General features: G+C 44.0%; 1 protein-coding gene across 1 annotated transcript; it reads left to right on the top strand.

Moving 5' to 3' along the window:
- The first annotated feature begins 5074 nt into the window (after nucleotides 1-5074).
- DCLK3 (doublecortin like kinase 3) lies at nucleotides 5075-111066 on the top strand. The gene is made up of 5 exons (XM_044295073.1): nucleotides 5075-5254; nucleotides 59827-61592; nucleotides 91418-91550; nucleotides 106718-106885; nucleotides 110709-111066. The coding sequence occupies exons 1-5, from the start codon at nucleotides 5197-5199 to the stop codon at nucleotides 110903-110905; spliced, it is 2322 nt and encodes a 773-aa protein (XP_044151008.1). The 5' UTR covers nucleotides 5075-5196; the 3' UTR covers nucleotides 110906-111066.
- Nucleotides 111067-124539: the final 13473 nt, after the last annotated feature.

The following is a 124539-nucleotide window of genomic DNA, read 5'->3' as shown; positions in this document are numbered from 1 at the left end:
CCAGACTTCTTCTCACACTTTCGGGCCCCTAAAAAGCCAGGGCAGTATAAATACCCCACGTGTGACCCCACTTTGGAAAGAAGACACCCCAAGGTATTCAATGAGGGGCATGGCGAGTTCCTAGAATTTTTATTTTTTTTGCATAAGTTAGCGGATATTGATTTTTTTTTGTTTTTTTCTCACAAAGTCTCACTTTCCGCTAACTTAGGACAAAAATTTCAATCTTTCATGGACTCAATATGCCCCTCACGGAATACCTTGGGGTGTCTTCTTTCCGAAATGGGGTCACATGTGGGGTATTTATACTGCCCTGGCTTTTTAGGGGCCCTAAAGCGTGAGAAGAAGTCTGGAATATAAATGTCTAAAAATGTTTACGCATTTGGATTCCGTGAGGGGTATGGTGCGTCCATGTGAGATTTTATTTTTTGACACAAGTTAGTAGAATATGAGACTTTGTAAGAAAAAACAAAAACAAAAACAAACAAAAAATTTCCGCTAACTTGTGCCAAAAAAAATGTCTGAATGGAGCCTTACCAGGGGGGGGTGATCAATGACAGGGGGGTGATCACCCATATAGACTCCCTGATCACCCCCTGTCACTGATCACCCCCCCTGTAAGGCTCCATTCAGACATCCGCATGATTTTTACGGATCCATGGATACATGGATCGGATCCACAAAACACATGCGGACGTCTGAATGGAGCCTTACAAGGGGGTTATCAATGACAGGAGGTGATCAGGGTGATCACCCCCCTGTCACTGATCACCCCCCCTGTAAGGCTCCATTCAGACATCCGCATGATTTTTTACGGATCCATGGATACATGGATCGGATCCACAAAACGCATGCGGACGTCTGAATGGAGCCTTACAGGGGGGTTATCAATGACAGGGGGTGATCAGGGTGATCAGGGTGATCACCCCCCTGTCAATGATCACCCCTCCTGTAAGGCTCCATTCAGACATCCGCATGATTTTTTACGGATCCATGGATACATGGATCGGATCCACAAAACGCATGCGGACGTCTGAATGGAGCCTTACAGGGGGGTTATCAATGACAGGGGGTGATCAGGGTGATCACCCCCCTGTCAATGATCACCCCTCCTGTAAGGCTCCATTCAGACATCCGCATGATTTTTTACGGATCCATGGATACATGGATCGGATCCACAAAACGCATGCGGACGTCTGAATGGAGCCTTACAGGGGGGTTATCAATGACAGGGGGTGATCAGGGTGATCACCCCCCTGTCACTGATCACCCCCCCTGTAAGGCTCCATTCAGACATCCGCATGATTTTTTACGGATCCATGGATACATGGATCGGATCCACAAAATACATGCGGACGTCTGAATGGAGCCTTACAGGGGGGTTATCAATGACAGGGGGTGATCAGGGTGATCACCCCCCTGTCACTGATCACCCCCCCTGTAAGGCTCCATTCAGACGTCCGCATGTGTTTTGTGGATCCGATCCATGTATCCATGGATCCGTAAAAATCATGCGGACGTCTGAATGGAGCCTTACAGGGGGGTGATCAATGACAGGGGGGTGATCAATGACAGGGGGTGATCAGGGAGTGTATATGGGTGATCACCCCCCTGTCATTGATCACCCCCCTGTAAGGCTCCATTCAGACGTCCGCATGATTTTTAAGGATCCATGGATACATGGATCGGATCCACTAAACACATGCGGACGTCTGAATGGAGCCTTACAGGGGGGTTATCAATGACAGGGGGGTGATCAGGGAGTGTATATGGGTGATCACCCGCCTGTCATTGATCACCCCCTGTAAGGCTCCATTCAGACGTCCGCATGTGTTTTGCGGATCCGATCCATGTATCCATGGATCCGTAAAAATCATGCGGACGTCTGAATGGAGCCTTACAGGGGGGTGATCAATGACAGGGGGGTGATCAATGACAGGGGGTGATCAGGGAGTGTATATGGGTGATCACCCGCCTGTCATTGATCACCCCCCTGTAAGGCTCCATTCAGACGTCCGTATGCTTTTTGCGGATCCGATCCATGTATCCGTGGATCCGTAAAAATCATACGGACGTCTGAACGGAGCCTGACAGGGGGGTGATCAATGACAGGGCGGTGATCAATGACAGGGGGGTGATCAGGGAGTTTATATGGGGTGATCATGGGTGATCAGGGGTTAATAAGTGACGGGGGGGGGGTGTAGTGTAGTGTGGTGTTTGGTGCTACTGTACTGACCTACCTGAGTCCTCTGGTGGTCGATCCTAACAAAAGGGACCACCAGAGGACCAGGTAGGAGGTATATTAGACGCTGTTATGAAAACAGCGTCTAATATACCTGTTAGGGGTTAAAAAATTCGGATCTCCAGCCTGCCAGCGAGCGATCGCCGCTGGCAGGCTGGAGATCCACTCGCTTACCTTCCGTTCCTGTGAGCGCGCGCGCCTGTGAGCGCGCGCGCCTGTGCGCGCGCGTTCACAGGAAATCTCGGCTCTCGCGGGAGGACGCGTATATGCGTCCACCCAGAAGAGCAGGACCGCCGGCAGGACGCAATCCTGCGTACGGCGGTCCTGAGGTGGTTAACTGAATAATGAAATTGCAGTTTTGTGCAGACTATTTGGTTGCTAATGGCTGGATCTTATGAAATATGGGGTAAGTAAGTCTAATAGTTAGTGATTATGGAATATCAGGGTAATAGTAACTACATATATGAAAATTGAAATTAGGGTCCAAAGGTGACAGTTATCCTTTAATAACAAAATTCCAACTACCTGAAGCAACCACTAGAGGGAGCTTACAGCATATAAATGTATATAGCTCACCTTGAACTCAATACTAAATTAGCTCTATAAATCCATATAATGCAAGCAATCCCTATAGGTGGAAAGGATTATATCATTCAGTTTAATGGTTACAAATAACAGGCAGCACATAGGGCCCTAATTTGGGATGACCATTGAGGAAAATATCACCTGTATTACTCAAATGGAGGTCAATTGTTATGATACTTTGATCTGGTGAATGTTACCCATGCATTAGTCAATCCTAACACTATGGGGCACATTTATTAAGATCTGCGTTTTAGACGCTGGTCTTAATATCCCCTATACCTGGCGGTGGATTCCCCGGAGTTATGAAGAGGTTCCGGCCTCTTCTTAACTTTGGTGGATCCTCCGGCACTTTTAAATATAAGACAGCTTCTTGGCTGTCTTACATTTAGACCATTTTCTAAGCCTAAAACAGGTGTAGAAAATTGTACATTAGACGGGCCTGCTGGCCTGTCCCCTTCCCCACTCAAGCCTCCTTTTTTACACCTGGAGTGAGTGGGGAGAAGTCACAAATTGCGGCGCAAAGGACCTTTGCACCGCAATCTGCGCCAGAATTACGCCTAATTTAGGCATATTTCTGTTTGATAAATGCCCCCAATATATACTTTAAACAGTTGATAGTTCTTAAACAGATTACAATCCAAATCCTGGCATTGTCAAACATCCTGAATGATTGCATTTCAACTCACTATAACAGAACACCAGCAGAAAACGAGATGTACATCAATGTCTAATTAAGCTTTGCCACTTAGGTTCAATATCGCTTACTATGGAATGGCAGAGGCGGATTGGCCATAGCCGATGCCCAGGAAGCAGTCAAGGCCCTCCTCATCGCTGGCCAGTGGAAGTTTTCCGGGACGTATTTTGTACTGCCGGTGGCAGTATTTTGTGATGGACTGTGATATTTGGCTCTGTTGGGGTGGCATAATGTACCACAATATGGTATTGTTGGCCCTGCCTTCCATTAATTTGGATCCAACCACAAAACAGGGCCACTTTAAGTTCCCAGTCCGTCATTGTGAAAGTGTATGGATTACAAAGTTCTTATCCAGACCATAGTTCCAGGGCATTGCCAAGGAGCCTCATGCTAGGCTTTGCACTTTGACAGTTGTGTTTCTAGCACTGTCCCATAAGACAGCAATTGCAAGCTGAAGATCAGATTTCTAATTGTGAGTGACTTCCCCAACCACCAATTACAGCCAACAACTGCCGTTGTGTCTACTGTTTCTGCTCCCCCTCATGCTGGAGGCTGGTCAGGAGTTGCATTCTCAGATGAAGTCTACTATCATATTGCTCCTTTTCCCTATGTCTTGGGTCAAAAAGAAAGCACAATATGCTAACATATAACACAGAAAGTAAAATAGTAAACCAGAAGGGGAGGAAAAGGTCTCTTTCTACATTTTTGTCCAATATAACATAATGGAATCATTCTTTAAAATAAATGCATCTTGCAAAATAGCTTGTGGCTGAATTCTGTTTTATCAACTGGATCATCTCATCAGCCTCTGCAAACATTAACACTTACTGTAGCTCATAGCATAAATTAACCTTTACAGTATATGATTTATAACTTGAATGACTAAAGATTTTAAAGAGGATCTTCTGACATGTCTGTTTTAGAAAAAGTAGATTCCACGTTCTATATAAATGCTGGAGCACCCTCTGCATTGTGCTGTTCTTCTGTTATTCCTCGAAAAAATCTATGCTTTCCACTGATATACTGTATATCCCTAGCATCACAAGAAATTAGCTGCGTCTAACAAAAATAAATGAATGGAAAACAGGTTTATCTTATACAGTATATCCTCCTATTTCCCTGTTCTGTTTTGCAGCCCTATCATCCAGTGCAGGTATTTCTGCTGCATTCACATGTGTTTGTGACTAACTAGTATGAGAACTGGCATGGTTGCTAAGCTGCCTAATAAATATCCAGGGTAATGTCCTGATCCCTTGCACAAACCCCAATAGAGCTGCATAGTTTAGCTCCCTAGGTCCTGTTGCTGAGTGAGACTTGGGAGAGACTGAAACATCCTATAGAAAAGAACATCTTGTTGTTACACTGAAGTCAACAAAAACCCAGGTCAAATTAAAATGAGGACAATAAGAAGATACATAGATACACCAGTTCTTCAGGCTGGCAGCCTTAGTTGCATTGGTAGTCCCTCCTCTCCCTCAAGTCACAAGTCTCCTGAACAAGAGAACTTCATTATTTATTGCCAGGAGTTAAAGTGCTGTAGAAAGTGAATGCCGTCATCTACAAATTCAAAGGCATACCAAGGAAGCACTGGCCTATTAGTAAAGTGAAGGAGCCGTTCAGACCACACCTGAACAGTGGATACTAATTGAACCCCATTTTCGTCTGTTTTGGAGATAACATGCCAGGAGGGGCTTTGGGCACAGCTGAGCTAGCATCCTGCACCTGCAAACATCATGGTAAATATTACTTCTAGCATAACTTTGCCTATACTTTGTGCGCTGTGTTTGTATAATTTGTGCATACATGATACATAACAATTCTGTTTATTTCCACTACTTTGTAATTTTGTGTTTTCTATTTTATTATTGTACGGTATTTTTATTCCATTTAAATATGTGCCCATTTTAAAAGTATACATTTAAATTGCAATGTATTTGTAGTTTTGTTGTAATGTAGTGAAAGGACTGGGAGCAATAATGTTAAATGTAAGATTAATAGCAAAAATGCTCCAATCTGAGGTAAACAAGTGAAACTACAAGACGACACATATCCCTGTTTGTAATATTCTTTATAAGTACTGTAACATATTATGGGAACCAGCTTTATCCGGGAGGATATGGGTATCTTTTTGTGGGATTGTGTTCCTTGTTCCCTTTTTACTTCTTGCTTACTAAAAATAGCCAAAGTTAAGACATTTATAGATGCCATTTGATGAGCTTGTTACATAGGCTACAACTTATTACAGTGTCACACTTTAATAGCAAGGAAGTGGAGTGCTGCACACTGTAGTTGCTGGTGCCCGCAAAAACTGAACAGTCGTAATCGATAATATGTAAATTGCAGCACACAGGATATTTGCTTGCGATTTTGGTAATTTTATTAATGCGATATCATACAAAATTCATGATCCAGTTACATTATAGGCTCAGTTAGATAACCACTCTTGATAATAATGATGACCGGACGTTTCGTCCAAACAGACCTTCTTCAGAGATTATCTGGTTTGTGTGGTCAGGATGTGATGAGCTGGATCCAGCTGTGACCCACTCTACATATATGTGCTTTTGTGTTTTATATACCAGTTGGCTGGAAATGGATATATACTGTGCTTTTCTTCTCTCAATTTACCCCCCCCCCCCTTCCTTTTACGGGTGACCTCCGGGCACCCAGGACCAACCTTATCCGGGTGAGACCTGTGAAAAGCTTTCACCAAACGAATGGCATTCATGTCGGATGCTGGTAGCTACCTCCTTTCCTCTGGTCTATAACTCTTCCAGTGAATAAGCTACTGAAGAGATCTACAGAGAACTCGAGAGTGAATTATCTTAGCAATCTGAAATTCCAAACTACCGTCCACCATGACAGGAGCAGGTGGCAAGGAAGACTGTTCCAAAGGTTCAATATATCTCTTCAACAAAGATGTATGGAACACATTATGAATTTTAAGAGCCTGAGGAAGTTCAAGACAAAAGGCTACCGGATTAATAATGGCCGGGATCTTATATGGACCAATAAACCTTGGACCCAACTTCCAAGAAGGTGCCTTCAACTTAATGTTTCTTGTGGACAGCCACACAGAATCACCCACTCTTAGGTCCAGACCATTCATACGTTTCCTGTCAGCCATACGTTTATACTTGTTGCCCATATTCCTCAAGTTATTTTAAATTTTCCGCCATATAGATGACAATGATGACGAAAAACGTTCCTCCTCAGGAATGCCAGAAGTATCAAAGCCAGAAAATGTGCCAAACTGCGGGTAAAGCCCTTTTCCCCAAAAAAATGGCGACTTATCAGTGGACTCCTGTCTATGATTGTTTATGACAAACTCTGCTAAAGACAAAAATGAAGACCACTACTCCTGGTTCTCGGAGACAAAACATCTCAAGTAAGTCTGCAAATAATGAGAAATCAATAGCGGGGTGGCACTACTCTAGTTCCTGATAACAATTACCAGGTACAGCAATCTCCGTTCTGAGGTGTGTATCCAACAGGCTGTGCTCTGCCCACAATAGTCTTTTAAACATCCAAACAGGGAGAGCGAATTCAGGCGGAACTCACCCACTTGGTGTAAAACAAGTCTTCTTTATTGCTTCAAAAACTCACATAAAAGCAGAAGGTAAGGGGCGGACATGCATTTCACATAGTAACATTGCGGCTACGGCCGCTTCGCACTATCCGCGCTTCTTCTTGGCCCCTGACCTCAGGACGCCGAACTGCGTCTCTCTTTATACCTCACTACCCAGGGGGCACCACGGATCTCCATGGTGTTAACGCCTGATAGTGACGCTGTATTATAAAATCAGCAAGAACATTACCTGCAACTCATAAAAATACGCTCATGTCGTTTTTATCGTTCAGTCCTAATGAGCCCATTGCTCCTAACTGTATAATCCACCTAGCTTCTTGTTTTAATAATTCCCAGTGTCTATCTCCTCCCTGAGGGAGGTGGGGAACTGTCTCTATTCCTGCAAATCTGAGGCTTTTCGGATTGCCCCCATGTGCTTCATTAACATGTTTTATCAAACGGGGCATCTTTTGCCTTTCTTAATGGAATTTATGTGTTCCCTGAACCTCTCGCATAAATTCCTGAGTGTCTATCCTATATAGAAGCGGCCTTACTGGCATAACACTAAATACACCACATAGGTACTTCTGCATGTGATCAAACTCATTATTTTATGATTTAGTCCTTCGAACTTCAATGCTTTTCCCTGGATATAAGAGCTACAGAAAACACAATTGCCACATTTGTAATTACCTACTGGTCGTGTATCTTTTAACCAAGTAATGGATCTATTCTCAACAAACCTACTCCTTACTAGGCAATCCCTTAATGTGTGACTTCTTCTAAATGTGATAATGGGTTTAGCAAGTAAGTCTCCAGATTCTGATTAGTGTGTTCCATCTGTCCGTTCGACTGAGGATGAAAAGCCGAAGAAAGGGACAGTTGTACCCCCAGTCTAGTACAGGACGCCTTCCAGAATTTGGAAACGGAGTCCCCCGATCCGAGACCACATCAGAGGGAATGCCATGTAGTTTCACAATGTTATCAACAAACACTTTTGCAAGAGTTTTAGCATTAGGTAGGCCTGGCAATGCTATGAAATGCACTGTTTTACTAAAGTGATCAACTACCACCAGAATCACTGTCTTTACTGCAGAATAAGGTAGATCAATGATAAAGTCCATGGTCTGGATGGGATGGGCAACAGAAGTAGAGATCCGGAAGGCCGAGTATGTGTCACCTTAGCTCGTGCACAAGTGCTACAGGCTGACACATGCAGGCATCCAAGAAAGTCCAGCAAGCTCCAGGATCATCTCCTAAAGAGGATTCAGCTGCGGGATCGGAGTGACAGCAGGCAGGTGTGACCGCATCTGCATGCACAGTGAGGCGAAGACTTTTGGAAGATTTCTTGGTGTCAAGAAGGGCAGCAAAGAAGCCACTTCTCTCCAAAAAAAACATCAGGGACAGATTGATCTTCTGCAGAAAATATGGTGAATGGACTGCTGAGGACTGGGGCAAAGTCATATTCTCAGATGAAGCCTCTTTCCGATTGTTTGGGGCATCAGGAAAAAGGCTTGTCCGGAGAAGAAAAGGTGAGCGCTACCATCAGTCCTGTGTCATGCCAACAGTAAAGCATCCTGACACCATTTATGTGTGGGGTTGCTTCTCATCCAAGGGAGTGGGCTCACTCACACAGCCATGAATAAAGAATGGTACCAAAACACTCTCCAACAGCAACTTCTTCCAACAATCCAACAACAGTTTGGTTAAGAATAGGGATGAGCGAACTCGAACTGTATAGTTCGGGTTCGTACCGAATTTTGGGGTGTCCGTGACACGGACCCGAACCCGGACATTTTCGTAAAAGTCCGGGTTCGGGTTCGGTGTTCGTCGCTTTCTTCGCGCTTTTGTGACGCTTTCTTGGCGCTTTTTGAAAGGCTGCAAAGCAGCCAATCAACAAGCGTCATACTACTTGCCCCAAGAGGCCATCACAGCCATGCCTACTATTGGCATGGCTGTGATTGGCCAGAGCACCATGTGACCCAGCCTCTATTTAAGCTGGAGTCACATAGCGCCGCCCGTCACTCTGCTCTGATTAGCGTAGGGAGAGGTTGCGGCTGCGACAGTAGGGCGAGATTAGGCAGATTAACTCCTCCAAAGGACTTGATTAACTGATCGATCTGCAGCTGTGGATCATTGAGCTGCTGATCCTCAATTGCTCACTGTTTTTAGGCTGCACAGACCGTTTGTCAGTCTCATTTTTCTGGGGTGATCGGCGGCCATTTTGTGTCTTGTGGTGCGCCAGCACAAGCTGCGACCAAGTGCATTTAACCCTCAATGGTGTGGTTGTTTTTTGGCTAAAGCCTACATCAGGGTGAAGCTGTCACACCAAGTGCATTTAACCAGCAATAGTCTGTTCATTTTTTGGCCATATACAAAATCAGGGGCAAGCTGCGCCTGTCACCAAGTGCATTTAACCCTCAATGGTGTGGTTGTTTTTTGGCTAAAGCCTACATCAGGGTGAAGCTGTCACACCAAGTGCATTTAACCAGCAATAGTCTGTTCATTTTTTGGCCATATACAAAATCAGGGGCAAGCTGCGCCTGTCACCAAGTGCATTTAACCCTCAATGGTGTGGTTGTTTTTTGGCTAAAGCCTACATCAGGGTGAAGCTGTCACACCAAGTGCATTTAACCAGCAATAGTCTGTTCATTTTTTGGCCATATACAAAATCAGGGGCAAGCTGCGCCTGTCACCAAGTGCATTTAACCCTCAATGGTGTGGTTGTTTTTTGGCTAAAGCCTACATCAGGGTGAAGCTGTCACACCAAGTGCATTTAACCAGCAATAGTCTGTTCATTTTTTGGCCATATCCCAGTCTAATTCTGTCACTAAATCCATACCGGTCACCCAGCGCCTAAATACTAGGCCTCAAATTTATATCCAGCTAAATCTGTCCCTAGTGCTGTAGCTGGGCGAGTTATTTAGTGTCCGTTCAAGCACATTTCTTGTTCTGGGTTGAAATACAATTCCCAATTTAGCAATTTCATAATTTAGTGGTTCCTGCTATATCAGAGCTATTTGAAATCTATCCCAAAAAGGGTATATAATATTGAAGGTGCACATTGGGTCATTCAGAATAACTTCACACACACCCGCTACTGTGTATTTCCAAGTCTAATTCTGTCACTAAACCCATACCTGTCACCCAGCGCCTAAATACTAGGCCTCAAATTTAAATCCCTCTAAATCTCTCGTTACCCACCGCTGTACTGTTGTTGCTGGGCAAGATATTTAGTGTCCGTCAAAGCACATTTTTTGTTCTGGGTTGAAGTACAATTCCCAATTTAGCAATTTCATAATTTAGTGGTTTCTGCTATATCAGAGCTATTTGAAATCTATCCCTAAAAGGGTATATAATATTGAAGGTGCACATAGGGTCATTCAGAATAACTTCACACACACGCTTCTGTGCATTTCCAAGTCTAATTCTGTCACTAAATCCATACCGGTGACCCAGCGCCTAAATACTAGGCCTCAAATTTAAATCCCTCTAAATCTCTCGTTACCCACCGCTGTACTGTTGTTGCTGGGCAAGATATTTAGTGTCCGTCAAAGCACATTTTTTGTTCTGGGTTGAAGTACAATTCCCAATTTAGCAATTTCATAATTTAGTGGTTTCTGCTATATCAGAGCTATTTGAAATCTATCCCTAAAAGGGTATATAATATTGAAGGTGCACATAGGGTCATTCAGAATAACTTCACACACACGCTTCTGTGCATTTCCAAGTCTAATTCTGTCACTAAATCCATACCGGTGACCCAGCGCCTAAATACTAGGCTTCAAATTTAAATCCCTCTAAATCTCTCGTTACCCACCACTGTACTGTTGTTGCTGGGCAAGATATTTAGTGTCCGTCAAAGCACATTTTTTGTTCTGGGTTGAAGTACAATTCCCAATTTAGCAATTTCATAATTTAGTGGTTCCTGCTATATCAGAGCTATTTGAAATCTATCCCAAAAAGGGTATATAATATTGAAGGTGCACATTGGGTCATTCAGAATAACTTCACACACACCCGCTACTGTGTATTTCCAAGTCTAATTCTGTCACTAAACCCATACCTGTCACCCAGCGCCTAAATACTAGGCCTCAAATTTAAATCCCTCTAAATCTCTCGTTACCCACCGCTGTACTGTTGTTGCTGGGCAAGATATTTAGTGTCCGTCAAAGCACATTTTTTGTTCTGGGTTGAAGTACAATTCCCAATTTAGCAATTTCATAATTTAGTGGTTTCTGCTATATCAGAGCTATTTGAAATCTATCCCTAAAAGGGTATATAATATTGAAGGTGCACATAGGGTCATTCAGAATAACTTCACACACACGCTTCTGTGCATTTCCAAGTCTAATTCTGTCACTAAATCCATACCGGTGACCCAGCGCCTAAATACTAGGCCTCAAATTTAAATCCCTCTAAATCTCTCGTTACCCACCGCTGTACTGTTGTTGCTGGGCAAGATATTTAGTGTCCGTCAAAGCACATTTTTTGTTCTGGGTTGAAGTACAATTCCCAATTTAGCAATTTCATAATTTAGTGGTTCCTGCTATATCAGAGCTATTTGAAATCTATCCCAAAAAGGGTATATAATATTGAAGGTGCACATTGGGTCATTCAGAATAACTTCACACACACCCGCTACTGTGTATTTCCAAGTCTAATTCTGTCACTAAACCCATACCTGTCACCCAGCGCCTAAATACTAGGCCTCAAATTTAAATCCCTCTAAATCTCTCGTTACCGCTGTACTGTTGTAGCTGGGAAAGTTATTTAGTGCCCGTCAAAGCACATTTTTTGTTCTGGGTTGAAGTACAATTCCCAATTTAGCAATTTCATAATTTAGTGGTTCCTGCTATATCAGAGCTATTTGAAATCTATCCCAAAAAGGGTATATAATATTCAAGGTGCACATTGGGTCATTCAGAATAACTTCACACACACGCTTCTGTGCATTTCCAAGTCTAATTCTGTCACTAAATCCATACCGGTCACCCAGCGCCTAAATACTAGGCCTCAAATTTATATCCCGCTGAATTTGAATACAATACATTGGGCCAAATAATATATTTGTTGTTGTGGTGAACCATAACAATGAGAAAAACATCTAGTAAGGGACGCGGACGTGGACATGGTCGTGGTGGTGTTAGTGGACCCTCTGGTGCTGGGAGAGGACGTGGCCGTTCTGCCACATCCACACGTCCTAGTGTACCAACTACCTCAGGTCCCAGTAGCCGCCAGAATTTACAGCGATATATGGTGGGGCCCAATGCCGTTCTAAGGATGGTAAGGCCTGAGCAGGTACAGGCATTAGTCAATTGGGTGGCCGACAGTGGATCCAGCACGTTCACATTATCTCCCACCCAGTCTTCTGCAGAAAGCGCACAGATGGCGCCTGAAAACCAACCCCATCAGTCTGTCACATCACCCCCATGCATACCAGGGAAACTGTCTCAGCCTCAAGTTATGCAGCAGTCTCTTATGCTGTTTGAAGACTCCGCTGGCAGGGTTTCCCAAGGGCATCCACCTAGCCCTTCCCCAGCGGTGAAAGACATAGAATGCACTGACGCACAACCACTTATGTTTCCTGATGATGAGGACATGGGAATACCACCTCAGCATGTCTCTGATGATGACGAAACACAGGTGCCAACTGCTGCGTCTTTCTGCAGTGTGCAGACTGAACAGGAGGTCAGGGATCAAGACTGGGTGGAAGACGATGCAGGGGACGATGAGGTCCTAGACCCCACATGGAATGAAGGTCGTGCCACTGACTTTCACAGTTCGGAGGAAGAGGCAGTGGTGAGACCGAGCCAACAGCGTAGCAAAAGAGGGAGCAGTGGGCAAAAGCAGAACACCCGCCGCCAAGAGACTCCGCCTGCTACTGACCGCCGCCATCTGGGACCGAGCACCCCAAAGGCAGCTTCAAGGAGTTCCCTGGCATGGCACTTCTTCAAACAATGTGCTGACGACAAGACCCGAGTGGTTTGCACGCTGTGCCATCAGAGCCTGAAGCGAGGCATTAACGTTCTGAACCTGAGCACAACCTGCATGACCAGGCACCTGCATGCAAAGCATGAACTGCAGTGGAGTAAACACCTTAAAACCAAGGAAGTCACTCAGGCTCCCCCTGCTACCTCTTCTGCTGCTGCCGCCTCGGCCTATTCTGCTGCTGCCGCCTCGGCCTCTTCCTCCGCCTCTGGAGGAACGTTGGCACCTGCCGCCCAGCAAACAGGGGATGTACCACCAACACCACCACCACCACCTCCGTCACCAAGCGTCTCAACCATGTCACACGCCAGCGTTCAGCTCTCCATCTCACAAACATTTGATAGAAAGCGTAAATTCCCACCTAGCCACCCTCGATCCCTGGCCCTGAATGCCAGCATTTCTAAACTACTGGCCTATGAAATGCTGTCATTTAGGCTGGTGGACACAGACAGCTTCAAACAGCTCATGTCGCTTGCTGTCCCACAGTATGTTGTTCCCAGCCGGCACTACTTCTCCAAGAGAGCCGTGCCTTCCCTGCACAACCAAGTATCCGATAAAATCAAGTGTGCACTGCGCAACGCCATCTGTAGCAAGGTCCACCTAACCACAGATACGTGGACCAGTAAGCACGGCCAGGGACGCTATATCTCCCTAACTGCACACTGGGTAAATGTAGTGGCAGCTGGGCCCCAGGCGGAGAGCTGTTTGGCGCACGTCCTGCCGCCGCCAAGGATCGCAGGGCAACATTCTTTGCCTCCTGTTGCCACCTCCTCCTTCTCGGCTTCCTCCTCCTCTTCTTCCACCTGCTCATCCAGTCAGCCACACACCTTCACCACCAACTTCAGCACAGCCCGGGGTAAACGTCAGCAGGCCATTCTGAAACTCATATGTTTGGGGGACAGGCCCCACACCGCACAGGAGTTGTGGCGGGGTATTGAACAACAGACCGACGAGTGGTTGCTGCCGGTGAGCCTCAAGCCCGGCCTGGTGGTGTGTGATAATGGGCGAAATCTCGTTGCAGCTCTGGGACTAGCCAATTTGACGCACATCCCTTGCTTGGCGCATGTGCTGAATTTGGTGGTGCAGAAGTTCATTCACAACTACCCCGACATGTCAGAGCTGCTGCATAAAGTGCGGGCCGTCTGTTCGCGCTTCCGGCGTTCACATCCTGCTGCTGCTCGCCTGTCTGCGCTACAGCGTAACTTCGGCCTTCCCGCTCACCGCCTCATATGCGACGTGCCCACCAGGTGGAACTCCACCTTGCACATGCTGGACAGACTGTGCGAGCAGCAGCAGGCCATAGTGGAGTTTCAGCTGCAGCACGCACGGGTCAGTCGCACTACAGAACAGCACCACTTCACCACCAATGAGGAGGACGAGGATGAGGAGGAGGTGGAGGAGGATGAGGATGAAGCATGGTCACAGCGGGGTGGCACCCAACGCAGCTCGGGTCCATCACTGGTGCGTGGCTGGGGGGAAAGGCAGGACGATGACGATACGCCTCCCACAGAGGACAGCTTGTCCTTACCCCTGGGCAGCCTGGCACACATGAGCGACTACATGCTGCAGTGCCTGCGCAACGACAGCAGAGTTGCCCACATTTTAACCTGTGCGGACTACTGGGTTGCCACCCTGCTGGATCCACGCTACAAAGACAATGTGCCCACCTTACTTCCTGCACTGGAGCGTGATAGGAAGATGCGCGAGTACAAGCGCACGTTGGTAGACGCGCTACTGAGAGCATTCCCAAATGTCACAGGGGAACAAGTGGAAGCCCAAGGCCAAGGCAGAGGAGGAGCAAGAGGTCGCCAAGGCAGCTGTGTCACGGCCAGCTCCTCTGAGGGCAGGGTTAGCATGGCAGAGATGTGGAAAACTTTTGTCAACACGCCACAGCTAACTGCACCACCACCTGATACGCAACGTGTTAGCAGGAGGCAACATTTCACTAACATGGTGGAACAGTACGTGTGCACACCCCTCCACGTACTGACTGATGGTTCGGCCCCATTCAACTTCTGGGTCTCTAAATTGTCCACGTGGCCAGAGCTAGCCTTTTATGCCTTGGAGGTGCTGGCCTGCCCGGCAGCCAGCGTTTTGTCTGAACGTGTATTCAGCACGGCAGGGGGCGTCATTACAGACAAACGCAGCCGCCTGTCTACAGCCAATGTGGACAAGCTGACGTTCATAAAAATGAACCAGGCATGGATCCCACAGGACCTGTCCGTCCCTTGTCCAGATTAGACATTAACTACCTCCCCATAACCATATATTATTGGACTCCAGGGCACTTCCTCATTCAATCCTATTTTTATTTTCATTTTACCATTATATTGCGATGCTACCCAAAGTTGAATGAACCTCTCCTCTGCCTGTGTGCTAGGCCTAAATATATGCCAATGGACTGTTGCAGTGGTGGCTGACATGAAGCCTGATTCTCTGCTATGACATGCAGACTAATTCTCTGCTGACATGAAGCCAGATTGTCTGTTACGGGACCTCTCTCCTCTGCCTGGGTGCTGGGCCTAAATTTATGACAATGGACTGTTGCAGTGGTGGCTGACGTGAAGCCTGATTCTCTGCTATGACATGCAGACTGATTCTCTGCTGACATGAAGCCAGATCGTCTGTTACGGGACCTCTCTGCTCTGCCTGTGTGCTAGGCCTAAATATATGCCAATGGACTGTTGCAGTGGTGGGTGACGTGAAGCCTCATTCTCTGCTATGACATGCAGACTGATTCTCTGCTGACATGAAGCCAGATTGTCTGTTACGGGACCTCTCTGCTCTGCCTGTGTGCTAGGCCTAAATATATGCCAATGGACTGTTGCAGTGGTGGGTGACGTGAAGCCTCATTCTCTGCTATGACATGCAGACTGATCCTCTGCTGTCATGAAGCCAGATTGTCTGTTACGGGACCTCTCTGCTCTGCCTGTGTGCTAGGCCTAAATATATGCCAATGGACTGTTGCAGTGGTGGGTGACGTGAAGCCTCATTCTCTGCTATGACATGCAGACTGATTCTCTGCTGACATGAAGCCAGATTGTCTGTTACGGGACCTCTCTGCTCTGCCTGTGTGCTAGGCCTAAATATATGCCAATGGACTGTTGCAGTGGTGGGTGACGTGAAGCCTCATTCTCTGCTATGACATGCAGACTGATTCTCTGCTGTCATGAAGCCAGATTGTCTGTTACGGGACCTCTCTGCTCTGCCTGTGTGCTAGGCCTAAATATATGCCAATGGACTGTTGCAGTGGTGGGTGACGTGAAGCCTCATTCTCTGCTATGACATGCAGACTAATTCTCTGCTGACATGAAGACAGATTCTCTGTTACGGGACCTCTCTCCTCTGCCTGTGTGTGTGCTGGGCCTAAATATATGCCAATGGACTGTTGCAGTGGTGGCTGACGTGAAGCCTCATTCTCTGCTATGACATGCAGACTGATTCTCTGCTGACATGAAGCCAGATTCTCTGTTACGGGACCTCTCTCCTCTGCCTGTGTGTGTGCTGGGCCTAAATATATGCCAATGGACTGTTGCAGTGGTGGCTGACGTGAAGCCTCATTCTCTGCTATGACATGCAGACTGATTCTCTGCTGACATGAAGCCAGATTCTCTGTTACGGGACCTCTCTCCTCTGCCTGTGTGTGTGCTGGGCCTAAATATATGCCAATGGACTGTTGCAGTGGTGGCTGACGTGAAGCCTCATTCTCTGCTATGACATGCAGACTGATTCTCTGCTGACATGAAGCCAGATTCTCTGTTACGGGACCTCTCTCCTCTGCCTGTGTGTGTGCTGGGCCTAAATATATGCCAATGGACTGTTGCAGTGGTGGCTGACGTGAAGCCTCATTCTCTGCTATGACATGCAGACTAATTCTCTGCTGACATGAAGACAGATTCTCTGTTACGGGACCTCCCTCCTCTGCCTGGGTGCTGGGCCTAAATATATGCCAATGGACTGTTGCAGTGGTGGCTGACGTGAAGCCTCATTCTCTGCTATGACATGCAGACTGATTCTCTGCTGACATGAAGCCAGATTCTCTGTTACGGGACCTCTCTCCTCTGCCTGTGTGTGTGCTGGGCCTAAATATATGCCAATGGACTGTTGCAGTGGTGGCTGACGTGAAGCCTCATTCTCTGCTATGACATGCAGACTAATTCTCTGCTGACATGAAGACAGATTCTCTGTTACGGGACCTCTCTCCTCTGCCTGGGTGCCGGGGCCTAAATATCTGAGAATGGACTGTTCCAGTGGTGGGTGACGGGAAGCCAGATTCTCTGCTATGGAACCTCTCTCCAATTGATTTTGGTTAATTTTTATTTATTTAATTTTTATTTTAATTAATTTCCCTATCCACATTTGTTTGCAGGGGATTTACCTACATGTTGCTGCCTTTTGCAGCCCTCTAGCCCTTTCCTGGGCTGTTTTACAGCCGTTTTAGTGCCGAAAAGTTCGGGTCCCCATTGACTTCAATGGGGTTCGGGTTCGGGACGAAGTTCGGATCGGGTTCGGATCCCGAACCCGAACATTTCCGGGATGTTCGGCCGAACTTCTCGAACCCGAACATCCAGGTGTTCGCTCAACTCTAGTTAAGAACAATGCATTTTCCAGCACGATGGAGCACCGTGGCATAAGGCAAAAGTGATAACTAAGTGGCTCGGGGACCAAAACGTTGACATTTTGGGTCCATGGCCTGGAAACTCCCCAGATCTTAATCCCATTGAGAACTTGTGGTCAATCCTCAAGAGGCGGGTGGACAAACAAAAACCCACTAATTCTGACAAACTCCAAGAAGTGATTATGAAAGAATGGATTGCTATCAATCAGGAATTGGCCCAGAAGTTGATTGAGAGCATGCCGAGTCGAATTGCAGAGGTCCTGAAAAAGAAGGGCCAACACTGCAAATACTGACTCTTTGCATAAATGTCATGTAATTGTCGCTAAAAGCCTTTGAAACGTATGAAGTGTGTGTAATTATACTTCACTACATCACAGAAACAACTGAAACAAAGATCTAAAAGCAGTTTAGCAGCAAACTTTGTGAAAACTAATATTTGTGTCATTCTCAAAACTTTTGGCCACGACTGTAATTATATTTGAACAATTTTACCAGAAAAATTTAAAAATACACTTTTTTTGATAAAATTGCGGTCTATTTTGATTAATATCAGAAAAACAAAAACTCTCAGCAGCAATCAAATAACACCAAAAGAAAGCTGTATTTGTGAGAAGAAAAGGAGGTAAAATTCATTTGGGTGCCATGTTGCATGACCGAGCAATAAACCGTTAAAGTTGTGAAGTGCCGATTTGTAAAAAAGGGCCTGGTCACTAGGGGGGTATAAACCTGTGGTCCTTAAGTGGTTAAAAAAAGGTTTCACATGTAAAACCAAAAAAAATCCCCAATTAAATAATAAAAAAAAAGGTTAAAAATAGAAAAAATAAATAAAATAGACATATTTGGTATTGCTGTGTCCGTGACAGCCAGCTCTATAAATATATCCCATGATCCACCCCGTCCGATAAACACCATAAAAAAAAGCAATTTTTGTCACCAAAAGTGCAACAGCAAGTGATCAAAAAGGCTTATATCCCACAAAATTGTACCAATAAAACCGTCAGCTCATCTTGCAAAAAGTGAGCCTCTACATAAAGAAATAAAAAACAAAACTATAGCTCTCAGAACATGGAGACATTAAAACATCATTTTTTGTTTCAATGCTATTATTGTGTTAAAGTTAAATAAATAAATAAAAGTATACATATTAGGTATCTCCGCATCCGTAAAAAACAGCTCTATAAAAATATCACATGACCTAACCCCTCACACGAACACCTTAATAAAAATAAAATAACATTTCCAAAAAAAGCTATTTTTTGTCACCTATCACATAAAGTGCAACACCAAGCGATCAAAACGGTATATGCCCTCCAAGCGATCAAACTGTCACCTTATCCCGCAAAAAATTTGACTCTAACTAAGACAATCGGTCAAAAAATAAAAAAGCTTTGGCTGTCAGACTATGGAGACACTAAAACATTATTTTTTGGGTTTCAAAAATGCTATTATTGTGTAAAACTTAAATAAATAATCAAAAGTATATATTAGGTATTGCCACATCTGTAAAGATCTGAAATTCACATGACTTAACTCTTCCGGTAAACGCTGTAAAAATAAATTAATAAAACTATTCCAAAATCAACCCAAAAATATAAACGGTGACAAAACTTTTTTTTTGTTACTTTGCCTTACAAAAAACATAATATAGAGCAATTAGAAATCATATGTATCCCCAAAAGAGTACCAATAAAACTGGCACCTTATCCCCTAGTTCCCAATTTTTGTGAGTTTCTATTGTAAGGGTGCATCAGGGGGGTTTCAAATGGGACATGGCATCTAAAAAATCTAGTTCAGCAAAATCTGCCTTCTAAAAACCATATGGCGCTCCTTTTCTTTTGCACCCTGCCGTGTGCCCTTACATCATTTTACTACCATATGTTTATGTAAACCGCAGAATCAGGGTAATAAATATTAAGTTTTGTTTGGCTGTTAACCCTTGATGTGTTAAAGAAAAAAATAGATTAAAATGGAAAATCCGCCCAAAAAGTGAAATTTAGAAATGTAATCTCCATTTTCCTTTAATTCTTGTGGAACACCTAAAGGGTTAACAAAGTTTGTAAAATCAGTTTTGAGTACGTGTAGTTGAGGGGTGTACTTTCTACAATGGGGTAATTTATGGGGCTTTTCCACTGTGTAAGCCCCACAAAGTGACTTCAGACCTGAACGGGTCCTTAACCAGCTCAGTTCCCCTAGCTTAAACCCCCTTAATGACCAGACCACTTTTTACAATTCTGCACTACACTACTTTCACGGTTTATTGCTCGGTCATACAACTTACCACCCAAATGAATTTTACCTCCTTTTCTTCTCAATAATAGAGCTTTCATTTGGTGGTATTTAATTGCTGCTGAAATTTTTACTTTTTTTGTTATTAATCGAAATTGACCGAAATTTTTGCAAAAAAATGTCATTTTTCACTTTCAGTTGTAAAATGTTTTTTTTAAAAAAAACTACATTTCTATATACATTTTTATCTAAATTTATTGTTCTACATGTCTGATAAAAAAAATGCAATAAGTGTATATTTATTGGTTTGGGTAAAAGTTATAGCGTTTACAAACTATAGTACAAAAATTTGAATTTCCGCATTTTGAAGCAGCTCTGACTTTCTGAGCACCTGTTACGTTTCCTGAGGTTCTACAATGCCCAGACAGTAGAAATACCCCACAAATGACCCCATTTCGGAAAGTAGACACCCTAAGTTATTCGCTGATGGGCATAGTAAGTTCATAGAACTTTTTTTTTTTGTCACAAGTTAGCGGAAAATGATGATTTTTTTTACATTTTTTTTTTTTCTTACAAAGTCTCATATTCCACTAACTTGTGACAAAAAATAAAAACTTCCATGAACTCACTATGCCCATCACGGAATACCTTGGGGTGTCTTCTTTCCAAAATGGGGTCACTTGTGGGGTATTTATACTGCCCTGGCATTTTAGGGGCCCTAATGCGTGAGAAGTAGTTTGGAATCCAAATGCGTAAAAAATGCCCTGTGAAATCCTAAAGGTGCTCTTTAGAATTTGGGCCCCTTTGGGCACCTAGGCTGCAAAAAAGTGTCACACATGTGGTATTGCCGTACTCAGAAGAAGTAGGGCAATGTGTTTGGGGTGTATTTTTACATATACCCATGCTTGGTGAGAGAAATGTCTCTCTAAAAGTCAACTTTTCCAATTTTTTTAAACAAAGTTGTCATTATAGAGAGATATTTCTCTCACCCAGCATGGGTATATGTAAAAATACACCCCAAATCACATTGCCCTACTTCTTCTGAGTACGGCGATACCACATGTGTGACACTTTTTTGCAGCCTAGGTGCGCAAAGGGGCCCAAATTCCTTTTAGGAGGGCATTTTTAGACATTTGGATTCCAGACTTCTCACGCATTAGGGCCCCTAAAATGCCAGGGCAGTATAAATACCCAACATCTGACCCCATTTTGGAAAGAAGACACCCCAAGGTATTCCGTGCGGGGCATGGCGAGTTCATAGAAGTTTTTTTTTTTGGCACAAGTTAGCGGAAATTGTTTTTTTTTTTTTTTTTTTCTCACAAAGTCTCCCTTTCCGCTAACTTGTGACAAAAAGTTCAATCTTTTATGGACTCACTATGCCCCTCAGCGAATACCTTGGGGTGTCTACTTTCCGAAATGGGGTCACATGTGGGGTATTTATACTGCCCTGGCATTTTAGGGGCCCTAAAGCGTGAGAAGAAGTCTGGAATATAAATGTCTAAAAAATTTAAGCATTTGGATTCCGTGAGGGGTATGGTTCATGTAAGATTTAATTTTTTTGTCACAAGTTAGTGGAATATGAGACTTAAAGGAAAAAAAAAATAATAATTTCCGCCGCAGCGATTTTACGGTGTTTTTGCAGTCATCAGAAAAAAAAAACATTTCTGTCACTGCGGTGGGGCAGACTGAACGCAAGTGTGCGCACAAGATCAGGCCTGATCGGGCGAACACTGCGTTTTTTGTAGAGCCTATAGAACATGTCCTATTCTTGTCCGCAATTGCGGACAAGAAAAGGCATTTTCTATATAGTTCTGGCAATGTGCGGATCCGCAAAATGCGGAAAGCACATTGCCGGTGTCCGTGTTTTGCGGATCTGTGGTGTCCGTGTTTTGCGGATCCGCGGTGTCCGTGTTTTGCGGATCCGCGGTGTCTGTGTTTTGCGGATCCGTGTATTTGCGGATCCGCAAAACACATACAGATGTCTGAATGGAGCCTTACAGGGGGTGATCATTGACAGGGGGGTGATCAGGGAGTCTATATGGGGTGATCACCCCCCTGAAAGGCTCCATTCAGACATCCGTACGTGTTTTGCGGATCCGCGGTGTCTGTTTTGCGGATTCGTGGATTTGCAGATCCGCAAAACACATACGGATGTCTGAATAGAGCCTTACAGGGGGGTGATCATTGACAGGGGGATGATCAGGGAGTCTATATGGGGTGATCACCCCCCTGTAAGGCTCCATTCAGACATCCGTATGTGTTTTGCGGATCCATAAAACACATACGGACGTCTGAATGGAGCCTTACAGGGGGGTGATCAATGACAGGGGTGTGATCACCCCATATAAACTCCCTGATCACCCCCCTGTCATTGATCACCCCCCTGTAAGGCTCCATTTAGACGTCCGTATGTGTTTTGCGGATCCGTGGATCCGCAAAACGCATACGGACGTCTGAATGGAGCCTTGCAGGGGGGTGATCAGGGAGTCTATATGGGGTGATCAGGGGTTAATAAATGACGGGGGGGTAGTGTAGTGGTGTTTGGTGCTACTTTACAGAGCTGCCTGAATCCTCTGGTGGTCGATCCAAGCAAAAGGGACCACCAGAGGACCAGGTAGCAGGTATATTAGACGCTGTTATCAAAACAGCGTCTAATATACCTTTTAGGGGTTAAAAAAAATCGCATCTACAGCCTGCCAGCGAATGATCGCCGCTGGCAGGCTGTAGATCCACTTGTTTACCTGCCGATCCTGTGAACGCATGCGCGTTTACAGGAAGTCTCACGAGAGGACGCGCCGGCGCATCCAGGAGGAATAACAGGGCCGGCGCCAGGACGCAATCCTGCGTGCGGCGGTCCTGTAGTGGTTAAAAAGTGGGTTTTGGAAATTGCTTCTAAAAATCTAAGCCTTCTAACGTCTTAAATTTTTTTACATAATAATGCCAACATAAATTAGACATATGGGGAATTTAAAGTAATAAATATTTTATGAGGTATCACTTTGTTTTAAAAGCAAAGAGATTCAAATTTAGAAAACAGTGGATTTTTTCAAATTTCTGTTAAATGTTTATTTTTTTTATAAATAAAGGTAAAACATATTGACTCAAATTTATCATTAACATGAAGTACAATGTGTCATGAGAAAACTATCTCTGAATGGCTTGGATAAGTAAAAGTGTTCCAAAGTTATTACCACATAAAGTGACACATGTCAGATTTGCAAAATTAGACCTGGTCAGGAAGGGGGTAAATGGCCCGGTCTGGAAGTGGTTAAAATACAATTTGCACACTTTCCCCCAGAGAATCAGTTCGGGAGGGACACTTTTTGTTCAGGACCAGCTGCGTGTGTTCTCAGGACCTGCGAGACGGTCGTGCAGAGGTCAGCTACTTTCAAGGACAGCCCTTGCAGCTGTTCGGCCAGTACAGAGATAGGATCCATGGCTGCCCTGACACAAGCAAAAAAAATATGACGGTTTGGCGGTTTATAATGTCACGCTTCGGTGTGGGACGGAAACCTACACCAAATGTAGGAAGGAAAGGGGTGAGAGGAAAAGGCCTGGAAACCGGGAAAAGGAGCAGGTCAACTCTAATAAAAGTCCTGACTGACTGCAAGTATGAACTGACCCTTAAGGAAGGTGAGTTCATAAACCGGAACCTAAAGTCCTAACTCACCCTGTAGGAACCTGGTACTAATGTCAGGACAAGAGACAACCTGTTCCTCCAAACATTAGGACGAACAGGAGTCTCCCTCAGGCCTAAACACAAGTGACAAGGAAAAGAGTAACACAAGTAAACCTACACAATAAACAAAAGGGGAAGAAGACAATTCACTTCAAAGGGCAATGAAAGCACATGAACTCCGGCAAGATTCAAACACCAGCACTCCAAAACAAGACTGAAGCTATAAACTGCAACACATGGTGGGAGAAGACACAATAAATAGGGGAGGTAAAATGACCACATAAGATACACCTGAAGCAAGGGGTGTGGCCATTACTAAAAACAACACAGACAGAATTTATCCACAAGGAACCTTTCAGATCAAACCAAGTGCTACCAGTCTCACTGATCTCCTGGCACCCGTCCTGGGAATGTCTGTGACATTACTATACAGCACAAGGTCCTCTCATAGTAATGGTGCCTTCAGTAATAGTGCCCTCAATAGTGATAAATACTCCCCAAGAGTGCCCCCATTAATAGCAATAATAGTAATGTGTCCAATAATAATGCCCCTACAGTACCCGCAGTAGTAATAATATAACCATGGTGCCCCATTATTTATAAAGCCCCTCATGCAGTGCCCCTTGTAGTTCTAATGCCCCCCTGTATTGTCAGGTATACCGACTGTAGTCCCAGGTATTCCCCCCTCTTGGTGCTTCCAGTAGATATGGCCCCCACTGTAGTGCCAGCCTTGTAAATATAGCTTCCACCCCTTGGTGCTTCCAGTAGTGTTATAAGTGCTATAAGTTTTTGGTGTTCGATTATGTAAATCATTGCAGCTTTTATTTTTATGGAATTTTTATTTTAGTATTTATTTATAACCAGGAATATGTAAAAAATCTGGGGATTTTTTTTTTCAACTTTACATTTCTTTTACATTTATTGCTGATATAGTATCCCCAGTTACACAGCGAATACAGCCCCCAATGGGGCTGTACAACCACACTGCAGAGCGCTTGTGGCTTCGTCTTACACCTGTAAAATCACATGTCAGTAACCTTGCAGATCAGTCCCCTTGAAGTTACTATACAATGTACGGTACTGTGCTTGGTATAGTAGTGATATAGGTTCAAACAGCTGATAGATGGGGGTGTCCCAACCAATCATATACTGATGACCTATCCCTAGGCTAGGTAATCAATCTTTTATTTCCTTAAAACTCCTTTAACCTTAAAGAGGTTGTCCAGCAGGGCAAATATGTGGGAAAGGGCACAGAGTGGGTTAAAAAAAATAAGTGAAGCAATACTCATCCTCACCAGGGTTGCCAACCGTCCAGAAATTTCTGGACAGTCCATAAAAATAGGCAACTTTTTTCCTGTGTCTGTGAAAGAAAATAGGCTGATGATACTAGGCTAGATTAATTTGATAATGATTATCATGATTTTACAGCTCCCAGTAAATACTGGTTATTAGTTACTATAGGCATGTATTATTTAGAATCTTTATAATTCGTTATGGTTTTCCAATTTGTCCGTAAAAAATGTTGGCTGTCCGTGATTTTGGGATAACCAGAATCTGGTTCTGGTTGGCAACCCTGATCCCCAACATTTTGATGCTTACTCGATCCCCGATAGTCTCTGCTTCCTGGTCCCTTCTTGACACACAGGAAACAGAGACCAGAGGGTACTCTGTAAGTGTAAGAGTAGGAGCAAATAGGGGATTGGTGAGGTATTTCCTTCTTTTTTTTTTTACCCACTGTGAGCACTTTCCTACAATTATTCCCCACTGGGCAACCCCTTAAGGGACTTATTTCATGTTTTCTTTGATTATCTCTTACCATGATCTCATTATCATGCACTCTTTGTTTTGGTTCATTACTTCTGTATGTAGGAATAGCAATACAAGTAATTTGAGCCTACCGAGAATGCATGGCGCTGTGCACCCTTCTGCTGAGTTACATTGGCAGCACAGCTCCACTCATCTTGTCTGTAGCAGCTGCAGTGCTCCGGCAGTGGGCCTGGGAGCCTGTGTCTTGTGTGTTTATTTGAGGTATTTTTCATTGAACCTCACCTTATTCTGCAGTATTGAAAAGCGTAACCCTCCTTTGGTGTGCAGCTGCTTCTAACATGTTCATCAGCTAAGGTATATACCGTATGCTTTACTGTTTGTCTCATTCAGTGCCTAAGCAATAGGTTTACTACAGTAGCTGGGTAGAACCTGCAAAATGTGCTATAATCTGCTTTTCTCCCCGTGTACTAACTTCTGCTTTATTCCTGGATTCTGACCCTCTGATACCTGACCTGATTGGGGCCTGACTCTGAGCTGCCTGCCCTCTCCTTTGAACTTGTTTTATGGATTTACATGAACTCTGCTTGTCCTGACCTTGACCTGTTACTGGCTGCAAGTTTTGTCTGTCAACCACACTGGAGCTACTCCAGGAGGTAGAGGCCTGGTGGCTCCCCTGCGGTGAAATCCATATCCCTGTGTAGAAGATAAAGGTTAAATACCAGGGGACTGCCAGGATAATGTCCTTAGGTTTTGCTCAAAGTCAAACCAGTTGGTTGACACAGTGGTTCCACACCCTCTATTTGATACATGCTGCTAGTTGATTCAGCCCCCTAAACTATATATTATTCATTATGTGAGTGGATTCTTGATAAGGACCCAAATGATGAATGTACATTATCATGTGACCCGCGATACAAAAGGAACTCAGAGACACATTTAAAACGGAAAAATATACAGATTTATTGATTTTGGAAGGTTAATCATTGCACAAAATAAAAGATGGATCTCAGAAATTATGTAGGAGATTTACCAAAACTGGTGCAAAAGAAAACTGACATAGTTGCCCATAGCAACCAATCAGATTCCACTGTCTGAGAGGGATTCTGTGACATGCACCACAGCACCTTTCTAGTAAAAGATCTATGAAATGATTCAAGTCAATCCTCGTTTTATTATACAGTATACTCTCTCTTACAGCTCCCTTCAGAGACTCACTTAGGATGTCTTACTAGTACCCATAACCTCCTAAAATGGAGAAGAAGCCACATAGTGTAAATGAAAAACTTTTGGAGACCAATAATTGGTTGAATGGACAGCAGTGCAGGGATTGGTGAGATGAGTGTTGGTTCTTTTATTTTTGTGGCATTCAGCATTTCCAGACTTCTGAATTTCTGTGTTTATTGGAACCCTGTCATACAATTTAGTTAGACTTTCTGGGCCTTGAGCAGGCTACCAGGGGGATGTTTTGGACGGCATCACCACCACTCTTCTACCATCATCGCTAAGTATTGCTCCATTTTTATTATCGCCTTGGTATCTTTGTTCACATCTGTATCATGGTCGGACTATGTCCAAATGTCTACATACCTCCTGATGAGCCTGCCTTGTTTCAGGTGAAATGCGTTGAGGTCTGTGTACTAAGATGTGCATACTAAAAACGTGCGTACCATCTATTAGAGTGGATTGGTGATCATCCAATAATCTGGACCACCCCCTCCACTCTTGTTGTAATTGCAATATCAAAGATTGGTTTTCTGAGAGGGCAGGTGGTGATCCTTTATTTCTGGGCCACCTTCCACTGTCGATATATCGTCTTTTTAACCGTCTTTTTGTATCTAATTTTCTTCCCTGGTTAGGGTTGATCTAGGGATCGAATAGTCTTAGGTTCGGGGACAGGGCACCCCCACCATCAGGGGGTGACCCTGGGCTGAGCAGATAATAGGGCCAATAGGGTAAGCGTTAGTCTGCCCTGCCCTCTCTCAGACTCTGTCCTTTTTTGGCGTCTTTCTCGAACCGTTAAGCCTATAGACAGTAATGTGTCACCAGTGAATGTTTAAGTCTAGAGCTCACTACTCCCCTATCAAAAGAAATATATATATATAATCGTAAATTAAGTATGGATGGGCACTCATATAAGGAGGTATAGGACACACTTTAATATTAAAATAATTAATAATAAAAAATACAGTTCATACATAAAAATATTCTATTGTATACTACACAATCCTGGCTTTGAACTGAAGCTGGCAGTCCAAACAGCCAAATTGTATAACTGATGGTTACTCCTAGTTATAGGAAAAACAAAGGCTGTTCGGACGGCAAGTTCCTGCCAAGCCAGGCAAAATGATTATACAAAATACGTATAAAAAAAGCTTAACACATTTGGCTAAACAGAATAAAAATTCATTCAGTATAGTCCTATATGGGGGGAAGCAAAAATAGATGCTTATTTGGCACTGAGTATTTATCTCAATAGGTTTTTGACCTGCATCCTGAGATGTTATTTCACGTATGTAGCAATCTCTATAGGAAAGATGGGCTTCCTTCTTTAACTGTTGCTATATTTGTATCAAAGTTCTGTCTTTAAATGTAGATGATGTTTTTCCTCTTAATGCTTGGATATGATAGTTTAACAGACTGAACCCACTGTGTGGGCTTACCTTCACCTGCGTGCCTCTGTTTGTTTGGTGGGTTTGCGGTCCACAGTATATGCCGGCGTCCCGGCTCTGAAGTTCACCGCGTCCCACGTGTCTCTCAGCTGGCTTGCAGGGTTTGAATCAGTAGGAGGATCACCCGACGCAGGTTAATGACGTCTCAGGGTTTCTGTCCTTACGGAATAAGACCGTTCTTTTTTCTTTCTTTGTTCTTTAGTGCACTCTTTATTCGTAGGTCATCTGTAATTCAGGGTATTCCGCCAGACGCGTTTCGAGGAGACGCTGTCCTCTTCCTCAGTGGCATACCCCAAATCTTACAACGGTCTCTATTTATAATGACTTTCGGTCTATTTCAAAATCCGATCTGGATTCTAATTGTGTCTCAAAGGAAACCCCGGTCTGGATCTATTTTTTGTTCCATATTTTATTTGCGTTTTTATTGCGGTTCTTTTCATTAAGTTGCTTTCTTAGTCTTTCTTATATATTTAAATAGTAGGCTATTAACCATCATCTCAACATAATTTCTCATACATTTTTTCATACATTTTTTCTTCCTATTTGCCCATATACAGGTTTTTCTTTTCTTCACATATCATTAAAAATCAATCAACATTTACTAAAAATCATTATTTAAACAAATTCAATTAAAATGAATAAATACATGCGAATTTTACAGCCTTGATATTTCCTCTTTGTTAGCAGGTACTCGCAGATACATTTATAAGAAAAAACGCATATGCGGTTTTATTGCGTTTTTTTGGGAAATTGCCCATATTTTAGTTCTTATGCTATTCTTGGGATTCCCAGATTGTTCAAATTCATAAGGAGCCAATTCAGATGTTTCATACATTAATTTTCCTAAATATCTTTTGTCCTCTCTCTTAAATATGGATATAGAAGGGGAAGGGTGGCCTATGTGGGGTGGAGGGGGAGTTGCAGTGCTGGAAAACAGCCAAACTTGCAACTCTCCATCAACACCCACACAGAACACCCATGTCTATAAAAAGCCGAATATTTCTAATTCGGCATTTAAGCCTCTTGGTAACATGCTACCGAATTCATAAATTTTTCTCGATTCTGCCCGTGATAGTCTTTCAATTTGGTTGCCTCCCCGCCAATGTTTCTCAACCTTCTCCAGTGCCGTAAAGGAGAGGCCCCTAGGGTCTTGATTATGTGCATCCTTGAAGTGTCTGGACAGCGAATGTTTGTCATAACCTTTACTGATATTATTCAGGTGTTCTGCTATCCTGACCTTCAAGGTGCGTTTGGTTCTTCCTATGTATTGTTTTTGACAAGGGCACTGGACTAGGTATATAACATTATTAGAATTACAGGTGAGAAAATGTTTAATTGTCATTGAGTGGGAGTTCTGTGTAGAGACAACTGATGTGGTTTTTCTCGGGAATTTAGTTTTTTTACATCCCAGGCATTTTCCACATCGGAAAAAGCCTTTAGGTTGCAACCAGTTAATAACCGTACTTTTTTTACGTCTATCTTTCACTGAAGGGGCTACTAAATTCCCGAGAAAAACCACATCAGTTGTCTCTACACAGAACTCCCACTCAATGACAATTAAACATTTTCTCACCTGTAATTCTAATAATGTTATATACCTAGTCCAGTGCCCTTGTCAAAAACAATACATAGGGAGAACCAAACGCACCTTGAAGGTCAGGATAGCAGAACACCTGAATAATATCAGTAAAAGTTATGACAAACATTCGCTGTCCAGACACTTCAAGGATGCACATAATCAAGACCCTAGGGGCCTCTCCTTTACGGCACTGGAGAAGGTTGAGAAACATTGGCGGGGAGGCAACCAAATTGAAAGACTATCACGGGCAGAATCGAGAAAAATTTATGAATTCGGTAGCATGTTACCAAGAGGCTTAAATGCCGAATTAGAAATATTCGGCTTTTTATAGACATGGGTGTTCTGTGTGGGTGTTGATGGAGAGTTGCAAGTTTGGCTGTTTTCCAGCACTGCAACTCCCCCTCCACCCCACATAGGCCACCCTTCCCCTTCTATATCCATATTTAAGAGAGAGGACAAAAGATATTTAGGAAAATTAATGTATGAAACATCTGAATTGGCTCCTTATGAATTTGAACAATCTGGGAATCCCAAGAATAGCATAAGAACTAAAATATGGGCAATTTCCCAAAAAAACGCAATAAAACCGCATATGCGTTTTTTCTTATAAATGTATCTGCGAGTACCTGCTAACAAAGAGGAAATATCAAGGCTGTAAAATTCGCATGTATTTATTCATTTTAATTGAATTTGTTTAAATAATGATTTTTAGTAAATGTTGATTGATTTTTAATGATATGTGAAGAAAAGAAAAACCTGTATATGGGCAAATAGGAAGAAAAAATTTATGAAAAAATGTATGAGAAATTATGTTGAGATGATGGTTAATAGCCTACTATTTAAATATATAAGAAAGACTAAGAAAGCAACTTAATGAAAAGAACCGCAATAAAAACGCAAATAAAATATGGAACAAAAAATAGATCCAGACCGGGGTTTCCTTTGAGACACAATTAGAATCCAGATCGGATTTTGAAATAGACCGAAAGTCATTATAAATAGAGACCGTTGTAAGATTTGGGGTATGCCACTGAGGAAGAGGACAGCGTCTCCTCGAAACGCGTCTGGCGGAATACCCTGAATTACAGATGACCTACGAATAAAGAGTGCACTAAAGAACAAAGAAAGAAAAAAGAACGGTCTTATTCCGTAAGGACAGAAACCCTGAGACGTCATTAACCTGCGTCGGGTGATCCTCCTACTGATTCAAACCCTGCAAGCCAGCTGAGAGACACGTGGGACGCGGTGAACTTCAGAGCCGGGACGCCGGCATATACTGTGGACCGCAAACCCACCAAACAAACAGAGGCACGCAGGTGAAGGTAAGCCCACACAGTGGGTTCAGTCTGTTAAACTATCATATCCAAGCAGTAAGAGGAAAAACATCATCTACATTTAAAGACAGAACTTTGATACAAATATAGCAACAGTTAAAGAAGGAAGCCCATCTTTCCTATAGAGATTGCTACATACGTGAAATAACATCTCAGGATGCAGGTCAAAAACCTATTGAGATAAATACTCAGTGCCAAATAAGCATCTATTTTTGCTTCCCCCCATATAGGACTATACTGAATGAATTTTTATTCTGTTTAGCCAAATGTGTTAAGCTTTTTTTATACGTATTTTGTATAATCATTTTGCCTGGCTTGGCAGGAACTTGCCGTCCGAACAGCCTTTGTTTTTCCTATAACTAGGAGTAACCATCAGTTATACAATTTGGCTGTTTGGACTGCCAGCTTCAGTTCAAAGCCAGGATTGTGTAGTATACAATAGAATATTTTTATGTATGAACTGTATTTTTTATTATTAATTATTTTAATATTAAAGTGTGTCCTATACCTCCTTATATGAGTGCCCATCCATACTTAATTTACAATTTAACCACTTTTTTTGAGGGGTGATCTCAAATTTTGTTTGGTGCACCTACCCTGAGGGTTACAGAGGTGAGCGGATCTCCCAAACCGTATTTAATATATATATAATCCTTTTGAATTGTAGTACACTTGTTAGTATATACATACCTACAGGGAGTGCAGAATTATTAGGCATGTTGTATTTTTGAGGATTAATTTTATTATTGAACAACAACCATGTTCTCAATGAACCCAAAAAACTCATTAATATCAAAGCTGAATATTTTTGGAAGTAGTTTTTAGTTTGTTTTTAGTTTTAGCTATTTTAGGGGGATATCTGTGTGTGCAGGTGACTATTACTGTGCATAATTATTAGGCAACTTAACAAAAAACAAATATATACCCATTTCAATTATTTATTTGTACCAGTGAAACCAATATAACATCTCAACATTCACAAATATACATTTCTAACATTCAAAAACAAAACAAAAACAAATCAGTGACCAATATAGCCACCTTTCTTTGCAAGGACACTCAAAAGCCTGCCATCCATGGATTCTGTCAGTGTTTTGATCTGTTCACCATCAACATTGCGTGCAGCAGCAACCACAGCCTCCCAGACACTGTTCAGAGAGGTGTACTGTTTTCCCTCCTTGTAAATCTCACATTTGATGATGGACCACAGGTTCTCAATGGGGTTCAGATCAGGTGAACAAGGAGGCCATGTCATTAGATTTTCTTCTTTTATACCCTTTCTTGCCAGCCACGCTGTGGAGTACTTGGACGCGTGTGATGGAGCATTGTCCTGCATGAAAATCATGTTTTTCTTGAAGGATGCAGACTTCTTCCTGTACCACTGCTTGAAGAAGGTGTCTTCCAGAAACTGGCAGTAGGACTGGGAGTTGAGCTTGACTCCATCCTCAACCCGAAAAGGCCCCACAAGCTCATCTTTGATGATACCAGCCCAAACCAGTACTCCACCTCCACCTTGCTGGCGTCTGAGTCGGACTGGAGCTCTCTGCTCTTTACCAATCCAGCCACGGGCCCATCCATCTGGCCCATCAAGACTCACTCTCATTTCATCAGTCCATAAAACCTTAGAAAAATCAGTCTTGAGATATTTCTTGGCCCAGTCTTGACGTTTCAGCTTGTGTGTCTTGTTCAGTGGTGGTCGTCTTTCAGCCTTTCTTACCTTGGCCATGTCTCTGAGTATTGCACACCTTGTGCTTTTGGGCACTCCAGTGATGTTGCAGCTCTGAAATATGGCCAAACTGGTGGCAAGTGGCATCTTGGCAGCTGCACGCTTGACTTTTCTCAGTTCATGGGCAGTTATTTTGCGCCTTGGTTTTTCCACACGCTTCTTGCGACCCTGTTGACTATTTTGAATGAAACGCTTGATTGTTCGATGATCACGCTTCAGAAGCTTTGCAAGTTTAAGAGTGCTGCATCCCTCTGCAAGATATCTCACTATTTTTTGACTTTTCTGAGCCTGTCAAGTCCTTCTTTTGACCCATTTTGCCAAAGGAAAGGAAGTTGCCTAATAATTATGCACACCTGATATAGGGTGTTGATGTCATTAGACCACACCCCTTCTCATTACAGAGATGCACATCACCTAATATGCTTAATTGGTAGTAGGCTTTCAAGCCTATACAGCTTGGAGTAAGACAACATGCATAAAGAGGATGATGTGGTCAAAATACTCATTTGCCTAATAATTCTGCACTCCCTGTATACCCGCACAATCACAGATAAAGGTATTTTTAAAAGTCACTAATTCTAAAAGTAATATTTTGAAAACTTGTGTGATAAGAAATAAAAAAAATCTAATTATTAGGCAATTGTTTCTTGGCACTAGCACCTGAAATCTATCCAGAACATCAGTACTTGTTATTATTTATTATTATTATTAAAGCACCATTCATTCCATAGCGCTGTACATATGAAAGGGGGTATACATACATAATACAGACAATTGCGCTAAGCATGAACAAGGCGAGTTACAAACTGGTACAGAAGGAGAGAGGGCCCTGCCCGTGAGGACTTACAATCTACATGGTATGGGAGAAGGACACAGTAGGAGAGGGTAAAGTTGGTCATGGCGGTATAGAGGCAGCAGGGTCACTGGTTGAAGGCTTGTCTGAAGAGGTGGGTTTTTAGGTTTCTTTTGAAAGATTCCACTGTAGGTGAGAGTCTGATATGTTGGGGTAGCGAGCTCAAGAGTGTGGGGGATGCACGGTGGAAATCTTGGAGACGATTTTTGTGAAGAGGTGATAAGAGGAGAGAAGGAAGTCTTGTGAGGATCAGAGATTGCATGTGGGGATGTATCGGGAAAGCAGCTCAGAGATGTAGGCAAGAGACAGGTTGTAGACAGCCTTATGTGTATTTGTTAGTATTTTGAACTGAATTCGCTGGGCAATGGGGAGCCGGTGAAGGGATTGGCAGAGAAGTAACAGGGTGAGAGGTGGTTTAGTGAGGCAGCAGAGTTGAGGATAGATTGGAGGGGTGCAAAAGTGCTAGATGGAAGGCCACAGAGGAGAATGTTGCAGTAGTCTAAGCGGGAGATGATGAGAGCATGTACAATCATTTTTCGCAGACTCAAACTTGAGGAAAGCACGGATGCGGGAGATGTTTTTCTTTTAGTTGGAGGCGGTAGGTGGTGGAAAGGGCATGGATGTGTGGTTGGAAGGAGAGGGCAGAAGCCAAGGTCACTCCGAAGCAGCAAACTTGGTTTACCGGGGACAGTGTGCAGCCATTGATCGTGATAGATAGGTCTGTTGGGGGGTTGAGCAAGATGGGGGGGGAAGATGATGAATTCTGTAGGAATATGGAAGATAGACATTGTCGGATTCTGGATAGTAAGGTGGTGATGTCTGGACAAGAGAGGTAGATTTGTGTGTCATCAGCATAAAAGTGTTACTGAAAGCCATGGGACTCTATGAGCTGTCCCAGGCCAAAGGTGTAGATAGAGAAGAGCAGGGGTCCTAGGACAGAGCCTTGCGGGACACCAACAGAGAGGAAATGAGACGAGGAGGTGGTGTGAGAGTGGGAGACGCTAAATGTCCGTCCTGTGAGGTATGTTGTGATTCAGGAGAGGGCCAGGTCAGTGATGCCAAGAGATGAGAGAGTTTGTAACAGAAGGGAGTGGTCAACAGTGTCAAAGGCAGAGGACAGGTCAAGGAGAAGGAGGACAGAGTAATGTTTTTTGGTTCAATTCCATGAAAAGTATTTATCCCAACCCCTATCCACAGGATAGGTGATTAATATCAAATTGCGAGGGGTTCAGCCACTGTGACCAACAGTAATCTGAGAAAAAATGCTCCTCAAGTCTCCTCTCTGATTGGAGTAGTAGTGCCATTGGTTCACTGCTCCATTTACATCTATGGGACTGCTGTAGAAAATGTTCCCTCAGTCCCTCTAAGATTAATGGAGCACTGGACCAACACTCGCTACTACCTCTGCATTCAGAGATGCTAAGACCACTGTTGACAAAGTAATGAGGAAGTTTGAGAGTTACTTTGCCTTCCTGGAAATAATGATTATCTGGACAAAATCCACATTGTTCCCATTGGGTAAGAAAGTGGTATTAAAGGGAGTGTCTCACTTCAGAAAATGGCATGTATCCTATAGACAAAGTTAAAGGATAACTGTCACATTTAGACCCTAATTTCAATTTTCATATATGTAGTTACTAATCACATGATATTCCAGAATCAGTTACTATTAGACTGACTTACCCCATATTTAATAAGATTCAGCCCTTAGCAACCAGTCTGCATAAAACTGCAATTTCACTATTCAGTTAAGATGGCCGCCACTACCCCCACCCTGAAGTTAATCCCGCCTGCCCTCACTAGCCAGTAACAATAGCCCCCCAAAAGTGTCAGTAACCATAGCCCTCCCCCCTAAAGGGTTAATCTCCTGCAGCACAAGAGGTATAAGATTGTTTATTATGCTTTTTTTTTATTAATAAAAAAAAGATAGGGAAATCATAAACTGAGACATGTTCTTTTTTTTATAGTGTGTTTAGAGAATATACAGTACTGTAGCATCAGCATTGTCTTTCCTTAATCTTGTCATAAATGGGCGATTTTCATTTTATTTAATTTTTTTTAATTTTTAATTTTTCTGTTCACAAAGCTGTATGATGGCTTGTTTTTTGTGGGACAAGATGTACTTTCTAATGGTACTATTCATGGTTGCATACAATGTGTTGGGAAGCGGGAAAGTGGGGTGAACTTGGAAGGAAGAAAAATGCAATTCCACAACAGTTTTGTTTTTACATTCCCTATACCATAAAACTTACCAGTTACTTACATACTTCAGGCCAGTACGAATCCAGCAATACCACATATGTATATTTTTTATGTGTTTTTATACTGGAAAAAAAAATAAAAACCTTGAATTTTTTTTCTTTTAGTCTCCATATTCTGACCCCTATATCTTTTTTGTATTTATGTGTACGGAGCTGTGTTTCGATTTGTACTTTTCAGTGACACCATTATGGGTTGTGTACAAATTTTTGATCACTTTTTATTACATTTTTTGTAGGAGGCGAAGTGACCGAAAAATGACAAATTGGCCATTTTTGACTTTTTTTCTGTTTTGCTGTTTTCCGTAGGGAATTACATTTTTTATATTTTAATAGTACGGGCATTTTTGCATGCCAGGGTACCTATGATGTGTATTTTTTTTCTTTTAATTTAATGTTTGTTTTTTTCGTTGGGGAAAGGGGGGTGATTAGAATTTTTATACTCATAGGGAACTATAACAAGCGGGCAGTAGCTTTATAGAAATTACTAAGCAGCAGATTAGGGTGCCGCTACTAACACACTCCGACTCCCCCGATCCCCGCTAGGGGGTGCAATGCAACCTTAGGGATGACCCTAATGTCAGACTATGGGCTCTTTCACACCTGCGTTCTTTTCTTCCGGCATAGAGTTCCGTCGTCGGGGCTCTATGCCGGAAGAATCCTGATCAGTTTTATCCTAATGCATTCTGAATGGAGTGAAATCCGTTCAGGATGCATCAGGATGTCTTCAGTTCCGGAACGGAACGTTTTTTGGCCGGAGAAAATACAGCAGCATGCTGCGCTTTTTGCTCCGGCCAAAAATCCTGAAGACTTGCCGCAAGGCCGGATCCGGAATTAATGCCCATTGAAAGGCATTGATCCGGATCCGGCCTTAATCTAAACGTCGTTTCGGCGCATTACCGGATCCGACCTTTAGCTTTTTCTCAATGGTTACCATAGCTGCCGGGACGCTAAAGTCCTGGCAGCCATGGTAAAGTGTAGTGGTGAGCGGGGGAGCAGCATACTTACCGTCCGTGTGGCTCTCGGGGCGCTCCAGAGTGACGTCAGGGAGCCCCACGCGCATGGATGACATGATCGCATGGATCTCGTCATCCATGCGCATGGGTTGCTCTGACGTCACTCTGGAGCGCCCCGGGAGCCGCGCGGACTGTAAGTATACCGCTCCCCGCTCCTACTATGGCAACCAGGACTTTAATAGCGTCCTGGCTGCCATAGTAACACTGAAAGCATTTTGAAGACGGATCCGTCTTCAAATGCTTTCAGTACACTTGCGTTTTTCCGGATCCGGCGTGTAATTCCGGCAAGTGGAGTACACGCCGGATCCGGACAACGCAAGTGTGAAAGAGGCCATATGTTCTGCTCCTTTTTTGGACAAGTTGCCATATTTCAACAATGTTACACATCCACAATGTCGTCTGTGGGATGTGGATATTTTATGCAGATGATCAGTCTGCTTCTCAAGTGTGCCCAGGCATTGTAAGACTTTATACTCTTTGGCACGTGGCTATGGAGAATCAGTGGTCTTTTTCAGACAGCACTATTCCAAAGAACATCCCTTTACACCTTTTGCATCTGGCCTGCTTTTCCAGGTAAAGTGCTTTTTGTATCTGGCCCTAGCTGACATCTAATCCAGGGCTGGCTTCTTTGTCAGCTACCACATTTTGCATCTGTTCTTTTCACTGGCTCAGACTAGACTGACTTGACTGTAGAATGTTTCTCCTCGTTATATAGAAATGGTGACACCAGCCCCATCTAGTGGTGGCTGTGAATATGGCCTATTAACACCTTGCGCATATATATATAATATATATATATATATATATATATATATATATATATATTCCGGTATATAAATGCATTTAACTCCTTTTTGCAGTGTATCACTGCTCTGCATTGGGACCCTGCATTTGGTCTTTGGCATCCTCCTACCAGAATGCCACAGTATTGTCTCTGCTACCTGCTCGATAAGAAACTAAAAACTGACATGATACTAACCACTGTCACCTTCTTAAACAATCTTTTAAATTTCTGCACTACACTTTGACTTTTGGTCTGTGAATAAACAGAAGTGACTTATACAGGTCCTTCTAAAAAAATTAGCATATTGTGATAAAGTTCATTATTTTCTGTAATGTACTGATAAACATTAGACTTTCATATATTTTAGATTCATTACACACCAACTGAAGTAGTTCAAGCCTTTTATTGTTTTAATATTGATGATTTTGGCATACAGCTCATGAAAACCCAAAATTCCTATCTAAAAAAATTAGCATATCATGAAAAGGTTTTTTAAACAAGCTATTAACCTAATCATCTGAATCAACTAATTAACTCTAAACACCTGCAAAAGATTCCTGAGGCTTTTAAAAACTCCCAGCCTGGTTCATTACTCAAAACCGCAATCATGGGTAAGACTGCCGACCTGACTGCTGTCCAGAAGGCCATCATTGACACCCTCAAGCAAGAGGGTAAGACACAGAAAGAAATTTCTGAACGAATAGGCTGTTCCCAGAGTGCTGTATCAAGGCACCTCAGTGGGAAGTCTGTGGGAAGGAAAAAGTGTGGCAGAAAACGCTGCACAACGAGAAGAGGTGACCGGACCCTGAGGAAGATTGTGGAGAAGGACCGATTCCAGACCTTGGGGGACCTGCGGAAGCAGTGGACTGAGTCTGGAGTAGAAACATCCAGAGCCACCGTGTACAGGCGTGTGCAGGAAATGGGCTACAGGTGCCGCATTCCCCAGGTCAAGCCACTTTTGAACCAGAAACAGCGGCAGAAGCGCCTGACCTGGGCTACAGAGAAGCAGCACTGGACTGTTGCATGTCATTCGGAAATCAAGGTGCCAGAGTCTGGAGGAAGACTGGGGAGAGGGAAATGCCAAAATGCCTGAAGTCCAGTGTCAAGTACCCACAGTCAGTGATGATCTGGGGTGCCATGTCAGCTGCTGGTGTTGGTCCACTGTGTTTTATCAAGGGCAGGTTCAATGCAGCTAGCTATCAGGAGATTTTGGAGCACTTCATGCTTCCATCTGCTGAAAAGCTTTATGGAGATAAAGATTTCATTTTTCAGCACGACCTGGCACCTGCTCACAGTGCCAAAACCACTGGTAAATGGTTTACTGACCATGGTATTACTGTGCTCAATTGGCCTGCCAACTCTCCTGACCTGAACCCCATAGAGAATCTGTGGGATATTGGGAAGAGAAAGTTTAGAGACGCAAGACCCAACACTCTGGATGAGCTTAAGGCCGCTATCGAAGCATCCTGGGCCTCCATAACACCTCAGCAGTGCCACAGGCTGATTGCCTCCATGCCTCGCCGCATTGAAGCAGTCATTTCTGCAAAAGGATTCCCGACCAAGTATTGAGTGCATAACTGAACATAATTATTTGAAGGTTGACTTTTTTTGTATTAAAAACACTTTTCTTTTATTGGTCGGATTAAATATGCTAATTTTTTTAGATAGGAAATTTGGGTTTTCATGAGCTGTATGCCAAAATCATCAATATTAAAACAATAAAAGGCTTGAACTACTTCAGTTGGTGTGTAATGTATCTAAAATATATGAAAGTCTAATGTTTATCAGTACATTACAGAAAATAATAAACTTTATCACAATATGCTAATTTTTTGAGAAGGACCTGTATAGGTCATATTTTAGGATTTCCCAATATAAAATGTGCCACCAATTAACTCACAAACAATTGTCCATTCTTTGGTTGATTGCATCTTTCATGCAACACCTAAAATTGTTGTTTGTCAGTAGCACACCGTACTGTGTAAACAGTGAATCTGTATGGGAATGAACAATCACAGCAGCAGTTATTCATCCCCATGTGGAGATGATTGCTGCATGTAAATGCAGCTCTATTGCAATTGAATGATCTTTGCTGTTTACATTGGCCCATGCAAATGATCCCTTTGACAAATGCAAACCATCAGTTTGCCTTGGTGGGGATAAGAATGTGTAGTGATCAGTGACAGTTGCACAAGAAAGTATTGTGCACTTTGTATAAAATATTTGGGTATAGTTTGTTGTGTTCTGTAATTGTGTAAACTTTCCCTATGTAAAATTTACTTGTTGAAAGGGAATGCTAGTGATAAGACTTATTTCTATCCTACTGAGTAAATGTAATAAGGAGAGTTTAGTTACAGTACAGATCATTTTCTTATTGAGTGTAGTTCTCTAAGTCATACCACTCTCTAGCACCATGCTAGCATTCTTAATTATTTACATTAATGTACCAGTATCATTACCGATCTTATATTACCTCATGTAGATTATATCTTCCACACAGTGCAGGGACATGTGAATTTAAGTAAGCTAACAACAGTATTTAAAAGTCTTTCATTAGGACCAAGCATGACCAGCGTATTGTTGAGTCGATCCCCCTTTACCTCCTCATTCCAAACCCAATAATGACGGACTCAGCAAGTGGATTTATTGGCCACAGCAGCCTTTTTATTAATAACATATATACAATAAATACCATAAATAATAACTAACCCAAGGTCTTCCCATCCAAAGGCCCGCCCCAAGAACCTTAACAAGAACCTAGGAAAACAACAGCACGGGGAGGGTCCTTGGAGCCCTGTAAAAATTATGTGTAACTGCCCCGCCCTTAGTTAACTTACCTCTAGCTGTTAAACGCCAGCTCAGAGGCAGAAAAAACGGTAACGAAGGGAAACAAACGTGGGCCACTACCCACTAAATCACACCACAAAACCAATACCTGGGGAGTCCAGAGCCCCCTTTGGCTCCCTTCCCACCATGCCAGAGCCACCGTAACCACCAACTTTAAGGACCCACCACCGCCCATGACACAAGAAGGTGAACACCTCACCTCCTTGCATCCCGCCATACCCGCAACGCCAACTCGATCCCATCCTGCAAACCTGAACACCAGAGATCAATCCCTACCGCCTTCAGGTGCATCCCATCACTCCTCCAAAATGCCCCCTCACCCAACTCCAGCTCCCTATGTCGAACAACAATTCTACCGTTCCTCACTACAAGCCTACCCACAGCCCTGTTCACCTTTATCCTAGCTTTGTTTAGCCGTTCCACAGACCTCGCTTCACTCCAGTGCTTACGTGGCACCATGTCTGACCAAACCATCGGATACTGCACCCACAACTGCAGCAAGTCAAACTTGAAATCCTTCACAAGCTCCCGGAAGGGACGTGCCCCCAAATCATTCCCCCCTACATGCAACACCAACACTCCAGGGGGCATATTCAACCACACAAACCTGTGAAAATCAGGAAGAAACCGACTCCACAACATCCTCTCAACCTCAACCATGGGATCAACGCCGGCTCTCTCAAAAAACCCAACTGCCGTCCATCGGGCCTGACTGCCGCACGCAACGCTCCCCAGAACACGTAAGAGTGCCCCATAATCCACACCAGACACTGTGAAACACAAAATAACACACATCAATCAACGACCACCTCTAAGATCCACCTCCCGCTCAAACATAAAACTCCCTCCCCCCATTAGACCCACGCGGGTCTAACATATGACCGGTACCGAATAGACTCCCAACGGCCAATGCATCCATTCACTTCATCCCCAACCCCCTCTTAGCCGCTTCCATGGCCGCGCCTATCCTAAAAGAATGACCTCCATATGAGGGGTCCCTCCCCAACCCCTTCAAGCAGGCTCTCATAACAGCTATAAACTGGAACCGAGAATGAAACGACCCATCCCCATGAACCAACAGTCCACCCCCCCCAAACTCTCTTCTCCCCAAAAAACCTGAAGGCAGCGGACTGGGCACGTATCCGACCCTGCCACCTGATGCAACACTACCCGAAGACCCCTCCCCAATTGGTCTGTTTTTGACCTCCTGATGCAAAACTCCAACCTATCACTAAATAACTCCACATCCCTACCGAACAGGCCCCCGGCCAGACTGTTACTCGGACTAACCAACTCCCCAATCCTCAATGCCCCAAAAAAAGCGAGCGAAAAAGCCAGCTTAAACAGCTCGACCTCCCCCACCGACAAACAAATCGCTCTAACTGTTCCATCATATCTACCAACAAAGCGAACGAAACTGAACGCTTCCTCCAACCCCTTAGGGCCTGCGTAACCCAAAACGATTTTGTCACATCCGCTGCCCCCCAGCACCTACAACCAAAAGCCACCCCTGCCATAAACTTGCTCAATCTGGAAAACGACCAACCCTCTTCCCTACAGTGCCCCACCCAAAGCAACATCAAAGCTCCATCGTCCAACTCACTTCCTTGAAAACGCTGCCGCCAGACCTCTCATAAGCCCCTCCCATACGCCGCCCAGGTCCCCGCCGACAAGGAAACCCTCACCAGATCTTCAACCGACCAAACAGTTCCTTCCAACTCCACCTCCGGTGCCAACGCCCGAAAACGGTCCCACTGGAAACGAGACAAAGCATCTGCAATTGAGTTACAAATCCCAGGGACATGAGACGCTACCACCCATGTGTTCAAGAATAAGCAACCGCAAACCAAATGTTGAAGCAAACTCACGACCTGCGGCGACGAAGCTGAACTACGATTAATGGCCTCAACGACCCCCATGTTGTCGCAATGAAAACACACCTTCTGGTTGCGAAAAAATTCACCTCAAATGGAAACCGCCACCACAATGGGAAAAAGCTCCAGCAACACCAAGTTCTGCACCAAACCCTGCTCCTTCCATTCCTCCGGCAACTCTCCCACACACCAACGACCCCACAAATATGCCCCACAACCTAGGCCCCCCCGCCGTATCTCTAAACATCTAAATGAGCTGCCTCCACCCCGTCCGCCATCTACAAAGACCGCCCATTGTACTTGTCCAAAAAGGACGCCCACACCCTCAAGTCAAGCTGCAACTCCCTGCTAATCAGAACAAAATGATGGGAGGCCCGTACCACCGATGTCGCCTGCGCCAACTTCCTACAAATAGTCCACCCATGAGCATTATACGGCATGCAAAATTAAGTTTCCCCAATAAGGACTGTAACTCGCAAAGCCACATTTTATGCCGACCACACACCGCGAACACAGCCCACTGTAGATCCATGACTTTATCCTCCGGCAATCGTCACTCCATAGCCACAGTATCAATGACTATTCCCAAAAAACTCAACTGTGTCGTAGGGCCCTCCGTCTTCTCAGACGCCAAATGAACCCCGAAAAGGCGAGACATGACTTCAAATGAATGTAACATTACGGAACAGCCATTTGAACTTGGCGGCCCTATGAACAAAAAATGATCCAGGTAATGGATGATGGAACCCCGACCTGACCTCTCTTGTACAACCCATTCCAAGAAAGAGCTGTTCAAAATAGGCGCACAAAACCAAACAACCCATGAGCAAACACTGACCCACGAAAAAAACTTAGTCCCAAAAACACCCCAACAAATGCTGACACTCTGGTTGCATCGGCAAAAGCCGAAACGACACCTCAATATCCACCTTGGCCAACAAAGCTCCCTACCCATAAAACCGTACCCACTGAACCGCCTCATTGAACGACATATACACGACCGAACACATTTCCAGCTCAATCCTGTCATTAACCAAGCCCCCTTTTGGGAACGAAAGATGGTGTATAAGGCGAAATTTATTAGGCTCCTTTTTTGGCACCACCCCTAACGGTGACACCCGCAAATCCTGCATCGGCAATTCCCTAAAGGGCCCTGCTATGCGACCTAACCTCACCTCCTTCCGCAACTTCTCCATCACCACTCTAGGCAGCTCTGTCGCTGACCGCAAATTCTTTCCCCCTTTTCCCACGACTCCCTCCACAAACGGTATACGAAAACCTTGCTTATAACAGGAACTTCATCGCCTCCCCGTTAGGGTACCTATTTAGAAACTTCTCCATCTCGGTTACCCTGATTGGCGTCCGCCCCTTTTCCCGCCGCATCGCCCCAACTTTTTCCTCTTCACCCTCTAAAGCACCCCTGTGCTTAAATTTGCACTTGTCCCCATACTTGCAACCTCCCTCGTTGAACAGAAAACATAACCCTTTAAGCAAGGCTGCCGAGCGCTCCGATTTCCCAGAACCCCCGGCGCCACCTGGAAAGGGCTGCCCTGCCCTAACCGGAGTCATCACCCGCATCCAAAGACCAATGTCCTTATGGTCCCAGCTCAGCGTCTTACGCTGTCGAAACTGCTCATCATACCTCAACCACCCCTGCCCCGCATACACTCGGTATGCCTCCCCTATCGCGTCCAGGTAACAATTGTCCGGCACTTTTCCCCCAATGACACTGGCCATGATCACAAATGCCTGCAACCAGTTACAGAAAGTCTGCGGAATCAAATGGTACCGCCGCTGGTCCTCCTCCTTCTTCCTATCCTCCCGCTTGTCCCGTTCCCACTTAAAACATTCAAGTGGGAGTAGCAAAAATATGTCCACATACTCCCCTTTCCAAATTCTTTCCTTAACCTCAAGTTTCAAGTGGGCCCTCAGGAGCCCTTCAAAACACACATAAACCTCCCCTTTAGCCGCATCATCAACTCGCAGCTCTTCCCCATCCTTATCACCAGTCATTGCCCTCTCGTTAACCCTGTTCTTATACGCCGATCCATGCTGCGCTGCCCCAAGCGCCCCCCCCCCCCCCAGCACCCGGACCCACATCCCTATTCCCCGTCCCACCTGCTGCACTTGCACTCGGTATCCCCCCTCCTTGTACGCCCCAAGCTGCCAATGACAACCCCGCCACAGACCCTATACCCACCAACCCTGACACCAAAGTACGCAACCCAATAATAACTCTCCCAGCCCTCTCGTAACAGACACCCCTGAGCCCCCCCCAACCCCGGGAGACCCCCACGCAACCGCTAATAAGGAACCCCTGCATATCTCACCTGGCTGCGTGGACGCTGTGATTCCACCAGTCGGAACGTGAGGAATGTGGACTTGACTGGTGACGAAATCCCTTCCGGACGTCCCGCAATCTTCAGCACCCCTGCAGCCGTACCACCAGATGTCGCCCTGGTCCCAATTGGAGACACCAAGGCCTGCAATTCAGCAGCCTTGCCACCAGAGGTCACCCTTTAACCACCTCCGGACCGCCTAACGCACATGTGCGTTCCGGAGGTGGCAGCGCTGCGCACAGTCACGCATATACGCGTCATCTCGCGAGATGACGCGAGTATGCGCCCGCGCATGCGCAGTTCGCGCCGGCATTTCGTTCAGGACCATTTCGTCAGCAACCTGCCAGCCAATGATCGTGGCTGGCAGGTTGCTGATTTTTAAAAAAGCCAATCACAGAGCCATATAGCAGATCATATTTGTAAATATGATCTGTTATATGGCTGCCTGCTCCTCTGCTGGTTCTTTTCGTCGGTTGGATCCAGCAGAGGAGCAGGCTTCACAGTGAGTACACCAAACACTACACTATAGCCCCTGATCACCCCCCTGAACCCCAATTAACCCTTTGATCACCCCTTTGATCACCCCTGTCAATCACAAGTGAAAAGAAAAAAGTGATCAGTGCAAACTGTCACTTTTTTTTTTCACTGTTATTGACCGTTAGGTTTTAGGTATAGTTTAGGTCCCTTGGTTAGGTAGTTAGCGATCAGTTAGCGCCCAGCCCACCGCACCGCAGTCCGTTATTCGCTGATTAGCGTATCGCTAATCAGCATTTGTACTTTTATAGTATCTGGAAGTGATCAAAACTGATCACGGTCAGATCTATAATAGTACTAGTGTCACTTTAGTTCGCCCTCCACCCAAAACGCAGTGTTTGCCCGATCAGGCCTGATCGGTCGCCCACACGTGCGTTCGCCCACACCCGCCCCACCGCAGTGACAAAAAAAAATTTTTTTTTTTGATCACTGCACATTCACTTTACACGCACTGCGGCGATAAAAAAATCAGTTTTGATATTTTTTATCAACCGCAGCGGCCTCCGGTACTTCGCTAGCCTCCCCTTTGTAAGACAGGCTTGCTTTTTTTTTCTTGGGTAGTCTCAGGGAATACCCCTAAATTTAGTTGCCCACATGTCTAACAGGGGGTATTCCTCTGAAGAGGCCTACAGGCTTCTGACCCAGTCGGATGAGGAGTGGGAACCCTCATCTGATGAATCCAGCGGGTCAGAATACGAACCTGTAGAAAGCAGTGGCTCTCTGACCCAAAGTTCGGACGAGGAGGCTGAGGTCCCTGATACCACCAGGCGTACCCGGCCCCGTGTCGCTAGACCACAGGTTGCGCAGGATCCGCTTCAAGAGCAGCAGAGTGGGGCTGGTGCTGTCGGATTACGTGGTGAGGCATACACCAGCAGCCCAGCCCTCCCTGGACCTAGTACCAGCACTGCCGTACAACCTGGTGAAGTAGCGAGCACAGAAGGGCAGTTGAAGCTGATACGGTACTTACTTGGTCACTGAGACCAAAAAAATCCCTTTAGGGGTCCCTATTAGCAGTTAAAATATAACTTTTATTGTCAATAGTAAAGACTCACAACATAAATTGAAAAAAGAACAAGGAAATTTAAAACTCTCAGTTGTAAAGAGGTATAAGGTACAGTTGGATATACTAGGTTGCCTACTTTTTGCAACCTTTTATTACTATGTCTGTTTTATGTAGATAGATAGAATGATGTCTATTTAATCATAGCATAGAGGCTGTTTATATGCAGCAAACAGACCTTGTGATGCACTTGGAGTTTATTTTATCACTTGTGCCGTGGGCTTGATTTTATTTATTGATTTTTTATTTTTCAGATGCCCTGCAGAGAGCCTTTATTTCAGGCCTCCCTGACATAATAGTTGTTGAACTGTGATGTTCCAGTGTATCCCCTTTTTGCCTAGTCGGTAACAATACTTCTACTGAACGGATAAGCTACAATGTTGCCCCTATTTTTATCATAAGGGACAATGTAGCCGTATTCCTGTATTCATTCAGTTCTTTGGCGTTCCTCTCCCTGCTATGCAGGATGTCTGCCACTAGAGGTTGTTTATCACACGTATCACTACCTCACTAGACCTCGCTATGTTTCCCTAACATCTCACTATCACTACACTAAATGTCCTCTCAATACAAACTGCCTAAAAACAGGATCGCATTCTCTACACCCCTCCCGACATGTTTCGCCGCTGTTGCGGCTTCGTCAGGGGATGCGCATATACCCCGCATCCCCTGTTTTTAGGCAGTTTGTATTGAGAGGACATTTAGTGTAGTGATAGTGAGATGTTAGGGAAACATAGCGAGGTCTAGTGAGGTAGTGATACGTGTGATAAACAACCTCTAGTGGCAGACATCCTGCATAGCAGGGAGAGGAACGCCAAAGAACTGAATGAATACAGGAATACGGCTACATTGTCCCTTATGATAAAAATAGGGGCAACATTGTAGCTTATCCGTTCAGTAGAAGTATTGTTACCGACTAGGCAAAAAGGGGATACACTGGAACATCACAGTTCAACAACTATTATGTCAGGGAGGCCTGAAATAAAGGCTCTCTGCAGGGCATCTGAAAAATAAAAAATCAATAAATAAAATCAAGCCCACGGCACAAGTGATAAAATAAACTCCAAGTGCATCACAAGGTCTGTTTGCTGCATATAAACAGCCTCTATGCTATGATTAAATAGACATCATTCTATCTATCTACATAAAACAGACATAGTAATAAAAGGTTGCAAAAAGTAGGCAACCTAGTATATCCAACTGTACCTTATACCTCTTTACAACTGAGAGTTTTAAATTTCCTTGTTCTTTTTTCAATTTATGTTGTGAGTCTTTACTATTGACAATAAAAGTTATATTTTAACTGCTAATAGGGACCCCTAATGGGATTTTTTTGGTCTCAGTGACCAAGTAAGTATTTTGAATTTATATCCCGAGGATCCCTAAAGGGACTGTGGAAAATTATATATAAGCTGATACGGTGGCACGTGCAGTAGTGACCCCGTCGCAGCCACCGCAAAGACGTGCCCGTAGAGCCCCTAGAATCCCAGAGGTGCTGGCAAACCCTGATTGGCAGTCCCCAACTTCAGCCGCACCTGTAGTTTTCCCTTTCACTGCCCAGTCTGGAGTTCGGGTTGAGACGGCTCAGATCAGTTCGGCCCTGGGATTTTTTGAGCTGTTCTTGACTGCGGAGCTTTTAGACATAGTTGTGGCCGAAACAAACAGGTATGCCACACAATTTATCACCGCTAACCCGGGAAGCTTTTATGCCCAGCCTTTCCGGTGGAAACCAGTCCAAGTTTCCGAACTTAAAACTTTTCTGGGCCTCCTCCTCAACATGGGCCTGACAAAAAAGCATGAATTGCGGTCATATTGGTCCACGAACCCGATTCATCACATGCCCATGTTCTCTGCTGCCATGTCCAGGGCACGTTTTGAGGCCATCCTGCGGTTCCTGCACTTTAGTGACAACACCGCCTCCCGTCCCAGGGGCCACCCTGCTTTTGACCGGCTCCACAAAATTCGGCCCCTCATAGACCATTTCAACCAGAAATTTGCAGATATTTATACCCCAGAGCAAAACATCTGCATAGACGAGTCCCTGATACATTTTACCGGGCGCCTTGGCTTCAAACAATACATCCCAAGCAAGCGCGCCCGGTATGGGGTCAAATTGTATAAGCTCTGTGAAAGGGCCACAGGCTATACCCACAAATTTCGGGTCTATGAGGGAAAAGATCAGACCCTGGAGCCGGTCGGTTGCCCTGACTACCTGGGGAGCAGTGGGAAGACAGTTTGGGACTTGGTGTCACCCTTATTCGGCAAGGGGTACCATCTTTATGTGGACAATTTTTACACAAGTGTGGCCCTCTTTAGGCATTTGTTTCTAGAACGGATTGGCGCCTGTGGTACCGCGCGAACTAGTCGCGCGGGCTTCCCCCAACGGCTCGTTAGCACCCGTCTTGCAAGGGGGCAGAGGGCCGCACTGTGTAACGAAGAACTGCTCGCGGTGAAATGGAGAGACAAGCGTGACATTTACATGCTCTCCTCCATTCACGCAGACACGACAATACAAATTGAGCGAGCAACCCGTGTCATTGAAAAGCCCCTCTCAGTCCACGACTATAACCTCCACATGGGAGGGGTCGACTTCAATGACCAGATGTTGTCTCCGTATTTAGTTTCCCGACGCACCAGACGCTGGTATAAGAAGGTGTCTGTATATTTAATTCAATTGGCTCTGTACAATAGTTTTGTTCTCTACAGTAAGGCTGGGAGAACTGGATCCTTCCTCAAATTTCAGGAAGAGATCATCGAGAACCTCCTGTATCCAGGAGGTTCCGTGGCCCCAACCACCAGTGTAGTTAGCCGTCTACACGAGCGACATTTCCCCAATGTCGTTCCTGGTACCTCAACCCAACCGTCACCCCGAAAAAGATGTCGTGTCTGTAGCAGGAGTGGAATAAGGCGTGACACCCGCTATTTCTGTCCTGACTGTCCGGACCACCCTGCCCTATGCTTTGGAGAGTGTTTCCGGAAGTACCACTCACAGGTACACTATTAGCATAGGGATCATCTCACCAGGATAGGCACACAGGGCTATTAGGGCCCATTCACTCACTGCTGCTGCAAACGTCTCCTTTCACATGGGACAAAGTGCATAACGCACTTCGCCACATCTTTGGGCGATTTGCGCTTTGCACATTGTCCCATGGGGAAGGAGAGGTTTGTTCTATAAAGGTAAAAAAAACAAAAACAAAAACAAAAAAAAAAAAACAGGTAAGCAAACAGGTTAATGTTTAGTTCCAAAAGTTAAAGTTACATGTTCTGTTCCAAAGTTAATAAAATTATTGCGTTGTGGCCTGGTTTTTTCTTTTTTTTTTTTTTTTTACCTTCCAGGTGGACCAACCGATCGACCAGCTGCAGCACCGATGTGCATTCTGACAGAAGCATTGCGCTGCTGTCATATTACACGCAAGTCGGTGTATGCGGCGCTGCAAGACGGGATTTTCTCCTCTGCAGTGACAGATACGTTTGCCGAGGCATACGAGCTGAGGAGGAGGCGGCGTTCCTATGCTTTGGCAAGCACTTTGTATATATATATAAAAAAAAATCCCGGCAATGATTTATTCATCCACATCGATTGATGTGAATGGAGAAATCTGGTTTGCCAGGGCATACGAGCTAAGTGGGTATGGATGTAGGGCGGAGCTCCTATGTCCTGGCAGACGCCTTTCCCCTCCATTTTTTTTTTTTGGCAGAGATTTTTTCATCCACATTGATCGATGCGAATGAAGAAATCTGTGCCGTTCATTTTTTTCTTTCAGCCCAGAGGCTGAACGGAAAAAAAAATCTCATTACCTGTATGCTCAATATAAGGAGAATAGCAGAAACTCCTAATGCTGGCCATACATGTAATGATTGCGGAGACCCTCAAATGCCAGGGCAGTACAAACACCCCACAACTGACCCCATTTTGGAAAGAAGACACCCCAAGGTATTTGCTGAGGGGCATATTGAGTCCATGAAAGATTTAAATTTTTGTCCTAAGTTAGCGGAAAGTGAGACTTTGTGAGAAAAAAAGAAAATAATCAATTTCCGCTAACTTATGCAACAAAAAAAAAAAATTCTATGAACTTGCCAGGCCCCTCATTGGATACCTTGAGGTGTCTTCTTTCCAAAGTGGGGTCACATGTGGGGTATTTATACTGCCCTGGCTTTTTAGGGGCCCTAAAGCGTGAGAAGAAGTCTGGGATCCAAATGTCTAAAAATGCCCTCCTAAAAGGAATTTGGGCCCCTTTGCGCATCTAGGCTGCAAAAAAGTGTCACACATGTGGTATCGCCGTACTCAGGAGAAGTTGGGGAATGTGTTTTGGGGTGTCATTTTACATATACCCATGCTGGGTGAGAAAAATATCTTGGTCAAATGCCAACTTTGTATAAAAAAATGGGAAAAGTTGTCTTTTGCCAAGATATTTCTCTCACCCAGCATGGGTATATGTAAAATGACACCCCAAAACACATTCCCCAACTTCTCCTGAGTACGGCGATACCAGATGTGTCACACTTTTTTGATGCCAAGGTGGGCAAAGGGGCACATATTCCAAAGTGCACCTTTCGGATTTCACCGGTCATTTTTTACAGATTTTGATTGCAAAGTACTTCTCACACATATGGGCCCCTAAATTGCCAGGGCAGTATAACTACGCCACAAGTGACCCCATTTTGGAAAAAAGACACCCCAAGGTATTCCGTGAGGGGCATGGCGAGTTCCTAGATTTTTTTTTTTTTTGTCGCAAGTTAGTGGAATATGAGACTTTGTAAGGAAAAAAGAGAAAAAAAAAAAATCATCATTTTCCGCTAACTTGTGACAAAAAATAAAAAATTCTAGGAACTCGCAGTGCCCCTCACGGAATACCTTGGGGTGTCTTCTTTCCAAAATGGGGTCACTTGTGGCGTAGTTATACTGCCCTGACAATTTAGGGGCCCAAATGTGTGAGAAGTACCTTGCAATCAAAATGTGTAAAAAATGGCCTGCAAAATCTGAAAGGTGCACTTTGGAATATGTGCCCCTTTGCCCACCTTGGCAGCAAAAAAGTGCGACACATCTGGTATCGCCGTACTCAGGAGAAGTTGGGGAATGTGTTTTGGGGTGTCATTTTACATATACCCATGCTGGATGAGAGAAATATCTTGGCAAAAGACAACTTTTCCCATTTTTTTATACAAAGTTGGCATTTGACCAAGATATTTTTCTCACCCAGCATGGGTATATGTAAAATGACACCCCAAAACACATTCCCCAACTTCTCCTGAGTACGGCGATACCAGATGTGTCACACTTTTTTGCTGCCAAGGTGGGCAAAGGGGCACATATTCCAAAGTGCACCTTTCGGATTTCACCGGTCATTTTTTACAGATTTTGATTGCAAAGTACTTCTCACACATATGGGCCCCTAAATTGCCAGGGCAGTATAACTACGCCACAAGTGACCCCATTTTGGAAAGAAGACACCCCAAGGTATTCCGTGAGGGGCATGGCGAGTTCCTAGAATTTTTTATTTTTTGTCGCAAGTTAGTGGAATATGAGACTTTGTAAGGAAAAAAGAGAAAAAAAAAAATCATCATTTTCCGCTAACTTGTGACAAAAAATAAAAAATTCTAGGAACTCGCCATGCCCCTCACGGAATACCTTGGGGTGTCTTCTTTCCAAAATGGGGTCACTTGTGGCGTAGTTATACTGCCCTGGCAATTTAGGGGCCCAAATGTGTGAGAAGTACCTTGCAATCAAAATGTGTAAAAAATGGCCTGCAAAATCTGAAAGGTGCACTTTGGAATATGTGCCCCTTTGCCCACCTTGGCAGCAAAAAAGTGTGACACATCTGGTATCGCCGTACTCAGGAGAAGTTGGGGAATGTGTTTTGGGGTGTTATTTTACATATACCCATGCTGGATGAGAGAAATATCTTGGCAAAAGACAACTTTTCCCATTTTTTTATACAAAGTTGGCATTTGACCAAGATATTTTTCTCACCCAGCATGGGTATATGTAAAATGACACCCCAAAACACATTCCCCAACTTCTCCTGAGTACGGCGATACCAGATGTGTCACACTTTTTTGCTGCCAAGGTGGGCAAAGGGGCACATATTCCAAAGTGCACCTTTTGGATTTCACTGGTCATTTTTTACACATTTTGATTGCAAAGTTCTTCTCACACATATGGGCCCCTAAATTGCCAGGGCAGTATAACTACCCCACAAGTGACCCCATTTTGGAAAGAAGACACCCCAAGGTATTCCGTGAGGGGCATGGCGAGTTCCTAGAATTTTTTATTTTTTGTCGCAAGTTAGTGGAATATGAGACTTTGTAAGAAAAAATAAAAAAAATAAAATCATCATCATTTTCCGCTAACTTGTGACAAAAAATAAAAAGTTCTATGAACTCACTATGCCCATCAGCGAATACCTTAGGGTGTCTACTTTCCGAAATGGGGTCATTTGTGGGGGTTTTCTACTGTTTGGGCATTGTAGAACCTCAGGAATCATGACAGGTGCTCAGAAAGTCAGAGCTGTTTCAAAAAGCGGAAATTCACATTTTTGTACCATAGTTTGTAAATGCTATAACTTTTACCCAAACCATTTTTTTTTTTGCCCAAACATTTTTTTTTTATCACAGACATTTAGAACAATAAATTTGGTGAAAAATTTATATATGGATGTCGTTTTTTTTGCAAAATTTTACAGCTGAAAGTGAAAAATGTCATTTTTTTGCAAAAAAATCGTTACATTTTGATTAATAACAAAAAAAGTAAAAATGCCAGCAGCAATGAAATACCACCAAATGAAAGCTCTATTAGTGAGAAGAAAAGGAGGTAAAATTCATTTGTATGGTAAGTTGCATGACCGAGCGATAAACGGTGAAAGTAGTGTAGTGCCGAAGTGTAAAAAGTGCTCTGGTCATGAAGGGGGTTTCACCTAGCGGGGCTGAAGTGGTTAATCATGTATGGGATAGGCATAAGGCCATCCTTCATATAAGATAGGGCCAGGGGCTATTCATAGTATTCAGTATATTGGTCAGACTAGATGGGCCAAATGGTTCTTATCTGCCAACACATTCTATGTTTCTATGTTGTCCTGATTGAAGATACCAAGGCCAGCAGTTCCGCAGCCTTGCCACCAGATGTCGCCGGTCTTCCAACTTGCGTCGACACAGAGCCAGCACTGCGCTGCTTGGGTAAGTGACTCAGCTCAGGGCCGCCTTCTCTCCATCGCTGGGCAGGGGGACCATGGCCTGATCCTCCCACCGATCCCTGCATCCTGCAGCCCCCTCCTAGGGTCCCGCCTGACCACAGGATTCCTCCTGGCACTTGACCGCCCAGCCACCCTGAGACTCACTGCGGAGGGTCCACAGAGGGGCTCCTTACTCGGCGCCGGACCCTCGGGGTCATTACGGGGCTAAGGCACGCCGGAGGCCTAGTCCTCTGCAGCCGGCTGTTGGGGGGAGCTGACGGAGCTGCATCCCCGGCAGTAGGCCTTGCACCGACGCCTGCAGCCATCCCGATACTCTACTCTCCACCACCGCACGGAGCTGCGCTAGAATTGCTTTCACCTCGGACATTGTGGGACACTTCAGCTAGCAAGAGGTAGTGAAGCAGCTCAGGCAAGGGCTGCTGCCACATTGCTGTCCCTACAAAATGGCCCTTTTTCCCCGCCCCTACTACCCCTTTTAAGCCTTAAACCCCTCCCCTAGCACCCTCCCCTCACTTATCTTTCTCCTTAACCCCTTACATCCTGGACTCCACTCCCTCCAAGCCCCTGTCATGCCAGGCCTCCATCCAGGCCTGCAGTCCTAATTCCGGCCTGTACTGGACTGGAGTGCATGCAGCATGTTCAATTTTAGTGTAAACTTTTAGTATAGACATCGTGCTCAACATTAGCAATACACTATATTCATAGTTTTTAACTAGATTTAAATAAGACTTGTCAACACTCTTACTAGGGTTGTCACCCGTACAGGAATGACCCGGACAGTCCGGGTTTGTAATCCTGTGCCCGGGTACAAGCCTTTCTCAGACCCGGACACAGCAATCAGCTGGGAGTGATACGATGCTAGCCTAGGGTGGAGCAGACTTCAGACATGCCCACCCTCCCTCCCTTCTGTTCGGGTTTGGCTTTAAGAAAAGGTGGCAACCATACTGTCAACCATCCTAACAATCTTTAATAAATAACTGTACCCTATACGAAATGACAATTCTGGAGCATCTATTCTTATGACTTTATGTTTCCTCGGTTATTCCTGCTAGACATTTATGAATAAAGGTCTGGGAGTTCTCAGTTGGGGATGTGTCCCTGTCCGGACTCACACTAGCAGCATTGATAGGACAGTGTCAAAATATTCAGGGTCACAACTCTACTGGTAAAACTCAGCAAGACCGTTATTCATAAAGTTTTAGCATAAATAATAGAGTTATAATAAAAATGCTCCAGAGTAGTTATTACATGGGGAAGGCAAGTAGTTAAAAAACATACATGATCATATTTTGAAATTACTCTTCTTAGATTTAATATGGATGATAGATGATCCAGAGCTCTAAAAAAGTACCATATAAAAGAACTAAAAACCAACAACATTCACTCAGGGGCATAGCTATAAGGGGTGCAGAGGTAGCAGTCGCTACCGGGCCCAGGAGCCTGAGGGGGCCCAAAGACCCTTGTGCCACATAAGAAGGCACCAGTATTATAGAATGTGCATGCTGTTTAAGTTACACCTCTGGATGGAGGGAAAGGGGTAATGTCAAGAAGTTGTACAGGGGGGTGCCGTTTCAATGTTTGCGTTAGACAGCACGAAGGCAATGTGCTTCCCTGCCCCTGGCCATAAAGCACTGAAGGAAGGGGGGCCCAAGCTGAACTCTTGCACCAGGGCCCATGATCCTTTAGCTACGCCCCTGCATTCACTGTAAAATGGCATGGCATACGGTACAAGTCTTCCAGCATATAATGTTACAAGACACTAGTGGCAGTCTGTTGCTAAGAAAACACTAAAACTGTCCATACATCCAAACTAGAGAGGAGCAAATCGAAGTTGATGAAGTCGAATTCGTTCAGAATTTCAGGAAAAATTTGATTGCGAATTTCCTCCTGCTTCGTGGTAACGAATCACAATTTTTCCTAACATGGCAGCTAGCTACAATGGCTGCTAAAATGGCGGCTACACGTGTGAGGACATGGGGCAAGGAACTCTGGGAAGGCAGGATGACCCATAATGCCATGTATGCAGCCAATCAGCAGCCAACCCGGTGATGTCACATCCCTATAAATACGGCGGCCATCTTAGAGTCTGCCATTCACTATCGTACTTTGTTCAGGGACAGACATGTATGCAGGCGCCTGGGAGAGTGAAAGAAAAACTAATTGTTAAAAAAAAAAAAAAGGTAAACTTGGGGATCCAGATAGTCTCATAGAACAGCTCTGTCATTCCCGCAATTAGTTATTGGGATGCAAGTGCTATGTTGAAAAGCCTTTAGTGGCTTCTATCTGTGGAAAAAGATAAATATATACACAGGTTACTTTTGCTGTTAACTGCGCTAAAAGCATTTATTGCCATATTTCTAGAGAAAAATAGACTAAGTTCATATTTGCTGTTATTTGTGCTAAAAGCGTTTCTTGTCGTATTTCACTACAATATGAGAAAAATAGACGCAGTTCACATTTGGTGCTATTTGCGCTAAAAGCGTTTATTGCCATATTTCTAAAGAAAAAGAGAAAAACTGACTTAGTTCATATTTGGTGTTATTTGTGTTAAAAGCGTTCTTCCTGTCATTTTTCACTCCAATCCGAGAAAAATAAACGTAGTTCATATTTGGTGTTATTTACGCTAAGAGTGTTTATTGCCATATTTCTAGAGAAAAAGAGAAAAATAGACTTAGTTCATATTTCGTGTTATTTTCGCTAAAAGCGTTTCTTGTCATATTTTCACTACAATACAAGAAAAAAAGACGCAGTTCACATTTGGTGTTATTTGCGCTAAAAGCGTTTATTGCCATATTTCTAGAGAAAAATAGATTTAGTTCATATTTTAGTCCAATACGAGAAATATATGCGCAGTTCACTTTTGCTGTTATTTACGCTGAAATCGTTTCGTTGCCAATTTCAAATCCTTTAGTTGCCTATCTCAGTAAAAAAATAAAAATATATTTGGCACTTTTATGGGTGTTTTAATTTGCTTTTAATTTATTTAGTTCAGCTAAAAGTATGTCAGACAGAGAAGTGCCAGGCCCTGCACAGGGGAGTGTCAGATGTTTAAATGATTCTGGCGCAGGCAGAAGTTGCAGCAGAGTAAGGGGGCGTGGCATCAGGGGTTTATTCCCGAGGCCTCAGGTCCACATGTCATCTAACGGTCGTGTCTTGACCAGCAACCCGGTGGTTCTTGATTGGTTGACTGGATCTTCAACTTCATCGCAAGTGACAGCAGCACCAGTAGCCTGAGTCTAGAGTCGCTGATGAGCAGCTTTATTCACCCGCATAGTGAAGAAACTACTCACCAGCAGCAGCAGGTACACCTGGAGCAGGACCTGAACCAGCAGGTGGTGGCATACTTTGACAGCACCCTGCCAGCCCTCATAGAAGATCCGCTGGACTACTGGGCAGCCAAACTGGATTTGTGGCTACAACTGGCCGAGTTTGCCCTGGAAAAGCTGTCCTGCCCGGCCAGTAGTGTGGCATCAGAGCGAGTGTTTAGTGCTGCGGGGGCCATAGTTACCCTAAGAAGAACTCGCCTGTCCACCCAAAATGTGTAGAGACTTAATTTTGTCAAGATGAATCAGGCGTGGATCAGCCAGGATTTCCACCCACCAATGCCTGATGCATCAGATTAGATCATCCATCTCCACACTATGTCACCGTGTCACTCTGTGGTATCATGCTGCTGCTGTTGCCATGTCCAAACTATGTCACTATGCCACTCTGTGGCCTCGTGATGCTGCCATGCCCACACTATGTCACCTTGCCACTCTGTGGTATCATGCTTCTGCCATATCCACACTATGTCACCGTGCACTTTGTGGCCTCCTGATGCTGCCATGTCCACATTATGTCACCTTGCCATTCTGTGGTATCATGTTGCTGCCATCTCCATTCACTATGTCACCTTGACACTCTGTGGCCTCCTGATGCTGCCATGTCCACACTATGTCACCATACCACTCTTTGGCCTAATCATACTGCTGCTGTCACCTCCACACTTTGTCATTGTGCCACTCTGTGGCCTCCTGATGCTGCCGCCACCTCCAGACCCTGTCATTGTGCCAATTGGTGGTCTCCTCAAGCTGCTTCCACCTCACCACTTTGTCATAGGGCCACTCTGTGGACTACTCATGCTGCTACCACCCTCCCCACTCTATGACGCGGTTGCTATTGTCCTTGTTTGGCCTTCTTGAAATCACCATTTATTTGACCTTTCTTCTGATCGGTCAGAAGGAAGGAAAAATTAAACACGCAACGGATCCTGTCTGTGTAGCAGCTGTATGGTCAGCCAAAAGCAGGAGTGGGTACAAAACACCTTCACATGTCATCTCTGTTTTAGATCCACTCCAGTTTTTTTTGGGGGGGGGGGGGGGCGTTACCAATACTCATGGTTCACTGAGCAAATGCTGACCGAGTGAAGGCATATGCTCCCCAGACAGGATCCGTTCTTTGGGGGTTATTGTTCTGATGGATCAGAGGAAGCGCAAATTAATCAGTGACGTCAACACAAACTTACTGCTGACACCCTCTCCACTCTGTCGGGGGTCTTTACTTGTATAAGTGTTTAATAGAACAGGTTCTGTAAACATCTATGTGGAATCAGCTGACGAGGGTGTAAAAGGAGTGCGCTTCTTCTTCACGCTAACATGGACCTGTAAGGCTGAGTTATTTGGTCAGTTTTGGCCCCGTGACTGCCCAAATAAGTGAAGAGTGCAGTGATTCTAATAGCGAAGCTTGTCATCTGCATGTCATACTGACTGACAGTATTATTTCACTACCCCAGCACATTCCCTATGTGTGTTACTGCAAGGCACAGTGTTCTACACCCATACAAAGGCTCTATGCAGCCCAGAAATAGCTATTTTTTATCGCGATTCGTCGCAAATATATTCGGATTGAAGCAAATTTTCTAGAGAGATTTTTTAGAATTTAATTTTGAAAAATAGCTGTCATTCCGCAGACAGCTATCTCTCCTCACTTCCTCCCGGCTTCCCAATACACATACACGTTCGGATTGGCGAACATGTCTGTGTACTCTATAGAGACAGTGGAGAAAGCTATTGTCAGACAGTTCTGCTGGCAGCTTATCTAGTCTTAGCCTGCTTAAGACAATTTAAATGTTTTGTCATAAGTGGGGGTTTTAGCACTGAAACTCCCACAAAAATTAGGCCAGGCAGTCTGCAGAGCACTGCATCCTAAAGTTTCTTTTGGCTTCATTTAGCATAGGTAATATTGAGCCATAATAATACAATTATGTGGCCTATCTTCATTTCTCCTGAATGAATCCAAGAAAATCAAACTTGGGCCTAAGGGGGCATCATGCTCTGCACTTTTTAGACATTGTGGGGCTCTTTGCCTGGACACCTATCGTTGAGAACTTCTGAAGTTCAATATAACCTAATGTTTAATACCCCAGACAAGAAATCTTGTGCAACTGCATCCAGAAGGGTTGTTGAGGGCTGCCCATAAACTATTACAAGGTATCCTGCTGACAGGAGCTCAGCAGAACATTCGGACCTGGCAGTCACATGAGCACAGCAGTGATAGAGGAATTGGGGGCGCAACAAAAGGATTATGTACTGAGCAGATTATCTTCCCTCCACAGTTCATCATGTAGTACTCCAGGCTTTGGGGTACTACTATTCCTCCCCTCTTCGAAGCAGTGGGCTGGTCCTGTGTCTTACCAGGAGGGGGAGTTCCTGTCCAGAGAGGAAGAGAGAGAGGAGGAAGAAGCACATTACAGTGCTTCTGCTTCTATAGAGGTTCTCCAGTGAAAAGTAATTTGATCAAGCACTTGAGTGAATCCTTGAGGAAAAAAACAGCAGTGAGTTGCTATATCAAGACACTGCTGTGAACTGAGGGACTACGACTAAGACACCCATCACCAAATTACTACTAGGCCAGTACTACATAGTGCTAAACTATAGCCATCTGACTAGTGCCAGAGAGAATTGTGCTTGAAATCAGCTGCCAACAAATGTATTTGAAGTTCTATGTTGCACTTAGTAAAAAGACTTTTATATGTTTAATTTTGGCCACATTCTTCATTACTACATTTCCACTGTACTGGTGCCCAGTTGGATTGAGGGAGTACACCATGACACAACACTTCATCAGGGCAACTACCACTCTGATCCTCTGCATCGACTCCACCGAGGCTTTCTGCAATCACACATCAAGATTTTCAAGAAAGTACGGAGAACCCAATCAGATAGATTTTGGTTCGTTTTAAGAGATGTGAGATTGAATCATCTGTCATAAGCAGTGACAAAAAGCCACATGTATCTCTAAACAAATTAGCTCAATGAACTTCCCAATAGTTATTGCATAATAATTTCCAGATATTTCTTTCATCTCTTCTATATGTCTGTTCCATTGTTGATAATCTGTTTTGTTTTTCAGGGCAACAAACACTATATGGTCATCTGTATAACAACTTACATGTAAGGTCCACAGACAGAAGACACCAGGTGACTTGTCCACCTATAGGTCCTAGATTATTTGGAAAACCATTCCATGGCATGAACAGTTATATCTCACCCTATTTTCATTCTCAAAATGGTTTCCATACAATACATTCTGAAAACAGCCCAGTCAAACCAAAAATTGTGACAGTGGTTAAACCTGGAAGTCAACCTCTGAAAAAGATCACATTACTACTTAACCGGAGGTCTGTCCAGACTTTTGAACAACTTATTGCTGATATATCAGAAGGACTTGGACTCCCAAGGTGGAAAAATGACCGTGTCCGGAAACTTTATAACCTGAAAGGCAAGGAAATTCACAGTGTATCTGACTTTTTCCGTGGGGATGATGCTTTTATTGCACTGGGTAGGGAGCAACTCACACTGAAGAGCATTGAAATAGTTTTTAATGAACTTTATCCTGATGAGTCTTTTAAACAAAACAAGGATTATTATGAAAAACTAAGATGCAAGTTTAAAGATAAGGGGTTAAATATTGATAGTCGATATGAAGTAACAGAGACAACCCACAAATTAGGCAACATCATGTCTTCAACAGTAGCTAACAAAACAGACAGCAAAACTGAAAAGTGTAAGGCAGAAGAATCCAGAAGCACAAGAAAACATGACAAATTTAAGAGTGATCACGAACACTTACCTGGAGCGATGAAAAAACTTGAACTATGCCATAGTAAACCAAATAAACTGTTGACCACAAGTTTGGATTATACAATGCATTGTGAGCAACACTGTAAAAAATATAAGTTGAAAAAAAGACTGAACAGTGACTTTGATAATGAAATGCTAGAAGATACACCTTTGGTTGAAAGGTGTATGAAACAGCCAAAGCATAAATCAGATAAAACAAAATCCAAGTGTATAATTTGCCACTGTAGAAATAAAGAGTTGGATATGGATTTTAGTGAAGTAGAGGAAAGAGTGGACAGTGACGTAGATATGAACCACAATTTAAAGTGGCCTTCTTATAGATTTCAAAGACAGACCAATGACATGGAAACAAACAGCAAACGTTACAATGAGAGAAAAAAATGCAATGGTGAACATCCTGACTGCTCAGCAATAAAACCCACTAGACGGCTAATAGAAGATTTCCTGGAAGATTCAAAAGAGAATGTACTAATAAACACAGACAAAACAGTCACGGACAATGAATCCAATAGTAAAAAAGAAATCCTGACAAACACTGATCCCGTGGCAGAAAAGGTTTTAGGTGGGAATTCAAGCATGGATGAGGATGAGGGAATTTTCCAAATTAGCCAATATTCTATCAAGGACAGCCTGGATATAGAGAAATATTATGAAATTGGCAGGAGTATTGGAGATGGAAACTTTGCTGTTGTGAAGGAGTGTAGAGTCCGGAAAACTAATCAAGAATTTGCCATGAAGATTATTGATAAGGCCAAGCTTGAAGGAAAAGAAGATATTGTTGAGAATGAAGTTCGTATAATTAAATTGCTCTGCCATCCTAATATCGTAAAACTTCTGGACGATTTTGAGACTGAAAATGAGATTTACTTGATAATGGAGTACATAAAAGGAGGAGACTTGTTTGATGCAATAACTGAAAGTATAAAATTTACTGAACACCATGCATCCCTTATGATGACTGATCTGTGTGAGGCTCTTCTGTATATCCACAGTAAAAATATTGTTCATAGAGACCTGAAGCCTGAAAATCTACTGGTAAGTGTTTAGTGTAACAGAATCGAAAGTAAAAACATTTAACTATGCATAAAATGAACCGTGAGCCGTGCCCAGGTTCCCTGACTATCCATATACTGTATATTGCCACACAGTCCATGAAAATAGGGGACTAGCAGTGTCTATAGTAAAAATAACATACATTTAAAGATAGGGTAACTGTAACTGTAGTTATTGTAACTGTAGTTATCAAAATTTCCAGTTTAAGGCCCTTTTTCATGATCTAAAGTTCAGCTTAATGAACATTTCTAGGAATTGTGTTCCCGATCAGTGTCCAATGTAAACAGGGCAGCGATCAGACTTATTTGTCAATGGTTGAATTTTTATGTGGCTGCAAAAATTTATATTTGAAGGGGTTATGCAATGATTGATGTAAAAAATGAAAATCGGACATCATATAGCACATGACGGTCTCTTTCTAAGGGTCCATTCACACGTCTGTAGAATGGGTCCACATCCGTTCCGCAATTCTGCAGAATGGGTGCAGACATATTCATTCTCAATGGGGATGGAATGGATGAGGACAGCACACATTGTGCTGTCTGCATCTGCATTTCTGGTCCGCGGCTTCGTACTTCCGGTCCGCGGCTCCCGAAAAAAATAGAACATGTCCTATTCTTGTCCACAACAGTGGACAAGAATAGGCATTTCTATAGGGGTTCCGGTCCGGTGTATTGTGGATGCGTGAATGGACCCTAACAAAGCTAGAACAAGCCCTGTACCTCACATAGGTACAGAGACCCCCCAGTCATTGCCTCAACTGTTCTGCTATATTTAAGCTGGATGCTCAGGGTACATGTCCTTTTAGCTGTATTTCTTCCCCTGTAACTGCCACAGCCTCTAACAGTAGATAGTACTGGTGGCAGTTGATACTGCCACTGCCACTATACAGATCCATTTTATTGAATAGCTCAGTGGCTATACTACATTTTTATTAAATGAACTAACTAGTGTATACGTGATCTGTTTGCAAACTTATGTTAGAAATATAGTTTACTGCCTGACAAGAACGCTTAAAATAGTCATTTATTCTGATAATATTAAAATGTTGTGGCTACCCGCCAACAATACAATTCAGGCTAGGTGCAGTGGAGTAGTGGACTGTTTGTATAATATTCAGCCACTAACTTCACTAATACCAATGAGGCTTCTCTGTGCAGTACTGAATATAGTTTCCACCAGGATAACTGCTGTCAGAGTGGATACACTTTGTATTTGTAATGTGTATCATAGGTTACTAGGTCAGACAAGAGTAATGACAGCACTCACAGGGGGAGGGGGGGATTGCTTAAATGTGCGTTTATAGCTAAGAATCATACCCCACAAAGCTGCGGAACAGATGCGGACCCATTATTACAGATGTGTGAATGAAGCCTAATGAGTGCAGATCGGCTTGCATATTGTTGATGGGCATAAAATCTGTGTAAGAGAACCCTAACAAAAATTGCTGCTAATGTGTTTATATCAGTATCTGAACTATAGACATATAGATGGTGTGGGGATTTGCTCTGATAGACAGAACAAGCGGGTGCAGTATAGAGGCAAATACATGTTTGTAACTCAAAAACTGCAGTGTTTATTCACACTAGTTGCAGGTTCACATTTTCAGTGTTAGTTCACAAACAGTTCATACAGAAAAAACATTCACCTTTGATCCTGGGTGTTTAATCCACACCCGGCTGAATGCGCAGTCTCAGAAAGTCCACCTGCAGGCTTTAGGCGGCTTTCAGCTTTCAGCCCACACACAGGCCTCAGATCTCAGCAGAGTTTCACACAGCTCCAGTGTCGGAGAGGAGTAATCCACCCACCTTACACTCCTGGCTGTTTTTTTTATAGGCCTGTCAAAACCCGGCCTGGACCATGGGGAGTAGTCACCCACCCAGCACTTTGACTACTCCCAGTAAGAGCCGTTCCGGATAAGCTATTTACAGCCATACTAGATAGCAAGGTGTCAAACAGCAACTGCTGCTGACACAGAAAACTGCCTCTTACTCCACCAAGTCCAGGAACCTCGATGACACATACCTATCATCTATGATGATTCGTTGTAGCTTCTTACAATTGTAATTTATTAAGACTGGCATTTTAGACTTAATATCTCCTATAGCTGGAGGTGGATCCACTGGAGTTATATAGAGATGCCAGGCAGATCTACCACTTTGGCAGATCTACCATTGCTTCTAAATGTAAGACAGCTTCCTTGCTGTCTTATATTTAGACCATTTTCTACGCTCATGCCAGACGCACTTATTTAGACCTGTCGTGAGCTGAAAAAGTCACAGATTGTGGCGCATTTCTGGTTAGTAAATGACCCCCATAATATTTTTATTCCTCTACAATTTTCCAAATTGTAGTTTGTTTGTTTTTATATCTTTCAGTGTTTGTTGACTTTTGGAAAATCAAAAATAAGGTTTGAAACCATGACTATTCTTATTTTATCACCCTTCCGTTTTACGTTCAGCGCATTTGCTGTTAAAACTTTATTTTCTTTGCATTGCCATATTCGGACCCCCATACATTTTTTATATTTCCATCTATGGAGCTCTGTGAGGGTTCATTTTTTGTGGGCTGATCTGTAGTTTTTATTGATACCATTTTGGAGTGTTTGTGTGACCTTTATTTTTATTTTTAGATCTTTATTATATCCAAGAAAAGTTAAACCAATTCATACATTTCATTAAAATGACTTCAAATAAAGACAAATTATTTAGTATTTGATACATCAGGGATACTCAACCTGCGGCCCTAAAGCTGTTGTAAAACTACAACTTCCATCATGCCCTCCTGTAGGCTGATAGCTGTAGGCTGTCCGGGCATACTGGGAGTTGTAGTTTTGCAACAGCCAGAGGGTCACAGGTTGGGCATCCCTGGCATACATAATATATCCACAAAATAATAATAATCTTTATTTATATAGCGCCGACATATTCACCAGCGCCTTACAATTCAGGGGTTCATGTACAAACAGTCATAAATAACATAGTAACAGACAAGTCGATTATTACAACAAGAGGAATGAGGGCCCTGCTCGCAAGAGCTTACAATCTATGAGGGGATAGGGGTGACACAAAAGGTAGAAGTGCTAGTTATGTACGATAGTCCAGCCATCTTGGGAGAATAGGGGAGCAGATATAAAGCCACATGAGACGGTCAGCAGCCAATATACGAAGTGCTTCTGGGTGCAGTGGAGGCTCAGCAACAGGGAATGATAAATGGGCTATGGGAGGTTAGATCAAGGGAGGTGATAGGCCACCCTGAAAAGATGTGTATTTAGCGAAAGTTGTGATTAAGCCAGATTTCTTGGGGTAGGGCATTCCTGAGAACTGGTGCAGCTCGGGAGAAATCTGTCATGGAACCATGAACCAGACGTATAACAAGAGATAAGTGGAAATAAGAAGGCTTTATTGAAAATCAAGCTGTCAGGCAAAAGTCCAAACGGATGGCTGAACCGAAGCAGGGTCTTGCGAAGCCAGAGGTCAGGAACCAGAAGGGTAGTCAGACGAAGCCTGGATCAGGAACCAGCAGGGTAGTCAGACGAAGCCAGGATCAGGAACCAGAAGCAGCAGCAGTCTTAGAAGCATGTTAACACAGGAGGACCAAGCAAGGAACTGAAGCCACAGACCTCCTATATATATGAGCTAGGCATCCAGCTCCTCCCAGTGGGAAGAAGCCGCAGGGTGGGAGGCTACAAGAAACCCAGAAACCAAGATGGCCGCCAGCACATGTCAAACGAAGGAGAACAGCAAGAAGGTAAGACCATGACAGTACCTCCCCCTCAAGGGCCCCTCCTCCGCGGAGTAAAGAACGGTTTCTGAGGGAAGCGTGCGTGGAAGGCTCGGAGCAAGGCAGGAGCATGGACATCTGCGGAGGGAACCCAGGAACGCTCCTCTGGACCATAACCACGCCAATGGACCAAAAACTGCACCCGACCGCGGACCAGGCGTGAGTCCAGGATATTGCTCACCTCATACTCCTCACGATTGCCCACTTGGACCGGACGAGGCCGAGGAACCGAGGAAGTGAAACGATTACACACCAGTGGGTTCAACAGGGAGACATGAAACACGTTGGAGATCCGCATGCCAGGAGGAAGCGCAAGGACATAGGCTACCGGGTTTACCCTGCGAAGCACTCGGAAGGGACCAACAAAGCGAGGCGCCAGCTTGGGAGTGGGCACTCGAAGGTTGAGGTTGCGGGTGGACAACCATACGCGGTCTCCGACCTGGTAGGAAGGAGCGGGCGCTCGTCTGCGATCAGCCTGGAGTCTTTGGCGCCGCGCAGAGACCTCAAGGGACCTCTGGATCTGTACCCAAGAAGCACGTAGGACGGAAAGGTGATCCTCCACAGCCGGAATATCCTGGGGAGAGAATACCTCCGGTAACACGGCAGGTTGGAACCCATAATTGGCCATGAAGGGAGACGTCCCAGAGGAAGAGTTCACCGCCGTGTTCCTGGCAAACTCAGCCCAAGGCAGGAGGTCAACCCAATTGTCTTGGTGATCGGAGACTTAGCAACGAAGGAATTGCTCCAAGGCCTGATTGGATCGTTCTGCGGCCCCATTGGACTGAGGGTGGTAGGCCGAGGAGAAAGAGAGATGAATCCCCAACTGGGAGCAAAAGGCGCGCCAGAACCTGGACACAAACTGACTCCCCCGATCCGACACAATCTCCTTGGGCAAACCGTGCAACCGGAAGACCTCCCTGGCAAAAATCGTGGCCAACTCTTGTGCAGAGGGTAACTTCTTGAGAGGAACACAGTGGCACATTTTGGAAAACCGATCCACAATCATGAGAATGACCGTATGGCCTCGGGATGCAGGGAGGTCCACAATGAAATCCATCCCCAGGTGTGACCATGGACGCTCCCCGGTGGCTATGGGTTGCAAAAGACCCAACGGAAGGTGCCGAGGGGACTTACTCTGGGCACAAACGGAGCATGCCGCTATATATGCGGCGATGTCGGAACGTAGAGAAGGCCACCAGAACAGACGTGAAACAGCCCAGGACAGCTGATTCTTTCCAGGATGCCCTGCGGCCTTGGAGTTATGGTAGGTTCGCAACAACCGAGTGCGCAACTCCTCAGGCACAAAACATCTGCCGTTGGGTCTCCCAGAGGGAGCACCAGATTGAGCCGCCAAAATCTGCTCACCCAGGGGAGAGGTCAGGCTGGTGCGAATGGCGGCCAGGATCTGATTCGGAGGTATGACCGAAGTCGGAATCGACTCCTCCCCGGACAGCTCGGAGTACTGCCGTGATAAGGCATCCGCTCTGATGTTCTTGGAACCGGGTAGGTAGGAGACCACGTAATTAAAACGTGACAAGAACAGAGCCCATCTGGCCTGACGTGGTGTCAATCTCTTGGCCTCAGAGAGGTAGGTCAGATTCTTGTGGTCCGTCAGGATGAGAACCGGAACCACCGAGCCCTCGAGCAAGTGCCTCCATTCTTTAAGGGCCTGCACGATGGCCAATAACTCCCTGTCACCAATCTGATAGTTGCACTCCGCGGAAGACAGTTTCTGGGAGTAAAACCCACAAGGAAGCAGAGGACCCTCTGGTGTTCTACGCTGAGACAGAAGGGCGCCTACTCCCGTCTCAGACGCGTCCACCTCGAGGACAAAAGGCAACCCAGGGTTGGGATGCGACAGAATCGGAGCCGACACAAAGGCGGACTTTAGAGCCTCAAAAGCTCGGATGGCCTCGAGCGGCCAGACCTGAGGATTACTGCCCTTCCTGGTCAGATCCGTGAGAGGCTTGGCTAGCATGGAAAAGTCCCTGATGAACTTCCGATAATAATTGGCGAAGCCGAAAAAGCGATGCAGGGCACGAAGACCACTGGGCTGGGGCCACTGTAAGACAGCCGAAACCTTCTCAGGATCCATGGAGAACCCCTCAGCGGAAATGATGTAACCTAAGAAGGTTACCTGGGATCGGTGAAATTCGCATTTCTCAAGCTTACCGAACAGCTTGTTCTCTCGTAACCGTTGCAACACTCGTCTGACATCCAGAATGTGGGCCTCCATGGATTCAGAATATACCAAGATGTCATCCAAATAGACCACCACACACTGCTGCAACAGGTCACGGAAAACATTGTTGATGAATTCCTGGAAGACTGCGGGCGCATTGCACAACCCAAAGGGCATAACCAAGGATTCATAATGACCGGTCCTGGTGTTAAACGCGGTCTTCCACTCATCGCCCGCCTTGATCCTTACCAGGTTATATGCCGCCCTCAGGTCGAGTTTGGTAAAGACCGTGGCCCCTTTGAGGCGATCGAACAGCTCGGAAATCAAGGGTATCGGGTAAGCGTTCTTGATCGTGATGCGATTGAGACCCCTGTAATCGATGCAAGGCCTCAACTCACCGCCCTTCTTTTTCACAAAGAAAAATCCAGCCCCTGCCGGGGACGAGGATTTGCGAATGTGTCCGCGTGAAAGCGCCTCCCTCACGTACTCCTCCATGGCCTCATTCTCCGCTACCGACAGTGGATAGACCTTGCCACGAGGAGGAACGGCACCAGATTGTAACTCTATGGCACAATCGTATGGGCGGTGCGGAGGTAGGGCAACCGCACGCACCTTATCGAATACATCCCGGTACTCCTCGTATTCAGGAGGCAACAGAGAGTCCGAGGAAGTACACAGCAACTTGACAGACCCATGGATGCAACTAGCCCTACACTGCGGTGACCACGAGAGGATCTCGGCCGATCTCCAATCGAAAGTCGGATTATGCTTCTGGAGCCAGGGGTACCCCAAGACCACCGAGTAGTGTGGAGACGAAATAACCTGGAGACAGACCGACTCTCTGTGAACGGCACCAATGGCCATCCCCACTGGAAGGGTCTCATGAGTCACGTGTGACGGCAGAAGGGGTCTGCCGTCTATCGCCTCAAGAGCCAGTGGGGAACCTCGAGGCTGCAGAGGAATGGAATTGGCGGCAGCGAACACACTATCAATGAACAAACCACCAGAACCAGAGTCCACCAACGCCTGGGTCGTCACCGAGCCCCCGACCCAGGAGAGGACAACAGTAATCAGTGGTTTGTCAACACGGGAAACCGGGGACGAGGAGACTCCACCCAAGATCTGCCCCCGACAGGATCTCAGGTGTGAGCGTTTCCCGGACGGTTCGGGCATGCCAACCGAAAATGCCCACCGAGACCACAGTACATGCATCGGCCCTCGCGTCTCCGGAGTACCCTCTCCCCCTCGGACAGGCGAGCAAACCCCAGCTGCATGGGTTCACCCCCAGACAAGTCATCCCCAGGAGGCGTGGGAGGAGAGGGAGGCACGGGTGGGACAGCAAACGTAGGCGCCAATCTGTTAGAAGACCTCCGCAGGCTCTCCTTAAAGGAAGGTCTCTCCCTGAGTCTGGTGTCAATCAAAATCAGGAAAGAAATAAGAGACTCGAGCTCCACTGGTAGGTCCTTAGCTGCAACCTCATCCTTCAAGGCATCCGAGAGACCATGAGAGAAAGCAGCGACCAGAGCCTCATTATTCCAGCCCACCTCTGCTGCCAGGGTACGAAACTCAATGGCGTATTCAGCTACGGATCGTGAACCCTGTCTGATGGACATAAGGAGCTTCGCAGCAGAGGCAGCACGAGCCGGCACATCGAATACCTTCCGAAGAGAAGCAACAAAACCGGAAAACTCGGCAACCACCGGATTGTTGTTCTCCCATAAAGGGCTGGCCCAGGCCAAGGCCTTGTCCGAGAGCAGCGAGATCAAGAAGCCCACCTTTGATCTCTCAGTAGGAAAGGCATGTGGCAGCAACTCGAAATAAATGCCCACCTGGTTAAGGAAACCTCGGCATTGAGTTGGCTCTCCCCCAAAGCGCTGTGGAAGGGGGGCAGAACCGGTCATACCCCGAAACACCGCAGGCGCAGCAACAGGTGTCGGGGTAGACTCTGGCGCAACAACCGGAGCAGCAGTAGGAGCGGGCCCAGGAGCGACAACCGACCCATCGGCAACGGAAGCTAAATGAGCCGTGCGTTCAAGCAGGGTTTGCAACGCCACAGCGAACCGACCCAACAGGTGATCCTGCTGATCAAGTCTGGCAACCAGCGTAGGTAGCGAGGATGGCCCTGTACCGTCAGAATTCATGGCTTGGTCCTAATGTCATGGAACCATGAACCAGACGTATAACAAGAGATAAGTGGAAATAAGAAGGCTTTATTGAAAATCAAGCTGTCAGGCAAAAGTCCAAACGGATGGCTGAACCGAAGCAGGGTCTTGCGAAGCCAGAGGTCAGGAACCAGAAGGGTAGTCAGACGAAGCCTGGATCAGGAACCAGCAGGGTAGTCAGACAAAGCCAGGATCAGGAACCAGAAGCAGCAGCAGTCTTAGAAGCATGTGAACACAGGAGGACCAAGCAAGGAACTGAAGCCACAGACCTCCTATATATATGAGCTAGGCATCCAGCTCCTCCCAGTGGGAAGGAGAAGCCGCAGGGTGGGAGGCTACAAGAAACCCAGAAACCAAGATGGCCGCCAGCACATGTCAAACGAAGGAGAACAGCAAGAAGGTAAGACCATGACAAAATCTTGGAGCTGGGAGAGAGAGGTTTGGATTTTTGTGGAAGTCAGTCGTAAGTCATTGGCTGAACGGAGAGCACGGGTAGGGTGGTAGACAGAGATGAGGGAAGAGATGTAGGGTGGTGCAGCACTGTGGAGGGCTTTGTGGGTGAGGATGAGCAGTTTGAATTGAATTCTATAGTGTATGGGTAGCCAGTGCAATGACTGACACAGGGCGGAGGCATCAGAGTAGCGGTTGGACAGATAGGTGACCCTGGCTGCTGCATTAAGAATAGATTGGAGAGGAGAAAGTCTGGTGAGAGGGAGGCCAATTAATAGTGAGTTGCAGTAATCAAGGCGGGAGTGGATCAGGGCAACAATGAGAGTTTTTGTTGTTTCCATAGTGAGAAAGGGGCGGAAACTAGAGATGTTTTTAAGGTGCAGGCGACATGAGCGGGAGAGAGATTGAATATAGGTGGTGAAAGAAAGATCAGTGTCAAAAGTCACCCCGAGACAGCAGGCTTGCTGCCTAGGAGTGATGACGGTGTTGCACACCGAGAGGCAGACATCAGGTTTACTGAATTGCCATCAAAACCATGTGAAGTCTGAAAGTCCAAACAAAAATGCACATTTGGAGATTTAGAGATAGAAAAGGAGGGGGAAGAAGAAAAAATAACATAACTATATCCAACCTTTCCAAAATTTTTGGTATTTTTTCCAGCTACTGTATTTACCACAGTATTTGGGGTACTAAATTACACCACTGTCAAAACAATAATTAGGTAAAATCCAATTTCTAACAATTAGTAATCATGGCAAGAATAATATCTTCCCAATTACCTCCCTACTGTGTTACACTCCCAACAAGTCCCCAAGAATAACCAATCTGGCATTATGTGGTATGGCAATATTAATAATGGAATCTTCAGGAGAATCTACCTCCAATATACACTAAGTTTCAAACATTCCCATAGCATATGGGTGAAATTATCTTCAGGTTGTCACATCGTCTACTATTGGTGTTAATTTTGCCTCCTTATTTAGACAGCTGGTGTATAGTATAGGCCTCTTTCACACTTGCGCTGTTAGGATCCGGCGTGCACTTCTGTTGCCGGAAGTGGCCGCCGGATCCGTAACACCGCAAGTGAACTGAAAGCATTTGAAGACTGATCAGTCTTCAAAATGTGTTCAGTGTTACTATGGCAGCCAGGACGCTATTAAAGTCCTGGTTGCCATAGTAGTAGTAGGGAGCGGGGGAGCAGTATACTTACCGCCCGTGCGGCTCCCGAGGCGCTTCAGAATGACATCAGAGCGCCTCATGCGCATGGATGACGTGATCCATGCGATCACGTCATCCATGCGCGTGGGGCTCCCTGATGTCACTCTGAAGCGCCCCGACAGCCGCACGGACGGTAAGTATACTGCTCCCCCGCTTCCCACTACACTTTACAATGGCAAACAGGACTTTAGCGTCCTGGCAGCCATGGTAACCATTCAGAAAAAGCTAAACGTTGGATCCGGTAATGCGCCGAAACGACGTTTAGCTTAAGGCCGGATCCGGATTAATGCCTTTCAATGGACATTAATTCCGGATCCGGCCTTGCGGCAAGTGTTCAGGATTTTTGTCCGAAGCAAAAAGCGCAGCATGCTGCGGTATTTTCTTCGGCCCAAAAACATACCGGTCCTGAACTGAAGACATCCTGATACATCCTGAATGGATTTCTCTCTATTCAGAATGCATTGGGATAATCCTGATCAGGATTTTTCCGGCATAGAGCCCCGACGACAGAACTCTATGCCAGAAAAGAAATACGCAGGTGTGAAAGAGCCCTAACTGATGGACAACTTTCAGTTGAATCAACTTATGGTTATTACTATTTGAAACATTTTGAATCGATTTTGTCACTGCTTCCCATTCTGCATCTTCCATTTTGCCTATCTCTTTTTCCCATTTTCCCTACACACACCTTGTTCATTATAAACTTATAAAAGAAAGTCCCTTTCTATCCACATCCTCATTACCAGAGTATTCTATCAGTTTATTCGTAACAATTTTACAGTAACCCTTATATCTGTTTTCTGATATAAACCACCAATACTTAATGTGCAAACCATATTTGCTCTGTAGTTCACCAAAACTCCGTAACACACCGTCCTAAAAAAAGTTAACAATATTGCTTAAGCCTTTCACTAACCACATTTTGAAATCTGTAATCTACTTCAACTCGTTAAAATTTTCATTATCCCAATACTGGTGGATAAACAGTAGCACCGTTTACCTTACATATATTTTTAAACAAAACCCATGTTTTCCACAATGAATAGGCTATACTATTACCTTTCTTATTGAATTTCCCTACTTCCACCATACTAAGAATATTGGAAAACTTGTGTTCCTTTAACAAATAGCCAGCTAGCTGTGCTTTTGAACCCCTCTTCAATAGACACATATGCCTCGTAAATTAATATCTAAAATTTGGAAGCGATAAACCCCCTTTGCCCACAGGAAGACAGAGCTTTTCCATATTTTAATCAATTTTTTTTCCTTCCTCAAATCAGATTGTTCAAAATTTGTTCTACCCTCTTAAATATCCTATCATTAATCCAGATGCGGCAAGAATTTAAATAAAAAAAGATCTGTGGAATAATCTTCAACCAAAGGTTCAACCAAACATTGACTTTTCTTTTATCCTTGTAGATAAAGTTTTTATATTATTCTAACATAATCGTTCAATGTAACTGTAATTTTGATCCCCAGATATTCTAATTTGTAAGTCTCACCCAGAATTTTTACTCTTGGTAAATCAAACTCCATTTTCTTATCTAGAGACGATATTGATGATTTTGACCAGTTTATCTCCAGGCCAGATAAATCACCATGATAAGATAACGCATATGGTCAAAATTCCAAAACAAGACAATATCATTCGCATATAAAATAATTTTCTCATGCCTACCTTCGATTCTGAAATCCTCATAGGGATACGGGTCTTTCAGAAATGCCACTAAAGTTTCTATATATGTCGTCTGCGTGGTTTACCTGGGCATATTGTTTCTGATCGCAGAGTCCAGTTTACCTCCAAACTCTGGAAAGCTTTTTGCCGACTGCTAGAATTCTTCACCTCCTCAATACACCTGGCCATCTTAGACATGCTGTCTTCCATCTGTAGGACAACCTTCTTGATATGCAACATTCTCTCCCTTATCTTTTTCAGGTCGTCCCGGATGATCATAATATTAGCAGACATACTCCCCATCTGAGTTATAAAAGCATTAAGGGCTACATGACTTTTCTGGACTTCAGGAAGAATCTTTACCCATACTTCAGGAGAAGCTGCATTACCCTGCAGTACCTCCGAACTTAACTCCTCCCCTTCTCACACATCATTTCGGGACACATTTGCCTTCTCTGCTTCTTTTTGATTGCATGTTGTAGTGACGGCTGCAGATAGCTTCATATATCGTTCTATTTTGCTAGTGTTGTTTTTAGAACTATGTAAGGCTACCCCGCCGGATCTCCTGATATTAGATTAGGCAGGCATAATGACAGCTTGCTATTGTTTAAGTGGCTGTAGAGGGGGTTAATTATCTTCTAGATGCAACCAAGTAAGCGGTAGTCCGTACAAACGCCTCTCTCCTTGTTGATGTGAGAATGCTCTGCTTTCCAGCAAACTATTCTACAGTCTTTTCCAAATGTTTACCCCCCTTTTTTTCTTTTCTTTTACCTTCCCCCTTCCTCTTTTATTCTTTTTCCCTTTTGCCCAATATATTCAGCATCCAGTGTTCAACTGTATTCCATCGTCTTTTTTGGTCTTTTAGTGTGGTGCCACCAGTGTCACCACTGAGGAAGGAGAGAGACTCCTCCACATCTGAGTGGTAGGGTCCTGGACTCGGCACCATGTCACACTAGCTCTGTGTCCATCACTTTACTTCTCAATGCTACACCTCGCCACATCTCTCCAGCAGGGGTTGCTCGGCCAGTGATTTCCATCAGTGATTGTGAGCAAAAACCAGGATTGGAGCATCCACAGGGATAAATTATAAGGGAAAGATCTGCACCTGTTCTGTGTTATTAGCCACACCTGATGTGTGGATGAGGCACTACATTGCAATGGGGATTTATGTAATTATGCCAGTTTGGTGGAAATACATTAAGAAATAATGTTGAAGTTGGATAAAACTGGTGAGGCCAAGGACAACTTTTTTATTACAATTTTTTGTTATTAAAAATTTCTTCCACTTGAGCTTTGCATTCTGCATTGCCTGGGAGTGATTAAAGCATGCATACTGGGAAACTGAGTGGGGCAGGAGGGCTGATCTTACGTTTTGTTATGGAGCCCTATGAGATCTGTGTACGCACCTGGCCAAAAGACTGATATTAAGTTTTGTTATGGAGCCCTATGAGATCTGTGTACGCACCTGGCCAAAAGGACACATATTTGGTATAATTTAGGTCAATGGGAGCCTTAGCTGAATGTAAACCAAAAACTTCATGTGAACATATAGTTTCAGATACATGCATTATTCTATGTCAGGAACTGACAGTGGTATCATGGTTCAAAAGTCAATGAGGCAGATCTACTATTGAAAATGCGCCAGTTTTTTGGCGCAAAAATTGTGTGCATGCTTTACATTCTTTTCTATATTATGCCTTGTCTGACAAAGGTTGTGTCTTAGTGGGAAAAGTGGCCTAAATGCACCTTGATGCGCTAAAAATATGCCAAACTTTTCATGCATTTGTGGAGTGAAACTATGCCAACTTATAGGTAACTTTAACTTAGACTAGACAGGTTTTTGGTGCACAGATGCATGGACAAATTTTTGGCACACAAACGGAATTAATATGGTGCAGGATTTATGATACTAAAAATTTACAAAGGCCAATGTGTAACAGCGGCTGCTATGTGATGCTCTTCTCCTGCTTGCAGCCACAGTCCTGGGCGTTTCATTCAGCGGTGATCTGCTGCCTATACAGGTCCTTCTCAAAAAATTTGCATATTGTGATAAAGTTCATTATTTTCTGTAATGTACTGATAAACATTAGACTTTCATATATTTTAGATTCATTACACACCAACTGAAGTAGTTCAAGCCTTTTATTGTTTTAATATTGATGATTTTGGCATACAGCTCATGAAAACCCAAATTTCCTATCTCAAAAAATTAGCATATTTCATCCGACCAATAAAATAAAAGTGTTTTTAATACAAAAAAAGTCAACCTTCAAATAATTATGTTCAGTTATGCACTCAATACTTGGTCGGGAATCCTTTTGCAGAAATGACTGCTTCAATGCGGCGTGGCATGGAGGCAATCAGCCTGTGGCACTGCTGAGGTGTTATGGAGGCCCAGGATGCTTCGATAGCGGCCTTAAGCTCATCCAGTGTTGGGCCTTGCATCTCTCAACTTTCTCTTCCCAATATCCCACAGATTCTCTATGGGGTTCAGGTCAGGAGAGTTGGCAGGCCAATTGAGCACAGTAATACCATGGTCAGTAAACCATTTACCAGTGGTTTTGGCACTGTGAGCAGGTGCCAGGTCGTGCTGAAAAATGAAATCTTCATCTCCATAAAGCTTTTCAGCAGATGGAAGCATGAAGTGCTCCAAAATCTCCTGATAGCTAGCTGCATTGACCCTGCCCTTGATAAAACACAGTGGACCAACACCAGCAGCTGACATGGCACCCCAGATCATCACTGACTGTGGGTACTTGACACTGGACTTCAGGCATTTGGGCATTTCCCTCTCCCCAGTCTTCCTCCAGACTCTGGCACCTTGATTTCCGAATGACATGCAACAGTCCAGTGCTGCTTCTCTGTAGCCCAGGTCAGGCGCTTCTGCCGCTGTTTCTGGTTCAAAAGTGGCTTGACCTGGGGAATGCAGCACCTGTAGCCCATTTCCTGCACACGCCTGTACACTGTGGCTCTGGATGTTTCTACTCCAGACTCAGTCCACTGCTTCCGCAGGTCCCCCAAGGTCTGGAATCGGTCCTTCTCCACAATCTTCCTCAGGGCCCGGTCACCTCTTCTCGTTGTGCAGCGTTTTCTGCCACACTTTTTCCTTCCCACAGACTTCCCACTGAGGTGCCTTGATACAGCACTCTGGGAACAGCCTATTCGTTCAGAAAGTTCTTTCTGTGTCTTACCCTCTTGCTTGAGGGTGTCAATGATGGCCTTCTGGACAGCAGTCAGGTCGGCAGTCTTACCCATGATTGCGGTTTTGAGTAATGAACCAGGCTGGGAGTTTTTAAAAGCCTCAGGAATCTTTTGCAGGTGTTTAGAGTTAATTAGTTTATTCAGATGATAAGGTTAATAGCTCGTTTAGAGAACCTTTTCATGATATGCTAATTTTTTGAGATAGGAATTTGGGGTTTTCATGAGCTATATGCCAAAATCATCAATATTAAAACAATAAAAGGCTTGAACTACTTCAGTTGGTGTGTAATGAATCTAAACTATATGAAAGTCTAATGTTTATCAGTACATTACAGAAAATAATGAACTTTATCACAATATGCTAATTTTTTGAGAAGGACCTGTACTTCCCAATTCACCACTGCAGTGCTGGGCTCTGTTCTTGCAGGTACTGTTTGTTCTGGGATCCACTCCACAGTTTCCCTTCAGCCCTGGCCAAAGCATGCTTGCTGCTTCTTCCCTACAGCACTTCCTTAAGGGTCAGTGCGCATCACTTCCTGCGCTTTATGTGTTAGATCCTGTGACCTCGCTGACCAATCGTAGCCCTCCTGCATGTACAGTTGCAAGAAAAAGTATGCAAACCCTTTGGAATCATATGGATTTCTGAACAAATTGGTCATAAAATGTGATCCGATCTTCATCTAAGTCACAACAATAGACAATCACAGTCTGCTTAAACTAATAACACACAAGGAATTAAATGTTACCATGTTTTTATTGAACACACCATGTAAACATTCACAGTGCAGGTGGAAAAAGTATGTGAACCCCTAGACTAATGACATCTCCAAGAGTTAATTAGAGTGAGGTGTCAGCCAACTGGAGTCCAATCAATGAGATGAGATTGGAGGTGTTGGTTACAGCTGCCATGCCCTATAAAAACACACATAAGTTCTGGGTTTGCTTTTCACAAGAAACATTGCCTGATGTGAATGATGCCCAAAAGAGCTCTCAAAAGACATATGATTAAGAATTGTTGACTTGCATAAAGCTGGAAAGGGTTATAAAAGTATCTCCAAAAGCCTTTCTGTTCATCAGTCCACGGTAAGACAAATTGTTTATAAATGGAGAAAGTTCAGCACTGCTGCTACTCTCCCTAGGAGTGGCCGTCCTGTAAAGATAACTGCAAGAGCACAACGCAGAATGCTCAATGAAGTGAAGAAGAATCCTAGAGTGTCAGCTAAAGACTTACAAAAGTCTCTGGCATATGCTAACATCCCTGTTAGCAAATCTACGATACGTAAAACACAAAGCAAGAATGGATTTCATGGGAGGATACCACAGAGGAAGCCACTGCTGTCCAAAAAACATTGCTGCACGTTTACAGTTTGCACAAGAGCACCTGGATGTTCCACAGCAGTATTGGCAAAATATTCTGCGGACAGATGAAACCAAAGTTGAGTTGTTTGGAAGAAACGCACAACACTATGTGTGGAGAAAAAGAGGCACAGCACACCTACATCAAAACCTCATCCGAACTGTGAAGTATGGTGGTGGGGGCATCATGGTTTGGGGCTGTATTGCTGCATCAGGGCCTGGACGGATTGCTATCATCGAAGGAAAAATGAATTCACAAGTTTATCAAGACATTTTGCAGGAGAACTTAAGGCCATCTGTCCACCAGCTGAATCTCAACAGAAGATGGGTGTTGCAACAGTACAACGACCCAAAGCATAGAAGTAAATCAACAACAGAATGGCTTAAACAGAAGAAAATACGCCTTCTGGAGTGGCCCAGTCAGAGTCCTGACCTCAACCCGATTGAGATGCTGTGGCATGACCTCAAGAAAGCGATTCACACCAGACATCCCAAGAATATTGCTGAACTGAAACAGTTCTGTAAAGAGGAATGGTCAAGAATTACTCCTGACCGTTGTGCACGTCTGATCTTCAACTACAGGAAACGTTTGGTTGAAGTTATTGCTGCCAAAGGAGGTTCAACCAGTTATTAAATCCAAAGGTTCACATACTTTTTCCACCTGCACTGTGAATGTTTACATGGTGTGTTCAATGAAAACATGGTAACATTTAATTCTTTGTGTGTTATTAGTTTAAGCAGACTGTGATTGTCTATTGTTATGACTTAGATAAAGATCAGATCACATTTTATGACCAATTTGTGCAGAAATCCATATAATTCCAAAGGGTTCACATACTTTTTCTTGCCACCTTCCCAGATGCCTGAGTTTCAAGGTCCTTGTGTCCTGCAAAGGTTGCTGATTTATCTACGGATGGAGTAGAGTTAACACTCATGTTTTCTGAGATTTCTGAGTTGTGTTATCTAATCTGAGCAAACACCTTCAATTGCTTTTCAATGGCTTTTGTCTCGAGATAACGCGATGAGTTAAGAAATTTGAGTTAAGAGCTGGAGTGCTTACCCTGCTACATCTGTACTTGTGTTCCTGTGTACCTGACCCATGCTTGTGTTCCTGGACTCTGCTACCTATTTGATCCCTGCCTTTTTGCCTTGACTTTCCTGTTGTCTACCCGGACTACCTGACCTGTACCTGTGCCGCCTGCCCTGACTAAAGATGAGTGAATTTCATATTTTTCTTTTATTATTCATTCCGTCATAATAGAAGTCTACTGCCTCTCCTGCATAACGGAAACGGGATGGATCCGTTATGCAGACCATAGAATTCTATTATGGTGGAATGAGTAACAGAATGCCTCTAAAGGTGGTAATGGAATCCATAACGCAAGTCTGCTTTTACCACCAAACAAAGAGCAAATTAATTTCATAACACAACATTCGCTCATCCCTAGCCCTGACCTATTGCTTGTTTGACTTCGCCTCTGCCTCATCCTTCGGTCCTGCAGTGTTGCTCCCAGTTACGACTCAGCCATACTGACGTCTGTACCTCTGGTACCTTGCTCAGGTATCTCCTGGTCCGCCTGGACCAGCTGCCTCATGTGCCAATCCTCCTCAAGAGGTAACGACCTGCTGTTCCTTTCGGGAAAGCCTATCCCCACCACCAGAGTACTGTGAAGAACGAGGGGTTCACTTAGACAACGCCCTTAGAGGAGGTAGAACGCGTGGCACAGTGGGTTCACACCCGAGGTTTCATGGCACCATGCAGAGAATACTAAGTTTGCCTAAAATGAAGACTGTGCTTGATATTCTTAGACATTGCAAAGTACAACACTATTACTAAATCTGCCCCAATATGTATCTTAGCTGCTTTATTTAACAGAAAAAGCTTAAAGCATACCTGTATTTTCATCAAAATGTAACTAAAGCCATGGCCTGGAAGCAGATACAGGCGCATCTCAATAAATCAGAATACCATCAAAAAGTTAATTTCAGTAATTCAATTCAAAAAGCGAAACTCATATATAATTCATAGATTTATTAGACACACAGAGCGATCAATTTTAAGCATTTATTTATTTTAATGTTGATCATTATGGCTTCCAGCTAATGAAAACCCAAAAGTCAGTATCTCAGAAAATGAGAATATTGTAGACAAAGAGATTCACAAGGAGTGGACTACGGCTGTGCAACAGTGGCTGCTGTACGCCGCTGTTCTCCTGCTTATTGCCGCGGTCCCGGGTGCTTCGCGCAGTGGTGACCTGTGGTCGGTGCTTCCCATTTCACCGCTGCAGTCCTGGGCTCTGTTTCTGTAAGTGGTATTGCTTTTAGAATTCTGCTCCACAACTTCCACTTAGCCCTAGACACAGCATGTGGTTGGCTGGTTTCTTGTTACACTGCTCTAAGGGCGGAGCGCATCACCCCCTGGGCTGTGTGGGTTAGGTCAGATGACCTCACTGACCAACCCTAGCTGTCCTGCAGGTATTTAAGCGGCTCAGCCCACTTCACAGATTCCTCAGTGTCAAGGTCCTTGAGTTTGTTGGTTCCTAATACTCATGTGCTCCTGATTTATACTTCATTCCTGGACTCTCCTTATCTTTGATCCCTGCCTCCTTTTCTTGTCTCTCCTGTTGCCGATCTGGATTGCCTGACCTGTACCTGTGCCACCTGCCCTAACCTTCGGTACTGCACAGTTGCTCCTGGTAATGACCTCACCTGCCTGACTACGCGTGTACTTTTGGTACCTACCCAGGTATCTTCTGGTCCGCATGGACCAGCTGCCACTGACTCGGGAATTGCTCTGGAGTAGCCCCTGGCAACTACCCTAACGGCTCAAGTCTATCCTCACCATCTGAGGCTCTAGTGAAAAGTATAGCCAGTCAGTGGCACAGTGGGTTCACACCCACTGATTCGTGACAGTACACTGAGGCCATGGACCCCACTAGTCACTCCAAGCCTGTCGTTCAGGAATTATTTCATGAAGTGAGGCGCCAGAGCGAACATCAGGATGTCATGATGCACTTCATGCAAAATGTTGCTGCTCGTCTGGATGCCATCTCTTCTCCAGCTTCTGCAGGGCCACCAGTCACTGCTACTCCTGCAATTCCTACACAGGTGAATCCGGATTTGTCTGCCACCGGTGTACAACTCCCGCTGCCATCACGCTATAGCGGAGATCCAAACCTATCTTGGATTCCTGAACCAGTGCCTGATCCACTTTGAGTTGCATGGGCAGAGGTTTTCTACTGAGCGGTCCAAGGTTGCCTTCATTGCGTGGGCAAATCCTATTTGGGAACATGGAAGTCCATATAGCATTAAGGCCAGACGGATCCGCTCCGAATGCAAGTGTGAAAGTAGCCTTACAGTGGCTCCTGTCCTGGTAAGATACATTCCTCTCGGGAGAACATTCATGCCATCTGCCAAAAGGAAACGTATCCTAACGTGGGGCCACCACTCCAAACTGGCCGGTCACCCAGGTATTCGCAAGACCACTGAACTGGTGTCTCGCCACTAATGGTGGCCCACATTATCCAAGGATGTGCGTGAGTATGTCTCTGACTGCACCTTTTGTGCTCAGAATAAAATCTCCAGGAGCAAATCGCCTGGTCTGTTGTTACAGCTACCTGTTCATGATGCTCAATGGCAACACATTGCCATGGATTTTTATTACAGATCTGCCATCTTCAGCAGGATGTACTGTGATTTGGGTGGCCGTGGACCGCTTCTCCAAGATGGCGCACTTCGTTCTTTTGACTAGATTTCCCTCAGCTGCGGAACTTGCTAAACTGTTCATGAAACATATATTTCGTTTGCGTTGTTTACCGGGGCATATTGTTTCTGATTGCAGAGTCCAGTTTGCCTCCAAGCTCTGGAGAGATTTTTGACGACTGCTAGAATTTGACCTGGACTTCTCCTCCGGTTATCACCCCCAAACCAATGGGTAAGTAGAACGGGTCATTCAGATATTGGAGAATTACCTTCAGCATTTTGTTTCAGCTCAATACAACAACTAGGTACAATTGTTACCTTGGGCAGAGTTCTACAATAACCATACTAGTGAGTCTACGAGATCATCTTTCTTTGTCGGTTTTGGACAGCATCCTTGTACTCTTCTCCTTATTACTATATCTTCTGGGGTACCAGCAGCAGATTCCTCTTTTAGGGATTTTTTAAAGATCTGGCAGGATACCAAGATTTGCATCGGTAAAGCAGTGACCCGCATGAAGATGAATGCGGACAAGAAAAGAAGAAAACCGCCTCAGTTCTCGCCGGGAGATAAGGTATGGCTCTCCTCCAGAAACATTAGTTTAAGGGTTACTAGTTTCAAGTTTGCCCCATAGGTTCCTGGGACCCTTCGTAGTTGTGAAGAAGATCAATGAAGTGACCTATAAGTTACAGCTACCTCTCTTTCTTCGTGTTCCCAATGCCTTCCATGTATCCTTGCTCAAACTGGTAGTCCTTAACGGCTTCTCTACAGCTTCATCCACGGCGAGTTCGGTGTCTGAAGACTTGGAAGAGACATTCAAGGTCAAGGTCAAACATGGTAAGAAAACCCACTACCTGGTGGATTGGAAGGGCTTGGGTCCAGAAGAGAGGTCTTGGGAGCCGGAGGAGAATATTCATGCTCCGGACTTGATAAAAAGGCTCTTGTCCTGTCGTGGACTCAAGAAAAGGGGGCACAAGGGGAGGGTACTGTAACAGCGGCTGCTGTACGCCTCTGTTCCCCTGCTTATCGCCACGTGCAGCGGTAACATGTGGTCGGTGCTTCCCATTTCACCACTGTGGTCCTGGGCTCTGTTTCTGTAAGTGGTATTGCTTTTCGGATTCCGCTCCACAGCTTCCACTCAGCCTTGGACACAGCAGGTGGTCGGCTGGATTCTTGTTACACTGCTCTAATGGCGGAGCTCATCACTCCCTGGGCTTCGTGGGTTAGGTCAGGTGACCTTGCTGACCAACTCTGGCTCTCCTGCAGGTATTTAAGTATTTAAGCCCTCTTCCCAGATGCCTCAGTGTCAAGGTCCTTGAGTTTGTTGATTCCTGATACTCTTGTGTGCTCCTGATTTATACTTCGTTCCTAGACTCTGTTTATCGTCTGATCCCTGCCTGCTTGCCTTGTCTCACCTGTTGCCGATCTGGATTGCCTAACCAGTACTTTTGCTGCCTGCCCTGACTACACCTCTGCCTCATCCTTCGATACAGCACTGTTGCGCCTGGTAACGACCTCGCCTGCCTGACTTCGCATGTACTTCTCGTACCTACCTAGGTATCTTCTGGAGTAGCCCCTGGCAACTACCCTAACAGCTCAAGTCTATCCTTACCATCTGAGGCTCTAGTGAAAACCAGGTAGTTGCTTAGACATGCCCCTCCAGAGTATAGCCAGTCAGTGGCACAGTGGGTTCACATCCGCTGATTCGTGACAGGCTGGAGTCAGTCCTTCAAGAGCCACCACACACAAATGTATCCAGGACATGGGCTATAACTGTCGCATTCCTTGTGTCAAGCCACTCATGACCCCGAGACATTGTAAGAAGTGTCTTTCCTGGGCTAAGGAGAGAGAAAATGACTGGATTGTTGCTCAGTGGTTCAAAATCCTGTTTTCAGATGAAAGTAGATTTTACATTTCATTTGAATACAAGTTCCCAGAGTCTGGAAGAAGAGTGGAGAGACACACAATCCAAGTTGCTTGAGGTCTAGTGTGAAGTTTCTACAGTCAATGATAGTTTGGGGAGCCATATCATCTGCTGGTGTTGGTTCACAGTGTTACAATATATCAAGCATAACGTCAGCGCAGCTGTCTACCAGAAATGTTTAGGGTTATTCATGCTTCCCACTGCTGAAAAGCTTCATTTTCCAGCAGGACTTGGCACCAGCCCACATTGCCAAAAGTACCAATACCTGGTTTAATAACCATGGTATCACTGTGCTTGATTAGTCAGCAAATTCGCCTGACCTAAACCCCATAGGGAATCTATGGAGTATTGTCAAGAGAAAGATGAGACACACCAGACCCAACAATGCAGATAAGCTGAAGGCTGCTATCAAAGCAACCTGGGCTTCCATGACACTTTAGCAGTGCCACAGGCTGATCTCCTCTATGACGCTGCATTGATGTAGAATTTCATGCAAAAGGAGCCCAACTAAGTATTGAGTGCATATACTGTACATGCTTTTTAGTAGGTCAACATTTTAACATTAAAAATATATTTTTAAATTGGATTTATATGATATTAAAATTTTCTAAGATTTTTAGGTTTTCATTAGCTGTAAGTCATAATAATCAACACTAAAAGAAATAAATGCTTGGTCACTTTTTTAACTGAATTACTGAAATAAATTAAGTTTTCAATGATATTCAAATTTATTGAGATGCACCTGTATGGTCTTGTAGGCTTATGTGTCTAGCTCTTAGATGGGTCAAACCCAAAATACAAAATCAAACCATGTGGCTCCCCCACCTAGATAAAAAAAAAACCATGATTCACAACATATATACAATACAGACCCGGCTAGTGGCACCTCTTGGAGACCCCGTCACGTGTTTTGCGTCAGCTTCCTCGGGGGGGGGGGGGGGGGGGTGGTAGAGGCGCAAGGCAGAAAGGCCCCTATATATATACCCAGTACTACCAATTGATTTTCACATGATGAAAATCATATAAGCCAAGCCCCACTTCAAGCGTATCCTCCTGAAATCACATCTAGCAGATTGCGATCATGTGATAAAAGATAAGATAAAATAAAAGAGTTGTAAAAGACTGTGCTTGATACTAGCATCAAATAATAAATGATAGCCTTGGCACAAGCGCCCATTAAGACAAAATGTGGCCACAACAGAAACACATAATACTATTACTGAACACACACCTAAACCGGCTGGTATAAGCAAAAGGCATGCAACACCTCCCCATCGATCACATGATCCGTGGGGGGGGGGGGGGTGGCGCAGGCATGAAATCGAGCTGTTGCCAGATCCACCATCTTGGATGAGGGCAAAACGCCCAAGGAGAAAAACCCACCCAGTAATTGCGACTAAAGTGTCCGGGATTCATGACAGCAGTGACAGTGTAGGAAAGAGTGAGCAAGTAGAAAAAAAAACAACACAAAAAGGAGTGAAAAAAGTGTGTGATTTGCCAGAGGGTAAAAAACAAAAAGTCTGAACAAGAGGCAAAAATGCAAACAGACAAATGAGAATGTGAATTAAATATAACACAAGGTGTGCATGTGTAAAAGGTGCAAAACAATGTAGAAAAACTTGATGAATGAAATTTTTTTTTAATTAATTTATTATTGTGTGGAAAAAAAAATTGGGGTAAAAGTGTAAAGAATGTGAAATGTGTGGTGAAAAAGAAATGGAACAAAGAAAAAAAAAAATGGTAGAGGAAGTGAGGAGTATAAAAAGTGTGTGTCATGTGTGAACATGGAGGAAAAAAGAATTTATCAAGTCGAAGAGAAAAAAACGCGATAATGCAAAAAGTGAAAGAAAAAAACGCAAAATGGTTGTATGAAAACCGACTGTGAAGGGAGTGTGCTTGTGTGAAAATAAAAATAAAAAATTGGGACCAGATAAGGTTAAGAAACACATATACATTAATTACAGAAATAATCCATATAAAAACATAAATAATAAAGACACTAAAATAGTGACAAAATGTTATGGAACCATGAACCAGACGTACAACAAGAGATAAGTGGAAATAAGAAGGCTTTATTGAAATCAAGCTGTAAGCAAAAGTCCAAACGGATGGCTAAACCGAAGCAGGGTCTTGCGTAGCCAGAGGTCAGGAACCAGAAGGGTAGTCAGACGAAGCCTGGATCAGGAACCAGCAGGGTAGTCAGATGAAGCCAGGATCAGGAACCAGCGGGGTAGTCAGACGAGGCCAGGATCAGGAACCAGAAGCAGCAGCAGTCTTAGAAGCATGTGAACACAGGAGGACCAAGCAAGGAACTGAAGCCACAGACCTCCTATATATATGAGCTAGGCATCCAGCTCCTCCCAGTGGGAAGGAGAAGCCGCAGGGTGGGAGGCTACAAGAAACCCAGAAACCAAGATGGCCACCAGCACATGTCAAACGAAGGAGGACGGCAAGAAGGTAAGACCATGACACAAAAAGGAGGTACCACTAGCCGGATCTGTAATAAAATTAGAAATAAAACGGGCACTTGTCAGAGATCAAGAAAAAAGCTGCCACAGAAGGCCAAGGCTAAAACCTTAAAGAACTTATACAATACAGCGCAAGGAGAAAAATGTCTAGATAAAGATCAAGGATTTTTTCTTTCTTCCATGCTGATAGATCCACAGCTGTACAGGTGTAGGCTCAACCACAACAGGAGTGTGAAAAATGCTCCAGATGTTAAGACTGGGTAATTCTATAACAAAATTGAACATACAAACATTAAAAATAAAAATTAATTGATTAAATAAAAGTCCAATAAAATATAGGGGCGACACAAAAATGCAAAAAAAGAAGAAAGAAATGTAATAAAAATGGGAAAAATAAGTAAATAGATAAATATACAGAAAAGAAAAGGAAACAAGAAAAAAACTCCTCAAAGATAAGATGCAAAAGACAGATTTTCATTGAAGCCCACAGGTGTCACCGTATTCAGGGTATAAATCCATTTGGACTCCTGTGATAGCAGTTTTTTCTAATTACCCCCTCATTGTGAAATGAGAATCCGATCAATACCCATAATCTGAGCTGAATTTATGTGTCTGCAGCACTACACAAGCTGAGGCTTCCTGTCTTTACTATCCATTATGCTCACAGTCCAATCAGATTCATGTCCTGCAGAGAAAGCCCTCCTCTGTCAAGAGAAGAAAAAGTGCTTTATAGCCATATTCCATTTACTTTATTAGGCTTTGTGTACAGTGGAGGACAAGAGCAGAAATTAAGGAGATGGTGATCTAGGCAAGCTGTTAGCGGTCAGTCTATGCTGTCAGTTTGGAGATCACTAATCTATGTCCCTGCTCTACACTTCTATCTCCCAGATCATCATCATTCCCTTTAATCCTGCATACACACGACACACTCTGGCCTCTTCTATAGATATATCTATCACTCCCAAGGAGGGCACTATGTCTCAGTGTATGTCCAAAGAAGAAACCAGATGATAGAGCCATAGTGGATTTACTTTGGAGAAGCTGAGTACAATAGACACAGCAGCAAGCAGACAGACGTGGTATCTGTGCTCTGTGTAATGCAGGAACAGAAAGGAGACAATCCCACGTCCAGAAGCCCATTTCATGTCTCTGCTGCAAGAGATGGGCTTTACAAAACAGCCAGCAGTGGACAGCAACTTTGCAAGAAAATGTTTAGGTAATTTTTTTAGAGGTGGGTGGGAAAGGGGGCCTGTTCTAGTAATAGGCCCAAGACTGTACAAGGTTTACAGGCTGATTATTAGTATATTCCAATGCAGGCCTGTAGGTGGCAGCACTGCACTGGAATATACTGAATTCAGTATGCTGTATTGCATAGATATGCATTACAGAATACAAGATGCAATCCAATGATTGCATCTTATAGTCAACTAGGGTGAATAAAAAAAAGTAATAAAAAAACATTAAAACATTAAAAATATATAACAAAATTATAAAAATGTAAATCATCCCCCTTTTTCTAGAATAAAAAAATAAACACAAGCAATAAAAAACCTAAACATAATGGGCATCGCTTTGTCAAAAAATGCCCATACTATTAAAATATAAACGTATTTATCCCATACAGCGAATGGCAGAACAAGAAAAAAAATCAAAATGCCCAATTCACCATTTTTTGTCACTTCACCTCACCCACAAAATTTAATAAAAAGTAATCCAAAAGTCATACACAGTCCAAAATGGTATCAATAAAAACTACATATTATTCAGCTAAAAATAAGCTCTCAAACAGCTCTGTAAACATAACGTAAATCTTTTTATGATGAAAACAAAAAACAAAAAATTTTCAAAGTGTTTACTTTTTTCAGTATTAAAACCCAAGAAAAACTATATGTGCTACTGCCATAATCGTACTGACCTGGAAAATGAAGGTAACAGGTCAGTTTTCCTTCATGGGGAATGCTAAAAAACAAAACCCATAAAACTGTGATGGAATTGTGTTTTTTCTCATTTGCATTCCATTTGGATTTTTTTTCAACTTCCGACTATAATTTATGCAATATTAAATAGTGCCATTAAAAAGTACAACTTGTCCCACAAAAAACAAGCTCTCATACAGCTATGTGAACAGATAAATAAAAAAGTTCTGGGAAGGCGCATGGAAAATCGCAGGGTCCTGAGGGGTAAAAAATATTGCATATAGTGAAAAACCATAATTCTCAATTTATTTATACTGTGGCATAGATGCATTGATAAATATTCCATTATATAGCTCTTAAACCCCCTGCCATCAGGCAACACTGGGGTGAACGCTGTGCACAGGATTTTTTTTTTACAGAAGCTGTAAAATCTCTATGCACTGAGCTCCCCCTATTGGCAGTTGCAGGAAAATGCCAGGGTTTTATGTTAGGCAAGAGAAGGGATTCAGTACTTGGTCTACGGTCATCACAAGTCCCAAAGCAGTGGCGTGGTCTGCTTCCATGGTGAGTATGCCACTGTGTGTTCCCTTGCCTCTTAAGAATGAAATGGATTTTAGACAATGAGTGGTGTCGCAGTGTGGACCTACCTATTTAAAGGGGTTGTCTCACTTCAGTAAGTTGCATTTATCATGTAGAGAAAGTTAATACAACCCAATTACTAATGTATTGATATTACCCATATTGCTTCCTTTGCTGGCTGGATTAATTTTTCCATCACATTATATACTGCTCGTTTCCATGGTTACAGACCACCCTGCAATCCATCAGTGGTGGTCGTGCTTGCACACTATAGGAAAAAGCATCAGCCTCTCTGGTGGCTGAGACCATGGTAGCGCACATAGGCTAGTGCTTTTTCCTATATTGTGCAAGCACGACCACCACTGATGGATTGCAGGGTGGTCTGTAACCATGGAAACGAGCAGTATATAATGTGATAGAAAAATAAATCCAGCCAGCAAAGGAAGCAATATGGATAATAACAATACATTAGTAAGTGCCTTGAATTAACTTTCACTACATGATAAATGCCACTTACTGAAGTGAGACAACCCCTTTAATTAGTTAGTCTGTGCTGACATCCAATTACAGGTGTCAACCCAGTCTTGATCAGTGACTTTCTTCGTAATGTAATTAGATGGAAGCAGTAGTGGGAGAATCATGGCAGCATTCTTTTTTGTTTGTGCTCCATTCTTGTCATAGGGACATTTGAGCATCTTAAATGAAGGAGCATGCAAATATTTTGTAAAGAGGGTGTAGGCTTCCAGGTAATGACCATACACATATATACACGTGTATTGCCATGGGGGTACCTCTCGTCCACTGCCATCCCGCTATCCAGGGCAGGCACAGGTGCCGCATCGCTCACTTATCCCAGTAGCTAGTCCTGCTAGCTTTCCTCTGCATTCTAGTAGTGGGGACGGTCACCGTAGTCCAGTGCCCGTGCTGGAGGCTGCCTGTTTAATCCCAGGCACCAAGAGCTCTTATTGCTCCCCTTAGGACATGCTCACACATATCTCAATTACCTCAATTTTGGGGTATTTAAGGCACCTTCCCATAGGGAGGCTGTCTGAGCTTTAGGTTCCAAGATTGCTAATTTACCAGTGAAGTGCTTTTTCATTTGTCTGCCCATTTACTGATTCTGGTTCTCCACCGCCTGCCGTTTTATCTCATTGACTCTCTGCTGCCTGCCCTGATCTTCACTATTTTACTGATATGCACAAATTCTAAGGGGGCATTGTCTGCCCTGACCTTGGCCTGTTTCCTGACTACCTTCATTGCCAGTTTCCTTGGTGCTTTGTATAGGTGTCTCTGACCCCCATGGGTCAGCTGTCAATTACACAGTGACTACTCTAAGAGATAACGTCCTGGTGGCTCCCCTGCAGTGAAGTCCAGATCCCTGTACAGGGGTTAAAGGGTGAATACCAGGGCACCACCAGGATAGAGCCCTAAGCAAAACCGGTTAGTTGCACAGTGGGTACACAACTATTGTATGTTACATGTAGTACAAGAATTTGTACACAAAACTTGCACATTCATGCACATACACAAGCATATACAGTATACTTTTCACACACACTGCACACATAAATATACACTGTGACACATATGCACATTATATACATTCATACACACACACATGTATACACACTGTGACATGCATAAACATTCTGGCTGGATTTCATTCACATAGGGGAGTAGACACAGCAAGACAGGCTGATCCAGCAATCAGTAATGTGAACATACTAGAGATGTAAAGTTCTTCCCCTCCCTCTGTGACTTTATATGTAATGATGTATGAAATCTGCTGATAAAATGTGAACATCTAAAATTTAGTGTTCACTTTTCACCTTTCAGAGTTAAAAACAGGTTGTAAATGAACATGAGCTACATGAGAAGAGAAGAAGTCAGAAGAAGCTAAGAGGAGTAAGGGCACAAGAAGGAGGTTTTGAAACCCATAACCCCACTTCGTTATGCCGCCCCTTAAATGGCTTAATTAGCATCAGTTATGTATGGATAGGAACAGAGGCTTCACTAGAAAAACTTTTGAATGCCCCCCCTACTGTGGCTAGTCAAGACTGACCACGCATGTCATACAAGCCCTCACCTACTCACTAACTTAATAATTATGCACCCTTTTTACCCCTGTACATTAGAATGCCCTCACATAATAGTTATGCTCCCTCTGTGCCCAAACACAGTAGAATGCCCCCTTAGTGCCTATACTCATTTGTTATGCCCTCTATGCTTCCACGTAGTAGTTATAGCTCCTTTGTGACCCCACACAGTAGTTATGCCCCCTTGGTCTCCCCTCACAGTAGTGCTCCCCGTTAATTTCCCTACACTATAGTGCTCTACCTTAGTGCCCCCTTATATTAGTGTAGCCCCTGTGGTGTAAAAAATATAAAAACAGTAAGGCCTCGTTCACACTTCAGTGTTTGGTCAGTGATTTCCATCAGTGATTTGTGAGCCAAAACCAGAAGTGGAGCCTCCATAGACATTGGGTAGAAGGGAAAGATCTGCTCCTGTTCTATGTTTAGAGCTGCACCTGGTTTTGGCTCACAAATCACTGATGGAAATCACTGACCAAACACTGAAGTGTGAACTAGGCCTAATACTCTCCTAGCCTCATTCCCCTGATGAATGGAGCACATCCTGCCCTCCCCAAAAGATGCAAAGCAGTGACATCATATCGTCTGCTGAGCAGAGCGAATAGGGAGAAAACAGGCCAGGGAATGATCCTCAGCCCGAGCGCTTTTCTACTCAGTCCAATAGATGCAATTATGTCACTGCATTGCACCTGCTGGGGGAGCACAGGCAGGGGAATAAGGCCTGGGCCCTAATGGATAACAGACAGCCATTATGGCCCAGGCCTTGCCTGTCATTGCACACACACAGTAATCAGGCTTACTCTGGGTGTGTACTGGCAAGCAATGTCTGCCACTGCGGGCCCCCATACCAGTGGCTACGGTGGTAGTTCCACCCCTAGATTTGGATTCACATAATATCCCAATGACAAGGCTGAACAAGCCAAGGACACAATCAGGTGTAGGTTTTGGTTTATAACATCAAGCACTGGTCAAACACTCAGTAATGAATTATCATACTGTAGCTCATCTAGTAGGTCTGATTTAAAATTCCTGTTCATCAATTTCATACCTCTTAGTGTTGAGTCTCTGCGGATCATTTCTGAATGTGTTTTGTTTGTTTTCAGGTACAAAATAATCCTGATGGATCTTCTACTCTAAAGTTAGCTGATTTTGGACTTGCTGTGTTTGTCTCAGAACCTATATTCACTGTGTGCGGAACTCCGACATATGTAGCTCCTGAAATCCTCTCAGAAAAGGGTATAAGTAGATTGTAACAAAGTTTAGTTTTTTTTGTCTTAAACGGGTTGTGCCTATAAATGTATACTGCCCAATAGAGATTGCTGTTATATCACTTTCCTTAAATACCACTATTTATTAAAACTGCCTTATTCTAAAGTTATTAGCATACCATTGCACCCTGTGGCAATTCTGCTTTGCTATTCAGTTGCTGTAGGTTGTGTCCTGCATTGGAGTCTTGTAATGTAGGACACACAAAGGCTTCAATGGTAAGAACAAGGGGTGTAATTCATTTCACATGATCTGCTGATGTCAGAACACATCTCACTGCCTTAGGCCCCCCGTGGTCGTGCTGTGGCCCGCAAAATGCAGGCCGCAATGCACAAACACAGTCCACGGGGCAGCCGCAGCGGATCGCGGACCCATTCGGCTATCTGGCCGTTCCGCAAAAAGATAGGACATGTTCTATCTTTTTGCGGAACGAAAGTACAGGACGAAACCCCACGGAAGCACTCCGTAGTGCTTCCATAGGGTTCCGTTCTGCACCATTATGCATCTCCGGATTTGCGGACCCATTCAAGTGAATGGGTCCGTATCCGTGATGCGGAATGCCCACGGAACGGCACCTGTGTATTGCAGATCCGCAAATGCGGGCCGCAATACAGTAACGGGAGTCACACGTTCGTGTGCAGGGGGCCTTAAGTCATGATGAGTTAGCAGACACATGAGAAACCAGGAAGCAGGATTTAAACATGAGGGATACAAGAAAACTAAATTTGATAAAAAAACAAATACGAAAAAAACAAGAAGGAATGGAAGCTATGATGGAATTGATGAAAATACACTTTAGGCTACTTTCACACTTGCGTTCGGAGCGGACCCGTCTGGTATCTGCACAGACAGATCCGCTCCTATAATGCAAACGGTGGTATCCGTTCAGAACGGATTCGTCTGCATTATATTTCAGAAAAAAGTCTAAGTCCAATTTGTAGTCAGACGGAACCGTCCAGACTTTGCATTGAAAGTCAATGGGGGACGGATCCGTTTGAAATTGCCCCATATTGTGTCAATGTCAAACGGATCCGTCCTCATTGACTTACATTGTAAGTCTGGACAGATCCGTTTTGGCTCCGCACGGCCAGGCGGACACGAAAACGCTGCAAGCTGCGTTCGGGTGTCCACCTGCTGAGCAGAACGGAGGCTAAACGAAGCCATACTGATGCATTCTGAGCGGATCCGCATCCACTCAGAATGCATTGGGGCTGTACGGATCTGTTCGGGACCCCTTGTGAGAGCCTTCAAACGGAACTCGCAAGCGGAACCCCGAACGCAAGTGTGAAAGTAGCCTTAGATTGCAAAGTAGTTTATGGCACAACCCTTTAACAAAAGGACTGTAGAGTAGAGTATGCCACTCATTGTTATTAGACATGTATGAACATTTAAAAATATAATAGTCTGAGACCACACCCTGCTTACTGATTACTGAGGATGAGCAGCACTGGCCAATCCGAGAGCAGGGCTAGTGTGTAGGACTACAGAAGCACAATGTGCATAGGGTAGTCTGAGAAGCTGGTGGCCATTGTAGATTAAAGCAGAATAGACCTAAGATTTACAGAATTGTGCAAAAGGACTGGAAAATAGGGCACCTGGTACTTTAACTGATGTACCTGATGTTATATTAAAATCCATGGAGAACTGGAGTGGCAATTCAAGTCATGTGTGGTATAATTATCTTCTTAAATAACGCAGAAATTGTAATACAATTCTCACAATCTATTTAGGTACTTTACATGTAGATAGTGTAATTGAAAATATTTTCCTGTTATTTTGAAAAACTGGTAGGGAAGTCAGACAAAGACATTCCTAAGTATGCATTATAGCAATCCACCCACTTGAAACAGGGGTGTATTGGAGAAAAACACCTAAAAAGCCACATCCAGACCATGCTGTGATTTAAAAAGGCCACTGATGTTAAAATCTCTTGACAAATACTATAAATAACAGTAATAAAAGTATTGTATGAATGGAAATTTATATTTAACTTGACAGGAAACATCTTGCCACTCCAGTTTTTCCCAACAAAAACATCCAAAAAATGCAAAAACAAGACTTAAAATGTCCAAATACATTCCAATAAAGGCTGAATTTGATGTTTGGGTGCTTTTTAACCACTTCCCGACAGCCCATTGACTACAAACGTCCTTGGGCGGTCAGTTTATCTCTGAATGGACGTTCTGGAACGTCCATTCAGAGATTGCAGCTGCACGCTAATTGTGCAGCTGCTGAGCTGGGGCACTCTGTCAGTGACAGCAGGCACCCCAGGGAGAAGGCAGGGACTGTTCCTGGGTTTCCCTGCCTTCTAGATCGCTGTATACACAGCGCTCAACGAGCTCTGTGTATACAGATCAGGAAGCGCTATTCCGCTTCCTGTCCCAGCCCGTAGGTCATGTGACTGCCGGGGTCGGGCGAGTGCAGGAGCTTTCAGGTCTTCTATAGACCACAATCAGCCCTGCACTGTCCCTCTGGGGAATGTATTTCCACTGAAACTGGGGCAACTATGTCAGCCCCAGTTAAAGGAGAAATCAATAGTGAAAAAAAAAAAATGTTAAATGTCCCCCAGAGGTCTTGTATGACCTTATGGGGGACACAAAGTGTAAAATAAAAAATAAAAAATTAAAGTGTTTTGAAAAAATAAAAAAGGGTTAAAAAAATAAATAAAAAAATGACATATTTTGCATCACCGCATTCGCAACGATCAGCTCTATAATATCATCATATGATCTACCCCATCAGGTGAACGCTGTAAAAAATAAACATTTTGTCAAAACAGATATTTTAGTGAGCTCACCTTCCAAAAAACATAATGTTAATCAATCAAAAAAGTCGTATGTATCCCAAAATGGTAACAATAAAAATGTCACCTCATCCCGCAAAAAAATTATCCCCCACACAAGACTATAGCCAGAAAAATTAAATAAAATATGTCTCTATGAAAATTGCAACACAGAAACATGATTTTTTTCCCTAAAAATGCTTATTGTATAAAATGTAAAAAAAAATAAAAAAAAATAAAAATGATCTACTCCATCAAGTGAACGGTGTAAAAAAAATTAAACAAATAAAAATGATGCCAAAACTTTTTTTTTTATATATATATTTGGTATGGTTGCGTCCGTAATGACCAGATCTATAAAAATTCCACATGATCTACCCCATCAAGCGAACAGTGTAAAAACAAATTGAAAAATTACACCAAACTAATTTTTTTGTGACTTCACCTCCCAAAAATTAGAGAAAAAAAACCCAGAAATCCAAATGTACCCCAAAATGGTGGCAATAAAAACTACAGCTTTTCTTGCACAAAATAAGCCCTCACGCAGCTAATTCAACAAAAAAAGTTATTGCTCTTAAAAACCATGACAGAAAATTCCATGTTAGCTTCCCTTCTGAGCCCTGGTGTATTCCCAAATAACAGTTTACGACCACAATTGGGGTGGGGGGGGGGGTATTTTCCTGTTATTTTATGTGAAAAAGAAAGTTTGGGCCTAAAGCACCATTTTCTTGTAAAAAAAAAAAAAATGATATTTTGCCTTCTGTGCCCTGTCGTGTGCCCAAACAGCGGTATATGACCACATATGGGGTGTTTCTGCAAACTGCAGAATCAAAGTAAAAAATATTAAGCTTTGTTTTGTGGTTAACCCTTGGTTTGTTCCAGGAAAAAAAATGATTAAAATGGAAAATCTGCAAAAAATTTGACATTTTGAAAGTTATTTTGTTTTAATTCCTGTGGAATACCTAAAGGGTATTTCTAAAACCAGTTTTGAATAGTTTGAGGGGTGTAATTTCTAAAATAGGTTAATTTATGGGTTGGTTCTATTATATAAGCCCCACAAAGTCACTTTAGAACCGAACTGGTCCTTAAAAATGTTTTGGAAATTTTCTTAAACATTTTAAGAATTGCTTCTAAAATTCTAAGGCCTCTTTCATACGAACGTCCCGGATTTGCTCCAGATGCGTCACGTGTACATTGCGGGAAAACCGCGCGAGTAGGCCCACAATTGCAATCAGTTTTGACTGCGCTTGCATTCCGATGTTCAGTTTTTTCCGCGCGAGTGCAATGCGATTTGTACGCACGTGAGAAAAAATTGAATGTGGTACCCAGATCCGAACCTGGACTTCTTCACTAAAGTTCGGTTTTGGGTTGGGTGTTCTATTCATTTTATTATTTTCCCTTATAACATGGTTATAAGGGTAAATAATAGCATTCTTAATACAGAATGCTTACTAAAATGTGGCTTGAGGGGTTAAAAAATAAAAAAAAATAACTCACCTCATCCACTTGTTCGCGCAGCCGGCATCGTCTTCTTTCTTTATCTTTCAGGACCTGCAAAAGGACCTTTGATGACATAATCGCAGGTCCTGCTGACTGAAGATAGAAGATCCACATGGTGAGCACGATTAAGTCAAAGGTCCTTTTGCAGGTCCTGAAAGAAGAAGAAAGAAGATAATGCAGGCTACGCGAACAAGAGGATGAGGTAAGTACATTTTTATTTTATTTTTTTAACCCCTCAAGCCACATTTTAGTAAGCATTCTATATTAAGAATGCTATTATTTTCCCTTATAACAATGTTATAAGGGAAAATAAATCAGTGAATTTACAAACCGGATTCCCAAAAAGTTGGGACACTAAACAAATTGTGAATAAAAACTGAATGCAATGATGTGGAGATGGCAAATGTCAATATTTTATTTGTAATAGAACGTAGATGACAGATCAAACGTTTAATCCGAGTAAATGTATCATTTTAAAGGAAAAATACGTTGATTCAAATTTTCACGGTGTCAACAAATCCCAAAAAGTTGGGACAAGTAGCAATAAGAGGCTGGAAAAAGTAAATTTGAGCATAACGAAGAGCTGGAAGACCAATTAACACTAATTAGGTCAATTGGCAACATGATTGGGTATAAAAAGAGCTTCTCAGAGTGGCAGTGTCTCTCAGAAGCCAAGATGGGTAGAGGATCACCAATTCCCACAATGTTGCGCAGAAAGATAGTGGAGCAATATCAGAAAGGTGTTACCCAGCAAAAAATTGCAAAGACTTTGCATCTATCATCATCAACTGTGCATAACATCATCCGAAGATTCAGATAATCTGGAACAATCTCTGTGCGTAAGGGTCAAGGCCGTAAAACCATACTGGATGCCCGTTATCTCTGGGCCCTTAAACGACACTGCACCACAAACAGGAATGCTACTGTAAAGGAAATCACAGAATGGGCTCAGGAATGCTTCCAGAAACCATTGTCAGTGAACACAATCCACTGTGCCATCCGCCGTTGTCAGCTGAAACTCTACAGTGCAAAGAAGAAGCCATTTCTAAGCAAGATCCGCAAGCTCAGGCATTTTCACTGGGCCAGGGATCATTTAAAATGGAGTGTGGCAAAATGGAAGACTGTTCTGTGGTCAGACGAGTCACGATTGGAAGTTCTTTTTGGAAATCTGGGACGCCATGTCATCCGGACCAAAGAGGAAAAGGACAACCCAATTTGTTATCAACGCTCAGTTCAGAAGCCTGCATCTCTGGTATGGGGTTGCATGAGTGCGTGTGGCATGGGCAGCTTGCATGTCTGGAAAGGCACCATCAATGCAGAAAAATATATTCAGGTTCTAGGACAACATATTGTCACGACCATGTTTATGGCCGTGACTCCTTGGGAGCCTCATACAGTTGCCCGCGGTTTGGTTTGTAGTGTCAACCGCAGCTGGAGGCATAATGTTGTTAGCCTCAAGTGCGGTTGCCACGGACAACAGCTTTGTGTGCGGTTCCCTTGGAGTTGTGTGCCTGTTTGTAAGCACTTTTGTATGTCTGTGTGCACTTTGTTTATGTTTGGTGTGCACTGACATCTTCCCTTCCCTGTGGCTGTCCGTGGCAACGTTTGGTTGTATGGTGTACATGTGGTGGCTGTGTCCCGGCCTTCAGGCTGATTCTCAGGACACGGTTGCTACCCATGTTGTTGCCTGCGGCAACAGCCACAGTGTGTTTGTTGTTTGGACACTTCCCCTTTATGTTGTGTTTTCCCTTCTGTGGTATTGGAAGGGTTAACTCCCTTTCTGTGTGTGTGAGTCACGGGGTGTGTCTGATTGTTGGGTGTGGCCTCTTGACCCTATAAAGCCTCAGTTGTAGGCAGTAGCCAGGGAGGGTGCTTCAGCCATGCTGGCTGGAGACAGCCTCCTGGTTACTCACCAACTGCCAATGGGGGCCATCCTTCTGGTCATAGCAAATATAATGTCGTTTGGTGTCTAGAAGATGTGTTTGGTTTTATGCTTGTGTTTTGCACCTATGGTCCTGGGTTCCCGTGTGATGTGTGTTGTGTGCTGAGTCCTTGTGTTTGTGGATGGCAGTACTTCCACATGGGTCCCAGGCTTTGTGTCTGTGGCAGGTGTGTGTTATGTTTGTGGAAAGTACCTGCCATTGCCATAGGTTGTATTTGTTCTCCCTTCCTTGCAGCTTGGCCAGTGAGACTCCTGTTCCTCCATATCCAGAAGGAACAGGTTTTCTTACCCTGACTCCTAGTCCAGGGACCCGTCGGAGGGTGAGTCAGGGCTCCGAGGTTCCTGAGCATGGGTCCTCCTACCTTAAAGGTCGGCCCATGCAGCTAGGAGTTAGGGTCAGGTTAGGGACGCGATAGGAGGTGACCTGCTCCCTAATCCTGTTGTCCTGGTCAAGCAGCGACCATCTTCCATCATCGCACGGCTCAGGGTTTCCCCCATCCTCAGCCGTGACACATATGCTCCCATCCAGACGTCATCTCTTTCAGGGAAGACCCTGCATTCAAAGATAATGCCAGACCACATTCTGCATCAATCACAACATCATGGCTGCGTAGGTGTCACGAGGGTGTCAAGAGCCACGCCTGACTCCGTTGTACCCGGGGTCAGGAGGTCGCAGCGGTTGGCTGCACGCTCTATGTCAGATAGGGAAGTTTCCTTATTGTAGCTTTCTGGGTTTGCTTTACAAATCCTTTTGGCTCACTCAGGGATCCGTAGCTCCTTCTCTCAGCTGTTCCTTGTCCAGCACTCCCAATCCTCCTTATATTCCCCTCTCATACTTCTCTGGTTGCCAGATATAGAGCTTCCTGCCTGGACATCTATTCTGACCCACTGGAGCTGTGTTGCTGCGTTCTCTGAGTGTTGCCTTAGAACGCTACCCTCCGGATCCCTGTTGGACCTTTGTGGACATTGTTGCCGTCCACCTGGGTGTTTGTGTTTGTCTGTGTTTGTCTGTCCTCTCCCTGGTGTTTCCCTCTTAGTGCAGTGGTGAGGACTAGCGATCCCACCGGCCCGTTCATTATCTAGGGCTCATTTCAGGGAAAGCCAGGGTTTAGGCACGTGATCGCCGCACGGGTGAGGAACCCGTCTAGGGACGTCAGGGCAGGCAGGTGCCAGCTGCAAGGTGAGTTAGGGGTCACCACCTTTCCCTCTCCCTTGGGCAGGGCTTTCCCTGTTTTCCTCCCTGTGCGTGTTGCCGGTCATTACATTATATCTGGCCCTTATTTTTGTGTAGGTAAAAAAAAAAAATTTTTTACCTACTTAGAATCCAGTATGGATCCAATTGCTGCTCTGTCCGAACAATTTCATGGCCTGTCTTTGGAGGTGGCAGGATTGAAGGCGTCGGTCCTCCAGCAACAGCAGCAATTACAACAGACCGCAAGCCCAGCGGTTGCTACTGGTAACCAGGTTGTTGCGGAACCCAAGGTCCCTCTCCCTGACAGATTTTCTGGGGGAAGGGACAAGTTTTTGGCGTTCCGTGAGGCCTGTAAACTATACTTTAAACTGCGTCCTTACTCCTCTGGTAATGAAGAACAGCGGGTGGGTGTTGTTATTTCCCTGCTGCAGGGGGACCCGCAGTCCTGGGCGTTCTCTTTACCTACTGATTCCCAGGCTCTTCGGTCAGTGGATGAGTTTTTCGGGGCCTTGGGTCTCATATATGACGACCCTGACCGAGTCGCACTGGCTGAATCAAAATTACGGAGACTCCTACAAGGAGAGCGGCCGGTAGAGGAGTATTGCTCTGACTTCCGCAGGTGGGCTACGGATACCCAATGGAACGACCCGGCTCTCAGGAGTCAGTTCTGCTCTGGGTTATCCGAAAGGGTTAAGGATGCGCTTGCATTGTATGAGACCCCCTTTTCCCTTGATGCAGTTATGTCCCTTTCTATCCGTATAGATAGACGCCTTAGGGACAGGTTGAAAAAAACGGAGCCATTGGTAACCCCTCCCAAGCAGCAGTTAGTCTGTACGGACTTAGACGAGCCTATGCAGCTAGGAGGAACTACTCGTCAGGTCCGTCCTCCTGAGGTTCGCCGTAGGCGTGGGGGTTGTTTTTTTTGTGGGGAGAGGGGTCATTTCATTAACGTCTGTCCTTCTTTCCTCAGAAACAAAAAAAACGTCGGAAAACTACTAACCCCAGGCTGTGTGGAGGATGTCAGCCGGGGGGTATATGTTTCCTCCATACGTACATCGCAATTTGTGTTGCCAGCGGTTATTGTTTTTGGTGAGAAGACAGAGACTGTTTCTTTCTTTCTAGACAGTGGAGCAGGGGTAAATTTGATAGATGCCCATTTTGCCCGCACTATGGGTTTGTCTCTCTGTATGTTACAGAGACCTATTCCCATATTTGCTATAGATTCTGCTCCTCTGTCTCAGAGAAACCTCACCCACATCGTTCATAATTTACACCTTCGGGTAGGGGACCACCATAACGAGATGCTCTCATGTTATGTTCTGGAGGGGCTTCCCACTCCGGTGGTGCTGGGCCTTCCCTGGTTGGTAGCGCACAATCCAGTGGTGGATTGGCAGGCCAGGGAGATATTGGAGTGGAGTGAGCCGTGCAGAGAAAATTGCTTAAATAGCAATTGCTTAGTCGCCTCCATAACTACCCTACCTACATTTGTTTCGGACTTTGAGGACGTTTTTTCTGAAAAGGGTTGTCAGAAGTTACCACCTCATCGTCCTTATGATTGCCCGGTTAACCTTATTCCCGGGGCAAAATTACCCAAGACCAGGTTATATAATCTTTCAGGTTCAGAGAGACAAGCCATGAAGGATTATATCTCCGAGAGTTTGGCTAAGGGACACATCAGACCCTCTTCTTCACCCGTGGCTGCAGGGTTTTTCTTTGTTAAAAAGAAAGATGGGGGCCTGCGTCCTTGCCTAGATTTCCGTGAGCTAAACCGGATAACCATCCGAGACCCATACCCTCTTCCTCTCATTCCTGACCTGTTTAATCAGATTGCGGGTGCTAGGTGGTTCTCCAAACTCGATCTTAGGGGGGCCTACAATCTGATTCGTATTAAAGAGGGGGATGAGTGGAAAACAGCTTTTAACACCCCTGAGGGGCATTATGAAAATCTAGTTATGCCTTTCGGCCTGACCAATGCTCCTGCCGTCTTTCAACATTTCGTTAATGACATTTTTAGTCATCTAATCGGCAGGTTTGTGGTAATATACCTAGATGATATCTTAATTTATTCGTCTGATCTGAGAACACATGAGGAGCATGTCAGACAAGTACTACAGGTCCTACGGACGAATGAATTATATGCTAAAATTGAAAAATGTGTTTTTGCCGTTCAGGAGATACAATTCCTGGGTTATTTTTTATCTGCGTCAGGTTTCCGTATGGATCCTAGGAAGGTCCAGGCAATTTTGGATTGGGATCTTCCTGAGAACCTCAAAGCACTACAACGGTTCTTGGGCTTCGCGAATTTCTATAGGAAATTCATTAAAAATTATTCGGTGATCGTAAAACCCCTTACTGACATGACTAGGAAGGGGACTGATTTTTCTAAATGGTCTGACGCCGCTAAAGTTGCTTTTTCCTCTCTAAAAGAGAGGTTTACCTCAGCACCTGTACTAGTCCAACCTGATGTCTCTCAGCCTTTTATTGTTGAAGTCGATGCATCAGAGGTGGGAGTGGGGGCTGTGCTGTCTCAGGGTCCGTCTCCTGGCAAATGGCGTCCTTGTGCTTTCTTTTCTAAAAAACTATCTGCAGCAGAACAGAACTACGATATTGGCAATAGGGAACTGTTAGCTATTAAACTTGCGTTTGAGGAGGGGCGTCACTTTTTAGAGGGGGCAGTCCACCCCGTCACTGTGTTTACGGACCACAAAAATCTGCTGTACCTCGAATCAGCTAAGCGTCTCACCCCTAGACAGGCTAGGTGGTCGCTATTTTTTACCAGGTTTAACTTTGTGATTACCTATCGTCCTGGGGTAAAGAATACCAAGGCTGATGCACTATCTCGTTGTTTCCCTGGAGGGGGTAATGTGAGTGATCCGGTGCCCATTCTTCATAGAGGAGTGGTTGTCTCTGCGGTACACTCTGCTTTGGAGGGGAAGGTGTTAGAGGCCCAGGGGGACGCCCCGGTCTCTTGCCCCTCAGAGAAATTGTTTGTACCGTTGAACCTACGTCTCGAATTATTAAAGGAACATCATAATTCGGCACTTGCTGGGCACCCGGGTAGTAAAGCAACCTTAGAGCTATTGTCTCGTCGTTTTTGGTGGCCAAGGTTGCGTCAGGATGTATTGGATTTTGTGTCTTCTTGTTCTACCTGTGCGCGCGCAAAAGTTTCACATACACGTCCTGCAGGGTCTCTATTACCACTCGTCATTCCCAATAGACCATGGACACATCTGTCTATGGATTTTATCACTGACTTACCTTTGTCTGCGGGTAAAACAGTGATTTTGGTAGTAGTGGACAGGTTTAGCAAAATGGCACACTTTATTGCGTTACCCGCACTACCTAATGCTAAGACTCTTGCTCAGGTATTCGTCAGTGAGATCGTGAAGCTTCACGGGGTCCCCTCCGATGTTGTTTCGGATCGGGGAACCCAGTTTATTTCTAAATTTTGGAAAGCTTTTTGTTCCCGTTTGGGGGTTCACTTGTCCTTTTCCTCAGCTTTCCATCCTCAGTCGAATGGACAGACTGAGCGTACCAACCAAAACCTGGAGACATATCTAAGATGTTTTGTGTCTGAAAACCAAGAGTTGTGGTCATCATATTTACCGTTAGCTGAGTTTGCCATAAATAATCGCCGTCAGGAATCCACTGGCAAGTCACCTTTTCTTGGTGCATATGGTTTTCATCCCCAATTCTGTACTTTCAAAGAGGGGGGGTCTTCTGGGGTTCCCGAAGAGGAACGGTTTTCGTCATCTCTTTCATCAGTATGGCAGAAGGTGCAAGCTAACTTGAAAAATATGGGAGGTAAATACAAATGCATGGCTGATAAGAGACGGTCGCCAGGTCCGGACCTAGGAGTGAATGACTATGTGTGGTTGTCTACTAGGAATATCAAGTTGAAGGTTCCCTCTTGGAAACTGGGTCCTAGGTTTATTGGTCCTTACAAGATTGTAGCCATCATCAACCCCGTGGCTTTTCGCCTGGAGTTACCTCAGACTTTTAAAATCCATAATGTCTTTCATAAGTCGTTACTCAAAAAATATGTTCCACCTCTAGAACCGTCACCGCTGCCACCCCCTCCTGTTGTCGTGGATGGTAGTTTGGAATTTCAGATATCCAAAATTGTTAATTCTCGTCGGGTCCGCCGCTCTCTCCAATATCTGGTGCACTGGAGAGGTTACGGTCCCGAGGAAAGAATGTGGGTTCCTGCGTCTGAGGTAAACGCCGACAGGCTAGTCCGGATTTTTCATGCCTCTCATCCTGAGAGACCTGGTCCTGAGTGTCCGGAGGCCCCTCGTAGAGAGGGGGGTACTGTCACGAGGGTGTCAAGAGCCACGCCTGACTCCGTTGTACCCGGGGTCAGGAGGTCGCAGCGGTTGGCTGCACGCTCTATGTCAGATAGGGAAGTTTCCTTATTGTAGCTTTCTGGGTTTGCTTTACAAACCCTTTTGGCTCACTCAGGGATCCGTAGCTCCTTCTCTCAGCTGTTCCTTGTCCAGCACTCCCAATCCTCCTTATATTCCCCTCTCACACTTCTCTGGTTGCCAGATATAGAGCTTCCTGCCTGGACATCTATTCTGACCCACTGGAGCTGTGTTGCTGCGTTCTCTGAGTGTTGCCTTAGAACGCTACCCTCCGGATCCCTGTTGGACCTTTGTGGACATTGTTGCCGTCCACCTGGGTGCTTGTGTTTGTCTGTGTTTGTCTGTCCTCTCCCTGGTGTTTCCCTCTTAGTGCAGTGGTGAGGACTAGCGATCCCACCGGCCCGTTCATTATCTAGGGCTCATTTCAGGGAAAGCCAGGGTTTAGGCACGTGATCGCCGCACGGGTGAGGAACCCGTCTAGGGACGTCAGGGCAGGCAGGTGCCAGCTGCAAGGTGAGTTAGGGGTCACCACCTTTCCCTCTCCCTTGGGCAGGGCTTTCCCTGTTTTCCTCCCTGTGCGTGTTGCCGGTCATTACAGTAGGAGAAGGATCCGGGTACTGAAATGGCCAGTCTGCAGTCCAGATCTTTCACCTATAGAGAACATTTGGCACATCATAAAGAGGAAGGTGCAACAAAAGAAGGCCCAAGACGATTGAACAGTTAGAGGCCTGTATTAGACAAGAATAGGAGAGCATTCCTATTTCTAAACTTGAGAAACTGGTCTCCTCGGTCCCCAGACGTCTGTTGAGTGTTGTAAGAAGAAGGGGAAATGCCACACAGTGGTGAAAATGGCCTTGTCCCAACTTTTTGGGGATTTGTTGACACCATGAAATTCTGATTCAACATATTTTCCCCTTAAAATTGTACATTTTCTCAGTTTAAACTTTTGTTCCGTGATTTATGTTCTATTCTGAATAAAATATTAGAAGTTGGCACCTCCACATCATTGCATTCAGTTTTTATTCACGATTTGTATAGTGTCCCAACTTTTTGGGAATCCGGTTTGTACTTTAATAGGGTCCGGGGTTGCTCATCCCTATGATCTCCTAGCAACCATGCGTGAAAATTGTACCGCATCCGCACTTGCTTGCGGATGCTTGCGATTTTCACGCAGCCCTCATTTCTATGGGGCCTGCATTGCGTGAAAAACGCTGAATATAGAATATGCTGCGATTTTCACACAACGCACAAGTGATGTGTGAAAATCACCGCTCATCTGCACAGCCCCATTGAAGTGAATGGGTCTGGATTCAGTGTGCGTGCAATGCCTTCACCACACGCATTGCACCCGCGCGGAAAACTCGCCTGTGTAAAAGGGTCCTAAGCCTTCTAACGTTCTAAAATAATAAAATGACATTTACAAAATGATGCCAACATAAAGTAGACATATGGGGAATGTTACGTAATAAATGTTTTATGAGGTATCACTTTCTGTTTTAAAAGCAGACAAATAGAAATTTTGAAAATTGCTAATTTTTCTAAAGGTTTGCTAAATTTGGGATTTTTTCATAAATAAAAGTGAAATACAGTACAGACCAAAAGTTTGGACACACTTTCTCATTCAAAGAGTTTTCTTTATTTTCATGACTATGAAAATTGTAGATTCACACTGAAGACATCAAAACTGTGAATTAACACACGTGGAATTATATACAACAACTGAAAATATGTCATATTCTAGGTTCTTCAAAGTAGCCACCTTTTGCTTTGATTACTGCTTTGCACACTCTTGGTATTCTCTTGATAAGCTTCAAGAGGTAGTCACGTGAAATGGTCTTCCAACAGTCTTGAAGGAGTTCCCAGAGATGCTTAGCACTTGTTGGCCCTTTTGCCTTCACTCTGCGGTCCAGCTCACCCCAAACCATCTTGATTGGGTTCAGGTCCGGTGACTGTGGAGGCCAGGTCATCTGGCGCAGCACCCAATCACTCTCCTTCATGGTCAAATAGCCCTTACACAACCTGGAGGTGTGTTTGGGGTCATTGTCCTGTTGAAAAATAAATGATGGTCCAACTAAACGCAAACTGGATGGAATAGCATGCCGCTGCAAGATGCTGTGGTAGCCATGCTGGTTCAGTATGCCTTCAATTTTGAATAAATCCCCAACAGTGTCACCAGTAAAGCACCCCCACACCATCACACCTCCTCCTCCATGCTTCACGGTGGGAACCAGGCATGTAGAGTCCATCCGTTCACTGGTATATTCACTGGTCTAATGTCCATTTCTTGTGTTCTTTAGCCCAAACAAGTCTCTTCTGCTTGTTGCCTGTCCTTAGCAGTGGTTTCCTAGCAGATATTCTACCATGAAGACCTGATTCACACAGTCTCTTCTTAACAGTTGTTCTAGAGATGTGTCTGCTGCTTGAACTCTGTGTGGCATTGACCTGGTCTCTAATCTAAGCTGCTGTTAACCTGCGATTTCTGAGGCTGGTGACTCGGATGAACTTATCCTCCGCAGCAGAGGTGACTCTCGGTCTTCCTTTCCTGGGGCGGTCCGCATGTGAGCCAGTTTCTTTGTAGTGCCTGATGGTTTTTGTGACTGCACTTGGGGACACTTTCAAAGTTTTCCCAATTTTTCGGACTGACTGACCTTCATTTCTTAAAGTAATGATGGCCACTCGTTTTTCTTTACTTAGCTGCTTTTTTCTTGCCATAATACAAATTCTAACAGTCTATTCAGTAGGACTATCAGCTGTGCATCCACCTGACTTCTCCACAACGCAACTGATGGTCCCAACCCCATTTATAAGGCAAGAAATCCCACTTATTAAACCTGACAGGGCACACCTGTGAAGTGAAAACCATTTCAGGTGACTACCTCTTGAAGCTCATCAAGAGAATGGCAAGAGTTTGCAAAGCAGTAATCAAAGCAAAAGGTGGCTTCTTTGAAGAACCTAGAATAATATAGACATATTTTCAGTTGTTTCACACTTTTTTGTTATGTATATAATTCCACATGTGTTAATTCATAGTTTTGATGCCTTCAGTGTGAATCTACAATTTTCATAGTCATGAAAATAAAGAAAACTCTTTGAATGAGAAGGTGTGTCCAAACTTTTGGTCTGTACTGTATATTGACTCAAATTTATGACTATCATGAAGTACAATTTGTCACGAGAAAACAGTCTCAGAATGGCTTGGATAAGTAAAAGCGTTCCAAAGTTATTACCACATAAAGTGACACATGTCAGATTTGCTAATTTAGGCCTGGTCAGGAAGGGGGTAAATGGCCCAGTCTGGAACTGGTTAAATTTATCGGTATTATTTTCTTTTTAACATGTTTAGTTTTGTTTCTGCAGGTTATGGCTTAGAAGTTGATATGTGGGCAACTGGAGTTATCTTGTATATACTACTGTCCGGTTTTCCACCTTTTCGAAGTCCAGAACGCAATCATGAGGAATTATTTGAGATCATACAACGTGGAGAATATGAATTCCCCTTACCTTACTGGGATAATATTTCAGAAGGTAAAATGAAAATATAATGACATATGTTTAATTAATAGCATTCATCTGCAGAAATGATAAACTAACATTGTTGTATAAATCCCATAAAATATAGAAATTCATTATTCCCCCCTACGCCAGTTTTTAGCAAAGAAAAATCACAAATCCACTGATTTTGAGACTTTTCAATACCATTGTGACTTTTTTAATTGCAGTTGACATCTGTCCATCCAGTTCAGCCTGTTATCCTGCAGGTTGATCCAGAGAAAGGCAAATAAAAACAGGTAGAAGCCAATTTTTCTCATTTTAGGAAAAAAATTCCTTCCTGACTCCAATTAGACAGAATAACTCCCTGGATCAACGACCTCTCCAGAAATCTAGTAATTATAACCTATAATATTATTATGCTCCAGAAATACATCCAGGCCCCTCCTGAACTCTTTTAGTGAATTCACCTTCACCACCTCCTCAGGCAGAGAGTTCCATAGTCTCACTGCTCTTGCTTCTATGTTGGTGTAGAAACCTTCTTTTCTCCAGATGCAGAGGATGTCCCCTCGTGACAGTGCTGGGGATCAATAGATGATGGGAGATATTTCTGTACTGACTCCTTATATATTTAATAATAAATACAACTACAGCATCAGGGTTTGAGTCTTGATAGTAGAGCTTTTTATTTTACATACAGCAATATTCAAGTGTGCGACGTTTCGGCACGCAAGCCTTCCTCAGACACTGCCCGTAACAAAGAAAGTAAAGTACTGACCAGAATACACATCAATATATGGTCACCATACATATGGTCATAATATATAGAAAAAACATAATTCTCATATAATATAATAATATTAGCCAATTTAAGTATAGCATTAACTTTTGCATTGGTAATTTACAATGTTAGACCTAGTGTTACTGGTACATGGCAGAAATGTTTTACAGAATTGTATTACAAAGAATCTAAGGAAAATATACATGTTGTCTTGAATATGGCGAGTACCATGTGGTTCCATTTCCCTCAGAATGCAATATTATATTACAGGAAATCCAAGGGGAATATACATATTGTCTTGAATACCATGGGTATCATGTAGTTCCATTTCCCTCACAGATGCTTGTTCGCAATATATATCTGTACATACTATAAGGAAGAAGTACCCAGTGTGGAAAGAATTGTGAAGAGCAATTTATAGTAATCCCTGCCTCATTGGATTTGGAGTACTTACCTACGCCGCAGTGATGGAGTAAAACAAGATGAGGTAGAAAGATGCAGTACAGGCGTAAATATGTGAAGTCACATGTGTACAGGAGAAGCGTCTAACAGTGGTAGAACGCTTGCCTGCTTATGTAGGGAAAGGGGGTGGAAGTACCTTCCTCCATATAGGCCACACATCATTACAACGCTGTCTGCTTGTCGCGGCTCTCATATTTATAAACATAGCATTACAACAGCGTACTCCCTCCTCTTAGTTACTACACCTCTTCTCTCTCACTTCAGTTCTCTTTTTCTTATTTTTCTTATTTTCACATGCGTTCCACAGGCCCTAACTTCCGAACCTGGTGGAACACATACACAGGCTCACTGGTAACGGGGGAGGTACTTCCCCCCTTTCCCTACATAAACAGGCAAGCATTCTACCACTGTTAGACGCTTCTCCTGTACACATGTGACTTCACATAATTAAGCCTGTACTGCGTCTTTTTACCTCATCTTGTTTTACTCTATCACTGCGGCATGGGTAAGTACTCCAAATCCAATCAGGCAGGGATTACTACTGTATAAATTGCCCTTCACAATTCTTTCCACACTAGGTACTTCTTCCTTATAGTATGGTCAGATATATATTGAATTTGCGAACAAGCATCTGTGAGGGAAATGGAACTACATGATACCCATGGTATTGAAGATAATATGTATATTCTTCTTGGATTTCCTGTAATATAATATTGCATTCTGAGCAGGGGCATAGCTATAGGGGGTGCAGAGGTAGCAGTCGCTACCGGACCCATGAGCCTGAGGGGGCCCAAAGACCCTTGTGGCACATAAGAAGACACTTGTATTATAGAAAGTGCATGCTGGTCAAGCAACACCTCTGGCTGGAGGGAAGGGGTCATGTCAAGAATTTGGCATGGGTGGGGGAAGCTGGTGGTGCTGTTTCAATGTTTGCTTCAGGCAGCGTGAAGGCAATGTACTTCCCTGCCCCTGGCCACAAAGCACTGAGGGGGAGGGGGGAATGGGGGGGGCAAGCTGAACTCTTGCACCAGGGCCTATGAGACTTTAGCTACGCCCTGATTCTGAGGGAAATGGAACCACATGGTACTCGCCATATTCAAGGCAACATGTATATTTTCCTTAGATTCTTTGTAATACAATTCTGTAAAACATTTTTTGCCATGTACCAGTAAACACTAGGTCTAACTTTGTAAATTACCAATGCAATAGTTAATGCTACACTTAAATTGGTGAATATTATTATATTACATGAGAATTATTTTTTTTCTATATATTATGACCATATGTATGGTGACCATATATTGATGTGTATTCTAGTCAGTACTTTACTTTCTTTGTTACGGGCAGTGTCTGAGGAAGGCCTGTGTGCCGAAACGTCACACACTTGAATATTGCCGTATGTAAAAAAGAAAGCTCTACTATCAAGACTCAAACCCTGATGCTGTAGTTGTATTTATTATTATAAACAGGGTTGGAACCCTACTTACAGCAAATCCTACAGAGTGCGACAAAGATTTATTGCAACCCTTATATATTTATACATAGTCTCTCCTCAGTCATCTTTTTTCTAAAGTGAATAACCCTAAATTTGATAATCCTTCTGGGTACTGTAGTCCACCCAATCCAGTTATTACTTTAGTTGCCCTTCTCTGAACCCTCTCCAGCTCTGCTATGTCTGCCTTGTTCACAGGAGCCCAGAACTGTACACACTACTTCATTTGTGGTCTGACTAGTGATTTGTAAAGTGGCAGGACTATGTTCTCATCATGGGCATCTTTGAGCCTTTTGATGCATTATTTATGCCAAAAAGTGACATGAATAATGACTGAAATCTGCTACAGCCCTAAGCTGCTGTTGATTTCATTACAGCGCACGGACTGCCAGAGGAGCCATGTAATTTATTATGAGGTCTGTGCCTCATCATTAAAGGGGTTGTCCAATACTATAAAAATGTCCCACATATGCCGAGCCCCTCACAGTGAATATACTTACCTGGAAGCTCGCTCCCTGCACTGCTCTTGGTCCCGATGCTAGGAAGGCTCGTCCCCTGTGCCTGTCCCTGCCTGCCATTGGCTGCTCCCACCCCCGACACCGGATGTTTTCATCCGCGTATGGGAAGAAGCGGTGGTGCGGAGACCAGGAATGGCGCAGGGAGACAGGTAAGTATATTCACTGTGAGGGGCCTTCTATATGGGGGACATTTATATAGTATTGGATAACCCCTTTAATTTCATGGCTCCACCGACAGAGCAGGCCCTTAAAACTGAAAACCATTGGTGGCTTGAATAAACAATCAAATATCATTTTGCAAATTACCTACGAGTGCCGTGAACTTTTTCTTATAGTGCAGGCCCTAAGACAGGAGTAGAAGACCAGTAATTGAATGGTATTCCTGGTTCAAAAATGTTTTTGAGGCTTACAAAGTGTTCATCACTGTCTCCAGTGTTTAAACATATGAGGTTGGATCTGATATCTTGTCTCTATGTAGGTGTCTCTATGTATTGTCTCTATCAACCACTAACAATTTTTTTTTTAAATCTTCCATTCTGTTACTGTGATTCAATGACTTTATAGCGCCATATAGTGGCTAATAATATGTTTTCTCTCCTGTTACAGAAGCAAAAGATTTGATCAGCAGGTTGCTGGTGCTAAGTCCACTGAAGAGATATACTGCCCAACATGTTCTGCAGCACAGCTGGATCAGGTCACGTGGACAAATGAACGATCGGAGTTTGCAGAGAGAAGTTACCATGAATATACAGCGTCATTTCCGTAACCGATGTCAGAAGAAGGGCACACAGAGTGACCTGTAAAATTTGTTTTTCCTTTTTAATTAATTTAAGCAAACTGCAGAATGAAACTGGCTTTATAAACGTATATGATGGGCAAATTTATGATGTTAATTTTTGAAGCATTGCTTGGCTGAGAATTCCTAACATCTCATCCACTTTGCTGGTATTGTACAATGCCACAGATCTGCCACACAAAAATTCACAAAGGAAAATCCATGGAGTATGGGCCACTTGTGAGCATAACTCAGAATGCTTTTCCTATTAAAAAAGCTTATTGTACAATAGAACATTCGGCAACTTTTGTAACATATGCTGAGTTCTAGCTTTACAAACCATTTTCAAGATTTCTGGTTGCTGTCCTGATCAAGTTCTACTCAAACGGCTGCACATCTGTCTCTATCATGGAGCAAATGTTGTACCTGTGTAGTTGGATATGATCAGTAGGTGTTAGTCTACAGTCAGGGATGTATTAAAGGCGTTGTGGACCTTTGGGAGGGTTTTTGGCTAACCCACCTCCTGGGCAGACTTGTGAAGGGAAGCATACTTACCTGCTCCACACTCCTTCACTCGCTGACCTCAGTTACTCCACTGGGATCACTGGATGTAAACTTCCTGTTTAATGCCGCTACAGCCAATCACTGGTCGCAGCAGTGACCTGCTCTCCTTGCTTTATGTCAAATGTTCACGTGACAAGGAGAGCAGGTCACCACTGCAGCCAGCAATTAGCTGCGGTACTATCAAACAAGAAGACTACATCCAGGATTCCCAGCAGAGTAGCTAGGGCTGTGGAGTGAAGCATTGTGGAGCCAGTGCCATTAAGCAGGTCTGCCCAGGAGATGAGGTTTGTCAAAAATCCTCCAAAAGTGCACAACCTCTTTCAGCTTGGTGGAATCTGAAAACAAGACCACTCTAACCCTTATAGGAGTGAAATAGAAAAATGCTTCCTCTTCAGTATGGTAGTCAGTGACTCCCTTTGATTTTAGAGAGGGAGCCACATGCATGCATGTCCAAAATTCACAGTATGAAAAAATATATATATAGTGTAGGAATATAAACTGTATATCACTGAATAATTATCCTACTTAAAACTTAACTTTTAGTTATTAACATTTAAAATAGGTCCCACAGAAGTGTTTAGATAGCTGCATATATAAGATACAGTGGACTTATGCACAATGAGGCACAGGGTATGTAAACAAATGAAGAGCACGAAATTGGACTAAATAGTCCCACTCACGGTTTGATGATTATTCTGTTTACGGAGATATATCGTACCGCAGCAGGATATATGTGTTTGTAGTGGGAAGGTCCACAGGAACTGATAGATGAGTGTTGTAGTTATCGGCTCTTCTTATAAAGGACGGATGGGTAACTGGGAAGATAAAATCCCTAGCCGACTGATGAGGCCCTGCCTAAAAGCGGAGAGGTCTCCCGCCTATATGCGGGAGAATCACCCCCAGAGGGAGCGACCCCACTTATCGACGGCTGTCCCTGTTATCCTGTCCCTGAAAAATAATATCTCCCAGTGTCAGTACAGCCAAGAGAGAGTTGTTCTATAAACCCAACGCATTTCCTCCGTTATATATATTACCGGATTCATCAGGGGATGTCAAAAATAAAGATAAAGATAACCGGATGGATCAGTGGCATGATAGCCGTCAGCCCAATAGCTCTCTGTAGATATGTCCAACTGAATGATGCAGTCCAGAGTAATCTCTGCAACTTCCCCTCTATATATACCGATTCTAATTACCATAATATATTGGATAAATACCTCATAGTTTGTAATGTGCGGCGTGCGTTCCACCATCGCCCATGCCGAAACCGGAAGTGCGTCATGATATGAGCACCGACCGCTATCATTGGCTGTTGGTGGAACGCAAAACGGAGATGGAACGCATAGAGGACCGGATGTCGGCATAATGCGCCGGAAGTGACGTAAAAGGACACTGGAACGCATGATATATGCGTTCTATTCTAGTCCGATCATAGAGATGCGCCAAATTTTGAATAATAAATCGCATAATGGAAAAAATACTATTATTACATGTAAGGGCATGATCAATAGACATAATTAGAAATTATAATTCACTGAGGTAAAAATATGATTAATCCATCTATCATAGTAGTGTATATATAGATTATTTTAGAAGTTGGAATAGATAGTATGGGACGGCAAATGGAGACAAAGGGAGGACATTCTATTGTTTGTACTAAAACTAATGATTTAGTCCTGCCACCTGATAATAGTACTATTTGAGTATAGATATTGAAATACAGACCTATTCCGGTCTGATATTATCATTTGTTTAGTCCGAAGAAAATATTATAATCATGATCAATGAAATTAGATACAGCAGGTTTTCAAAAGATGAATATATTTGTCCAAGAGGGTGGGTGGGTGGGTGAGAATAGTGGTTAAACTTAATTTGGATAGTGTGTCATTCTCATTAGCTAACTGGAACTGACCGAATGAAAACGAACTACAGTATATTCAAACACGTTTAGATAAAACAGCCAAAAGACAGAATTTCATTAAGCCCATGTGGGCTCACCGTTTTTAGTCGGTAAGTCCATTCGGACTCTTTTTGTAAAATTCTCCTATTGAGGTCGCCTCCTCTTGGGGATGGGTGAATCACCTCAATAATACAGAAATTAAGACATTTGGGGTTTCCATCATGGAGATCATGAACATGTCTAGAGAGGCTGGTATCTCTTTTATGTTTAATGTCTCCTAGATGGTCTCCAATTCTTCTTCTGAATTCCCGCTTGGTCTTACCGACATACTGAAGTTGACATAAACATGTACAAAGATATACCACCCCAGTCGTTTTGCAATTTGCAAAATCCCGAATATTGTATGTTTTATTAGTGGTATTACTGGTAAAATTTTTAGTTTGATATATGTAAGGACAGGCTATGCAGAAACCACACCTAGAAGTGCCCAAGGGTTTTCTATCCAGCCAGGTGCCGGGTTTTTTAACTGCTGTATAATGACTATGAACGAATCTGTCACCTAGTGATCTACCTCTTCTGTATGTTATGGCAGGTTTAGATGGAAGTATGTCATGAATGTCTGGATCCAACAAAAGCATGTCCCAGTATTTTTGGAAAATATTTCTGACCTCTCTGCTGCAGGTATCGTATGTCCCAATTATACGAAAGATGGAGTCCGTGTCAGTCTTTTTAGGTTTAGGTGATAAAAGATCCATTCTATTTTTACTCAAGGCCGACCTGAAAGCCCTTTGTAAGGGATAATCAGGATAACCCCTTTGGTTAAACCTAGTCTTAAGGTCTTTGGCCTGACTGAAGAAATCTTTCTGGGTGGTACAGTTTCTGCGAGCTCGCAGGTATTGTCCCTTTGGAATGCCGCATTTAAGGTTTTCTGGGTGATGGCTTTCCCACCTAAGCAGATTATTTGTTGCTGTTGGTTTCCTATAGGTTTTTGTAGTAATAGCGCCATTCCTCAGGGTAATGTATAAATCCAAAAAGGCCAGACCTTGATTATACACTTCCGATGTGAAGTGCATACCTATTTCATTTTTGTTCAGGTCGGCCAAGAAATCAGAGAATAGTCGTCTGGGACCGCTCCAGAATATCAGAATATCATCGATATAGCGGCCCCAGAAGACTATCCTCGACGTCCACGGACTCTCATCTGCAAATACCAGAGTGTCCTCCCACCAGCCCAGGAACAAGTTAGCATAAGTGGGGGCACAGGCGCTCCCCATTGCTGTGCCCCTGAGCTGGTGGAAGAACCTGGAGTCAAATAGAAAGAAGTTATGTCTAAGAATAAAATCCATAAGTTGGAGAACAAAATTACTATGTGCACTATATTGTGTACTGCGGCTTTTAAGAAAGTGATTTATGGCACACAATCCCTTGTCGTGTGGGATGTTACTATACAAAGCCTCTACATCTATAGAGGCTATGAGGATATCATCATCAAGTTGTATACCATCTATCTTGCTCAATAGATCCGAGGTATCCCTGATATATGAAGGAAGTGCTGTAACATAGTTTCTCAGAATCTTATCGACATAAATACCTGCATTCTGTGTAAGGGAATTAATACCTGCAACAATTGGGCGTCCCTTCAATGGGGTTAGTCCTTTATGGATCTTGGGAATGGTATAAAATGTAGCAGTTTGGGGATGTGGTACAAGCATAAATTTGACTTCATCACTAGATATTATTTTGTTCTCTAGGGCTTCTACAAGGATGGTTTCCAGGTCCCTAGCAAAATTATCTGTAGGATCAGCCCCAAGAATCTGATAATAATTTTTATCATTTAAAAGGTGTTACACATTTGTTTATAATCTTGATGGTTCATGGCAACTAGATTTCCACCTTTATCAGATGGTTTTAAAATTATGTCATGATTGGATTGAATTTTCATCATGGCCTCTATTTCTTTCTTATCCAAGTTGGAGCCATTTTTGGGCTGTTTGTAATCTAGTTTTTCTAGTTCTTTACTGACTAAAGTCAAAAATAAATCTATGGATCTGTTTTCCATTGGGGGAGGAAGTTTAGTGCTTTTGGGTTTGAGATTAGTAAAGGGGCCTTCACCTATTTTTCTTTCCCCTTCTGAGAGAAGGTCGGCCATAGTTTTGGCCAGAGGGAGTTCATTCAGGGGAATCCCTAGTTTGATACTCTCATCTAGGTCACTATGTCTGAAGAATTTTTGCCATTTAAGTTTGCGACAAAACAGATGGACATCCTTCACCCAAGAAAAAGAACTGTACCTAGTAGTAGGCACAAAGGAGGTGCCCTTGGTGAGTATGTTCAATTCAATGTCTGAAAAAGTATGGTCCGTAAGATTAATAATTTGTCCTTTCTGGTGTATATCTATTTTTCTTGTCGAGGTCGGTCCCTGAGGTGGTATGGGATCCCCCCTGACCCTAAAAAATTGGATGGTAAACCAGATCCAAATGAAGATGGTACTTCTGAATATGTGGTCTGTGGTTCGTTTCTGGTATTGTTTCCCCACGCCGCACATTACAAACTATGAGGTATTTATCCAATATATTATGGTAATTAGAATCGGTATATATAGAGGGGCAGTTGCAGAGATTACTCTGGACTGCATCATTCAGTTGGACATATCTACAGAGAGCTATTGGGCTGACGGCTATCATGCCACTGATCCATCCGGTTATCTTTATCTTTATTTTTGACATCCCCTGATGAATCCGGTAATATATATATCGGAGGAAACGCATTGGGATTATAGAACAACTCTCTCTTGGCTGTACTGACACTGGGAGATATTATTTTTCAGGGACAGGATAACAGGGACAGCCGTCGATAAGTGGGGTCGCTCCCTCTGGGGGTGATTTTCCCGCATATAGGCGGGAGACCTCTCCGCTTTTAGGCATGGCCTCATCAGTCGGCTAGGGATTTTATCTTCCCAGTTACCCACCCGTCCTTTATAAGAAGAGCCGATAACTACAACACTCATCTATCAGTTCCTGTGGACCTTCCCACTACAAACACGTATATCCTGCTGCGGTATGATATATCTCCGTAAACAGAATAATCATCAAACCGTGAGTGGGACTATTTAGTCCAATTTCGTGCTCTTCATTTGTTTACATACCCTGTGCCTCATTGTGCATAAGTCCACTGTATCTTATATATGCAGCTATCTAAACACTTCTGTGGGACCTATTTTAAATGTTAATGACTAAAAGTTAAGTTTTAAGTAGGATAATTATTCAGTGATATGGTAGATGACAACTACAGACACAGACAAATAGATAAACAGACAAACTGACTATATAAATGCAAATTAGCTCTCAACTGGGAGGAAGAAATCTTCCTCTTCACCGCCACCTACAGGAGGTAGCTACTGTATAAGTCAGTTTTTCACCCTTTAACAGACCTTGCACCATGACTTGGGATACAAGCCAAACCAGAATGTTTCCCATAAAGAAAACAAATCCATCTGCAGACAGCTGTTTTGGGGTTGGCTAGGTTAAAGCCCTTTGATGTGGGTCGAGGGGATGTAGGGGTCTACAAAGACATAACCTTATAGACTGAAAAATGGAAATAGAGGGAGAAATTTATTATAGACTAGACACTGGTCTATGATATCCCCTGCATCAGAGGAAGTGCCTAATTTATGATGATGCAAAGAGCTTGTCATATATTAGGAGCCTACTCTGACAGTTTGTGCACTAAAACTGAACTCTACTGACAACTCCGAGCTGCCATAGAGAACTGGTGTAAATGAGGATAAATGTGATAGGCCTGCTGGCCCCACCTGCAACACGTTCCTTTTTCGCAATGGCATTTAAAAAGTCTGTATGTATATAAGACAGTTGCATACGTTATCAATAAACAACGAATAAGGATTATGCACACACAACTGCGGAACTCCATAAAGGACAAACTTTAGATGTTGTCACTATTTAAACTGTACTTGGTATAGACGATGCAGTGTAGCTGACTGTAATAGTAGCATTCATATATAGGTTACCCTCATGTAAGGAAGGTCTCTTTGTCACACAATTACTGCAATGTAAAAATGCATATACATACATTTTTCCAGCAGGGGAACAGAAAAACTGCATGGATGGTGGAGCTCTCTGCCTCACCAATAGCCCCCCACGTGAATATAGGTGCTCTTTGGGTGGATATATTGGAGTTTGTTCACCCAGCTTCATCTTTGTATTTATACCACAATGATGTAAGTATGTTTGCTTTAATTAAGAATGACCAACATTTCTTAAACTTAAAGGGCTTCTGTCATGACGAACATCTAAAAAAAATGTACTTTTATTTTATGCAAATAAGCCTCTAGGAGCAATGGGAGTGTTGCCCCCTACTCCTGGAGGCTCATTTCTTCCACCTCTGGCCACACCCTCATCATGCTGATTGACAGAGCCAGGCAATGTTCACATCATCCTGCATGGCCCTGTCAATCAATATGATGAGGGCATGGCCAGATGAGGGAGAACTGAGCATCTAGCAGTAGAGGCACCACCCCCATTGCTACCAGAGGCTCATTTGCATAAAATAAAAGTTTTCACAAAAATGGAAATGCATAGAAAGAACTGACTAAGAGTGTTAACTTCAGATGACATCAGCGCATCTAAGGCCCTTGAAAGGGGTTGTCTCACTTAAACAAATGACATTTATCATGTAGAGAAAGTTAATCTCTTACTAATGTATTGTGATTGTCCATTTTGCCTCCTTTGCTGGCTGGATTCATTTTTCCATCACATTATATACTTCTCTTTTCAAGGGGTTATGGCCACTGCTACAGCGCAGAAAACAGGTGGCCGGACCGGAGATGTGTGCCTGTGTGTGCTCCCACAATCACGGCCACCGTGGTCAAGTTTTTAGGACACCCTGGGTTCCTTGTGCATCTAGACTTTTTTCTGTATAATGATTTTAGACTAGAAAATTTACTGACATGAGGGCGTCCTTGGTATGGTTATATAGCTGGCTTAACGAAAGGCTGCATTACCGATTAGCTAAAATGATGGACCTCGTTGCTGCCAGTGTACTGTATGCTGCAGTTTCATATGGAGGGAGCATGACATACACTCAAACTGGTGATGTTTTTATTACCATATTGTGTGGAAACTAATTATACTAAAGGGACACATCCATAAAAAATAATTACATATTAATAACAGTCCCGCTTGACTTTCTCACTCACACCATAACTGCTTCCAGAGAGAAAAGGGGTATGAGTGACTCATATTACTCTCATTACAAAACTGAACTGAACGAAACGGAATGAACCAGAATGCATCCCTATTTGTCTTCTTCTATGCTGCCTGTCGACCTTGCCACGCCCCCTTTTCAGGAAAGTGCAGAGGCCGGCCGAGTAATGGCACTTGCACAAAAATGTTTTTGCTCAAAGTCTGATGAAAAAGTTGCAAACGTGCAGTTTCCGACTTTTTCATGCCATGTACCTTAATAATAAATTTGGCCCTAACTGTATTTGATTGGTAACTTATTTGACTGTATTGCTCTATAGTATCACTTGGCTACGACTTAATATTTTCCTCAAATATTGGCATCTACTTTTGGGGCTTTTTGAACGACACACAGGTTAAAACTTTTTTTTTTTTCAAGATTTATGTATTTAAAAATGTATCAAGGTGTACATTTTGTTAAAGGGGTATTCACATCTTGGACATTGGGGAAATATCACTGTGATATGCCCCCAATGTCTGATAGGCGTGAGTCCCACCTCGCACCTATACTTAGAACAGAACCCAAAAAGTGCCGGAGGGTGCACCGTGCATGTGCGGCCGCCCTCCATTTCTATGGGACTGCTGAAAATAGCTGAGAACTGGCTCGGCTATTTCCTTAAGACCCATAGAAATTAAAGGGAGCCTTGTGTGGTGCGATTTCAATTCATTTCAATGGGACTTCCGGAAAAACGCACTGTTTGGCTATTTTCGACAGTCCCATAGAAATGAATGGAGAGCGTCCGTTCTTGCGCTGTGTACCCTCCAGCACTTTGCGGACCCGTTCTAAGTATATATAGGACTGGATCCCAGAGGTGGGACCTGCACCTATCAGACACTGGGGGCATATCCTAGCGATAAGTCCCCAATGTCCAAGATGGGAATAACCCTTTCATGTAACGCATAATTGCTAATTTCTTTGGAGCTACAGCATGAACATTAAAAGAGATGAAATATTGTCGACAAAAAATAGTGACTAGTGCTTATAATTTATTATTATATTCCTTAATGTTTTTCTGTGTACTTCAATAAATTCATCTTATTGTGTCCCGTATACTACTTGTTTATGACCTAGTGTGGATTAGTGGTTTGTATGTGCTATCTCTGGGGGTACTCTGCTTTTCCCTGACTCTCCAAAAATCTACACATTAGCTTCCCAAGGAAGTTCATGTTTACATGTTGCAGATTCTGTTTGTTTTTATGTGAGATATGGGATTCCATGCTAAAATCCCCACAGAATCCACAGCCATTCTGCTGGCAATGTATAGGATTCTTTTTACCCCATTCACATGCTCTGAAGTAAAATGCGTGGAATAATGACACTAATGTGGATTTTATAACCATTGAGTTAAGGCTCGGTTCCCATCATGGTTTTTGCCCTATGTTTAACATATATGTTGGGGGGGAAAAAGGATGCAAAAGTGTAGTACACTACGCTTTTCCATCCTGTAGAGTCTGGCAAAATAAACGTATACGTTAATGTACAGTCGTGGCCAAAAGTTTTGAGAATTACATAAATATTGGAAATTGGAAAAGTTGCTGCTTAAGTTTTTATAATAGCAATTTGCATATACTCCAGAATGTTATGAAGAGTGATCAGATGAATTGCATAGTCCTTCTTTGCCATGAAAATTAACTTAATCCCAAAAAAAACTTTCCACTGCATTTCATTGCTGTCATTAAAGGACCTGCTGAGATCATTTCAGTAATCGTCTTGTTAACTCAGGTGAGAATGTTGACGAGCACAAGGCTGGAGATCATTATGTCAGGCTGATTGGGTTAAAATGGCAGACTTGACCTGTTAAAAGGAGGGTGATGCTTGAAATCATTGTTCTTCCATTGTTAACCATAGTGACCTGCGAAGACACGCGTCCAGCCATCATTGCGTTGCATATAAATGGCTTCACAGGCAAGGATATTGTGGCTACTAAGATTGCACCTCAATCAACAATTTAGAGGATCATCAAGAACTTCAAGGAAAGAGGTTCAATTCTTGTTAAGAAGGCTTCAGGGTGTCCAAGAAAGTCCAGCAAGCGCCAGGATCGTCTCCTAAAGAGGATTCAGCTGCGGGATCGGAGGGCCACCAGTGCAGAGCTTGCTCAGCAAATGGCAGCAGGCAGGTGTGAGCGCATGTGCACGCACAGTGAGGCGAAGACTTTTGGAAGACGGCCTGGTGTCAAGAAGGGCAGCAAAGAAGCCACTTCGCTAAAAAAAAAACATCAGGGACATATTGATCTTCTGCAGAAAATATGGTGAATGGACTGTTGAGGACTGGGACAAAGTCATATTCTCTGATGAAGCCTCTTTCCGATTGTTTGGGGCATCAGGAAAAAGGCTTGTCTGGAGAAGAAAAGGTGAGCGCTACCATCAGTCCTTTGTCATGCCAACAGTAAAGCATCCTGAGACCATTCATGTGTGGGGTTGCTTCTCATCCAAGGGAGTGGGCTCACTGACAATTTTGCCCCAAAACACAGCAATGAATAAAGAATGGTACCAAAACACTCTCCAACAGCAACTTCTTCCAACAATCCAACAACAGTTTGGTGAAGAACAATTCATTTCCCAGCACGATGGAGCACCGTGCCATAAGGCAAAAGTGATAACTAAGTGGCTCGGGGACCAAAACGTTGACATTTTGGGTCCATGGCCTGGAAACTCCCCAGATCTTAATCCCATTGAGAACTTGTGGTCAATCCTCAAGAGGCGGGTGGACAAACAAAAACCCACTAATTCTGACAAACTCCAAGAAGTGATTATGAAAGAATGGGTTGCTATCAGTCAGGAATTGGCCCAGAAGTTGATTGAGAGCATGCCCAGTCGAATTGCAGAGGTCCTGAAAAAGAAGGGCCAACACTGCAAATACTGACTCTTTGCATAAATGTCATGTAATTGGCGATAAAAGCCTTTGAAACGTATGAAGTGCGTGTAATTATATTTCACTACATCACAGAAACAACTGAAACAAAGATCTAAAAGCAGTTTAGCAGCAAATTTTTGGAAAAAAATATTTGTGTCATTCTCAAAACTTCTGGCCACGACTGTATATATATATATATATATATATATATATTATATATAATTTTTTAACTACCCCATAGGGGAAAAGGAACTCCTCGCCACCGTCGGGTTGGAAACCCAGCTCAAGGATGCTTTGAATATGGACCATGCCAACACACCCCCAGGTCTTCTACAGAACCAACAAGGTTTCCTCTACAAGGATAACCAACTGTACATACCACCCTCCCTCACCACCCAGGTGATCAAACTCTGCCATGACTCACCACTCGCGGGGCACCCTGGCATAGCCAAAACCATAAACTTGATACGCAGGAACTTCTGGTGGCCAAAAATGTCCAAAGAGATTGAGGTATACGTTTCCACCTGCGAGACCTGTGCCTCATGCAAAAGTGACAGGAATCGACCATATGGTCTACTAATGAGTCTTCCCATCGCCAACAGACCCTGGGAATGGGTTTCGATGGACTTCATCGTAGAACTCCCCCTTTCCAGAGGAAACAACACCATCATGGTGGTAGTAGATATGCTGACTAAGATGGCACACTTCGTGGCCCTCAAAAAGTTACCCTCCTCCAGGGAAACAGCCGAGGCCTTCCTGTCCAATATCATAAAGTTACATTGAGTTCCTTGCCAGGTCATATCAGACAGGGGTTCGCAATATATATCCAAATTCTGGAGAGCGCTCTGTTCCAGACTCCAAATCGACCACAGGATGTCTAGCGCCTATCACCCCCAAACTAACGGGCAGACAGAAAGGGTGAATCAGTGCCTGGAACAGTTCCTCAGATGTCACTGCTCATTTCTCCAAGATGACTGGGAAGGCCTACTTCCCCTCGCCGAATTCGCTTATAACAATTCCACGAATTCCTCCACTTTACATAGTCCATTTTTTGCTAATTATGGATTCCACCCCAGGTCTCTTCCTCAAACCAGTCTTCCCACAAATGTTCCAGCCACAGACGATTATCTAACTACTATGCAAACTACCCTCAAGACGCTGAAAGACAACCTCCAACGGGCAAAGGAAAGACAAAAGACCTACTACTACCGCCGCAGAAGAGGAAATCCTTCCTACCAGGTCGGGGACTCGGTATGGCTGTCGACGAGAAACCTTCGGTTGGGGGTACCTTCCAAGAAATTGGGAAAACAATTCTTGGGTCCCTTTCCGATTGAAAGGGTTATCAACCCCAACATGGTGAGACTCACCCTTCCCCCTCGACTACAGGTACATCCCACATTCCATGTGTCACTGTTGAAGCCGTTTAGACCTAGCCCGTTCCCATCACGGGATCCTCGCCCCCGATAGATGTCCAAAGTGAAGAGGAATTTGAAGTCGAACAGCTCCTCGATTCCAGGAGAAGACGGGGGAGGATCCAGTACCTCGTTAGCTGGAAGGGGTATGGCTTCCAGGATGACTCTTGGGAAGATGTGCAAGACGTTCATGCTCCCAGGCTCCAAAAGTTGTTCCACCGGAGGTTCCCCGACCGACCCTCCCCTATTGGGGTACCCCGGAGGGGTCCCCTTAGGGGGGGGGGGGTACTGTGATGGAACGCACCGGCCGCTGGGCTGTCTAAGGGCGCCACCCACTCACGCTCCGGCCAATAAATAGGAGTCAGGGGCTGTACAGGGTGTTCCACTAATGGAGTGCGCACCCTGTCAGCTCCATTTGCACAAGAGGACGGAATCGTTGATGCGGGTCTGGAACCCTGCAGCTCAGGGAGGACTCACCACCATCTGCTACGGACTTCCACACTGCTGCCTTCCTCTTGGAGGATTCACCACCATCTGCTACGGCTCCCCCACTGCTGGTTCCCTCTCGGAGGACTCCTAAACCGCAAGTACATGCCTGCTAACAGGCTCCGATGTTTATGTGGAAGTTAATCTGAAGAATTGCTGCCACACGGTGGTGAGAGTTGATATTGCAGTCACATACTAACCTTGAAGAGTTACTGCCACCCGGTGGTGATAGTTGATATTGCAGTTACATACTAATCTGAAGAATTGCTGCCACACGGTGGTGAGAGTTGATATTGCAGTTATATATATTCCTGAGGAATTGCTATAAAAATACTTCCTGACCTTCGCAACTAAGAGGAGATCTTCATCCCCATTAATTAATCTGTTTATGTGTATTGAGGTACATGATTTTGGTAACCCCAACCTCTCCGCCTAAGACTGAGAGAGCCGCCTGGGGTTCAAATTGAGCAGCCGCAAACACACAGCCAGCACTTAGGCAGTCTGGTAAATAGTTGATGTCCATTGACTCTGCAGTTGAGATCCTAACTAATCAACTTGGTGCGTTACACACAGGAGGGGGCTGTTATTACTGGCACGGGGGGCTGCTATTACTGCCACAATGGGGAGCTGTTATTACTGGCACATGGGGGAGCTGTTATTAATACTGGCATATGAGGCGGCTGTTATTAATACTGGCACATGGGGGGGCTGTTATTAATACTGGCACATGGGGGGCTGTTATTAATACTGGCACATGGGGGGCTGTTAATACTGGCACATGGGGGGCTGTTAATAATACTGGCACATGGGGGGGCTGTTATTCATACTGGCCCATAGGGGCTGTTATTAATACTGGCACATGGGGGGCTGTTATTAATACTGGCACATGGGGGGCTGTTATTAATACTGGCACATGGGGGGCTGTTCATACTGACACATGATTGGGGGCACTATAGGGGCATCTACTGAGGCCACAAAGAAGGGGTATTTTATATGGGCGCTCTGAACAGTACAGTTTTATACTGGGACACATTATGGTAGGTACTATGGGGAAGGGGGGAGAGCAGCACTATGGGGTCATCTACGGGGTGCACTAAGAAGGGGTATTTTATACTTGCAAATTATGGGGGACACTGAGGGCATCTACTGGAGCATTTTATACTGGTACACTATGGGGGCACTAGGATGAAG

The sequence above is a fragment of the Bufo gargarizans genome, chromosome 5 (genome assembly GCF_014858855.1).
Source record: "Bufo gargarizans isolate SCDJY-AF-19 chromosome 5, ASM1485885v1, whole genome shotgun sequence".
In the NCBI taxonomy this organism is placed as follows: Eukaryota; Metazoa; Chordata; class Amphibia; order Anura; family Bufonidae; genus Bufo; species Bufo gargarizans.
This window is presented reverse-complemented; position numbering and strand designations above follow the sequence as displayed.

Excerpts from the sequence above, each read along its gene's own strand:
- DCLK3 (XM_044295073.1), top strand. The coding sequence starts at position 5,197 with ATGCCAGGAGGGGCTTTGGGCACAGCTGAGCTAGCATCCTGCACCTGC. Across the intron at positions 5,255-59,826 it reads CTGCACCTGCAAACATCATG|GGCAACAAACACTATATGGT; the intron begins GTAAATATTACT and ends TTTGTTTTTCAG. Across the intron at positions 61,593-91,417 it reads TGAAGCCTGAAAATCTACTG|GTACAAAATAATCCTGATGG; the intron begins GTAAGTGTTTAG and ends GTTTGTTTTCAG.